The following is a 144,179-nucleotide window of genomic DNA, read 5'->3' as shown; positions in this document are numbered from 1 at the left end:
ATTTCTTTTTGCGCTTTGGTGAACAGATCTGAAAGCAGTACTCGAGACATGGCCTATCCAGAGCACTGTAGGGCACGACAGTGTAAGACAAATATTCCTCTGATCTGGTGACATAGCTGAGCATCCTGCTTATTTTGTTCAGTATGACTGGACACACTGAATGTTGATTATTCCCGGATTACTTTCAGCTTCTCCCTGGTTATGTTGGTGTCATCCTTTCATTCTGTCCCCTATTATGAAACATTTGCCATTATCAGCACACTCAGCTCTGAGTCAGAAGGTTGTGGGTTCAAGTCGCACTCCAGGCTGACACTTCAGTGCAGTGCTGAGGGAGTGCTGCACTGTTGGAGGTGCCGTGTTTCGGATGAGACGTTAAACCGAGGCCCCGTCTGCTCTCAGGTGGACGTAAAAGATCCCATGGCACTATTTCGAAGAAGAGCAGGGGAGTTATCCCCGATGTCCTCCATGAACATAACAGAAACAGATTATCTGGTCATTATCACATTGCTGTTTGTGGAAGCTTGCTGTGCGCAAGTTGGCGGCCGCATTTCTCACATGACAACAGTGACTACACTCCAAAAGTACTTCATTGATCGGAAAGCACCTTGAGACGTCCGTTGGTCGTGAAAGTCGCTATATAAATGCAAATCTTTCTTTCTTTCTCATTTCTTTGAGAATTGTGTGCCATTTTGGACTCCTAATCTGAAGAAGGACATTCTTGCTATTGAGGGAGTGCAGCGAAGGTTCACCAGACTGATTCCCAGGATGGCAGGATTGACATATAAAGAAAGACTGGATCGACTGGGCCTGTATTCACTGGAATTTAGAAGAATGAGATGGGATCTCATAGAAACATGTAAAGTTCTGACAGGATTGGACAGGTTAGATGCAGGAAGAATGTTCCCGATACTGGGGAAGTCCAGAACCAGGGGTCATAGTCTAATGATAATGGCTAAGCCATTTTGGACCGCGATGAGGAGAAACTTCTTCACTCAGAGAATTGTGAACCTGTGGAATTCTCTACCACAGAAAGTTGTTGAGGCCAGTTCGTTAGATATATTCAAAAGGGAGTTAGATGTGGCCCTTATGGCTAAAGGGATCAAGGGGTATGGAGAGAAAGCAGAAATGGGATATTGAAGTCGCATGATCAGCCATGAATGGTGGTGCAGGCTCAAAAGGCCGAATGGCCTACTCCTGCATCTACTTTCTATGTTTCTATGTTTCTATGTTTTCCCAGAATTTTGCAAATTTTGAATTACCTTCAATTGTAATTAATTTTAAAATAAAATTACAAACAAGTAAGCTCGCTGAGTTCACTGGGTTCAGCTCACTTCTAGTTTCTCCAAAATTCAACAGTGTTTAGTAGTGCAGAGACACCTCTGATTGAAATCCTTCGGCATTGGGACTGCTGAGATTGTGCACTCCCTCTGCAATGAACCAACTGATTCCCTCAGAACCTTCTGTTCAGGCACATCCCTTGTCCATCAACATGGCTTCAAGGAACACAGCTACACAACAACTGCCATATGACAGCACAAAGTGCTCTTTCTATCCCACAGCAATAAACGATAGATAAAGAAAGGGTCAGTAACCAGACCAAAATCCTTTCCTTTTGAAACTATGCCAGTGGACCTCATCTATTACCCCCAATTTAACTGATTCAATTTTGGATTTGTTGTTATCAGTTCATTGAATCAATTTGATTGGGTCAGCCTTTCCCCTTGGAGGCCTAGGATTAGCTGACTCTATGGGGTAAAGTTTCGGCCTGAGTTGCTCCTGTTTTTTTGGAGCAACTGGTTTAGAATGGAGTATCTTAGAAATTGCAATTCTCGGCATTTAGTTTGCTCCAGTTCTAGTCAGTTAGAACAGTTACAGTTTGGAACAGATTTTTTTTTTCAAAAGAGGGCGTGTCCGGCCACTTACGCCCATTTTGAAAGTTTAGGCAGTGAAAACATACTCCAAACTAACTTAGAATGGAGTAAGTGTAGATTTTTGTGCGCTCAAAAAACCTTGACTACACTTAGAAAATCAGGCGTAGGTTACAAATCAGGCGTAGGGAACGGGGGGGGGGGGGGGGTTTAAAGGGAAGTTTACAAACATTAAACAATTCAGTTTTACAAATAAAGAGCCATCATCAATAATAAATGATAAATACATCAATAAATCAACCAATAAAACAATCAAAAAAATTAATAAAAAATTTAAAAAATTTAAAAATCTATAAATAAAACATTTTCTACTTACCGACTGCAGAACCGGGAGTCCTCCAACAGCGTGCTGGGATGGCCCCCACAGTGTCTCTATCTCGTTGTCTGTCTGTGTGTGTCTCTCACTCTCTGTCTGTCAGTGTCTGTGTTTCTGACAGCGAGGGGAGGGGAAGAAGGCGGGTGGGGGAGGGGAAGAAGGGGATGGGGGAGGAGGGGAGGGGATGGGGGGAGGGGAGGTGGTGGGGGGTGGAGGGGGGGAGGGGGAGGGGAGGGAGGGGAAAGGGGGAGAGAGGAGACGAGAGGAGGGAGCGAGGGAGGGAGGAGGGAGGAGAGGAGGGAGGGAGGTGAGGGGGAGGGAGGAGAGGGAAGGGGGAGGGAGGGAGAAGAGGGAGGGGAGGGAGGGGAGGGGGAGGGAGGAGAGGGGAGGGGGAGGGAGGGAGGAGAGGGGGAGGGAGGGAGGGAGGAGAGGGGGTGGGAGGAAGGGAGGAGAGGGGGAGGGAGGAAGGGAGGAGAGGGGGAGGGAGGGAGGGAGAAGAGGAGAGAGGGAGGGAGGGAGGAGAGGGGGAGGGAGGGGGGAGGGAGGAGAGAGGGAGGGGGAGGAAGGAGAGGGAGAGGGAAGGGGAGGGGGAGAGGGAGAGGGAGGGGAAGGCAGGACAGGGGGAAGGAGGGGAGTGGGAGGAGAGGGGGAGGGAGGAGGAGGAGAGGGGGAGGGAGGAGGAGGAGAGGGGCAGGGAGAGAAGGAGGCTGAACGGCCGAGCCCGAGACTTCGGGCTGGAATTACAGGTAGGTGGCGTCAGGTCTCGGGTCCGGGAGGTCGGGGGGGGGGGGGGGATGTCACGGAAGTCGGGGGAAAGAGTCGCAGAGGTCGGGGGGGGGAGAGTCGCAGAGGTCGGTGGGGGGAGAGATTCGCAGAGGTCGGGGGAGGGGGGGAAGAGTCGCAGAGGTCGGGGAGCAGAGGTCGGGTGATGTCAGGGGGCGGAGTGCGGAGGTCGGGGGGTCAGGTCGCCGGCAGCAGGGGGGGCGGAGGTCGGGTCGCCGGTGCGGGGGGGGTAGTGGGGGAGAGCGGGGGTCGAGTCGGGTCCGGAGAGCGGGAGTCAAGTCGGGTCGGGTCCGGTCGGGGGGGGAGGAGCCTTATGCACGCAGCCCCAGTGAGGCCAATTCGGCCAGGGCTAGGGGCTACGTGCTTCAGGCCCCTCCCACACAGTTTTGGGCGCCTGGAGCTACTGCACATGCGCGCCCACTGTAGCGTGCATGTGCAGAGGTCCCAGCACTGTTTTCAGCCCAGGGACCTGGCTCCGACCCCCACAGCTTGTGCTGTGCCGTTCCCAGCTCCAGAGGACGTGCAGGGAGCCAGAGAATAGGTAAGTTTTTTTTAGGCGCAAAAAACGGGCGTCCAGGTCCAGGCTGCGCCGTTTTAGGCACGGCCCGAAACTTGGGCCCATATATTCCTACTGATCATCAATTATACACCAGTTTGATTTATGCATTGTCTTACTTTGCAGCTGTATTTTTTTACGCCAGTTGCTTAACCTAGCACATGGTCATTCAGTTTCTTATATTCAGCAGATGTTATTCTGTTACTCAAGATAACTTGATCCAAATCATTTACAAATACAATAGTGAGACAGCCTGGACAGAGCCGTGTGGAACTTCTAGTTACTTCCCCCAAGACAAAGACATTAGCACCTTCTCCTTTTCTTCTTGAACGAGTTTTAGTTCACAGCTGGTGAATTTGCCATTGATTCAATGTGACTATAACTTCCTTCAAACCCTCAGAAGTAGATTTTTATCAAATACTTTCTGAAGACTGAAGTAAGTTTTATTCGAGCTGATCTCCATTTATCGTGAACTCCTGACGGAGCTTTGCCGTTATTCTTTTTATTGGGTCACCCTGATCCAGAAAGTCGCCAGATCCACATGGGGAAGCAGACGCTCAAACCCTCTGTACGACAGCACTCGCCCTGGTGTACTCTCTATCGGAGTACTGCTCTCCAGCATGGCTATCCAGTCCGCATGTCAAATCCGTTGATGTTCAGCTGAATTCTACTCTGAGAATTAGCACCGGTACGCTTTTATCGATAGCAACACCTTGTCTGTCCGTGCTTGCAAACATTGCACCACCACACCTATGCCGTGAATATGCAGTCTCCAGAGAATACACCAGCAAAGACATGCCGATCCAGGACAACTTGACCAGCCTATCACCTACCCGTCTCAAATCCAGAAGGCCATTTTGGAGCTTCGCCGAAGCCTTCAGCGATCTCCCTTGATGGCCGATGGCAAAATGCGACCTACCAAATGGATTCATTATAGAGTACAATCTGAAGGATCAAACCTTCCTCGCAAACAGTGGTCAACCATCAACCGCCTCAGAACCGGTCATGGTCGATGCTGCCACCTTCTCCATCGATGGAAGATGAAAACATCCCCATCATGCGACTGTGGAGCTCCTAATCAGACCCTGGAGCACATCATCGGGCACTGCCCTCAGAGGAAAGTCGCAGGCAGCCCACAAGATATCCATGTTGACGAAAGGTCAGCAACAACAATAACAACAATTTGTATTTATATAGCGCCTTCAGTGTCGTGAAACGTCCCAAGGCGCTTCACAGGAGACAAAAAATTTGACACCGAGCCGCATGGGAGAAATTAGTGCAGGTGACCAAAAGCTTGGTCAAAGAGGTAGGTTTTAATGGGCATCTTGAAGGAGGAAATAGAGACAGAGAGGTTTAGACAGGAAATAACTGCTGAGTATTTCCAACATTTTTTGTTTTTATTTAAGATTTGCATGCTGTTACACTGGAAGCTTTGGCCTGGATATCTGACTTAGATATTAATATTTAATTTGGGCATACAAAAGATGAAGATTGCCCCAAGTAATCGTGGTATTCTCCAGATAAAGCCTGACAGTGATCTGTAAATTGTGCTGGACCTTTTTCCCCACTATCAATGTTAGATACATTGTTCTTCAAAACTTGTGTGGGATAATATCAATTTGGATTTGAAAATATAGAACGTAGTTAATCTACCTGAGGGCTCAGTTATATGATCACCTTTGCATTGGTTAAAGAGCACCTCCATCATATTGATGCAAAAGTGACAATGTGACTTGGTCACTCTCTAATTCAGGTACCGCCAGCAGTGACTGTCTGATCCATCGCTACAGTTCCCATAAACATTCAAATGTATGGTCCACAACAAACAGTTAAAAATTCTTTTAGACATGGCATTTATCCCACAGGAAAAACCATCGTTTTACCTGTAGGATAACTGTAAGACATGGGAGTCGGTGAGGATGGGGCAGGGGCGGGGAGGAAAGAGAAAATAAAAACAAAAGAATTAGGAGCAGGAGTAGGCCATTCAGCCCCTTGAGCCTACTCCATCATTCGATAAGATCATGGTTGATCTTCTACCTCAACTCCACTTGCCTGCACTGTTCACTTGATTCCCTTAATATCCAAAAATCTATCGATCTCTGTCTTGAATATACTCAACGACTGAGGCTCCACAGCCCTCTGGGTAGAGAATTCCAAAGATTCACCACCTTCTGAGTGCAGAAGTTTCTCCTCATCTCAGTCCTAAATGACCGACCCCTTATTCTGAGACTGTGACCCCTGGTTCTAGACTCTCCAGCCTGGGGAAACATCCTCCCTGTATCTATCCTGACAAGCCCTGTAAAAATTTTGTAGATTTCAATGAGATCACATCTCATTATTCTAAACTCTAGAGAATATAGACCTAGTCTACTCAATCTCTTCTCATAGGACAATCCCCCCATCCCAGGAATCAGTCTGGGGAACCTTCATTGCACTCCCTCTATGGCAAGTATAGCCTTCCTTAGGTAAGGAGACCAAAAATGTACACAATACTCCAGATGTAGTCTCACCAGGGCCCTATATAATTACAATAAGACATCTTTACTCTAATACTCAAATCCTCTTGTAATAAAGGCCAACAATACCATTTGCTTTCTTAATTTCTTGCTGTATCTGCATGTTAACTTTCAGTGATTTGTGTACAAGGACACCCAGGTCCCTCTGAACATCAACATTTCCCAATCTCTCACTGTATAAAAAATACTCTGCTTTTCTATTTTTACTACCAAAGTGGATAACTTTACATTTCTCCACAATATGGGCCTAAATTTGCCCAGGAGTTGCTCCGTTTTTTTTGGAGTAACTTGATTTTTCTGGAGTATCTTAAAAATCTTAAAAGGATGTAGATAAATTTTTGAGTTCATTGCAATAAGATGAATGATTATGTAGAATTCAATATGGCCTTAATCTCATGAGTAACGGAACTGCTCTTGCATCCTACTCCATTCATCTACACCCACTGATTCCTGGTGTTGTTGTTGATGTACAAAATTCTAAATAAATGACAATGCCCTCTGAACAGCACTTAATTATAATTGTTGACATTTAATTTGTGCCAGTGTAAGTGAGTTAGTTAGGATTTTTTTTAGTTTAGTTTTTTTTTCAAAAGAGGGCGTGGCCAGCCACCTATGCCTGTTTTGGCCATTTAAGCCAGTTTGGACAGCTAATAGTTGCTCCAAACTAACTTAGGCCAGCGTATGTGGCCACTTGTGGCCGCACAGAAAACCCTTGCGGAGAGTTAAGAAATCAGCGCAGGTAGCCAGAGATAGGAGGGGGCGGGGACGGGGGATGCATGGTGGGATGGGAGGGAAGCACAGAGGACCTTGCAAAGCACTAAACACCTTCACAACAACATTCAAGAAGCATTAAAACCATCAATAATAAATTAAAAATAAATAAATGAACAATAAAAAATAAAACTTGTCCTACCTTCATATTAAAACTCTCTTCCTTCCCTCCACCCCTCATCAAAACAAAGCACAACTATCAATAAATAAAAAATAAAACTCAAGTCCTACCTCGGCTCGGGAAGTCAGCGGGCCGGGCCTGTGGGATGCCACCCAGCCAGGGATAGGGACGGGAGAACGCACCGACTCCAGCACACACTGGGAAGCCCTTCGGCCAGGGCTAGGGATGGGAGCCATCGACTCCAGCACGCACCGGCAAGCCCATCGGCCAGGGCTGGGGTGGGAGCACATACCGATTCTCTCTCCGACTTCTCTCCGAGGACTGAATTCTCTCTGAGTACTCTCCGGCTGGGGGCAGGAGCTACTGCGCATGCGCGAAACCTTCAGTGCGCATGCGTTGAGTTGCTGGGACTGTTTTTAGCGCAGGGCTCTAGCTCCGCTCCCTAATGGACAGACCATGCCGCGTCAAGCCTTGAAAGAGGCCACAGAGCGGGGAGAATACGCAGCTGCATTTACGGTGCCATTTTTGGAGCAGAAAGTTGCCACACCTCAGGTAAGTGTGCCAAGAAAACCGGAGGGCCAAATTTAGACCCTATATTCCCTTTGCCATGTTCTTGTCCATTCACTTAGCCTGTCTATATCCATTTGAAGCCTCTTTGCATCCTCCTCACAACTTACATTCCCACCTAGCAAACTTGGAAATAATGGCCTGGAAATCCCGGCCTCCCTAGGTCCATACGAAGTTTCTACCGACCGGGGAAGGCATCGGAAAAGCCAGTTTTCAGCGCACAATGTGCATGCACTGAAAACTGGCTTTTCCGATCTGTCAAGCTGGAGCTTGACAGATGATCCGCAGATCAGGGGCGAGGACATTTGCATGGGCAAGATTGCAGGATTTACCCATATCTTGCCCAGCAAATGTCCTCAAAATTCTTGTGCCTGATAAAAGCAGGCGCATAGCCTACTTTTACAGGCTCAAGTGTTTTAAAACATACATTAACACAATAAAATTAAATTAAATAAACACATTTTATCTTTAAAAACTCTGCCCACTGAGGTAAGTTTATTTTTAACCAGAATTACAAAACTTAAAAAAAATCGGAAAGATATTGTTTTTTCTAAGGCATTTATTAATTTCAATTAATTTTAATTTTGTGAGGTCTGTTTTTTATTTTTTATTAGTGTGTGTTTGTTTTTTTTCCCATTAATAGCAAGGAGAACTCGTAGATACGGAGTTCTCATTGCTATTAATGGAAAGCTGTGGAATACTGCACCTGATTGGTTGAGCAGTCACACATGACTGCATCTTCTGCGTGGGAACCCTCTGGACGGGAGCGCGCTTCGCAGCGCGGGAAGAGAAGGCCTCCCCAACAGAATCCAGGGCGCCTCCTAGACCATCAGGTAGATTCGTGAAAATTCTCCAGTCGGAGACAATTGCCCGCAGGAAGCCTCCAACCACAATTTCCAGGCCAATATATTTGGTCCCCTCATCCAAATCATTGGTATAGATTGTAAATAGCTGAGGCCCAAGCACTGATCCTTGTGGAACCAGTCTGCCAACCTGATAATGACCCGTTTATCCCTACTCTCTGTTTTCTGTCCGGTAACCAATCCTCAAACCATGGTAATTATATTACCCTCAATCCCATGAGCCTTAATTTTGTTTAATAACCTCTTGTGTAGCACCTTCTGAAAATCCAAATACATGCACTGGTTCCCCCTAATCTATTCTGTCAGTTACTATCTCAAAAAATTCAAACAGTTTCGTCAAAAATGATTTCCCTTTCATAAATTGGTGTTGATTCTGCCCAATCCTATTATTATTCTCTAAGTGCCCTGTTACCATGTCCTTAATAATAGATTCTAGCATTTTCCCTACTACTGATATCAGGAATTTCTAGTCAGAATATTCAAAAATAGGCTTGGCTGTTTATAATGTAGTACAGGTAAAAGGAAACTTCAAATGCTGGAAATCCTAACTAACAATCTAAAATACTGAAATGCATCTGCAGAGAAAAGACAGGTGAATGTTTTGGGTGCAGGCCCAGCACCTGAACTGAAAACTGGAAGGTATATAAACCCCGTAATAGGACTGAACTGAGCTGGGGCCGGAGTACAAAAAGAGAGAATGTCTGCTTCCTCTCAGAAAGACAACAGAGTCTACCTTCCATCCAACTAGCCCCCTACGAACTTACCTGGTAGTCCGGGAGGTTCGTAGACTTGCGCTCCTGTGCCTCTACGCGAAGGTGGCGGAGAGGCCCATGTATCCCAGGGACGTAGGTGTTTTGCAAGCATCCCTGCTATCACGTGGGCTGGCCCAACCAATCAAAGTAGGGGTGTTCCCATTCATACTCGGATGTATGGCATCACCATAAGTATGACTGGGAATACCACTCAACTCTCCGCCAGCGAAGTCCCATTTCTGTTCGATTCGTACGATTTGTCAAGAGGTTTCTTGACAGATCGCAAGTTCCGAATTTAGGCGCATGCCCAAACCTGGAACTTGCGGGGCTCCTACGGGTGCGGGTGCAGCTCGTATGCGCCTATAGGGGCCGCGAATTCAGCCCCATTAATTTACTTCTTCATTCAGCATTGCCCAGTGCCTCAAACATTCTCATGTCTGAGGCGGAAATTTATGCTGACTTCCTCCAATCTGGTTTGCAGTATTTGCTGCTCATGGTGAAGTCTCCTCTACACTGAGGGGACCAAATGCAGATTGGCTGAGCACTTGCCAAGCATCTCGGTTCTGATCACAAGAGGAAACCCAATCTTCCTGTGGCTTGCCATTTCAACTGCCGCTCCCATTTCCAACCTATCCTTTCTTTTATTGCCGAAACTTTTGAAGACGGTGCCGAACCCTAAACGTAAACTTACCTGCCTCTCTACAGGTGATGCCTGACCAACTGAGTATTTGCCGCATAACCTCAAAGATAAATATCAGAAATCAGGTTGACCAAAAGCTTGGACAAAGAGGTTGTTTTTAAGGAGCGTCTTAAATGAGGAGAGAGAGGTAGAGAGGTTTAGGGAGGGAAGTTTAGAGCTTTGGACCGAGGCAGCTGAAGACACGGCCGCTAATGGTGGAGCAATTCAAATCAGGGATGCACAAGAGGCCAGAATTGGAAGTGTGCAGAGATCTCGGAGGCTTGTAGGGCTGCAAGAGGTTACAGAGATGGGGAAGGGTGAGGCCCTGAAGGGATTTGAACATGTTTGTAGATAATTGAATGCCTTTCAGCGACAAGAGTCAGCAGTACTGACTCTTGAGTTCAATTTGTTGATCTTCCCTCAATCTCCTTTATTTCATTCAGTCCTTTAAAAAGGTTTGCTTATCGTCCAGTTTCCAGTTCTGAGAAAGGACCTATACCCAAAACATTAAGCCGTCTTTTTATCCTGTTGTACATTTCCAATATTTTCTGTTTTTATCTTTGCTTATAATGTAACTTGCTTTGTTCAATATGGCCACCAAGGCACCCAATTATTTTCTCGGCCCTGCTCTATACAATTCAACAACATGTGAAAAGTTGCAGTGCCCCATGACTATTCATTTGAAATAATACACCAAACACTTACTGGATTAACTGGGTGTTTCTTACACATCTTGTTATATGATCAGAATTGAGTACTTTGACAGCTGGTGCTTGTTAATGCTGATAATGATACCAGTAGTGCTTTTCGACTAATCTAATTGCAACTGAAGCACAGGATTTCAAGTAAAGAGAGAGGATTTAAATAATCAAAGAACTAGGGTTGGAAAAATATTGATCTGAATACAAATGCATGGGATCTGGAATTTGAATTACCTCTGCCTATCTACAGGTACAGCTTTATGAGAATACAAACACTGAGTAACTCTGTGCTCAAAATGGCCAGATTTTCACATGGACCCTTACATATTGAGTGTCTGGAGGGACATCTGGGAGCGGGTCCACTCCAGACCCTATTTTAAACTAGGATTTTGGATGACTAAGTCGCAATCTGTGACGAGGAATGAAGAATATTCGAAAACTTCCACTCTTCACTTAACTGTTGCGACATTTTTTAATAATGTGTTTTGCAGGATGTGGGCGATGCGGGAAAGGCAGCATTTATTTCCCTGCCCTAGCTACCCTGAGAAGAGGGGCCTTCCCCTTGACTCACTGTAGTCCTTGTGCCAATGGTGCTGTCATGATGGTGTTAAGGAGTGATCTTCCAACATGTTGATGCAATGATGACGAAGGAATGGTGATATATCCAAGTCAGGATGCTTTACTTGGAGGGGAAGATACTTATAAATGGCTTCCTGCTGTAATGAAAATAGAATCACTTCTGCCTTAAAAAAGTGAGTGACCAAAACTTGGTTTATTCATAAACACCCAATTGGAAGCTGGAAGCCCAAAAATGATTAGGATTTGAGCTGCTTTGCTCTTTAAAGCTCAGTGCAAAGCTTGCATAGATATAACACTGTAAGAGAACAATGTCTTTCCCCCAATTCAATATTGCAAGCTCATGGCTGGAGCCACAGTACAAAATATAGGTGTCAGTCTCATTTTTTACATGGTTCATTATTTAGTAATTTACCCGGTTGAGGTACCTGCCCCTCATTGGCTGAACAGTGGAGTCAGAATATTTTCTTCCTGGTGGGGTTCTGATTAGATTGGGAACAATTCTGTGCCTGCTTCCCAATATGGAGCGGAGCCTACTTGCATTTCCTAGTGGAGGAACATATCTATGCTCTCTGGCAGTGTAAAGGGACTTGCAGAGTAGTAGCAGAATTACGTCACTGGCTTGTGAACAATGTTGTACCGAATGTTTATATTAGGTGTGCGGCCCCTTTAAGGGGCTGCGCAGTCTGTTCACAGTTTCGCACATGCACGAAACCTAACATTGGAAAAGCCAGGCTGCACGGGACCGCCAGAGAGTGGCATGGCCACGCAGCTTAAAGCGAACATTGCTCGTGAACACTCAAAACTAAACACTGAAGAACTAATTTCTCATCAGCAGTTCCTTATTCCAATGGTACAAAATAATTAGTAGCCGGCGGGGGGGGGGGTTAAATTGCCAACCTGCATAGACACTCTGAAAACCAGCAGGTGGGCCTATATATCTAGAACTCAAGGCTTGATATAACTGGTACAGAATTACAGGAAAACAGCATCCATGTTCTGGCATGTGCTTTTTGAAAAGGCAGAGGAATAAATCACTTCCTACCCAAATGATCTCAGAATTGCTCCAGTTTACATTGTTGTTGTACCGTCAGGCTATTTTGATCAGTTATTTGCGCTGTCAGTAGCTGATGCAAAATGCACTGTGCAGGTAGAGAACGAGCCTTAATTTGTATTGACTTCCTGTAGCTAAGCGCGATTAAAAGGTTGACTTGTTAACCTGTCCATTGATGTCTGTTTTGTGATGTGAGATCTTGAATTTGCCTCAGCGCTGATCCCTTTTACTGCTACAATTTTTGCCTTGAGTTTTGTTTCTAGTAAAAAAAAATAAGGGAGAACTACAAAAAGAAGCTGGAACAGTAAAATGATAACAAGCCACAGAATCAAATAGTCTCTAACAGAGACAAGTCGAGTGCAGATCGATTAATAAACCACCCAACTGTTAAGCGAATGATTAGTTCACACCTTGTCACAGGATAGCAGTTACACTGTGGATCATATTCAGTCTTCATCGAGTTGGAATTCTTCTCGAGATCACGAAGATCCCATCAATTATCATGAAATACTGACCCTTCAGCTCTGCAGGCACCTCAACCTTCAAAGGAACAGCATTACACTCTGTCTAGATATTAAACATGGGGTTCTTGGTGCACCAATGCAAACACTCACATTTCTGTTGATCCGTACAGGTGCAAGGATCTTCACATGCTAATGAAGCAGAATTAAGACAGAAACTCAACTCGCCATTACACGAGATGCGACATTTATTTTTGCAAAAAATCCCTCATTTTTTTTTTTTCCCGTGGCAGCTGGTGATGATTCCACCATTCATTCCCCATCGAGATTTATCTTTTGTTTCTTAACTTGTTCCATTACCATCTCATTTTTGCCCATCATTCCTTTCGTCTCTTAATCTCTCCTGCCTTCCACCCTATCACCTTTCCCTTTTGATCTTCCCTCCCCTCCCCCTTTCACTGTCCTCTGCACTTCCTTAAGAATCTGTTACATCTCAAACTTTTCCCGTTCTGACGAAGGGTCACAGACCCGAAACATTAACTCTGTTTCTCTCCACAGATGCTGCCTGACCTGCTGAGATTTCCAGCATTTTCTGGTTTTATTTCACCATTACACTCTTCGCAGCTTCTCATGCCCACTTCTTAGATGAAATGCCCAATACCTTCCGAAAGAGTTGAGATTGAAGAGTGTCCCACTAAATTTGAGACTTTTGAAAATCAGATTTATATACTGAATAATTGTAAAGATGGTTACATTTTAATTGCAAGGAAACAGTCCCCCTAATCCATCCCCCAAATTCTCATTCGTAAACTCCAGCTCATAATATACTCACAGTACCTTTAGTGAAGCACTGCAAACAAAGTTTCTACTGTTTATAAAATAAAAGCTGATCCCAGTTGTGATGGTAGCAGGGATACTAAAATTGGTCTCATCACCCCTCAACTAGGGTGGGGAGCATACTATTGCTCTCTTTTTGCTGTTAGTTCCTGTCAATTGCGGAGTAAAGAATGAACCACAAAGCAGGAATCAGTCATATCTAGTCGGGTCGAAATAACTCAGTTGGGAGAGCGTTAGGCTGAAGATTTAATCCCAGTTTTCGGCAATATCTGGTTATTTGACAAAAGGCCCAGCTGATCGTGAAGCGGGAGTGTGAACAGCAGGAAGTCTGGGGACGTCGGAGGCCGACAAAAGGCCCAGCAGATCGTGAGGCGGGAGTGCGAACAGCAGGGAGTCCAGTGACGTCGGAGGCCTAACAAAGGCCTACCGGTGCAGTTGCAGCAGGGAGGCAAAAAGAAATAAAAAGAAATTGAAAGGTGACGTCACAGCCAAGAGGGTCAGTGATCGGTGAGTAGTTCTTCTTTTTCTTTTCTTTATCAGTAAGTAACATTTAGCATTGTTGTTGCCAAATTAAGTTAATCTAGGGAATAAGTCATGGCAGGAGAGCTCGGACGCGTGTTATACTCCTCCTGTACTATGTGGGAAGTCAGGGACGCTTCCGGTGTCCCTAGCGACTACGTGTGCTGGAAGTGTATCCGCCTCCAGCTCCTGACGGGCCGCATTGCGGCACTGGAGCTGTGGGTGGATGAACTCTGGAGCTTGCACGATGCTGAGAATGACATGAATAGCACGTTTAGCGAGTTGGTCTCACCGCAGGTAAAGGGTACACAGCCAGATAGTAAATGGGTGACCAACAGGAAGAGCAGTGGAAGGAAGGTAGTGCAGGGGTCCCCTGCGGTCATTCCGCTGCAAAACAGATACACCGCTTTGGGTACTATTGAGGGGTTTGACTCATCAGGGGAGGGCAGCAGCAGCCAAGTTCATGGCACCGTGGCTGGCTCTGCTGCACAGAAGGGCAGGAAAAAGAGTGGGAGAGTGATAGTGATAGGGGATTCGAGTGTAAGGGGAATAGATAGGCGTTTCTGCGGCCACAACCGAGACTCCAGGATGGTATGTTGCCTCCCTGGTGCAAGGGTCAAGGATGTCTCGGAGCGGGTGCAGGACATTCTGAAAAGGGAAGGTGAACAGCCAGTTGTCATGGTGCACATAAGTGCCAACTATATAGGTAGAAAACGGGATGAGGTCCTACGAGAGGAATTTAGAGAGCTCGGAGCTAAATTAAAAAGCAGGACTTCAAAGGTAGTAATCTCAGGATTGCAACCAGTGCCACGTGCTAGTCAGAGTAGGAATCGCAGGATAGCTCAGATGAATACGTGGCTTGAGGAATGGTGCAAAAGGGAGGGATTCAAATTCCTGGGACATTGCAACCGGTTCTGGGGGAGGTGGGACCAGTACAAACCAGACGGTCTGCACCGGGGCAGGACCGAAACCAATGTCCTCGGGGGAGTGTTTGCAGTGCTGTTGGGGAGGAGTTAAACTAACATGGCAGGGGGATGGGAACCTTTGCAGGGAGGACAGAGGGAAATAAAATGGAGGCAGAAGCAAAAGATAGAAAGGAGACCTGTAAAAGTGGAGGGCAGAGAAACCCAAGATAAAAAACAAAAAGGGCCACCTTATGGCAAAATTCTAAAAGGGAAAAGTGTGTTAAAAAGACAAGCCTGAAGGCTCTGTGCCTCAATGCAAGGAGTATTCAGAATAAGTTGGACGAATTAACTGCGCAGACAGCAGTTAACGGATATGATGTAATTGGCATCACGGAGACATGGCTCCAGGGTGACCAAGGCTGGGAACTCAACATCCAGGGGTATTCAACATTTAGGAAGGATAGCCAGAGAGAAAAAGGAGGCGGGGTGGCGTTGCTGGTTACAGAGGAAATTAATACAATCGTAAGGAAGGACATTGGCTTGGATGATGTGGAATCGGTATGGGGGGAGCTGCGGAATACCAAAGGGCAGAAAACGCTAATGGGAGTTATGTACAGACCACCAAACAGTAGTCGTGAGGTTGGGGACAGTATCAAACAAGAAATAAGGGACGTGTGCAATAAAGATACAGCAGTTATCATGGGCGGCTTTAATCTACATATTGATTGAGCTAACCAAACTGGTAGTAATGCGGTGGAGAAGGATTTCCTGGAGTGTATTAGGGATGGTTTCCTCGACCAATATGTCGTGGAACCAACTAGAGAGCTGGCCATCCAAGACTGGGTGATGTGTAATGAGAAGGGACTAATTAGCAATCTTGTTGTGCAAGGCCCCTTGGAGGTGAGTGACCATAACATGGTAGAATTCTTTATTAAGATGGAGAGTGACACAGTTAATTCGGAAACTAGAGTCCTGAACTTAAGGAAAGGTAACTTCGACAGTATGAGGCGTGAATTGGCTAGAATAGACTGGCAAAGGATACTTAAAGGGTTGACGGTGGATAAGCAATGGCAAACATTTAAAGATCACATGGATAAACTTCAGCAATTGTACATCCCTATTTGGAGTAAAAATAAAACGGGGAAGGTGCCTCAACCATGGCTAACAAGGGAAATTAAGGATAGTGTTAAAACCAAAGAAGAGGCATATAAATTGGCTAGAAAATGCATCAAACCTGAGGACTGGGAGAAATTTAGAATTCAACAGAGGAGGACGAAGGGTTTAATTAAAAGGGGGAAAATAGAGTACGAGAGGAAACTTGCAGGGAACATAAAAACTGACTGCAAAAGCTTCTATAAATATATGAAGAGAAAATGATTAGTGAAGACAAATGTAGGTACCTTGCAGTCAGATTCAGATGAATTTATAATGGGGAACAAAGAAATGGCAGACCAATTGAACAAATACTTCGGTTCTGTCTTCACGAAGGAAGACACAAATAACCTTCCGAATGTACGAGGGGACAGCGGGTCTAGTGAGAAGGAGGAACTGAAGGATATCCTTATTAGGCGGGAAATTGTGTTCAGGAAATTGATGGTACTGAAGGCTGATAAATCCCCGGGACCTGATAGTCTGCATCCCAGAGTACTTAAGGAAGTGGCCCTAGAAATAGTGGATGCATTGGTGATCATTTTCCAACAGTCTATCGACTCTGGATCAGTTCCTTTGGACTGGAGGGTAGGTAATGTAACACCACTTTTTCAAAAGGAGGGAGAGAGAAAATGGGTAATTATAGACTGGTTAGCCTGACATCAATAGTGGGGAAAATATTGGAATCAATCATTAAGGATGAAGTAGCAGCGCATTTGGAAAGCAGTGACAGGATCGGTCCAAGTCAGCATGGATTTATGAAGGGGAAATCATGCTTGACGAATCTTCTGGAATTTTTTGAGGATGTAACGAGCAGAGTGGACAAGGGAGAACCAGTGGATATGGTGTATTTGGACTTTGAAAAGGCTTTTACAAGGTCCGCAAAAGAGATTGGTGTGCAAAATCAAAGCACATGGTATTGGGGGTAATGTACTGAAGTGGATAGAGAACTGGTTGGCAGACAGTAAGCAGAAAGTCGGGATAAATGGGTCCTTTTCAGAATGGCAGGCAGTGACTAGTGGAGTGCCGCAGGGCTCAGTGCTGGGACCTCAGTTCTTTGCAATATACATTAATGATTTGGATGAAGGAATTGAGTGTAATATCTCCAATTTGCAGATGACACTAAACTGGGTGGCGATGTGAGCTGTGAGGGGGATGCTAAGAGGCTGCAGGGTGACTTGGACAGGTTAGATGAGTGGGCAAATGCATGGCAGATGCAGTATAATGTGGATAAATGTGAGGTTATCCATTCTGGGGGCAAAAACACGAAGGCAGGATATTATCTGAATGGCGGCAGATTAGGAAAAGGGGAGGTGCAACGAGACCCGGGTGTCATGGTTCATCAGTCATTGAAGGTTGGCATGCAGGTACAACAGGCGGTGAAGAAGGCAAATGGTATGTTGGCTTTCATAACTAGGGGATTTGAATATAGGAGCAGAGAGGTTTTACTGCAGTTGTACAGGGCCTTAGTGAGGCCTCACCTGGAATATTGTGTTCAGTTTTGGTCTCCTAATCTGAGGAAGGACGTTCTTGCTATTGAGGGAGTGCAGCGAAGGTTCACCAACCTAATCCAGGGACATATGAGGAGAGACTGGATCAACTGGGCCTTTATTCACTGGAGTTTAGAAGGATGAGAGTGGATCTCATCGAAACGTATAAGATTCTGACGGGACTGGACAGGTTTAATGCGGGAAGAATGTTCCCAAAGTTGTGGAAGTCCAGAACCAGGGGACACAGTCTAAGGATAAGGGGTAAGTCATTTAGGACTGAGATGAGGAGAATCTTCTTCACTCAGAGAGTTGTTAACCTGTCAAATTCCCTGCCGCAGAGAGTTGTTGATGCCAGTTCATTGGATATATTCAAGAGGGAGTTAGATATGGCCCTTACGGCTAAGGGGATCAAGGAGTGTGGAGAGAAAGCAGAAAGGGGTACTGAGGGAATGATCAGCCATGATTTTATTGAATGGTGGTGCAAGCTCGAAGGGCCGAATGGCCTACTCCTGCACCTATTTTCTATGTTTCTATGTTTCTATTTAGAACATGAAACTGTTATTGAGAATACTGACCTCAGCTATAGAAACCCCAGTAAAACAAATCAGGATGTCTTTGTTATTTTCTTTCTCCCACTGACTTTCTGCTCTTCCCTGAGCTTTCGAAGATGCGTATTGCTTTATGGCGGAAGGTATTTTGGCTCCTGGCCTCTCTTGGCTTTCTCATCCAAGTGGCCATTATTCATGTTGGAGCCCAGACAGCGAATCTCAGAAAGGTGCTCAATCACAGGGCATCACTCTCGAGACCAATCCTGCCCTCTCCTCGCCTCCACACAAGCACACATCCAACAGTGGTTGCTGCATAGCAATCATGAGCAGGGACTTAAGCCGACCGATATTGGCTCCCTGTCCACTAATACATCAACATTAAAATTCTCATCCTTGCGTTCAAATCCTTCTGTGGTCTAGCCCTCTCAGACATCTAGAGACACCAGAGACAGAGACACAAACAGCGAGAGAATCAGTCACTAACTGAAACAGAGATCGCCATTGAACAAGAAAGCGAGTGAGTGGGGCCGAGAGAAAGATAGAGAGACACGAAAATAGAGACAGATTGACAAAGGACTAGTAAGGAAATATATTTTATTTACATACAATATACATATATATATATATATATATTTAAATATATTTTTAAAACGAGGAATGGAGTTACACAGAGGTGCAATTGATACACCTAACTTTACAGTAGTTTGAATGACCCTCTGTTGTGGAAAAATATTTCCGAGACTGTATAATATATATCAAGAGAGGTTTATTAAATCGGAGACAAAGCTTTGGGAGAAGTGTTAAAGACCCCTGTCTTTGAACCCTTTCTCAAATTGGTATCTGCAGTGAAGTTCTTTTATCTTACAAATTACGTCACTTTACAACACATGCTTTAGCACTACAAAGCTTTGACTATCGAAGGCTAAGCTTTTGATATAACCCATCCTGCATTGTGACAGGGCAGTATAAACAAGTGCAGGCTTTTGACACTGGTATAAACAAACATAATCAGCACTTAACTCTCCAGTGTTCATTATCTCACTGTCCTATCTCCATTAACTCAAGGCCAGAATACCTTAAATTCTAACTGTTTTTTTTATATTGAGCATAATGCATCAATATTGTCCCTTACAAAATTCATTAAAGGGGAAAATAAAACAAATGTTTGGTCCCGTATACTAGTCCAGTATATGTCCAAAAATCCGCTCCAACACCCTCCATCCATTCCGGACTAACCAGTACATCTACAAGATTGTGGAACAGCACCATCGAAGTGGCTGGCATTTAAGCCATATTTTATGCCATGAAACAACAGCTATTAACAGCAGCTGCAGCTGAACAATCGGTATGAATTCAAAATATCTGCACAGCATACAGCAGTGAAGCTGCACACATTGCACATCCTATCTGCAAAGCTCTCTCTCATCCAGATCTGTTGAGGAATTTTGTCCATTATACGCAAACATTCACTGCTGGATTTGATTGCTGAACTTGTGCTAAGCAATGGAAAATCTCGGGTTTTCCCACTGACACTCAGTGCAATGTTCCAAGAATTTTAGTATTATGGCTGTGTCTGGCTCTGTTGTGATGTCACCTAATGTACAGGCAGAGGAGAAACAAGTTCTCTGCAATTTGGGGGGGATCATATCAAACTTGAAGCTAAAAGGAAGTAGTTAGTGTTTGGGAACTAAGAACATAAGAAATAGGAGGAGAAATAAGCCATTCGGCCCATCGAGCCTTCTCCACCATTCAGTAAAATCATGGCTGATCTTCCTCAACTCCACCTTCCTGCCCTATCCCCACATCTCTTTATTTCCTTACTATCCAAAAAACCTCGATCTCAGTCTTAAATATACTTGACGATTCAGCATCCACAGCCTCTCGGGTAGAGAATTCGAAAGATTCACAACCCTCTGAGTGAAAACATTTTTCCTCATCTCAGTCCTAAATGGCTGATGCAGAACAGATAATAAAATTAAAAGTAAGTGCAAATCTAAAGAACATAGAAGGAAGATACAACAAGGGAGATTAGAACAGCTAAGAGAGAATATGAGCGAACATTAACAAAAAACATTAAAAAGCAATAAAATGGCTTTCTCTAAACACATTACTGGAAAGAGGATAATCAGGGTAAGGGTCAGGACATAAAAAAGATGAAGGAGGTGTTGGAAAGTGAGTTATATTAAGAAGTACTTTGTCTCAGTTTTCACAGAGAATGGAATATTGGGATTGTCGAGTCACCAGAGGTGGGTGCAAAACAGTTAATGGAGATCATTATTCAAAAAATAAATAATACAAAAGGAGTTACTTAAACTTAAAATATTTTTTAAAAACTTCCTGAAGGAAGCTCATGGAGGCTCTGACTATAATCGGCCAAAACACTGTGGGAAGGAACACTGAGCCAGAGGGGTAGAGACACCCCTCTTCAAAAAAAGGAGACCAAGATAAATCAGGAAAATATAGGCAGGTTATAAGAACATAAGAAATAGGAGCAGGAGTAGGTCATACTGCCCCTCGAGCCTGCTCCGCCATTCAATAAGATCATGGCTGATCTGATCCTGGCCTCAACTCCACTTCCCTGTCCGCTCCCCATAACCCTCGACTTCCTTATCATTCAAAAATCTGTCTATCTCCTGCTTAAATATATTCAAAGACCCAGCCTCCACAGCTTTCTGGGGTGGAGAATTGCAAAGATTCACGACCCTCTGAGAGAAGAAATTCCTCCTCATTTCTGTTTTAACTGAGCGTCCCCTAGTTCCAGATTCCCCCATGAGGGGAAACCTTTCCGGGCTTCAGTCGTTGATAAATGACCAGAATCCATAATACACAATGGAAGCACTTGAAAATGCTTGAGGTAATCAGGGAAAACCAAGACAGTCTCCTAAAGAGCAAGTTATGCTTGAGCAACCTTATAAAATTCTTTGAAAAAGTAACAGATAGTTAAAGGAAATGCAGTGAGCATGGATTATCAAAAAGCATTTGATAAAGTGCCACTTAAGAGACTTCGGCAAAGTTAGTGGCACATGGAATTCAGAGACTGTGACTACATGGGTAGACAGATGGTTAGGGGGCTGAAAACAAAGGCTAGGGGAAATATTAGCAATTGAGGAGATAAAATGGCAAGTTGTAATGAGGTTTATGAAAGGCTGCAGGAGGATATGGATAGGCTAGCAAGATGGGCAGAGAGGTGGCAGATGCAGTTCAATGTTGAGAAATGCCAATTAATATACTTTGAAAGAAAGAATAGGGAAAGGAAGTACACTTTAAAGAGTAATATTTTAGGTGAAGTAGAAGAACAAAGAAGCCTTGATGTGGAGATACACGGGTAATTAAAGGTGACAATTATAAAGAAAAGCCCAATAGAATCCTTGGTTTTGTACCTGGAGATATAGAATACAAAGACAAAGATCTAGGATTATCCCTGATCTTATTGAATGGCAGAGCAGGCTGGAGGGGCCTTATGTTCTTATGTAATGTTGAACTTGTACAGGTTCTGGAATTTGGCTGCAGCTGGGAGTGGTGTGAACAGTTTTGGACACTGCATTATAGTAAAGTTTAAAAGCAATAGAAAAGGAGCAGCCTCTATTCAACAGGATGTTATCAGGAATTAAGAGCTACAGCTATGAAGAGACACTTGGGAAGTCAAAGCATTTTCCACTAGAGCTGAGAGGGTTGAGAGGTGACTCATAGAAGCCTTTCTGATTATGAAAGGCTATGATTGGATAAAGAGTGATGCATTGTTTCCACTGATCAGCATGGAAGTAATGAGAGTCATGAGTCCATAAGTATTTTTAAAATGGAACTGGTTGCTTGAAAACGAGAAACAATGAAGGGCATGGGAAGCAAGCAGGAGAGTGGAATAGATTAGGTACCTCAGTCAGAGAAAGATGCAATGGCCTGTTTCTATGTTGAATATTCTATGATTCCATATTAAATACATAGAATGCACAGTAGAAACATGCCATTTGGCCCAGTTGGTCCATGCCACTGCTCCACATGAGCCTCCTCCCACCCCTTCCCATCTAACCCTATCAGCATGTTCATTCCGAATCACCTCTAGTTGCCTTCTTACTGTAATAATTAGGATTGATGAGTCAAAGAATGATGTCAGAGTTGGGTGGCAATGAATTTGATGCAATGGAGAACATCCCATTGGCTCTGTGGATTTATCCAGTAAATAGTTGAGCCATAACACGCTGTGGAGATCCAAGTTTCATTCCTCACTCTGTGCTGAATTACATGATCTTAGCTAGGGATGCTTCACTTGGCCACTGTGTCAGCTGTGGCTCAGTGGGTAGCACACTTGCCTGAGTCAGAAGGTCGTGGGCTCAAGTCCCAGTCCAGGGACCTGAGCACATAAAATCTAGGTTGACGCTCCAGTGCAGTGCTGAGGGAGTGCTGCACTGTTGGAGGTGCCGTCTCTCGGGATGAGATGTTAAACCGAGGCCCAGTCTACTCTCAGGTGGATGTAAAAGATCCTATTGCACTATTTTGAAGAAGAGCAAGGTGTCTTGGCCAATATTTATCCCTCAATCAATATAACAAAAACAGATTGCTGTTTGTGGGAACTTTCTGTGCACAAATTGGCTGCCACGTTTCCTACATTACAACAGTGATTACACTTCAAAAGTACTTCATTGGCTGTAAAGCGCTTTGAGACGGCCGATGCTAGTGGAAGGCACTATATAAATGTAAGTCTTTCTTTCTTTCTGCACCCCTGCATTATGGGAAGGGAGGAAAATGGATCTGCTCCTGATCCCTCTGTTGGTCCGGGAGTCACTGGGTTGGGCACACTCAGAGTGCTTCCCTTGTGGTCGAAAAGCTCCAGGCTCACACATGAATGACCACTTAAGCAAAGTCCTTCAAGGCTTCTGGCATCCATTCAACTACATCCGAGGAACAAGTCAAAGACTCGAGCGGAGGGGAAGGAACTAAAACAGAAAAAAGGCTTGCTAAAACTTTTAGCAATATCATTAGGTTTCATTGCCAGACAATCACAGAGCATCCTGCCAACTCCCTTCTCTTCCATCAATACTAAATCTTCCCTTCCACATCACCAACATAAGCACAAACCAATCCCCTGTTACTCATAACAAATAATGAAATATTTCATCTTCTGTACAGACCTGCACCTGCTGAAATATGCTAGACAAAGATTTGTAATTAAATTGATTATCAATCATTAGATCAATAGTTCCGTCAGTGATATATGACAGGGTAGCAATTACTACACTTCTATTGGTAATAGGATCACTTTTCACTGTATAGCATTCAACAGCAGTTATTCATTGACTTAGTGATTAAAATATTTTTGCACCTCTCTGCAAATCACAAATGTTTACGAATACAATAATAACACATTGAAGAGCTGGTGCAGAATAATGCAGGGCATGTGGCTTTGCATACTTTCAATCTTGGATGCAGATTGGTTGCAAATTGCACCGTGAAATGAACACTTAGCAGTATCGCACTCTATTGTCCTCTTCCTGAGCTTCATCTATTTACTTCTGTGTGCAGCCGAAGGTAAAAGAGACCATAAAATAGACCATATATTCAAACAATTATGTTATGTGGCCTATATTTAGAATTATATTCATGATTAAATTATTGACTATTAACTTTAATAATGCTAACATTAGCTTCTTCTGTCCGGTATGTTTGCATTGCAAGAGTTGCTCTGATCATCATTTAACCTTAAGAGGGTAGCAAATTCTGAAAGTTAAAGGTTTACAAACAGTCCCTTTATTTTGAGACCAAGGCGTGGAAATGCATGCAGTGACTTACACCACTTTTACACCAATGGAAAATGAGTTGTGTCATCTAATGGCCTGGAGAGGTATTTACTGCAGGATTTCACGGGTCGGTTCATTTGCATATCCACTGCAGTAATGATTGACCGAAGACGTGTGTAAAATAGGATAAGTGAGGCTAAAAAAAAGGCTGAATGCAAAACAATGGGAGGAAATTGGTGTTAGAAAGAAAGACTTGCATTTATATAGCACCTTTCACGATCACTGGATGTCTCAAAGCACTTTACAGCCAATGAAGTACTTTTATGAAGTGTAGTCACTGTTGTAATGTTGGAAACATGGCAGCCAATTTACGCACAGCAAGCTCCCACAAACAGCAATGTGATAGTGACCAGATAATCTGTTTTTGTTATGTTGATTGAGAGATAAATATTGGCCAGGACACCAGGGATAACTCCGTTGCTCTTCTTCAAAATAGTGCCATTGGATCTTTTAAGTCCACCTGAGAAAGCAGATAGGACCTCAGTTTAATGTCTCATCAGAAAGATGACACCACCGACAGTGCAGCACCCCCTCAGCACTGCACTGGAGTGTCAGCCAAGACTTTTGTGCTCAAGTCTCTGGAGTGGGACTTGAATCCACAACTTTCTGACTCAGAGGTGAGAGTGCTACCCACTGAGCCACAACTGACACAAAGATAAGGGCAGCAATGGGATATGGAGTTGAGGCAGTTAACTGGAATTAAGGTACAGATCAGCCATGATCGAATTGAACAGCAGAGCAGTTTCGAGGGGCTGAATGTTCTACTCCCATTCCTATGTTCCTATGTAACAACTCACAGCACCTCAAGACCTCCCAGTGGCCAAACCAAGAACCGTTTCCAGCATCAGATTGACCAAGCCTGTTGGTGGAGATACCCCTCCCTGGTATCGAAAAGCCAGGGAGAGTAATAATTATATTTGGACCACCTTATCAGCAAATTAACAGCCAATGTTATACTGGAGATCTAAACCGTAAAATCTGAAATACACTTTTGAAGTACAGGAAGTAATAAAGAAAACTGAGAAATGGATGTGGGAAACCTTCCAGATAATTAGAAAGAAAGGGAAGAATCATTTCAGTTGCCTTCATCTTAAACTATCGAGGCACAGTCTAAACTTTGCGGTAACATTTTCTGACAGTACAAGAGTAACTAAAAGTGGACATTTAAGATATAGATAAATATAATCTGAGATATTTTATATATTTGGAAATTCAGCAGCAGTCCCTAATTGTAGGTAGGTACTTGAAAAGGTTTTATCCTGTACAAACTGCACCATCTACTGGTTGAAGCAAAGGCAAACACTGATATTTGAATTCCAATTAACTAGTCAAAAAACATGGTCGACTGCATTATTCCTTGGCCCTCAGCCACGTTTTGTTGTTCAAGATATTTTAATATTGGCAACGTGCTATCACGTTGTGAAAATAATTGAAAGCTTTTAAAAAAGAAATTACTCAGCCTAAGATGAAGCTGTCGCTACGGTGACCAGCATCAGTCGCTCATTTTTTTTGCATATTGGTACACATGACAATTCTGCAGTTTTAAGCATCAGAAGGCAGCACAATTGTCTGCTGCAACATTGTCAGCATATAGCTACCAAGCACGTCAGCAAACAAGATCACAGATTTTACTCTGGAGAAATACGATGGCACATCCCTTGTGGGACTGGGAGAAGTGGCAGGTGAATGTACAAGCGTTATTGAAATGTAATATGATTGTTCTTACAGAGCTGCAATTCCCACATGGCTTAGAAGGCACTGGAATATAGCTGCTAAGTTCCAGTTATTTTATCACGCGTTAGCAGACTGCAACTTATCTCCTCGCCTTACGAAATTTCCATTTCTCGTAACATTATTTGACGACTGCAATCATTAAAATTCCATGCTATTTCAGATGAAAGTGCAATGTCACCATGTTGCGGGAGGGGTGAGTTTCCAAGTTAGTTCCCAGAATGGTTAACAACGCTCTGTGCTGTAACTGAAAGTCTGTCAGGCAGGATGATGTCAGGCGACAACATATGGGCTGGAATTTCCTGTGGGGGTGAAATCAAGAAGTTACACCTACAATTATTCTCATTCATGGCTCCTTCGTCCCAAATTTCCAACATTATCATATGTAAAAATGGGCGTAAACAAGTAGGAAATGGGAGTGACCAATCAGGGTCTGAGGACAGCGCTGAACTCTCACAGGATATTCCTTCTTTAAGTATCAAAGTTAAATTTCAAGCCATTTAATTATCATTCGTGCACATCAGGCACATTGACCAAGAGTTTCCGTAGCTTTGTGTTGATTCCAAACCAACGCAAAAGATCGCAGAACTGTAAACGCAAGTTACATCCAGCTTAAATTGGGTTTCTGTGATCTTTAAACATTTGATTAAAAAAGATTGCGTTGGAAGCTGGACCTGCCCATAAAATTTGGAATAATGAGCATGGTGCATTTCCGCCGATTGTGCCTGTTTGCGATCATTCGAGGTGGCTCTTCCAATTAAGCTCAATTTTGTGTTAACCGCAGGCTCCAGTATCATTGGGCCCAAGTTTCGGGTGGAGTTGCTCGTATTTTTTTTGGAGCAACTAGTTTAGTTTGGATTATCTTAGAAATCGCAATTCTCGGCATTTAGATTGTTCCAATTCTAGTGAGTTAGTTTAGTTTTGTTTTAGTTCAAAAGGGGGGGGGGCGTTACCAGTCACTTATGCCTGTTTTACAAGTTTAGGCACCGAAAAGTTACTCCAAACTAACTTAGAACGGGGTAAGTGTCGATTTTTGTACGCTCAGAAAAACCTTGCGTACACTTTAGAATTAGGCCCAGGTAAGCCAGAGGTGAGGGGCGGGGGGGTAGGGAAGGGAAGTTCGAGGGAAGTTAGGGGATTTTCCAAAGCAGTAAACACTTCACTTTTAAAAATAAAGAACCATCATCAATAATAAATGATAAATAAATCAATAAATCAATAAATAACAAATAAAAAATCATTCAATAAATCAAGAAATAAAAAATAAAAAGTTCCTGCCTCACCTACCCATTCGGGAGCACCGGGAGCCCAGCCAGGGCTAAGGACTGCGTGCTGCAGGCTGGAAATCTGCCCTCTGCAGGAGCCCAGTCGGCCAGGGCTAGGGGCTGCGTGCTTCGGGCCCCACACACACAGCCAGCAGCACACGCACACAGAATCTGGGGGCCAGGAGCTACTGCGTACGCGCGCAGCTGTTGGCATTCTTTTTGGCCCAGGGCTATAGCTCCACCCCCGCTCCCCGCCATCCCCCCCCAACCCCGCCGCTGTTGTGCTGCATCGCTCTGACTGCTGAACAGGCCTGCTGCACTCGGAGAATCGCGAGGTAAGTTTTTGGCGCACTTTTCATTCCACAAAATAAACGGGCCTCTCGGACGTACGCCGTCCTAGCGGATATCAGAAACTTGGGTTTGTCGGATCTTGCGGAGGCATCGTTGGTGGTATTTCTCCAGCGACTTGAGGTGTCGACTGTACGTGGTCCATGTCTCTGAGCCATACAGGAGGGCGGGTATTACTACAGCCCTGTAGACCATGAGCTTAGTGATCTTCAAACACTCTTTTCCTCAGGCGGCTGAAGGCTGCACTGGCGCACTGGAGACGGCGTTGGATCTCGTCGTCAATGCCTGCTCTTGTTGAAAAGAGGCTCCTGAGGTATGGGAAATGGTCCACGTTGTCCAGGGCCGCGCGCACAGCGGAAAGTGCGCACGGCAAACCTGTCCCACCAATCCATTCCGTCAACGACGATCTGTTCCACCTGTGACAGGGACTGTGGCTCTCGTTTTGGACTGTTCAGCCACCTAAGGACTCATTTTAAGATTCCGAGGGACTGCCTATGATGATGATGATGATGAGTATCATAGAATCCTGGGACTAGAGTTTCCATGTTTTTTGCATGCTTAACGCCCACTTAAAGGACATAGACAGGCTAAGTGAGTGGGCAAAAATTTAGCAGATGGAGTATAATGTTGGAAAGTGTGAGGTCTTTGGCAGAAAAAAAATCAAAGAGCAAGTTATTTAAATGGAGAAAGATTGCAAAGTGCCGCAGTACAGTGGGACCTAGGGGTACTTGTGCATCAGCAAGTGATCAGGAAGGACAATGGTATCTTGGCATTTATTGCAAAGGGGATGGAGTATAAAAGCAGGGATGTCTTGCTACAGCTATACAGGGTATTGATGAGGCCACACCTGGAATACTGCGTGCAAGGATATACTTGCTTTGGAGGCAGTTCAGAGAAGGTTCACTAGGTTAATTCTGGGGATGAGGGGGTTGATTTATGAGAAAAGGTTGAGTAGGTTGGGCCTCTACTCATTGGAATGCAGAAGAATGAGAGGTGATCTTATTGAAACGTATAAGATTATGAGGGGACTTGACAAAGTGGATGCAGAGAGGATGTTTCCACTGATGGGGAGACTAGAACTAGAGGTCATGATCTTAGAATAAGGGGCCGTCCATTTAAAACAGAGATGAGGAGGAATTTCTTCTCTCAGAGGGTTGTAAATCTGTGGAATTCGCTGCCTCAGAGAGCTGTGGAAGCTGGGACATTGAATAAATTTGACATAAATAGACAGTTTCTTAAATGATAAGGGTAGAAGTGGTTATGGGGAGTGGGCGGGGAAGTGGAGCTGAGTCCGTGATCAGGTCAGCCATGATCTTATTGAATTGCGGAGCAGGCTTGAGGGACTGTATGGCCTACTCCTGTTCCTATTTCTTATGTTCTTATGTTCTTAACGTCCATTTTCCCGCTGAAATGACGTATCATGCCCATATATTGCCCATTTAGCCACAAAATGGAAACTGACGGGCATTTTTCGGAAACTTATCACCGAGCGTTACTTTCCCCATATGCTTAACGCCGAGAAAAAATAATACCGCCTGGCCACTTTTTGGGGGGAAAAATCATCAGAATGGGCAAAATCAATGCCCATAATATTGCTCAGCGTTACTTTACGCATGGAATTAACGCCGAGATTCAATAATACCGCCCGCCCATTTTCTTTTTGTCGTTAAAGACCATATTTGGCGAAACTAATGCCCAGGAGATCGCCCACTGTCACTTTCACCACCTCGCACACACATCGGCCACAATATCGCTCACCCAAAAAACCACCTCGAAAAAGTGGAACTGTTCTGAACTAAAGCCAGTGGTGTGGCTGCAGGTCGCTTCATTCAAAAGGCTGCTTCAACTTCGGGGGAGTTTGCATTGACCCTGGAGTTCTTCTCAGGTGAAGTGACCATCTCAACAGACATATTTTCAGACTCTGGACTATTTGGGGTTTACTGTAGGTGGATTTTAGTAAGGAAATTATTGCTTCTGATCAATCGCTATTATACTTTCATTGCAATGGGGCCAGCCATTTCTCAGCCTGCATCAATTAACACGCAGATGCTGCAGAGTGCAAATGGCTCAATGTGTGATGCACATCATTATGTGCCCAATTTAAGATGTGCAGGAATGAGGAGGAGGGCCAGAGCATACACACCCCGCACTTACAGGAAAAGAGGTCTTACCTCGAAGTCTCCGACCACACCTGCCTTCGGAGACTGCGCTTCCACAAGGTGGTGATCAACGAAATACGTGAGCTCATCAGGCCACATATGCAGCCTGCCATCAGGACATCAGTGTTGGTCGAGGTCAAGGTCACTGTGGCACTGTCTTTCTATGCGTCCGGTTCCTTTCGGGAGATTTCCCCTCTGTCTCACCATGCAACCCATCGCTGTATTAGACAGGTCACGGAAGCCCTGTACAGGAGAAGGTTTGACTTTATCAGCTTCCCCATGACCACGGAGGCTCAGGCTGGCAGGGCTGGAGCATTCTACCGCATTGCTAAGTTCCCCAGGGTGCAGGGAGCTATGCAGTGCACTCACCTTCTCAGGATCCGGAGCATTTTCGTAACAGAAAAGGATTTCACTCCCTGAAGGTCCAACTAGTTGTCTACCACAACCAGATCATCATGGCAGTGAATGTCAAATGTCCAGCCACCTTCGATGAGACTCACATCCTGCGTGAGTGCGCTGTCTCTGACATCTTTAAGAGTAAGCCACAAGGACAATGCTGGATGCTTGTTGATAACCGATATGGCCTAGCCACCTGGCTGATGAGCCCCCTGCATGACACCCACACCGAGGCCGAGAAGCGATACAACCAGAGCCACAGAGACACACGCAATGTGGTTCAGAAAACAATAACTGTGCTTAAGCAATGCTTCAGATGTCTAGACCACTCAGGAGGGGAGCTACAATGCAACTTTGAGCAAGTAGGTAAATTCATGGTCGTGTGCTCCATGCTGCACAATCTGGCTAAAAGGAGGTGCCAAGAATTGCTAGAAGGGACTGATGTTCCACCTCCGGAGAGAGAGGAAGAGGACGACGAGGGGCTGGACGCTGACCTAGGGCCAAACAATCAGGCTGGCTATGCAACCATCCCCACGCCCCCTCCAGACCGCAGGAAAGGACCCGTGGTGGCTACATAGCTGCAAGACTCTTATGTGAAGAGCTGATATCTGAACGATTTGCCTGCAAGAATGTTGCTGTGAGTGAAAATGCTGACACAGTGCTGTGTGTGTGCAGCTCAGACATCAATGGTGCCCATCACCTTGGTGCCAGTTAAAGTTTACGATGATTGAAGTTTAGTTTTACTTAACCCTTTTATGTTAAGGAATCACTAGTGTGTAACGGTCTAGCTACCTGAGACAATGCACAACAAGGTTTGTTCAATAGATACCTTGTTCCTTTATAAAGAAATAACTTGCATTTATAAAGTGCCTCTCATGACCCCAGGACGTTCCACAGCATTCCACAGCCAACAAGGCGCCCCCTTGAAGTGTAGTCACTGCTGCAACGCAGGAAACGCGGCAGCCAATTCACGCACAGCAAGGCCCCACAAACAGCAATGAAATGAATGACCAGATAATCTATCGTAGTCATGTTGGTTGAGTATTGGTGAGGATGCTGGTGTGTACTCTCCTGCTCTTCCCCGAATAGTGCTGTGGGATCCTTCACATCCACTCGAGAGGACTCATCTGAAAAGGCACCTCCAACAGTGCCAAGCTCCATCAGTACCGCACTGGAGTGCCAGCCCAGATTATGTGCTCAAGTCTCTGGACTTGAACCCATGACCTTCTGACTCCATTAAAAGTGCTACCCACGAAGACACAGTTGACGTTATTGCCGGGTCAGTATCCTGGAATTCTTAGATTAATTCCTGGGATGAGAGGGCTGTCCTGTGATGAGAGATTATGTAGAATGGGCCTATACTCTCTGGAGTTTAGAAGAATGAGATCTGATCTCATTGAAACATACAAGATTCTGAAGGGGACTGACAAGGTAGATGCTGAGAGTTTGTTTCCCCTGGCTGGAATATCTCAAACTAGGGGTCCTAGTCTCAGGATGAGGGGTAGGCCATTTAAGACTGAGACGAGGAGGAATTTCTTCACTCAGAGGGTTGTGAATCTTTGAAATTCTTTGCCCCAAAAGGCTGTGGATGCTCAGTCATTGAGTATATTCAAGGCATGTAACTCAAGTGATAGAAGAGGAACTCAAGTGATGGAGAGGGAGAGGCATATTCAATTCAGCGATTGGGGCATTGATGAAGCAGATTACTCTGTCCTGGATGCTGTTAAGCTTTTGCACCTGCACACATCCAGGCAAATGTTGAGTATTCCATCACACTCCGACCTTGAGTGTTGTGGAGGGCATTGAGAGAACACTTGTCACAGATTCTACCTTGCTATTGGAGCCACACTGTTGATATGGCTGGTCCAATTAAGCTTCTGGTCAACAGTAACCTCAGGATGTTTATGAAATAAAGAAATTGCATTTATATAGCACCTTTCACAAACTCAAGACACTCAGATTGCTTTACAGTCAGGTAGTTCCTTTTTCTTTGAACGAGAGGGGAATGTGGAAGCCAATTTGTGCACAATAAGGTCCCACAAACAGCAATAAGAGAAATGGCCAATTAATCTGTTTTGATGATGTTTGTTGAAGGGTAAATCTTGGCCAGGATGCTGGGAAAACTCCTCTGGTCTTTGTCATGAACAATGCAGATAGTGCCTCTGTTTAAGGTCATCCAAAATACAGCACCTTATGCCAAGAGTTAATTTAAAAGAAGAGATGGACATCCAAATCCCAAGTCAAAGATTTAATCGTTGGCCTGTACTGCATAAAAGTCCACATTCAATAATTACATTTGAGTTTTCTTTTCTTTTGAATATGAAATAAATTAACAATTTATTACACAGAATTACATTTTTTAACTTTTAGTAATTGTTTAATTTAACCAACATGCTTTTCTTCATTAATGTATGACAACATAGATATGTGCAACAGAGCAGGTCTCCAGTCGTCTTGCATAACCCTTGCCTCTTGACCAAGACCTAACTCTGTCAAGCCCGTGTGGTGTCTGGTGTGCAACAGCCATCCCACATTAAAAAATTCCATGCACAGGCATCTTCCACCCTGTTGTGTATCTGTAAATCATGCACTCCCATGTTCCGCCACCATGGAGCGTATCCCCTGAAGTCCCAAGGGATCCCAGCATCCCTTGGGAGCACTGTATATAAGCCAGCCCCTAAGGCCTGTTCCTCACTCTGGAGTGTCTTAACAAAGACTGAGATCACTGTTACTTTAACCTCCCTGTGTTCAGTCTCATCTGTGTTAGGAACACAATACTCCCTTCAGGATGTAGTGCGGGACCTGGAATATTAGGTCCTTCATGGAAACAGCTGTGAACTCATCCCTTTTTTGGCGTGGAAGCAGGTTATCCTCATTTCGAGGGACTGCCTATGAATGAATATGTTCAATAAAAACATTTTTATACCATCATTGGTCTGAAATCATAACTTTCACAGGCAATAACACCCAACACCTACCCACACCCCAATTTTTCCACCACTGACATCAATCAAATGTGACCAGTGGGGTACCGCAGGGTTCAGTGCTGGGACCCCAGCTATTTATAATATATATTAATGATTTAGATGAAGGAATTGAATGTAATACCTCCAAGTTTGCAGATGACACTAAGCTGGGTGGCTGTGAGGAGGATGCTAAGAGGCTGCAGGGTGACTTGGACAGGTTAGGTGAGTGGGAAAATGTATGGCAGATGCAGTATAATGTGGATAAGTGTGAGGTTATCCACTTTGGTGGCAAAAATAGGAAGGCAGATTATTATCTAAATGGTGACAGATTAGTAAAAGGGGAGGTGCAACAAGATCTGGATGTCATGGTTCATCAGTCATTGAAAGTAGGCATACAGGTACAGCAGGTAGTTAAGAAAGCAAATGGCATGTTGGCCTTCATAGTGAGAGGATTTGCGTATAGGAGCAGGGAGGTATTGCTGCAGTTGTACAGGGCCTTGGTGAGACCACACCTTGAATATGAGGAAGGACATTCTTGCTATTGAGGGAGTGCAGCGAAGGTTCACCAGACTGATTCCCGGGATGGCAGGACTGACATGAAGAAAGACTGAATCGACTAGGCTTATATTCACTGGAATTTAGAAGGATGAGAGGGGATCTCATAGAAGCATATAAAATTCTGGTTAAATACAGGAAGAATGTTCCCGATGTTGGGGAAATCTAGAACCAGGGGCCACAGTCTAAGGATAAGGGGTAAGCCACAAACGACTGAGATGAGGAGAAACTTTTTCACCCAGAGAATTGTGAACTTATGGAATTCTCTACCACAGAAAGTTGTTGAGTCCAGTTCGTTGGATATATTCAAAAGGGAGTTAGATGTGGCCCTTACGGCTAAAGGGATCAGGGGGTATGGAGAGAAGGCAGGTGGGGGGTACTGAAGTTGCATGATCAGCCATGATCATATTGAATGGTGGTGCAGGCACGAAGGGCCAAATGGCCTACTCCTGCACCTATATTCTATGTTTAACATGTCCAGCAACAGATAATACAAATGCAAAGCAGGAGGGTGGCCCCCTCCCCCCATACATTTCAACAAATTGTATACACCCAGATGGAGATATAACACAGCCATCACCTGTGACATGCATCTTGCTTTCCTTCCCCCCTCCCCTTCTTCTCCCCACCTCGACCCCTTTCCCTCCTAGCTCCACGGCGCCTGACCGAGGAGCTCCTCATTGGGGTGGATAAAGGCAGATCTGTTGGTTGGATAGGTACGGAAATGGGGGTTGCCGAGGGGGCAACATTCTCTGAAGCAGAAGCAGGATCTTGGTCCTTGCTCTCATCTGTCGTTCATAGTGGTGGTGCGGAACCTAGGGGTGGAGTGCCACGCTCGGAGACCACTGGGAGGCCTGTGCCGGCAGTGTTCCTGGCTATCACATCCAGGGATTCCGCCATCCGCAGAATGTACTCGGTCATGGTGACCAGCTGTCAGGATATGGCTCCCAATGCTTCGATGAGCTGGTCACGAAGGTCTCCAGTCCTCCGGGACAACTGTACCATCTCTCTGCTCTCATGTGGCGCTTGTGGACCAGACCTGCCGCTTCCATGAGGCTTCCGCGGGTTCGGAGCCGTCCTGGAGACAAATGGGGTGCCCTGTGGCGAGGTGCTTGGGGCCGGTACCTCCAGAGTGGAGGCGGGAATGACCGGAGGACCACTAGATGGCCTTGGGGTGGAATGGTTTCTGGAGCGTGGCAATGCAGGTTCCTCGAAGTCGGCACTCTCATCCGTGGAGAACTGACCCAGCGGATTGACGGATGACAATCGGAGCTCCTCAGCACCAGATGTAGGATAGTCCGGAGAGTCGGGCCCATGCCCCCACCTTCTGGCCCCTGTGGCCTTGCCTGGGGCAGCGCTGCTGGCTGAGCTGCAAAACACAAATGAGGTTATTAGAGGAGAATGGGGTGCTCGGGTGACAAGGTGAGTCCAGCGCTACACACAGCATATGCATGACAAAAGCACCACCGCTCTCAAAATCATCACAGACATCACATTTCATGACCATCAACACATTTGCATTGCAATGATTATCATTAGGCCAGCATTATTTCTATGACAATTTTAGAAATCATCTATCATATATGATTGTTCGGATATGAGTGGGTGTGGCATCTATTGACTTTACATCATGCAATGGTGTAAGCTTTACTCACGTGGCATCACTTCAGGGTCTGCAGATGCGTCCGTGGCTGTCCAGGTGTGCTTCCCCACGAGTGCGAGCATACGCTCCTCCATCTCAGTGATGTCGCTGGTGACTGGTGGCCCCCCCCACCCGTTCACCTCTGCACGGACTACATCGTCGATAGCTTCTTCTGTAAAAGGTGACAGGCATGAGATAATTGAGTGATATCATTGCTAGGTACTGTCACAGAGATTGATACAACACATAACCGACAGATGTAATCATGCTTATTATGATAATTATCATTCTTTACCTAAAGACATGCAGCGTGACCGTAGCCTTTGAGTAAAACATTCCCGGTAAAAGTGAAAGACCTCACATCTGCTGATAGTCACTCATGACTGTTACAAATCAAATTATATAAATACATGAGTACATGTAAATCAATGTAGTACGTACTCTTGCAGATCCCACAAGGTCATTCCATCGTTTGCGGCATTGGTTGCCCTCACGCACCTCGTTGGTTGCCGACGAGACCACCTCTGCTATCTCGGTACATATCTTCTGGTAGGCTTTTGGGGTGGGCTTCCCACGCCCTCCCTGTGTCAAATCACCCCAGTGTAACTCGACCTCCTGCAGGAGAGAGGCATTTGCCTCGTCCGAGAACCTCCTTGCCCTTTTGCGCCCTCCAATGTGCTTCTCTCCCACCTCACTGCTCTCTCCAGCTTCAGTCTCCACAGCGTGCTGTGATGTCTCCTCCTCTCCCTCCATTATTGGCCAAATTCGGGAAAATATGTGGCTGGTAACAGCTAATTTTTTTTTTCCCTATTTGCTGTGAAGCTCCAAACTCTCCCTCCTTCCTCCCAAAGCAGCCACACTGCACTCACACATGCCTTCAGACCCTCTCAGTTCCCTCTATCTCCGTCTCCTCTTCTGCGCATGTCATGATGACCCTCGACCTCCTGAATCATGGGAATCGAGCGTTGCCATGCCGTTGTTAAGGACGGCGACATTTTACAGCAGAAGGTCAGCGAGATTTAACGCCACCATTTCATATCACTCACGGTAACGCCAAATTTCAAAAATGGAGACTAAGTGCTTTGAGAATAGGCGAGAAGCCGGAGATCTGAAAACTCATTTTTACCGCCCACGCCAGAAATAACGCCCATTTTTGGGCGATAAGCACAAAAGTATAAAATCTAGCCCATAGAATCATAGAACAATTACAGCACAGAAGGAGGCCATTCAGCCCATCGTGTCCATGCCGGTCGAAAAAGAGCTAGCCAGCCTAAACCATCTTCCAGCACTAGGTCCGTAGCCCTGAACGTTACGGCTCTTTAATTGCACATCCAAATACTTTTTAAATGTCATGAGGGTATCCGCCTCTACCACCCTTTCAGGCAGTGAGTTCCAGACCCCCACCACCCTCTGGGTGAAGAAACGTTTCCTCATCTACCCTCTAATCCTTCTACCAACTACTTTAAATCCATGCCCCCTCTTATTGACCCCTCTGCTAAGGGAAATAGATCATAAGAACATAAGAATGTAAGAAATAGGAACAGGAGTAGGCCATACGGCCCCTCGAGCCTGCTCTGCCATTCAATAAGATCATGGCTGATCTGATCATGGACTCAGCTCCACTTCCCCGCCCACTCCCCATAACCTCTTATCCCCTTATCGTTTAAGAAACTGTCTATTTCTGTCTTAAATTTATTCAATGTCTCAGCTTCCACAGCTCTCTGAGACCAGCAAATTCCACAGATTTACAACCCTCTGAGAGAAGAAATTTCTCCTCATCTCAGTTTTAAATGGGCGGCCCCATATTCTAAGATCATGACCTCTAGTTCTAGTCTCCCTCATCAGTGGAAACATCCTCTCTGCATCCACTTTATCAAGCCCCCTCATATTCTAAGATCATGCCCTCTAGTTCTAGTCTCCCCCATCAGTGGAAACATCCTCTCTGCATCCACTTTGTCAAATCCCCTCATAATCTTATACGTTTCGATAAGATCACCTCTTATTCTTCTGAATTCCAATGAGTAGAGGCCCAATCTACTCAACCTTTCCTCATAAGTCAACCCCCTCATCTCCGGAATCAACCTAGTGAACCTTCTCTGAACTGCCTCCAAAGCAAGTATATCCTTTCGTAAATATGGAAACCAAAACTTCACGTAGTATTCCAGGTGTGGCCTCACCAATACCGCGTACAGCTGTAGCAAGGCTTCCCTGCTTTTATACTTCACCCCCTTTGCAATAAAGGCCAAGGTACCTGCTTATCCACTCTATCTAGGCCCCTCATAATTTTATACACCTCAATGAAATCTCCCCTCAGCCTCCTCGATTCCAAGATAGATAAAGTTTTCCAGTCTTGGCAACATCCTCGTAAATCATCTCTGCACCCTTTCTAGTGCATTTTATAAGTTTTTTTTAAATATTAAAAATATATTTAATTTAGTAAAAAACTTGCCAGTGTACACCAATGAAACTAGTAAATGGTTCTGTATAACAAAAGCAAAATACTGCGGATGCTGGAATCTGAAATAAAAACCGAAAATGCTGGAACTGTTCGCATCTGTGGAAACAGAGTCAATGTTGCAGGTCAATGACCTTTTGTCAGAACTGGGAAAAGTTAGAGATGTAACAGGTTTTAAGCAGGTGCAGAGGCAGAGAAAGGACGAAATGGAGGACAAAACAAAAGGAAAGATCTGTGATAGGATACATAAGAACATAAGAAATAGGAACAGGAGTAGGCCATACAGCCCCTCGAGCCTGCTCCGCCATTTAATACGATCTTGGCTGATCTGATCATGGACTCAGGTACACTTCCCTGCCCGCTCTTCATAACCCCTTATTCCCTTATCGATTAAGAAACTGTCTATCTCTGTCTTAAATGTATTCAATGTCCCAGCTTCCACAGCTCTCTGAGGCAGCGAATTCCACAGATTTACAATCCTCTAAGAAAATAAATTTCTCCTCATCTCTGTTTTAAATGGGCGGTCCCATATTCTAAGATCGTGTCCTCTAGTTCTAGTCTTCCCTATCAGTGGAAACATCCTCTCTGAATCCACCCTGACAAGCCCCCTCATAATCTTATACGTTTCGATAAGATCGCCTCTCATTCTTCTGAATTCCAATGAGCAGAGGCCCAACCTACTTAACCTTTCCTCATAAGTCAACCCCCTCATCCCCAGAATCAAACGTGTGAACCTTCTCTGAACTGCCTCAAAAGCAAGTATATCCTCAGGTGGCCCCGGCCTGCTGGTGGTCTTGTGTGCCGGGACCGCGCCGATTTCCGGTCCAGGCTGCCGCACGCTGCTCTCTGGGGCCATTGGAGAGAGCGGTGTGCGGCGGCCCGGCCCGGGGGTCAGCGCGGTCTCGGCCTGCAAGACCATCGGCGGGCCAGGGCCATTGAAGGGAGCAGCAGCGGCAGCCCGGCCCGTAAATCAGCACAGTCTCGGCCTGCAGGACCATCAACAGGCCGGAGCCATTGGAGGGAGCAGTGTGTGGTGGCATACTATGCAGGGAGCAGCGCGTGCTGCTGCAGGAGGGCGACGGCTATGAAGCCAGGTCGCTGACTGCAGTGCGGGCATGCACAGCAGGAGGGGCAAAGGAGCGGCAGACGTCCGTAGATGGAAGTGACTGGGGCCCAGGAGAGGCGTGAATCTGGAGCCCAGAAGAGGCGAGGGCCCAGGGGCAGCACGTGCCAGCCCACACTGCGATATGTGTGTGCGCTCAGACTGTGCAGTGGAGCTGGTCTCCAGATAGTCTTGGGTAATCCTTAGCACTGGACCAAGACCTAGCTCTGTTAAGCCCGTGTGCAACGGCCATCACACGTTAAAAAAATCCAAGCACCGGCATCTTCCACCCTTCATGATGTAATTTGGGACCTGGAATATTAGGTCCTTCATTGAAACACCTGTGAACTCATCCCTTTTTGGTATGGAAGCAAGTCATCCTCGCTTCGAGGGACTGCCTATGATGATGATGATCCTTTCGTAAATATGGAAACCAAAACTGCACGCAGTATTCCAGGTGTGCCTCACCAATACCCTGTATAACTATAGCAAGACTTCCCTGCTTTTATACTCCATCCCCTTTGCAATAAAGGCCAAGATAAATTTGGCCTTCCTGATCACTTGCTGCACCTGCATACTAACCTTTTTTTGTGTTTCATGTACAAGTATCCCCGATGGAGGGCACTCTACGCAGGGGTCCTCCCACTATTCATCGGGGACTTGGCCTGGAGGGTGGTGCACTGAGCAGTGCCATGCAACAAATTTTTAAGCCGGTTCACGGACTCCCAGGCCGCCTGCAATTTCTGCGGTCTGGAGGAGTCCGTGTTCCATGTTTTTATTGAGTGCACGAGGTTGCAGCCCCTGTTCCATTATTTGAAGGGGCTGCTCCTGAAATTCTGGCTGCACTTCAGTCCCACTCTCCTGATCTTTGGGCACCCTGTGCGGAGGGGAGCGGGTAGGTCCGAAGGCCTCCTCGTAGGACTGCTCCTGGGCACGGCCAAGGGTGCCATCAGCCGGTCCAGGCAGCGGGCGGTCGAGGGGGTCGTTCAACCTGACTGCCTGCCTCTCTTCCGCTCTTACATCCGGTCCAGGGTGTCCTTGGAGATGGAGCACGCGGTGTCCACCGGTACGCTCGCGGCTTTCCGCGAGAGGTGGGCACTGGAGGGACTGGAGTGCATCATCACGCCCGGCAACCAAATTTTAATTTGATTTTACGTTTTTAAGTTTAATTTGTTTTAATTGCCGGTGCTTTTAGTGTTCCCCCTTCCCTTTTATAGGGGGCACTGGGGAAAATTGTGATTTTAGTGCCCAAAAAAAAAAACCAAAAAAACAAAAACACACAAAAAAACAAAAAAAAGGGGGGAAAAAAAAAGGGCCTTGTAAATGTCTGGAGTGTCACCCAGGTCGGGTGGCACCGTTTAATGTTTTATGTTTTGCAGGTGAACTCCAAAAAGAGTTTCATGTACAAGTACCCCCAGGTCCCACTGTACTGCAGCACTTTGCAATATTTCTCCATTTAAATAATAACTTACTCTTTGATTTTTTTTCTGCCAAAGTGCATGACCTCACACTTTCCAACAGAAAACTCCATCTGCCAAATTTTTGCCCACTATGGAAGGCAGGAGTGATTAAATGACAAAAGGTATGAAAGTTCAAAGCAAAATGGTAATGGGAAAGTAAGGAAACAAAAGATAAGTCCCGAAGAGATGTAAATGGGAATAGCAAATTCATCGACAGCTGCTACCAGGATCGGTTGCATCGTGGTAACGTGACTGGACGAGTACTCCAGAGGCAGGGATGCCTCTCACCACTCCCTTGATGCTCTTAGCTGAGTATCCTCGGGGTCCAAAGCATTTCCTTTATGGGTACGGTAGCATAGTGGTTATGTTACTGGACTAGTAACCTGGACGAATGCTCCGGAGACTGAGTTAAAATCCCACCACGGCACCTGGGGAATTTAAATTCAGTTAATTAAATAAATCTAGAATAAAAAGCTAGTATCGGAAATGGTGAACATGAAACTACCGGATTGTTGTAAAAACCCATCCGGTTCATCTGGTCCTTTAGGGAAGGAAATCTGCCGTCCTTACCCGGTCTGGCCTATATGTGACTCCAGACCCACAACAAACTGATCTCTGAAATGGCCGAGCGAGCCACTCAGTTGTACCAAACTGTTACAAAAAACAACGACCAGCCGGCGTCGACCTCGGCAGCGGCTACGGACATGACAACGATACACCCAGCCCAGTCGACCCTGCAAAGTCCTTCTGACCAACATCTGGGGACGTGCCAAAATTGGGAGAGCTGTCACACAGACTAGTCAAGCAACAGTCATACTCACAGAATCATACCTTTCAGCCAATGTTCCAGACTCCTCCATCATCATCCCACGGCAGGACAGACCCACCCAAGGTGACGGCACAGTGGTATACAGTCGGGAGGGAGTGGCCCTGGGAGTCTTCAACATTGACTCTGGAATCCATGAAGTCTCATGGCTTCAAGTCAAGCACAGGCAAGGAAACCTATTGCTGATTCCCATCTATCGCCCTCCCTCAGCAGATGAAGCAGTACTCCTCCATGTTGAGCACCACTTGGAAGAAGCACTGAGAATAGCAAGGTCACAGAATGTACTCTGGATGGGGGACTTCAGTGTCCATCATCAAGACTGGCTCGGTAATACCACGACTGACCGAGCTGGCCGAGTCCAGACTGGGCCTGCAGCAGGTGGTGAGAGAACCAACATGAGGGAAAATCCTACATGACCTCATTCTCACCAATCTACCTGTCACAGATGCATCTGTCCTGATGGCATTGGTAGCAATGACCACCATCTTCACACTGAGGACACTACCACCATGCTAAATGGGATAGATTCAGAACAAGTCTAGCAGCTCAAAACTAGGCATCCATGAGAGTGGGCCACCAGCAGCAGCACAATTGTATTTCAGACTACTATTACCATCAAGCCAGGGGAGCAACCCTGGTTCAATGAAGATTGTAAAAGAGCATGCCAGGAGCAGCACCACGCGTACCTAAAAATGAGGTGTTAACCTGGGGAAGCTGCAACACAGGACTACAATCATGCTAAGCAGCATGCTATAGTCAAGGCGAAGTGATCCCACAAATCAGATTAAAGCTCTGTAGTCCTGCCACATCCAGTCGTGAATGGTGGTGGACCATTAAACAACTAACGGGAGGAGGCTCCATAAATATCCCCATCCTCAATGTTGACGGAGCCCAGCAGCTGACTGCAAAAGACAAGGCTGATGCGTTTACAAGCATCTTCAGCCAGAAGTGCTGAGTGGATGATCAATATCGGCCTCCGCCTGAGGTTCCCACCATCACAGAAGCCAGTCTTCAGCCAATTCGATTCACTCCACGTGATATCAAGAAAAGGCTGAGCGTACTGGATACAACAAAGGATTGGGCCCCGACAACAGCCCAGCTATTGTGCTGAAGACTTGTGCTTCAGAACTAGCTGCTCCTCTAGCCAAGCTGTTCCAGTACAGCTACAACACTGGCATCTATCCGACAATGTGGAAAACTGCCCAGGTATGTCCTATCTACAAAAAGCAGGAAAAATCCAATCTGGGCAATTACCACCCCATCAGTCTACTCTCAATCATTCGCAAAGTGACGGAAGGTGTCATCAACAGTGCTATCAAATGGCACTCACTCACTAATAACCTGCTCACCGATGCCCAGTTTGGGTTCGACCAGGACCACTCGGCTCCAGACCTCATTACAGCCTTGGTCCAAGCATGAACAAAAGAGCTGAATTCCAGAGGTGAGGTGAGAGTGACTGCCCTTGACATCAAATGTGGCATCAAGGAGCCCTAGTAAAACTGGTCAATGGGAATCAGGAGGAAAACTCTCCACTGGCTGGAGTCATACCTGGCACAAAGGAAGATGGCTGTGGTGGTTGGAGGTCAATCATTACAGCCCCAGGACATCACTGCAGGAGTTCCTCAAGGCAGTGTCCTAGGCCGAACCCTCTTCAGCTGCTTCATCAATGACCTTCCCTCCATCATGTCAGAAATGGGGATGTTCGCTGATGACTGCACAGTGTTCAATGCCATTCACAACTCCTCAGATAATTGAGCAGACCATGCCCGCATGCAGCAAAACCTGGACAACATTCAGGCCTGGGCTGATAAGTGGCAAATAACATTCGCGCTACACAAGTGCCAGGCAATGACTATCTCCAACAAGCAAGAGTCTAATGACTGCCCATTACCTGGAACACCCTCCCTAACAGCACTGTGGGAGCACCTTCACCACACGGACTGCAGCGGTTCAAGAAGGTGACTCACCACCATCTTCTCAAGGGCAGTTAGGGATGGGCAATAAATGCTTGCCTTGCCAGTGATGCCTGTGAAATAATAAGGGCAGAGGTTATGATCTGAAATTTGATGAACTTGATGTTGAGTCCAGAAGGCTGCAAAGTGCCCAATCAAAAATAATCGATGGCTCTTTTGGACACTAATAGGTACGTTTTAAAAGCTTTCAAATGTATTTTGAAAAATGTAATAAGAATCTGACTACTGTAGACCAATATAACCAACAATCGGTTCAGTATATTTTTTCAAGTCATTTTCAGTCATTTAAAATCAGGTTACTCACAGGTTGTGGACTAGATCCAGTTATTAAAGATGCTTATTTGCTGTGATAAAACCATTTTCAGCTGTATTAATCAAACGGCACAGAGTTATAGTATATAATATATCAAGGAATACTTTTTAAAGCAAAACATTTTTTAAAATGTTACGTTCTAAAACGCTGCCCGATTGCTCTGGCTTATGGCAGGTTTTGCATTCGCGTTCGGCGATATGAAAATGTGCTTGAGTGCAAACTCGAGGAAAAGAACCTTCTAAAACTACAAGCGCAATTTGTGCCCAGACCACCGATTGTGCCCAGAGCAGAAACATTAGCCCTCAGTCTCTAATCGGCACTGCGTTATCTAACATAAACCAGGACAGGAGTTCGGGGTGCAACAATTTGCCTCAGACAGGCCTCCTAATCCTGATCACTATCCTGATCTCTGCCGTAGTATGCGCACCTATGTAGGCATCAGGTCAGGAAAGGATGGGCCTCGAGCTGTGATTCTCCCATGGCTGAATAGCCTGCAGCTACTCAACCTCTGGACTCACCCAATGAAGAATAGCTATTCGGATAAAGAATCGGAGAGCTCCCTGCATCCATGATCTTGGGATCGAACTAGTGGCCCGCCACAAGGTGAGATACCGCCTGTCCCAGCCCCTGCCTCTCACCGCTCCCTTGAAACTCTTAGCTGGGTGTCCTGGGGGTCCGAAGCCCATCATCATCATCATAGGCAGTCCCTCAAAATCGAGGAAGATTTGCTACCACTCTAAAAGTGAGTTCACAGGTCACTGAACAGTCCAATGTGGGAATTACAGTCTCTGTCACAGATGGGACAGACAGTGGTTGAAGGAAAGGGTGGGTGGGGAGTCTGGTTTGCCGCACGCTCCTTCCGCTGTCTGCGCTTGGTTTCTGCATGCTCTCGACGACAAGACTCGAGGTGCTCAGTGCCCTCCCGGATGCTCTTCCTCCACTCAGGGCGGTCTTGGGCCGGGGATTCCCAGATGTCAGTGGTGATGTTGCACTCTATCAAGGAGACTTTAGGGTGCCCTTGAAATGTTTCCTCTGCCCACCTGGGGCTCGTTTGCCATGTAGGAGTTCCAATTGAGCGCTTGCTTCAAGAGTCTCATGTCGGGCATGCGGACGATGTGGATCGCCCAACGGAGCTAGTTCGATGCTGGGTATGTTGGCCTGATCAAGAACACTGACATTAGTGCGTCTATCCTCCGAGTGGATTTGCAAGATCTTGCGGAAGGAGCATTGATGGTATTTCTCCTGCGTTTTGAGGCATCTACTGTATATGGTCCAAGTCTCTGAGCCATATAGGAGGGCGGTTATCACGACAGCTCTGAAGACCATAAGCTTGGTGCCAGATTTGAGGTCCTGGTCTTCGAACACTCTCTTCCTCAGTTGGCCGAAGGCTGCGCTGGTGCACTAGAGGCGGTGTTGAACCTTGTTGTCGATGTCTGCCCTTGCTGATAGTAGGCTCCCGAGGTATAGAAAATGGTCCACGATGTCCAAGGCCATGCCGTGGATTTTGATGACCGGGGGCAATGCTGTCTGGCGGGGTCAGGTTGGTGGAGGACCTTTGTCTTATGGATGTTTAGTGTAAGGCCCATGCTTTCGTACGCCTCGGTGAAGATGTTGATGATGGCTTGGAGATCAGTCCCTGAATGTGCGCAGACGCAAGCGTCATCTGCGTACTGTAGTTCGACGACAAAAGATGGGACGGTCTTGGATCTAGCCTGTAGGTGACGAAGATTGAACAGGTTCCCACTTGTTCTATAGTTTATTTCCACTCCAGCGGGGAGCTCGTTGTGCGTGAGGTGGAGCATTGCAGCGAGGAAGAACGAGAAGAGGGTTGACGCGATGACGCAGCCCTGCTTGACCTCGGTCCGGACGTGGATTGGGTCTGTGGTGGATCCATTGGTCAGGATCACAGCTTGCAATGCCGCAGAAAAATCAACGACGGGGCACTCAAAGATCCAGTTAAAAGAGCCCTATACAGCCATTGCCTCACTGCCAACCTGGCGACCCTCGATGACCCCGAGATGCAGAGTGCCCACAGTGCCTGGTCTGCCTTCCAGGCCACCATAACCAGCGCCTGCGAAGAGAAGCTCGGTCACTCAACCAGGAAACACCAGGACTGGTTTAATGAGAATGACCAAGCGATCCAGGAGCTAATAAACCAAAAGCACAGGGCATTTCTGAACTTAAAGCAGCAACCCAATTTGGGAGCAGCAAAGCAGCTTGACAGACGGCTGAAGGCCGAGATCCAACAAAAAACCCGCGACCTAAAGAATAGGTGGAGAAAGCACAGGAGATTCAGCAGCTGGCCGACAGCCATGATGTGTGAGGGTTCTTCACCGCAGTTAAGTCGACCTATGGCCCAAGGACCCAAGGCTCCACCGCTCTGCTGGCCAAGAACGGGAAACATTCATTAAGGACACCGAGGCAGTCAGGGCCTGCTGGAAAGAGCATTTCAAAGATCTCCTTAACCGAGACTCTGCCTTTGACACGAGTGTCCTCGACTCTGTGAAATTCATATTAAAGCAATGTAACTGTAGACGTGAGTAAGTGTGACCTTAGCTCCTTTATTCAAACTCCAGAGTGTTGGTACAGCATGGGAGGCCTGCTTATATACAGTGCTCCCAAGGGATGCTGGGATCCCTTGGGACTCCAACAGATATGCCCTCTGGTGGCAGTATGATACAGGTTGCATAGGGTTGCATACATAACATTACTCCCTCCCAAAGTCAAAAGTACCCTTATTTATAGGGTGAGACGATCTGGGGCTTTCTGATCCCTTGTCGATCGTCCTGGACACATAGGCAACCGGTTGCAATGTTCCCGATTCGTTTGCTTGTTGTAACACACACCCGACCCCATACAAAGATGCATCGCAAGCTAGCACTAAATGTTTACATGGGTTATACAGAACAAGCAGTTTGTTGGAACGTAACAGATTTCTGGCTTTCTCAAAAGCAGCCTCTTGTGATTTCCCCTCGATCCAGTCATCTCCCTTGTGTAGCAGCACATGTAGGGGTTCTAGCAAGGTGCTTAACCCGGGTAGGAAATTACCAAAATAGTTTAGGAGTCCCAGGAACACTCGCAGTTCCGTCACATTCTGTGATCTCGGCGCGTTCTTGATGACTTCTGTCTTGACGTCAGTGGGTCTGATACTGTCTGCCGCGATTCTTCTCCCGAAGAACTCGACCTCTGGCACCAGGAAAACACACTTCGAGCGTTTCAACCCGAGTCCCACGCGATCCAGCCGACTTAGAACCTCTTCCAGGTTCTTCAAGTGTTCGATGGTGTCGCGACCTGTGACCAGTATGTCGTCCTGGAAAACCACGGTGTGCGGAACCAACTTTACCAGACTCTCCATGTTCCTTTGAAAAATTTCCATGGCCGATCGGCATCTATTGTAGATGAACAGACCTTTGTGCATGTTGATGCAGATGAGGCCTTTCGAAGATTCCGCCAGCTCCTGTGTCATGTAGGCCGAGTTCAGGTCCAACTTGGTGAACATCTTTCCTCCAGCCAGGGTCGCAAATAGGTCGTTTGCCTTGGGTAGCGGATACTGGACCTGTAGCGAAAAACTGTTAATTGTTACTTTATAGTCCCCACAAATTCTGACCGTGCTATCGCCTTTGAGAACCAGAACAATCGGGCTGGCCCACTCATTGAACTCCACCGTCGCGATGATGCCTTCTCGCTGCAGCCTGTCCAGCTCAATTTCCACTTTCTCTTGCATCAGGTATGGCACCGCCCGTGTCTTGTGGTGGATGGGTTGTGTACCGGGAACAAAGTGGATCTGCACCTTCGACCCAGAGAAACTTCCGATGCCTGGCTCTAACAATGACGGGAACTTGCTCAGTGCCTGGGCACATGAGGCATCGTTGACAGACGAGAGTGCTCGGATGGCGTCCCAGTTCCAGCGAATTTTTCCCAGCCAGCTTCTGCCGAACAGTATGGGGCCATCTCCAGGTATGATCCATAGTGGGAGTTCGTGCACTGCTCCATCATAGGAGACTTTTACTGCTGCGCTGCCAATTACAGTGATCAGCTCTTTAGTGCAAGTTCTTAGCTTTGTATGAATGGGGCTAAAACTTGGGCCTGTGTGCCTTTTTGCACCACAGCTTGTCGAAGGCCTTTTTGCTCATGATAGACTGACTCGTACCCGTGACCAGTTCCATGGATACTGGAATTCCGTCCAGTTCGACTTTTAGCATGATCGGTGGACATTCGTGGTGAAGGTGTGTACCCCGTAAACTTCTGCCTCCTTGGTTCGAGTCTCTAGTTCAGCCTGATCCGCCATGGATCGATCCTCCTCTGCAACATGGTGATTTGCAGAGTTTGCAGCTCGTCTGCACAGTTGCTAGAGGTGTCCCATTGTTCCACAGCCTTTGTACAAATAGTGTTTGAAGCGGCATTGATGGGCTCGATGATCACCTCCGCAGCACCAAGAAGGTGTGAACTGCCTTGCATTAACGCTTGATGGCGGACTCTGGGTCATCTGAGGTCAAGCTTCAAGCGTGTACGTTCTGCCATATGCATTCCTGCCTGAAAACGACGTTACTTTGTGTACTGCACTTGCTGAAACCTGTTTATGCTGCAAAATTTGTTTGGTGTTATCGCTGGTGGACATAAATGCCTGGGCTATCGTTATTGCTTTGCTCAGGTTCGGTGTTTCAACAGTCAATAGTTTGCGAAGGATAACCTTATGGCCAATGCCAAGCACAAAGAAGTCTCTTAGCATTTGCTCCAGGAATCCATCGAATTCGCAATGTCCTGCAACGTGCCTTAGTTCAGCGACGTAGCTCACCACTTCCTGGCCTTCAGGCAGTTGACATGCAAGATTGATACCTTGCCATCAGAATGCTTTCCTTCAGATTTAAGTGCTCCTGAACACAATTCTCCATATGACTTGGTCGTTGGTTTCACCAGAGCTAGAAGATTCTTCATGAGGCCATAGATTGTTTCCCCACAGACAGTGAGGAGGATCGCCCTTCATTTGGCAGCGTTCTCATCCGCTTCCAGTTCAGTGGCCACAAAGTATTGGTCGAGTCGCTCCACAAAGGCCTCCCAATCGTCCCCTTCTGAGAATTTCTCCAGGATACCAACAGTTCTCTGCACTTTCGTGTGATTGTTCGTTATCTCGTCGCCAGTTGTTATGTTCATGTAACTGAGTACTGTAGACATGAGTAAGTGTGACCTAAGCTCCTTTATTCAAATTCCAGAGTGTTGGTACAGCATGGGAGGCCTGCTTATATACAGTGCTCCCAAAGGATGCTGGGATCCAACAGATATGCTCTCTGGTGGCAGTATGATACAGGTTGCATAGGGTTGCATACGTAACAGACTCCATCCTGCAGCATGCTACCCGCCACCATCTCAGCAAAAGCCCAGCCCTGCACAAGGTAGAAAAGGCCATCCGTCAGCTCAGGAACAACAAGGCAACAGGAGCGGATGGAATCCTCGCTGAGGCACTAAAGTATGGCGGAGAAGCACTATTGGCATGAATGCATGTCCTCATCTCTCTTATCTGGAAGGAGGAGAGCATGCCGGGAGATCTCAGAGAAGCCATAATCATGACCATCTTTAAAAAAGGGGACAAGACCAACAGCGGCAACGACAGAGGAATCTCCCTGCTGTTGGCCACTGAGAAAGTCATCGCTAGAATCCTCCTCAACTGTATTCTCCCAGTAGCTGAAGAGCTCCTCCCAGAGTCAGAATGCGGATTCCGTCCACTAAGGCGTACAACGGACATGATCGTCATCGCGTGACAACTACAAGAGAAATGCCGGGACCAGCACCAACCCTTGTACATGGCTTTCTTTGACCTTACAAATGCCTTTGACACTGTCAACCATGAGTGACTATGGAGCGTCTTCCTCCATTTCGGCTGCCCCCAAAAGTTTGTCACCATTCTCCGTCTGCTCCACGACGACATGCAAGGGTCCAAAGCATTTCCTTTGTGGGTACGGCAGCACAGTGGTTATGTTACTGGAGTCGTAAGTCAGAGACCTGGACTAATGATCCAGAGTAATGAACGTGAGTTCAAATCCCACCACGGCAGCTGGGGAATTTAAACTTAATTAAATAAATCTGGAATTAAAAAGAGAGAGTATCAGTAATGGTGACTATGAAACTACTGGACTGTCGTAAAAACCTATCTGGTTCACTAATGTCCTTCAGGGAAGGAAACCTGCCGTCCTTACCCGGTCTGGCCTATATGTGACTCCAGACCCAAAGCAATGTGGATGACTCTTAACTGCCCTCCGCAGTTCAGGAAGGTGGCTCACTATCACCTTCTCCAGAGAAATTAGAGGTGGGAAATAAATGCTGGCCTTGCCAGTGTCATGTATTGATGCTTGGGGTCACTAGGCACCAGGGGGCGCCACTGTCGGAGGTCATTGGGCTGTACACACATGTATCCAGGCCCTGTTATATAAGTGCTGGCATGATGTCTTGTAGTCACTTTGGGCGCGAATAAAGTGGACCAGGTTTACACTTGAGTGAATTTACAGTAACAAGTCTTTAGAGTCATTATATACATAACAGCCAGCGACACTTACATCCTATAAATGAATATTTAAAAAAAAGAAACAGTACCTCAAACAGAGCTGCTGTCTCACGGTGAGGAGAGAAGGAAAGACGGACATAATTGGTGCGGAAATGTGTATATGTGTCGGACAGAGGCAACTGAGGATTACAACAACAACAACTTGCATTTATGTAGTACCTTTAACATTGGAAAAACATCCCTTGGTGCTTCACGGAGGAGTAAGGAAAAACTGCACTCCAGGTCGAGGAGGTATTAGATGGGTGACCAAAAGTCGATTGCCCATTCCTGCATTTTCAAGCCTGGGAAAGAGGTCTTGCAAAATAATTTATCAATGACATTCTCCTTTTAAATACACAATATTAACCACCACAGATTAAAACATTTCCAATTATAATTAGAATGTTTGTATTAATTGTGGGAAACTAAAACAAAATGTAATCTTTGCCACAATGTGTGATTTATTTTCGTGATACAACTGTGATATTGAAATGTCATTATCTGTACAATGTTAAAATAATGCTTGTGTTTTATAGAGCATAGAGCAACCAGATACACATATATACGCACATGTACAAATATATGATGTTTGTTTCCTTGTGCATAGTGATTGACAGTTCTTGGGAATATTCTTGGCGGTTTCCAGAATCTGGTTAAAAAAATACTGTTTATTGCTGCCTGATGTCACTATTAAGCAGAGCTTCCAATCTCTGTTTATAAACTCCTACAATTCAGGTGTCTTCCCCGTTAGCGAGTGCTTTGTCGAACAGTATGTGCGGAGAATGGTTTGAACCGCTTTGTCCAATGTTTGGCCTGCTGCGAGGTTGGCTTTCAAACCCTCTTTGATGATGCGGTTAAAACGCTCAACATCTCTGTTGCTTTGAGATTTGTACCGAGCAGTGAGGCGATGCTCAAGAGCATGATGAGTGAGGAAATCCGCAAACTGGTTGGACACAAACTGTGGTCCCTTGTCAGTGATTATGACCCCTGGGAAACCCCACTTCATGAACATATGCTGCAGAATAGTGATGATCATTGATGAGATCACTGAACTTGTAGCGATTTCTGGCCATTCAGAATGCAGGACATGTACTACAAGGAAACGCTGGTGCTGTGGAGCACTGGACCGAAGATATCCAACTGAAGTTGTTGCCATGGTATTTGTGGCCATGGAATGAGCTTCATTGGAGCCTTTTCACTCAGACTGCATGCTTCACAGTGTGAGACAAACTCCTCGATGCGAGTGTCAATCCCAGGCCACCATATTGAATCGTGACATCTCTGCTTCATGCAGGCAATGCCAGGGTGCCCATCGTGTGCCAAGGAGAGAACATGCTGTTGAAGCGACTTGGGAATTACTGCTCTACCACCACGAGCTAGGCAGCCATCATTCCAAATGGAAAATTCATCGCAAAGTCTGTGGAAGGTTTCCAGCTCTTCCGGAATTTGCTTAGGCCACTCAGTCTGGGGGAAGTGACACACGTGGTGGAGCATAGCATCACGCTGTGATTTGGTTTCGAGTTTGTCGCAGGAGACAAAATTTCTGATGGACTGAGTGATAATCGACGTGACATCTGTGTCGTCATCTGAGAACAAGTCAGCACCAGAGTCCGAAGCAGGTGTCGAGCGGCTGAGCATTTCAGCTATGTGGTTGCGACTGCCAGCGATGTACTGTGCTGATGAAGGCGATGTGACCATTGGCTGATTTGTAGTGGTCTGTGCCCAGATCCAGTTGTAGCGAGTAGCGTAGTTAGCGCTTGGTGATCCGTACGTTGGGTAAATTTCCTGCCATAGAGATAGACGTGCCAATGTTCACATGTATAGATGCAAGCGAGTGCTTTGCGTTCCCCTGTAGAGTATTTATGTTCTGCAGGCGAGAGCATGCGAGAGGCGAAGGCTACTGGGCATACCAGGTCATCAATCCATTGTGAGAGCATAGCACCCATGGGGGTGCCTGATTCATCCGTACGTACGTAATGGCATTCAGATCAAAGTGCGTGAGGATAGGAGGGGATGTGATTTTCTCCTTAAGCGTGGTGAATGCCTGAGCTTGGGAATCTGTCCATTCCCAAGGGACGTCATTGTGCAGCAACTTGCGAAGTGGTGCAAGACGAACTTCAGATAGAAGTTGCAAGTGCCGAGGAATGATAAACGTTCTTTGATGTTGGTAGCCTCCTGGATTCGCTGGATCGCGACAATGTTGCCTTGTGCTGTGACTCTTGAACCCAGAAAGTTTATTTCTCCTGCAGCGAATGTACACTTATCGGCATTAAGTGTAATGTTAAGTGTAGCAAGTATAGCCATAACTGCGTGAAGTGCTGGTCATGTTTTTCCATTGTCCGTCCATGGATGACGATATCGTCAAGCAGATTGAGGGCTCCCTCTATGCCTGCTAGCATAGTAGTGACAATCTTCTGAAATGCACTTGGTGCAGAAGATAGTCTGTAGGGCATGGTGTCGATACTGATACAAGCCATCATGCGTCGTGAATGCAGTGAGCGGTTTGCTGTCCTCAGCTCGGGGTATTTGCAGGTAACTGCAGTGCATGTCGAGTTTCGTAAAGACTATTAAGCCGCAGATTCTGAAGACAGTTCGACGATGGTAGGAAGAGGATACTTGTCGGGGATGATGGCCTTGTTGACCTTTTTCAGGTCAATGCATAGGCGGATCTCCCCATTTTTACGCCAAGCAATGACTAAGTTCGAGATCCAGGGCGAGGAGTTGATGCTCTCAATGATTCCCTGTGATTCGAATCGCGATAATTCTGTGGATACTTGGTTGCGAACCGCAAATGGGAGACAGTGAAGTCGCTGCGTAACTGGTTTGATGGAAGGGTCAACGCGGGGATGATGGCAGAATTTTGTTGTCACTCCAAACCCTGTGAAGATTGAGGGATACTGCTTGTCAAAGTCCACTGTGTACACAGGTGTGCCGGTTGGGTCATAAACTTTGAACCCAAGCTTGTCAAAAAGGTCAACACCCTTGAGGCTTTGTCCCTTCGCGACATAAAAGGAAAAGTTCTCCAATGTTATGTCCTTGTAGTACATCGGGACAGATATGACCCCAAGTACCTCAATTTTGGAGTCGGAGTACGCATGTCGAATGGAAGTTGCGGGCTGCAGTTGACAGTGTGTGAAGTGGGTTTGGGTTTTGTACACAGCCTCGCTCAATATGAAGACTTTGGCTCCACAGTCAATGAGGAGGTAGCAGGGCATGCAATCAATCTTTACCTCACAGAACTTGAATTTGCCCGAATCCGTTGTGCGAAATGTCACTAACGGTGTAAGCCATACTGGGTTTATCACTATCGGAGTTGTCCACATGTCGAATATGCTGCGATGAGCGAGTCACTAGCAAACTGCTTCATTTTATCACATGCAGAGCATTTCTTCTCACGCGCAGGACAGTTAGGACTCTTTGCTGAATGTGATTTGTCCCCACAGTTAAAGCAGTGGAAGTTAAGCCCTCAATCCATAGTGGGTGGCTTATTACTAGCCTTGGGTCTTTGCTGTGATTTCTGCTTTGGACGAACGCCTTGCACATGGGCTGTTGCCGAAGTCTGCTGTGCAGGGGCAGCAGGGGCTCGAATTGCTTTTGAATCGGAAAGTGCTGATTCAATTTGGATGGCCAAATTAGTTGCTTTATCCAATATCTTTGTTATCCTCCATTAGCAAGCATTCCCGAATGTGGGGGATCGTTGTTTTCGCAATAATTTGATCCCTAATCATTTCCTTTGTGAGTGTTCCAAAGTTACACGTAGCGGTCAGTTCAGTTAATGAAATGATGTACTGTTTGATTGGTTCACCGTTCCCTTGCCCCCTTTTGATGAAATTGGTGTCTCTCCATCACGATACTTTTCTTTGGCCTAAATTATTTCTCGAGGGCGCTTACCGCTTTGTCGTAAGACTCCGTGTCTTCGATTTGGCCAAAGATGCGTTGGTCTTCTGTGCCGAGGCAGTGGATAAGTATCGCACAGCAGCAAGCTGGTGTTACGTTGTCGCCGTCTAACCCACTCACCGTGATATACGTAGAAAATCTTTTTAAGCATCTTGACCATGGGATTGGAGGGTCCCCGGATGTGGAGAGGAAAGTCGGCGGCTGGGGGGGTGGGGGGGCGGCAGGGAGGCTAATTTGATTCATCCTCATCACCAAATTATGTTGCGTACGTAAATAAACAGACTAACTGAAACAGAAGGTAACTTAACTGTGTCCTTTATAACAACTCCTAAAATGGTGTCCCAAACCAGCATGAACCAGCATGTTTACAGCAGTGTGTGAATAGCTCCTGCAGGGTCCTAATGCCTGTCTGGTGAGCTATAACAAACAAATAGAGTATGAACACAATAGGATGCACTGTTGCAGGCCAAATTTCAGCCAAAATAACGTGCGATGAAACCTTACCCAAGGAGGGAGAAAAAAACACTAAGACTGGGTCCCATTTGAATAATTACAGAAAGTGATGAGGTAGCTTTGGTCTTCTAATTATAAAGTTTCATGAATTAGCTCAGCAACACTCATAACACGGCATGTGGGCAACTCATGGTCTACCTGCCTTTCACTGATAACCCTGGATTCCATGTATCTCTCTGCACTTTTTTTCACAGCTCTCCTGACTGTCTGATGTTGCTATATTGTTAGGATCAGTGCCATTCTCTCACCCTCACTAGTAAGAGTTCGCACTGGAATGCTGCCAGGAAATTAGGTTATCGCAATATCCACGGCACACCACATTGTCATGCTGTGATAGCCTTATCTCTCAATAGTGTTTCATCACCTTTTCATTACTGGAGGGCGAGAGGGAGAGAGAACAGCTTTAATTCCTGGCGTGGGGAACATCAGGAAGCAATGAAGAAAACAGAGAAAATGACGAACCATTTTAATGTAAGACAGTTCATATCAGAAGGAGCTAGAGATCTGTCCTCCTCGGGTTTGATTCCTCTGGGGGGAGATTAAGTTTTGTCTTAGTTTGAAAATGCTTAGAGCCTGAAATTCATCGACATACAGCCCGCTTACCGCCCAAAAATGCGATTTTGGTGAAAAAACACCTACATACTGCCCGGCAGAAAATTAATCAGTGAAATACCGCCAGGCGGTATGCACACCGCCCGTCCATGCAGACCGCTGACATTGTAAAGTCCTGTCCCCTCAGAACAGATTCACATGAGGCATGTAGTGAAGTCAAGGTCACTCTGGACCTGCACCTTTATTTCACAGCTCTGGAATGCTGCACTTGTCTGAGACCTGTCCTCATATACCTGTCTCTTGCAAGTGCACCCCTGGTGGTAAGGTATGCTGGTGGTTACAGGTCATATCTTATTGCGTGGAGCGTCTGAGTTGTGGTTCAGTTGTTTGCCTTGGTGTCTGTTTTTCTTTGGGTGTGGTTGCTGGTATCTCGTCTGGGCTGTCTGAATCGATTGGTGTGATTGTTGTTGACTCGTCTGGGCTGTCTGTTGGGATTGCCCTTTCCTCAGGTTGTTCTCTCTGTCTGTCCACCAGGTGTGGTGCGAGTTCCACATTGTAGTCTGCCTCTAGTTCTGCAGTGTTGTTGGTAAATCTGCTTTTGACTTGGTCTACATGCCTCCGGCAGGTTTTGCCATTGTCCATTTGTACTACCAGTAGCCTGTTTCCTTCCTTGCCTGTTACTGTCCCTGCAAGCCATTTGGGATCCCTGCCATAGTTTAGTATAAACACTTTGCCCCTATCTCATTCCATCTCCCACTCGAATTTCTGCCATGGTACTCAGTCAGCTTACGGCGCTTTGCCTCAATGATTTCGTGCATGTCTGGAAGGATTAATGAGAGCCTTGTTTTTAAAGTCCTTTTCATCAACGGTTGCGCGGGGATCCCAGTCAGTGAGTGCGGATGAGATCTGTATGCCAACAGCAGTCGCGTCAGGCGACCCTGCAGTGTGGGACCTTGGATTTTAAGCATGCTTGTTTAATGATTTGCACTGCTCTCTCCACCTGGCCGTTGGAGGCCGGCTTGAACGGTGCCGTCTTGACGTGATTTATGCCGTAGTCAATTATAAAGTCTTGGAATTCTGTGCTGGTGAAGCACGGACCATTGTCACTGACCAATATGTCAGGGATTCCGTGTGCTGCAAACATGGTTGCGAGGCTCTCCACAGTGGTGGCGGTTGTGCTCGAGTTTAAAATGGTGCATTCGATCCACTTTTAAAATGCATCTACAACTACGAGGAACATTTTGCCCATGAATGGGCCCGCATAGTCTACGTGCACCCGCAACCACGGTTTGGTAGGCCAGGGCCAGGAGCTCAGTGGAGCCTCCCTGAGGGCATTGCTGGTGCACAAATGGTGCACCTTCGGATGCAGAGCTCCAAGTCCGCGTCAATACCAGGCCACCAGATGTGGGATCTAGCTATGGCCTTCATGAGAACGATCCCCGGGTGCTCGCGGTGGAGCTCCCGGACAAATGCCTCTCTGCCTCGCAGAGGCATGACTACTCGGCTGCCCCACATCAGACAGTCTGCTTGTAGTGATAGCTCATGCATGCGCCTGTGAAAGGGTTTTAATTCTTCGGGGCAGGCATCGCGAGCCTCTGCCCAGTCACCGGTTAGGACACATCTTTTTACTAAGGATAACGTGGGGTCGCTGACTGTCCAGGCTCTGATTTGGTGAGCCGTCATGGGTGAACCTGTGGACTCAAAGGCATTGATTGCCATGACTATCTCACAGTCCTGTTCGTCAGACCCTTCCATGGTCGCCAGGGGTAGCCTGAGTTGTCTGTGCCTGGTCTATGCCTTATTGTGTAGTCGTAGTACACCAGCATGAGTGCCCACCGTTGAATTCACAGGGGAAGTCGGTTCACTGTCCCTTTGTGTGTGACAGAGAGCATGGCGCTGCCGAGGACTGGTATGATTTCTTTGGTGTAGGTCCTTAGTTTGGTGTCGACCCTTGTGAGTTTTGGTCTGTCTCTTTTATGTGGCCACAGTTGTTCAAATTGTTGAGCGCCCATGAGAGATTGACTCGCTCCCGTATCCAGCTCCATGTTGACAGATACCCCGTTGAGTAGGACCCTCATCATTATAGGAGGCGTCCTGTTGTAGGAGCAGCGGCCATTGATCATGTTGACCCGCTGTACATCGGTGTCCCGGGTACTGCCCCCACCATCTTCTGGTCCGCTTTCCGACCCATCCGATTCGTATACCAGCTGAGCCGCCGTTTTTTTGCACATGCGGGCCAAATGCCCTGTATATTCACAATTTCTGCAAACAGCCTGCTGAAATCGACATCCCCTTGACGAGTGCCCACCCCCACACCTCCAGCACAGACTCCTTGCAAAGAATGAGCTGCGTCTGGCTGATCTCTCTTGAGCTTCTCTCAGTTTGTAGTTGATTGCTCGCATTGTGGGTTGATCTTAAATGGCCGTCCCCTTATCCTGAGACTATGCCCCCTAGTTCTAGACTCTACAGTCAAGGGAAAGAACCTCTCCGTATCTAATTTTGAGCAGCTTAATTTCAGTCGTACATCCACAGCGCCCCCACCCCCTCCAAAATGGTGGGGATTGACAGTCATTTTCCAACATTCCATTGACTCTGGATCAGTTCCTATGGAGTGGAGGGTAGCCAATGTAACCCCACTTTTTAAAAAAGGAGGGAGAGAGAAAACAGGGAATTATAGACCGGTCAGCCTGACCTCAGTAGTGGGTAAAATGATGGAATCAATTATTAAGGATGTCATAGCAGTGCATCTGGAAAATGGTGACATGATAGGTCCAAGTCAGCATGGATTTGTGAAAGGGAAATCATGCTTGACAGATCTTCTGGAATTTTTTGAGGATGTTTCCAGAAAATTGGACAAAGGAGAACCAGTTGATGTGGTATATTTGGACTTTCAGAAGGCTTTCGACAAGGTCCCACACAAGAGATTAATGTGCAAAGTTAAAGCACATGGGATTGGGGGTAGTGTGCTGACGTGGATTGAGAACTGGTTGTCAGACAGGAAGCAAAGAGTAGGAGTAAACGGGTACTTTTCAGAATGGCAGGCAGTGACTAGTGGGGTGCCGCAAGGTTCTGTGCTGGGGCCCCAGCTGTTTATATTGTACATTAATGATTTAGACGAGGGGATTAAATGCAGTATCTCCAAATTTGTGGATGACACTAAGTTGGGTGGCAGTGTGAGCTGCGAGGAGGATGCTATTAGGCTGCAGAGTGACTTGGATAGGTTAGGTGAGTGGACAAATGCATGGCAGATGAAGTATAATGTGGATAAATGTGAGGTTATCCACTTTGGTGGTAAAAACAGAGAGACAGACTATTATCTGAATGGTGACAGATTAGGAAAAGGGAAGGTGCAACGAGACCTGGGTGTCATGGTACATCAGTCATTAAAGGTTAGCATGCAGGTACAGCAGGCGGTTAAGAAAGCAAATGGCATGTTGGCCTTCATAGCAAGGGGATTTGAATACAGGGGCAGGGAGGTGTTGCTACAGTTGTACAGGGCCTTGGTGAGGCCACACCTGGAGTATTGTGTACAGTTTTGGTCTCCTAACTTGAGGAAGGACATTCTTGCTATTGAGGGAGTGCAGCGAAGATTCACCAGACTGATTCCCGGGATGGTGGGACTGACCTATCAAGAAAGACTGGATCAACTGGGCTTGTATTCACTGGAGTTCAGAAGAATGAGAGGGGACCTCATAGAAACGTTTAAAATTCTGACGGGTTTAGACAGGTTAGATGCAGGAAGAATGTTCACAATGTTGGGGAAGTCCAGAACCAGGGGTCACAGTCTGAGGATAAGGGGTAAGCCATTTAGGACCGAGATGAGGAGAAACTTCTTCACCCAGAGAGTGGTGAACCTGTGGAATTCTCTACCACAGGAAGTAGTTGAGGCCAATTCACTAAATATATTCAAAAGGGAGTTAGATGAAGTCCTTACTACTCGGGGGATCAAGGGTTATGGCGAGAAAGCAGGAAGGGGGTACTGAAGTTTCATGTTCAGCCATGAACTCATTGAATGGCGGTGCAGGTTAGAAGGGCTGAATGGCCTGCTCCTGCACCTATTTTCTATGTTTCTATGTTTCTATGAAATTCCAATCGAGGTCTTCCCGTGGGCAAACTACTGAAAAAAGGGAAAAAAATGCGCACTTACCTGAAGGTGTTGCGCCCGCTCGAACTTCTGATCCTGAGGCCTTCACTCACTGCGCATCGGAGCGCGTGCACGTTGGGACGTCCGTATGCGAGAGCTGGAATCACATGGCTCTGGGCAGCCAATCAAGGTACAGTATTATCTCATTCATAATAATGGGAACTCCATAAGTTGGAGTTCCCATTATTATGAATGAGAAACCCCCCCCAAACACACAAACACTAATAAAAAAATAGAAAAATACACTACATATTTAAGATTCATTTAAATTAAAGTTCTTATAAAAAAATATATTTTCCCGACTTTTTTAAATGTTTTTTTAATTATGCCTTAAAATAAACTTACCGTATTATGGAAGGTTTTTAACAATAAAACGTGTTTCTATAACTTTATTTTAAAATGTTTGTGTATTCTTAAACACTTGCGCCTGTAAAGGTAGGCTATAAGCCTGCTTTTTCTGGCGCAAGATTTTAAAGGACATTTGCAGGGCAAGATATGAGTAAATATCGGAAATCTTGCCCTGTAAGTGTCCTCACTCCCGATCTGTGCGAGATCTGTCAAGCAAGAAACTTGACAGATCGTAAAAGCCGGTTTTCAGCACATGCGCATTGTGCGCTAAAAACCGGCTTTTCCAATGCCTTCCCAGGTCTGTAGAAACTTCGTACGGACCCGGGACATCGGAATTTCAGCACCATTGTTTCTTTAGAACCTGAATTAGAATGTAGGAACTGGTAATATCGAATCGTAGAATAGTACGGCACAGAGGCAGCCATTCGGCCCATCGAGTCTGCCCCGGCTCTTTCTCCATTTCTCTGCCATTTTTCCTCCTTCCAGTATTTATCCAATTCCCTTTTGAAGATTCCTATTGAATCTGTATCCACCACCCTATCAGGAAGTGCATTCCATTCGATGCGTACAAAAGTATTTCCTCATGTTGTCTCTGGTTCTTTTGTCAATCGACATAAATCTGTGCCCTCTGGTCATCAACCTTTCTGCCAATAGAAATTATTATTGGAATAATTATTATTATAATAAATGAAATAATCACAGACCAGAAGAAATTAGGTATTTGCATAATGTGGCTACCTTTTTGTTCTGGTACTTCATTAGTCGAAGAAGATAGTTCATTGTGCCGATTCTTTTGATTGTTCTGTAGTTTATAATCGGCTGAACTAAGCGCATGATCTGAATCATGACGGTTTCGAGAATACGTCCACTGGAATTAGGCAGATAGACCGTCAGATACTTCACTGCATTGTTTTATTGTGTCATTTATCTGTGTGGCAGAGGACCAGTTTTAGTGGCACTACACTACTGTGTGTGAGTCTACGTGAGACAGATGACATTTAATAAAACTCCAAAATAAGACAACTGAAATCTCGAACCAAAGGAAGACAACTTGGGCTCCAGCGAGGGCAGCCAATTAACAGGCCTCACCTGTAATTTCACTTGTATTTTGTTGCATAGACTGTTTGTGATCTCTGCAGCTCAACTAACGAGTGAAGCTAAGGAGTGAAGACCGGACTTGTGTACAATTTGAGAAGTGCTCCTCATGCTTCAATAATGAATAGGAAGTGGAGCTTTGTCAGTTTCGGGCGGGGAGGGGGGGGTTGCTCAATCAACGAGGATTCTCTGTGACTTGCGACCAAAAATCAATGCCACATTGAAAGAAAAGGTGACAGGAGATGCATGGTTTCCAGCAGACAGACAAAAGCACAGATCGTTTTTGAATCATTTTCCGACTGCAGAAGAAAAAAAAATGATGATGTATTCACAGGTGAGAAAGAGTTGCAGTTTACAAAGAAATCCAAACTACTGTACTCAAAAAAAAGTTGTAGGGAATCACTCAGGAATATTTCACTCTTAATGTCAGCACAGTGTTTTGTTTTGTTTTTTAATTACTGTTGCTGTGGGTCCCCTTGGCTCTTGTATTAGATCTTTGCCAAAGGAACCAGCCAGTGCAAGTGTGTTATCAAAGGTTCCATCACATAGGCCCACTGTTGGTTGCATGAATCCTTTTCTTTATAGCATAACCTGGTGTAATAACACTAAGGTTAATACCAGCACTAATCTGTGTGTGAGTGTCCCAAACCCAGCAAGGGATCTGTGCCCCATTGCAGTCTGAAAGGTGGCGGGTTTTTAGATGGTAATTTTTTTTTTAAACACTACTTTGCTCATGTCAACTGTGGCTCAGTGGGTAGCACCCTTGTCTATGAGTCAGAAAGTTGTGGGTTCACGTCCCACTCCAGGGACTTGAGCACATAAATCTAGGCTGACACTCCACTCCAGTGCAGTGCTGAGGGAGCGCTGCACTTTCGGATGAGATGCTAAACTGTCTGGCCGCTCGGGTGGGGATGTGAAAGATCCCATGGAATGATCTGGAAGAAGAGCGGGGGAGTTATCTCTGGAGTCCTGGCCAATATTTCTCCCTCAATCAACGTAACAAAAACAAATTATCTGGTCATTAAAACATTGCTGTTTGACAGAACAAGCTGTGCGCAAATTGGTTGCTGCATTACAACAGTGACTACACTCCAAAATGTACTTCATTGGTTGTAAACCGCTTTGAGAAGTCCAGTGGTTGTGAAAGGCGCTATAACAATGCAAGTCTTTCTTTTGGAGTGCCCGTCAGCTGTCAACCTGGGTGGTCTCTTACCATTGTGCCTGATTGATGCAACTGAAAGTTTAACTGGCAGCAATGCTGAGTTGTTGCTACAACATACCAGTCAAGAAAGGGTTAGCCGAAGATTGTGAAGCTGCAACAAAGTCAATGCTCTGATATGAAAAGTGCACTCCACTGACTGCACTGCATTTGATGCACAGACAGAGACTGTAGATAGCAATTCAACTGGAACAGCAAGCAGATGATTAAGAAATGTCTTGCGTTGTGCTAGCATTGTGTCAAGGCATATCTTCTAAAGCATTAATTACCAAAATGTAAATTTATTGAATGTATATTCAACAGTAAGCTATTTACAAATTATAAAGGTTTTTCCAAATTTAAACCATTACTTCTCAATGTCAATATGTTATGCACCTGTATATATACTAAAATTGTGAGTAAAATAGCTTTGTGAAGGAGACAGATTGCAATTGTAAAGCAAGTAACTTATATCGAGGAACAATAGTTATCTAAAATGTGAACGTGTTAATGGTATTAAAGAATCAGATTCTTATTATATCATTGCACTAATATTCAGGAGCTATAAATCAGTGATTGTTTTTCAATACCAGCCCATAGCTGGAAAAAGTAGGAAATATTATTGTACCTGTATCACACAAGAGCATCGTTTGCGAATGCGGTGCCTTCATTCAACATCAGACCCAAAGTGCGTGCATATTTGATTTGTTTCTCTCTGTTGAGGGGTTAAAGGAAAAGAAAATGGTACAAGAGCAAGATAGAGACTTGTACTTCCTAAACAATGAACAATGAGAAAGGAAACTCACATACACTTCTTGTCTGAAATACTGAACTCCAACCTTCTCAACTCCATGAAAACGAACACATACATGAGTGCTTGGGACTGAAGTCACACCAAATATAAAGGCCATGACTGACAACTAGTAATTCACAATGACACAAAATAAAAGATTCAAACTGATCCACCTTCCGTTTCTTAAAGTTTTCCTCCACCGCAATGCATGCGGCAGAGATTCTGTTGATATTCGGCACTTGGAAGTTTTTTTTGGGTCGTGGCGGATATCGTAGCGGCTGAGGGGCAGAAGTGTCCTTGCAGCGGGTCTGCATCCCTGACATGTCATCAGCGCTGCGCTGATGCGTCACAAGGTCTCTCCCCTTCAGTTAACGGGGAGGGCCGCTGCAAGCTCTGCATATTTCTCACTGGGCCACCAGGGAGAGTTTCGGTCGGGGCAGTGGCCTGGCACCCAAGAGGCGGTGCTGCCAAACCCGGGGGCATAATTGTCGGGGCCGACCTGGCAGTCGGTCGACAAAAAAAAAAATAACATGGCGGCCACGGCAGTGCACTCTTTCCTTTAAGGGCGGCTGGGCTGCCATGCCACAGAGAGTGTGCTGACAGCAATAAGCTGCCGGGGCCACCGGCCGTGGCGGTAGGCCGCTCCCACGGGGCAATACCGGCAAAGGGGCCATTTCCCGTGGGGCAATTTCGCGAGGGGGTCCCCGCCAGCTGGTAAGGGGTCAGCGCGTGCACGCTGCGGTGGGAAAACGGGCAGAGCGGCCCCGGGATTCGCTCCATAACTCACAAAGGGCAGTTCCAAAATGGCGGACCCTCCGCGGAGAGTTAGCGACCATTCTGCGCTGCCCCATGGCCACTGCTTTCAGGCAGCCAGAGGCCTTATCGGAAGGGGCAATTTCAGCCCCTAAGTATTGTACATTGACTATGGACTTTTGTATTAGTCTTTCGAGCTCTTATTGTCCTCTTTTCATGTCTTTCTTTCCGTTTTATATTTCTTCTGAACCATAATTTACAGCCTCTCTCATCCTCTACTTCCTGTACACCTGCACCTCTCAATCTCTGACCCAGAAATGTACTCTGTAAAGGCTTCAAAGTATATTATCTCTTCATTGGAAAGTTAAGTACTTTCTTACAATCATAATTATTCAATAGTCTAATATATTTAGCAACAATAAAATGGGCAGGAGGTTATTAAGTTTTTTTGATGTAAAATCAGGGACATTTGAGGCCTAAGTCAGCATAAATTATTCACCTAGAATTTTTAAATGTGTTGAACTAGATTAGTCCAGAGGTGAGATAATAGTGGTTAAAGAAACCACAATATCAAGTTTAGCTTTGATCATAAGATGTGGACGCTGTTATATAGTCCCATACATGTCCTTTCTACAGGTGCATTATGGAACTAAAATATTTTTCTTACAGTTTAATATTGAAGACCAGTGGATGAGATTGTAGAATTGCAATCAAACTCATAGCTTTAACTTTGAATTATTTCACATCATGAAAGTGGGACATACATGGCTATAAAAGCAAGTGTCCACACCTTGTGATCCATTATAGTCTTACATTATTAACAAATAGCATACATTTTGTAGCATCTCATCACCTTGAAATATCTCATTACCTTTCACACAGTGAATTACATTTCTCGAACTGTACTAATGTTATTACATAGTCATGGTCAGGCTCGACTCCCATTCCGACGTTTCTGTAAAAGCTGTCAAAAGTAGTAGTGGACCGGTAAGCCCTGCAAAAATCCATTGCAAAACTTCCCAGCAACAAGATTCCTCTCCTCCCTCCTCAGCGTCCCATACACATTCCTCCATTGAGGTTTTAGCCTTGTTCAGAACTCTGAACCATTTCCTGCGCGGTCCAGCACACTTCATTCGGCTTCAGTCGAACTTCCGAGAGGAGATTTCCACCTTCGGGGAAGATGTGCACTGGTCTGAGTCTCTGATGCTTCCAGACTGAACATTCAATAATGTCAGTTCCCTCCTCCAGTCTTGTTATCTGGATTGTGGTATCCCAGTAGGATTTTAATGGAACTGTAAGATAGCTCACTTAATTCCACAGCAGAACCACTGGGTTCTGCTGTGGAATTAAGTGCAGTAGCTATCAATTTTACAATTGTATACTTGAGTGGGGAAGATTTTTTTTAAAAGCTTGGAACAGCATATTTAATACCAGCGATCTTTTTATTCGAGCCCTCTCTCAAGAGAAAACCCAAATAAATAAGACGAAGGCAATGGCTGGGCAGTAACGAGTTACAAAAGCCAAGATACCTGGCACTCAAAAATATCACATTTTAAGTTCTACTGCAAGCCCTTCCAAAGCTTTCACGGATAAATGTACCACTCATTGTACTCGGGATCCAGATAAATCAAAAGCTCCAGCTCAATCCATTTATCCGGTAATTGTCTGAGTGGGGACGGGAGGTAGGGAACATCCAAAGAAATGAACAAATAAACGTGGGAGATAAAAATGAACATCCAACAGTCCCACTGTGGTGAAGGCTGCTGCAAGTGCACTACTATTTCTTTCAGTAATAAAAGTTTGTGTCCTCTAGGCCCACATCAAACCACCACCGGGCAGGAGATTCCTTGTGAAAATGCTAGTATCACCGAGTGCAATCATTCAATGAAAACCTGAAGGAAACATTCCAGATTTATGTACAAGTGAAAACCTTTCAAAATGGGGATTTTATTCCTGCTTTCATCTGCTAAAGCAGAGGCTGTTTGGCAAACTATCCATCACATTGGCCTCGACGTTAGCCCCGACACCACCATGACAGACAAGAGAAAGTCGGAGAGTGGGGTTAAAGACCTAAATATTGGGAAAGTGGCCCCAACTCACCATATTTTTATGGGATGGATATCAGGGCGCCTGAGTGTCCTGCCGTGGAGAGGTGGGACACCTCATTAACATATTTAAATCGGGCTTCCACAGTGCAATTGAGAGCCCGATTTAAAATTCACTGGTGCCGCGCGGGTTTCCCAGGGGTCGGGAAACCTGGCAGTGAAAGGGCGGGAGCTGCCTTCTCCCCAAAGTTGGTATCTATCTCAGCACTCCTTGTGGGTCAGGAGGAGCAGGCACACATGCCCCTCCAGTAACTTAAGGAAACCTTCGCTCTCCCCCATGCTGATTGCAGCCTCTCCCTTTCCCCCATCCCGATGGCCTCTCGCTACATCCTGCAGCTTTTTCTGACCTCCCTCCCCAGTCCCAACGGCCTCTCTCTTCCCCCAAGCCCCAGTGGCCTCTCCCTCCACCTTGCCACGAATGCTGACCTTCCCCTGCCCCCTCTCGATTGCCTGCAGCCAGGTGAAATCCGGCAGGACCCCCGCGTCCCCGTTCTTGGTGGGTTCTTGGCCGTTTTTGGCCTCTCCCACTTCCTTCCTGTAAATATCGGGGCCATTATCTCAGTAACAACCAGAGCCAGGCAGACAGCAGTGTGTGAAGCTGTGTCAAGTGATACCTTTGGAACACATTATTTCTAATATATTGCTTGCAAAGATCTCAGATGCAAATATGTAGAGAGCAAAGCCTTAGACGCTTGGCAAATTATTTTGCTTCATTTGCTCTGCAGTTAAGAAGCTTCAAAGATAGAAGATAAAATTGAGGCCATTCTTTGGACTGATTCTGTGCTTTGGAAATGCTTCCTACTATGTGTTTGCTTCATGGGTTCTTTGCTTAAGAATTCAGAGCAACACATTGCTATTAAGGGCTAGTTGATTTATTAGCAAAGATTTAACAATCACACTACACATTACCAATTTATCCATCAGGCTCACAACTACCTGCCTCATCGTGGATCCCCTGAACCCAACTGGCTGGGGTTTTATTGAGTCTTGTGAACATCATGTGACTGGCTAAGCCACTCACAACTCAACAGCTCTACAACTATTTTAAGTTGCAACCATAAATCAAGTGCCCCTTATTAAACATATTAAACATTAAACAAATTAAACTTTTGACAGTAAACTTAATTCAAATTAAAAATTGGTTGCCGGGGGTGATGATGCACTCCAGTCCCTCTGGTGCCCACCTCTCGGGGAAGGCCGTGAGCATACCAGTGTATCAACAGCTCTACAAATCTGTGAGCAGACTCACAGGCACATACATTACACCTACTGCCTCCTTTTTTGTTTTGTTTTTCATTTTTGCAAGCTACTTTAGATCTTCCTACCACACAAGGCTTTGTTTCTCAGCCAAGACAGGGCAGAAACCTTACTTCCTTGTATCTGGAACAAGGAACGGGGTAATGTAAATGTAAGCGTGCATCTTACTGACATCAGCAAATTGGTACACTGTTACTGAAGAATTTGAAAATGTGTCTTCCCTCTGCATTGTCAAGTAGCTCCACATGGTGTTATTTCAGGCCTTCTCATTTTAATGTTTCTTTTTCCTGAATTTGTGTAAAAATAAAATCGAGTGAAATCAGCTGCCAAGATAATAACCATTGACAAGAATCTTCATAAAATGTTGATAAGAGTGGAAGCAAATCACGAGCTGCATCATCAAAACGTCGTTATCCATGGAAATTCATTCAGATAACAGCATGTGGTGCAATTGACTGAAAGTGTGCTCCGCGTCACCACTGCCTATTGGTGCAGATAGGGGATGAAGCTGCTCCCTGTGCCAAACAGGGAAAGCAAATATATGAAGAGAATGTGTAGCTCTCAGCTTCCATGTAGAAAAATATCTTGTGGAAATGAATGGTTAACAACTGGAAGCAAAACAACAAGCTTTACAGTGACGGAGTGCAATTTCCATTCGCAGTGATCATAAAGAAGGAGGCACATGCTTAACATCGTTATGCACACATAATATCCTATATATGTGATGCCCCCTGCCATGAGGAATATTGCTCTCCTGTCTGAGGATCTTTGCAAAGAGGAGCATGTCCTCGTAAAACCCAATGCAAGACGATCTCAATGACGTAAAATATCTTAAAAGAGCAGTATCAGGGGAGAATCCTATTAAAATCCCGAGATTGATTGCCATTTTGTACATTTTGAGCAGAGAAAAGCATCTAAGGCATCTTTGACACAATTCAAGTCCAAGCTATCATGAACTATGCAGATTTTGAATCAATACTTCACCACTGGAGGTTTGCCAAGGAATTTGGCTGACCTTGATGCTGTAAATCTCGGCAATTTGAAATTGTGATTGAAGGATGTATAAATTATTTATTCTGGTGTGTTATGAGCTTTTCATTAACTGCTTCTAGAAAAGTAAAAACTTTAATGGTTAATTGCTTAAAGCTAAGGGAAAGTATCCACCGTTGAGGATAAAACATTGTTTTTCAGAAATGAGTGAAAGGCATTGTCTGTCCACCTATAAATCTTTCTATTTCCACGGTTGGCCCACATACTTTCAGTTGTAAGAGTCGCTGCACTCAAGCATCAAATATACCTCGCAGAATGGGGCCAGAGGTGAGCAAACACCATTCACCGTGGCCATTATAGGGTGGGGTAGGCTTGATGGACCAGCAGGTCTTTTCCTGCCCATGAATTTCATGTGTTCAAATGGAGATGAGTTTCTAAAAAAAGGTGGAGTTGCTGTCGAGTGTGAACTGGCAGGCCTGCAGTGATCTAGTCAACTGAACTTGAGTATCGAAGGATGGTGGAAGGAGGTTTTGTGAGTGTCACAACAGTAAAGCCACTGAAATAAAAAGTGAAAATGCGAGAAACACTGAACGGGTCAGGCACCGTGGAGAGAGTAGAGTTACCGTTTCAGGTCAATGACCATTCAACAGAACTGGTCATTCAATAAATCCACAGAACTGCTTTTTATCTGAAATTGTGTTAATTTTCAACGTGGAAGATAGTGGAGAATTCAATGACAAAACATTTTGCTAACCAAACAATGGTGGACATAAAAGAGTCAATTAACAGTATCAATAGGTCAGGAATAACAACAGGACTTAACTCCAAAACCTACTAACTAACTTGGTAAATAGCAATTCATTTTAAGGTAATTAGGAAAGTACTCACATATGGATATTTTTGTGAACTAGGGGGTGAAATTGCCTTTTTTTTATGGACGCACTTATTTGTACTGCTAAAATGGCTGCCATGCTCCACCCCTTGTCTATGATTGGGCCTCTTGGAGGATAAACCACACCCTGAAGTTTGACTGGAATGTGTAACTGGAATGTGTAACTGGAACCGGCCAGCCCAAGGTCTCACTGACTTTGCAAATTGTAACTTGATCCACTTTGACTTCCTGAAGCGACAGAGGATAGAGCTCCCCAGAAGACAACAAGGGCCAGCCAAAGTGCCTTACCCCAGTCCAAGTGCATCCCTCCCCCAGCCAAAGTCCCTCCTTACACCAACGCAAGTGCATGACCTTAAACTGCACCCCTCCCCGCCACCCCACCATAGATGGGCATTGTGTACGGATTGTTAACAGGTTTATTAGGTATGATAATAGTGACAGTGTTGTGACTTCTGGATTTCATGCACTCCAACAATGCCCCTTGTAAGGGGTTGGAAGAACATGATCCAACTTTCCTGAGTTCCCTCTCTCCCCTCTGATCCCGCCCCCACCCGTGTCTCCCCCACCCACCCCCCCCACATCTCTCTCTCCCCCAGCCTCTCTCTCTCCCCAGCCTTTCTCTCCCCCCGGCCTCTCTCTCTCCCCCAGCCTCTCTTTCGCTCTCTCCCCCAGTCTCTAGCTCTCTCCCCCATTCTCTCTCTCACTCTTTCCCCCAGCCTCTTGCTCTCCCCCCCCCACCCAGTCTCTCTCTCCCTGCCACTCCTTTTTCACCCCCCCGCTGCTTCACTGCCCGCCAGCCCTCTCGGGCCCCCGCCGAGATCAGGTAGGCAATCTCGGGCCTCAGGTCTTGATTCCCGGCACCACGTGGAGTGAATGATTTGGGGCCGGTGGAAAGGGGGGGAGGGGGCGCGGGGTGGCGGAGCTTGACAGACGCATGCGCAAAAAAAAAGCACAGTACGAATAGTTTTTTTATAGACCCATTATTGTCTTGGGGAAGGGGGTCAATAGTGCCTGAGGGGAAATTGCCCCGGAGATTCGAGGGGAATTGTGTCATTAGTGCCGTGCCCCCAAATTGGTGCCCCGGCCTGGCGCACACATGATGAAGGCATCATCACTATGCACGCCGATCCCTCATCACCCCAAGCCAAGCCCTCTGCGTCCCACAGGGGAAATTACTTCGCTGGTCGCGAAACTAGCGGACATCCATCGCTGGAGCGCCACTTAAAGGGGAGACCGTTTGTGTCGTGAGCCGCCATGTTTTTCTGTCTGCCCGACAATGGCGGCCTACACCTCGACCAGGCCTCCATCCTGCAGCCCGGCACTCCGTTTTGGGTGCCGGATTGTTGGCTCGGTCGAGAGCATCCCTGATGGGCCAGTGGCAGCCGACAAAGGGGAAGGGTGTTCTGCTGCGTCAGCACAATGTGGAGCATCCACGTTGCCGGTGGGGCGCTGGGCTCCAGAGTGTGGCGCTGGACTCAGCACGATTTTACCACCAGGAGCGATTTTACCTCCACGGATGCGGATGCCTCCATTAGTGCCCCGCCTCCGTTAAGGGGCGGAAGGTCCGAATTCCATGCTCGGGCAAAAATACCTGTCGGCCATTACCCTTTGCTTCCTGCCACTGAGCCAATTTTGGATCCAATTTGCCACTTTCCCTTGGATCTCATGGGCATTTACTTTTCTGATCAGTCTGCTGTGTGAGACCTTGTCTAAAGTCTTCCTAAAATCCATGTCGACTACATCAAGTACACTACTCTCATTGAAATATTTGAGGAGAGTCAATCAAATTTGTTTCCAGTTTGTTTTTTCTGGTAAGCCTAACAGGACTTCACAGTTTCCTGATAATTTTCTGGTTATGTGTATCTCAGCCTTGAACAAGCAGTTCACTCGATCTCGTTGACACTGCAGTCATCAATAATGTTTCTCACACACCCAGAATTAAGCATTACCTCCACTGGTACATCATCAATCTGTAGCACAGTTGACACATTTTATTTTGAAGCAGAGAGCACCTTTTCTGCACTTTTCTCTATTACGTGAAGCATGTTTCTTCTCTGAATTATGTCCCATGGTATGTTTCTGAATTAATGAGTCTTGACCTTCTGTTCACTGCCCTGCTTTTCTGGTTTTATCCCCTGGTTCTTTACCATTTTTTGTAAGCAACAGAAGCATGAAAAATGATTAATTTCCCCCACAGTACTAGCATCATTTTCTTTTTTGCTGGACACTCCATTCATTAAACCTTCGTGCCCTTTTATGTTGATTCCCAGTTCCTTGACCATGATCTATGACTCATTTCCCACATTTTCTGTTCTTACCAATAGCTCAATTGACTGCACTTTTTAGCTTTTGAAAGGAAGAAGAAATATTGGGCGGAAAATCCTGGCTTTGTTGGGTCGGTACGGAGGGTGTATGGACCCGGCGAGGCCTCGCAAAAGCCTGTTTTCAGTGCGCACGCACAGAAAATCGGCTTTTCCGATCTGTCAAGTTTTGGCTTGACAGATCTTCTGCATCCCTGCAGCCAGGACATCCGTGCGGGCGAGATGGGCTTTTTGCCCATCTCTTGCCCAGCAAATGTCCTTGAAACTTTTATGCCTGGTAAAAGCAGGTGCATAGCCTACTTTTACCAGCGTAAGAATTTTAAAACACGTAAAAATTTAATTTAAATACACATTTTTAGAGTAAAAATCCTGTCCATTAAAGTAAGTTTATTTTAAACCCTATTAAAACGCATTTAAAAAAAAATCCAAAACATATATCTTTTTTCTAAAACATTTAATTAACTTTAATTTCAATTAATTTTAAATATGTTAGGTGCTTTTTTTATTATGTTGTGTTTGGGTGTTTTAGGGGGTTATTCTCATCGATAGTAATGGGAACTCGTTAAAAATGGAATTCCCATTACTATCAATGAGAATACTGCAGAGTGATTGGTTGTCCAGGCCCACGTGACTCCAGCTTCTCCATGCGTACCTTGAAACGGGGACGGGCTGCGATGCGCGTGAAAAGAAGGCCTCCGACCGGAATCGAAGAGCCTCCCGGCCCACCAGCAACTTTCTCAAAAAAAAGTCGGGTCTGAAGGAAAGCTCCAACTGGAATTTCAGGGCCAATATGTTTCAGACGGTAGCCTAGAAATTACTGTTAACGGTAGCAGTGTGTTAACTCTAATGTGCTCATATGACATTCCCCTGTCTACTATTTTCAAAGTTTACACCAACAGTGACAACTTGCATTTATATATTTCCTTTAATATAGTAAACCATCCCAAGATGCTTCACAGGAACATTGGCAAACAAAGACGTAGGTTCTGAGGAGCATCTTAAAGGAGGAGCGTGAGGTAGAGAGGCGGAGAGGTTTAGGGAGAGAATATCAGAGCTTCGGGCCTCGGCAGCTGAAGGCACGGACGCCAGTGATCATAAATCTGGTTCTTTATCTCCTTGCTGTGCATGGAACCTTGCTGTGTTAAGAAGAACATAAGAACATAAGAATTAGGAACAGGATTAGGCCATCTAGCCCCTCGAGCCTGCTCCGCCATTCAAAAAGATCATGGCTGATCTGGCCATGGACTCAGCTCCACTTACCCGCCCGCTCCCCATAACCCTTAATTCCCTTATTGGTTAAAAATCTATCTATCTGTGACTTGAATACATTCAATGTGCAAGACTCAACTGCTTCCTTGGGCAGAGAATTCCACAGATTCACAACCCTCTGGGAGAAGAAATTCCTTCTCAACTCGGTTTTAAATTGTCTCCCCCGTATTTTGAGGCTGTGCCTCCTAGTTTTAGTCTCCCCGACCAGTGGAAACAGCCTCTCTGCCTCTATCTTGTCGATCCCTTTCATTATTTTAAATGTTTCTATAAGATCACCCCTTATCCTTCTGAACTCCAACGAGTAAAGACACAGTCTACTCAATCTATCATCATAAGGTAACCCCCCTCATCTCCGGAATCAGCCTAGTGAATCGTCTCTGTACCCCCTCCAAAGCTAGTATATCCTTTCTTAAGTAAGGTGACCAACACTGCACGCAGTACTCCAGGTGCAGCCTCACCAATACCCTGTACATTTGCAGAAGGACCTCTCTGCTTTTGTACTCCATCCCTCTCGCAATGAAAGCCAACATTCCATTTGCCTTCCTGATTACCTGCTGCACCTGCAAACTAACTTTTTGCGATTCATGCACAAGGACCCCCAGGTCCCTCTGCACCGCAGCATGTTGCAATTTCTCCCAATTCAAATAATATTCCCTTTTACTGTTTTTTTCCCCCAAGGTGGATGACCTCACACTTTCCGACATTGTATTCCATCTGCCAAACCTTAGCCCATTCGCTTAACCTATCTAAATCTCTTTGCAGCCTCTCTGTGTCCTCTACACAACCCGTTTTCCCACTAATCTTTGCGTCATCTGCAAATTTTGTTACACTACACTCTGTCCCCTCTTCCAGGTCATCTATGTATATTGTAAACAGTTGTGGTCCCAGCATCGATCCCTGTGGCACACCACTAACCACCGATTTCCAACCCGAAAAGGATCCATTTATCCCGACTCTCTGCTTTCTGTTAGCCAGCCAATTCTCTATCTATGCTAATACATTTCCACTGACTCCGCGTACCTTTATCTTCTGCAGTAAACCTTTTGTGTGGCACCTTATCGAATGCCTTTTGAAAATCTAAATACACCACATCCATCGGTACACCTCTATCCACCATGCTCGTTATATCCTCAAAAAATTCCAGTAAATTAGTTAAACATGATTTCCCCTTCATGAATCCATGCTGCGTCTGCTTGATTGCACTATTCCTATCTAGATGTCCCGCTATTTCTTCCTTAATGATAGTTTCAAGCATTTTCCCCACTTCAGATGTTAAACTAACCGGCCTATAGTTACCTGCCTTTTGTCTGCCCCCTTTTTTAAACAGAGGCGTTACATTAGCTGCTTTCCAATCCGCTGGTACCTCCCCAGAATCCAGAGAATTTTGGTAGATTATAATGAGTGCATCTGCTATAACTTCCGCCATCTCTTTTAATACGCTGGGATGCATTTCATCAGGACCAGGGGACTTGTCTACCTTCAGTCCCATTAGCCTGTCCAGCACTACCCCCCTAGTGATAGTGATTGTCTCAAGGTCCTCCCTTCCTACATTCCTGTGACCAGCAATTTCTGGCATGGTTTCTGTGTCTACCACTGTGAAGACCGAAGCAAAATAATTGTTTAAGGTCTCAGCCATTTCCACATTTCGCATTATTAAATCCTCCTTCTCATCTTCTAAGGGACCAACATTTACTTTAGTCACTCTTTTCCGTTTTATATATCTGTAAAAGCTTTTATTATTCATGTTGGCTGCTGTGTTTTCCTACATGACAACAATAACTCTACATCAGAAAAGTACTTCATCGCCTTTGAAACACTTTGGGTTGTTGGAGCTTGTAAAAGAAGTCACATAAATGCAAGCACATTCTTTCAGCGCACAATAAGAATGAAATTCGGGAGTAAGTGACACACCCATTTTCACACTACACCCGAGTTCTCTCGATCTTTTGCAAAACCTCTGCCGAAACCTGCAGCCACTCAGTAACTTAGCGTCTCTCCCCATGCAAGAGACCGAAGAATGAGAGGTTTTTTTCCATCGACGCCAGTGCTGAACAGGCTGTAAATTTACTCCTAAAATTTTAAGAGCAGCAAGACCCAAAGCTCTATTTATAGTGTTATATCTGTCTCCTGTGAAGCACCTTGGGACATCTCACGACATTAACGGCGCTATATAAATACAAGTAATTTTGTCATATTATGGCCACTTCTGAAGCAATTATTTTTATTTCTCCTCACTAAGGCTTGCGCTGTATTTTGTGTATTTCTGAATGCATTTGTCTTGCATCAGAATGAGGTACATCAAAAAATGAGAAGCTTCCATGATTGTGTTTTCATCGAACTGTCGAACAGTACAGCACAGAAGGAGGCCATTCGGCCCATCGAGTTCGTGCCAGTTTTTTGACAGAGCAATCCAGTTAGTCCCGCTTCCCCGCTCTTTCCCCAAATACCTGCAACTTTTTCCCCTTCAAGTATTTATCCAATTCCCTTTTGAAAGCTACTGTTGAATCTGTATCCACCACCCGATCAGGCAGTGCATTCCAAATCCTCACCACTCGTTGCATAAAAAGGTTTTCTCTCATGTCGCCTCTGGGGCTTTTGCCAATCACCTTAAATCTGTGCCGTCTCGTTATCGACACTTCAGCCACTGGAAACGGTTTCTTTTTATTTACTCTATGTAATCCCTTCATGATTTTAAACTCCTCTATCAAATCTTCTGTTGGTCTTCGGAGAACAAACCCAACTTCTCGAGTCTATCCATGTAACTGCAATCCCTCATCCCTGGAACCAAGCTATACATCTCTTCTGTATCCTCTTCAAAGCCTTCATGTCCTTCCTAAAGTGTGGTGCCCAGAATTGGACACAATGGGCTGAAACTTAACCAGCAAAACTTTAAAAATCACAAACGCAACCCCAACCTGCCTACTGCCGGGCTTAACTGAGGCAGGACAAGGGGCAGGAGGCGGGTTGGACAATTAAATATTTTAATGAGGCTGGCAGTCTCTGATTTAACGTGTTTCGGAGGTTAAACCTTGGCCGGACGGGTTTCCCGAGCCTCGGAGAAGGTAAGTACTCCCCCTCAGCCCCCCAATCTCCCCGCACTGTCAGATCCCCCCACACACCTCCCCCCCGGGCTGGGTACAGATGGTAGCACCCCCTCCCATATAGGACCAGGATCGGACCACACCGCCACCGATCAAGGATCAGACCCCCCTCCCAAGAGCAGTAGCAGCCAACTTACCTGTGGCTGCAGCATCCTTCGGAGTGCTGTCCGACCAGATGGAAGCCACAACATGCGGGGAACCCTGACCTTCTAGGGCCGAAATTGCCCACCGCTGGAATGGAGGCGCACCTACCGTTTTCGACGTGTTCTGGCCGTCCCATGCTTTGGGGCGACCTATCTGTCGAAGTGGGGGTGGGGCAGAGTAGCTGAGGTTGTCAGTCACCGCACTGGCGTGTCACAACATCTCTCCCTTCAGTTAAAGGGGAGGGCCGCTGCGAACTCTGCAGCCACTTTAGTGGCAAACATTGGGCCCCCAGGGAGGGTTTCGGCCGGGCCAGCAGCCTGGCACCCAAGAGGGCGTGCCAGGCTACCTGTTGGCAGCCTGGCCCAATCCACGGCCATAATTGTCGGCCCGACCTGGCAGTCGGCCAACAAAATAACCTGGCGGCTGTGGCAGCGCCACCTCCCCTTTAAGGGCAGCTGGGTTGCCATGGCACACAGAGTGTACCAACAGCAAAAGCTGTCGGGGACACCGACCGGCAGCGGGGCCACTCCCGTGGGACAATACCGGGAAAGGGGCTATTTCCCGAGGGGGTCCCCGCCATTCAGTCAGGGATCGGCGCGTGCATGCCACAGCGGGAAAATGGGCGGAGCAGTCCCGGGCCTGGCTGAGAGTCGCTGGCCATTCTGCACCACCCCATGACCGCTGCTTTCAGGCGGCCAGAGGGATTATTTCGGCCCATCTGGGTTACCCGCTGCCGATACTCACCCAATACTCCAGCTGGGGCTGAACGAGTGTTTTATATCGGTTTAGCATAATTTCCTTCCTTTTGTCCAAAAAAAGAAAAGAAAGACTTGCATTTCTATAGCGCCTTTCACGACCACTGGGCTTTACAGCCAATGAAGTACTTTTGACGTGTTTGTAATGCAGCAACCACGGCAGTCAGTTTGTGCACAATAAGCTCCCGCAAACAGCAATGTGATAATGACCAGATAATCTGTTTCCTAGGATCACATAGTCTGCTTTGTTAACTTGTCCTGTCACCTCCAAAGATTTGTGCACAAACACGCCCAGGTCTCTCTCTTCCTGCATTCCTTTAAAATTACATCGCACACACACACACACACACACACAGGAGAACACAGTTCACTAGTGGAATTAAATTAAGATCCTCTGTCCAAAAGGTTTCAGTCGTGAGGAAACTGGATTAACACTTAATGTATTAAACCTTTTGAAAGAAAGACTTGCATTTATATAGCGCCTTTAATGACCACCAGACGCCTCAGAGTGCTTTATAGCCAATAAAGTACTTTTGGAGTGTAGTCACTGCTGTAATGTGGGAAACGCAACAGTCAAATTGCGCACAGCAAGCTCCCTATGTGATAATGACCAGATAATCTGTTTTTGTTATGTTGATTGAGGGCTAAATATTGGCCAGGACACCGAGAATAACTACCCTGCTCCTCTTCAAAATAGTGCCATGGGATTTTTATGTCCACCTGAGAGGGGCCTCAGTTTAACGTCTCATCCGAAAGACTGCATCCTTCAGCACTGCACTGGGAGTGTCAGCCGAGATTTTTCTGCTCAATCCCTGGAGTGGGACTTCAACCCACAACCTTCTGACTCAGAGGTGAGAGTGCTCCCAGTGAACTGCAGCTGAAAATATAAACAGCTATGTAATTGAGACTGTGGTTTGGTACTGTACTGAATATTCCATTAATAACAAAAACAATTTTTTGAACAATAAGCTACATTAAATTGTAAACTGAAACCATTTCCTCTAATTAAGGGCTCCATGTCTTGCACAATAACATTCCAATGCAATTCATTATTCCACCAACGCACAACACTGGTTCAATTTATTATATATTTTATAATGTTTTCCAGTGTCTCTTATTCTGCCATAGCCATCAATTGTCTCCCGAATAGCATCCACACGAGCCAATCAAATGCCTGTTAACTCTGCTGGGCCAGATAGGGGCACCTTGTGTCCACTATTTGGGATTTAAGGGTTCAGCAGCCAGATTAATACTCACACCAGAAGTGCGAGTAATGGAGCTTCTGGCAAAAAGCAAAAAGGGCCACTGAATATAAAGGGGCTGCAGGAGGGGTCAAAACTAAAAATCATGGTTTCAGAACTAGGATTAAAACACTCTACCTAAATGCACGCAGCATTCGAAATAAAGTAAATGAGTTGACAGCACAAATCATTACAAATAGGTATGATTTGGTGGCCGTTACAGAAACATGGTTGCAGGGTGGCCAAGACTGGGAATTAAACATACAGGGGTATCTGACGATTCGGAAAGATAGATAAGAAGGGAAAGGAGGTGGGGTAGCTCTGTTAATAAAGGATGATATCAGGGCAGTTGTGAGAGACGATATTGGCTCTAATGAACAAAATGTTGAATCATTGTGGGGGGTGGAGATTAGAGATAGTAAGGGGAAAAAGTCACTGGTGGGCGTAGTTTATAGGCCCCCAAATAATAACTTCACGGTGGGGCGGGCAATAATCAAGAGAATAATGGAGGCATGTGAAAAAGGAACGGCAGTAGTCATGGGGGATTTTAACCTACATATCGATTGGTCAATTCAAATCGCACGGGGTAGCCTGGAGGAGGAATTCATAGAATGCATACGGGATTGTTTCTTAGAACAGTATGTAACAGAACCTACAAGGGAGCAAGCTATCTTAGATCTGGTCCTGTGTAATGAGACAGGAAAAATAAACGATCTCCTAGTAAAAGATCCTCTCAGAATGAGTGATCACAGTATGGTTGAATTTGTAATACAGATTGAGGGCGAGGAAGTTGTGTCAGAAACGAGCGTACTATGCTTAAACAAAGGGGATTACAGTGGGATGAGGGCAGAGTTGGCTAAAGTAGACTGGAAACACAGATTAAATGGTGGCACAATTGAGGAACAGTGGAGGACTTTTAAGGAGCTCTTTCATAGTGCGCAACAAAAATATATTCCAGTGAAAAAGAAGGGCGGTAAGAGAAGGGATAACCAGCCATGGATAACCAAGGAAATAAAGGAGAGTATCAAATCAAAGACCAATGCGTATAAGGTGGCCAAGTTAACTAAAGGATTGGGAAAATTGTAAACAACAGCAAAGAATGACAAAAAAAGCAATAAAGAAAGGAAAGATAGATTTCAAAGGTAAACTTGCGCAAAACATAAAAACAGATAGTAAAAGCTTTTACAGATATATAAAATGGAAAAGAGTGACTAAAGTAAATGTTGGTCCCTTAGAAGATGAGAAGGGGGATTTAATAATGGGAAATGTGGAAATGGCTGAGACCTTAAATAATTATTTTGCATCGGTCTTCACAGTGGAAGACACAGAAACCATGCCAGAAATTGCTGGTCACAGGAATGTGGGAAGGGAGGACCTTGAGACAATCACTATCACTAACTGGGTAGTGCTGGACAGGCTAATGGGACTGAAGGTAGACAAGTCCCCTGGTCCTGATGAAATGCATCCCAGGGTATTAAAAGTGATGGCGGAAGTTATAGCAGATGCATTCATTATAATCTACCAAAATTCTCTGGACTCTGGGGAGGTACCAGTGGATTGGAAAGCAACTAATGTAACGCCTCTGTTTAAAAAAGGGGGCAGACAAAAGGCAGGTAACTATAGGCCGGTTAGTTTAACATCGGTAGTGGGGAAAATGCTTGAAACTATCATTAAGGAAGAAATAGCGGGACATCTAGATAGGAATAGTGCAATCAAGCAGACGCAGCATGGATTCATGAACGGGAAATCATGTTTAACTAATTTACTAGAATTCTTTGAGGATATAACGAGCATGGTGGATAGTGGTGTACCGATGGATGTGGTGTATTTAGATTTCCAGAAGGCATTCGATAAGGTGCCACACAAAAGGTTACTGCAGAAGATAAAGGTACGCGGAGTCAGAGGAAATGTATTAGCATGGATAGAGAATTGGCTGGCGAACAGAAAGCAGAGATAAATGGGTCCTTTTTGGGTTGGAAATCAGTGGTTAGTGGTGTGCCACAGGGATCGATGCTGGGACCACAACTGTTTACAATATACATAGATGACCTGGAAGAGGGGACAGAGTGTTGTGTAACAAAATTTGCAGATGACACAAAGATTAGTGGGAAAGCGGGTTGTGTAGTGGACACAGAGAGGCTGCAAAGAGATTTAGATAGGTTAAGCGAATGGGCGAAGGTTTGGCAGATGGAATACAATGTCGGAAAGTGTGAGGTCATCCACCTTGGGAAAAAAAACAGTAAAAGGGAATATTATTTGAATGGGGAGAAATTACAACATGCTGAGCTGCAAAGGGACCTGGGGGTCCTTGTGCATGAATCGCAAAAAGTTAGTTTGCAGGTGCAGCAGGTAATCAGGAAGGCGAATGGGATGTTGGCCTTCATTGCGAGAGGGATGGAGTATAAAAGCAGGTAGGTCCTTCTGCAACTGTATAGGGTATTGGTAAGGCCGCAACTGGAGTACTGCGTGCAGTTTTGGTCACCTTACTTAAGGAAGGATATATTGGCTTTAGAGGGGGTACAGAGACGATTCACTAGGCTGATTCCGGAGATGAGGGGGTTACCTTATGATGATAGATTGAGTAGACTGGGTCTTTACTCGTTGGAGTTCAGAAGGATGAGGGGTGATCTTATAGAAACATTTAAAATCATGAAAAGGATAGACAAGATAGAGGCAGAGAGGTTGTTTCCACTGGTAGGGGAGCCTAGAACTAGGGGGCACAGCCTCAAAATACGGGGGAGACAATTTAAAACCGAGTTAAGAAGGAATTTCTTCGCCCAGAGGGTTGTGAATCTGTGGAATTCTCTGCCCAAGGAAGCAGTTGAGTCTTGCTCATTGAATGTATTCAAGTCACAGATAGATAGATTTTTAACCAATAAGGGAATTAAGGGTTACGGGGAGAGGGCGGGTAAGTGGAGCTGAGTCCACGGCCAGATCAGCCATGATCTTATTGAATGGCGGAGCAGGCTCGAGGGGCTAGATGGCCAACTCCTGTTCCTAATTCTTATGTTCTTATGAATTGTATTGTACATATAGTTAAGAAATTGTTGAACTGAATGGCTTATATGTGACTAAACTATGAATCAGAGCTATTAACAGGACAACACTGTAGAAATGATACGGCATAATTAAAATACTGGTGGTTTAACTGGGTGTGTGTGAGTGATCTGCAAATTTGAGTTACAGCTAGGAGGTTAGCATTGTATGTTTGCATATGCGCTTCCAAAACACTATTGGTCGTCATAAACTCTACGCCTTCAGCTCTACCCAAATCTTGAAGGACCAAAGCATTTTACAGTAAGCACAAAACACAGCAGGCATTCTAGGTGTGTTACATCAGTAATACCTCAGGGCAATCTTAGGCAACAGTCTTAGAAAAACACATGAAGATATCTGGGAAATAAAGCAAGAGTGAATTGGAAAAAGCACAATATAAAATCTGTCTTTTGGCATTTTGCAGCCATCTGTCTTTGGAATCTCAGAACCTTTTAAACATCATGGCTACCAAAGTGACAAAGAACATGTTTGAAGTTCCTGCTCATTCTATCAGTTTTGCCCAGGCTCTACTCTGGAAAATTGATCTCACTCAGGTTCCACCAAATTACATTACAATGGCCCGAATTTTGCGGTTGTAATGATGGCGAAACTGTCAGCACTCGCCGTCGTTACTCTGTGAAACTGACCGCAACTTCATGCGTCTGCACACGTGCAGATAAACGTGGAAACCCAGAAGTTGCTGTCAGTGATTCCCCGTTCCTCCACAGAGTGCGCTGTTGATGTCCGTGCAGATGGAAATTGTATAAATCACTTGAATTGAACTTCTGATTTTTACGCTCTAATCTCGCTCTAAAAACCCGAAAAAGTTAGGCCTTGTTAAATGAGGTGCAACTGGGTTTTTACCATTGTACTAAGTCATAATTACTGCTGGACAGCCTCTCTGGCCTTGAAAAATTTATTTTAGATTTATGTAATGTCAAATTTCTCCATTATGATAAAAATCCCAGAGATTTTAAAAATAATTTCAAAAATATTTAAAGTTTGTTTATGATATTACCTTAATCCCATGTGTATGTCCCAATCTTTATTTTGCTCTCTGTAAAATGATTATAAACTGAAGGATGATCAATGCTTTTTACTTCCTGGTTTGCTATCTGTCTGAGAATTCTTCAATGTGATCAGCTGCTTAACTTGCTTGATGATATCTTTGTTGCTGGATGCTGGAGATCTCCGATAGATGGCACCAGAAACAAATTAACTTCGGGAAAGGCGACATCTACGTCACAGAGATCGCTATATCTTTGTGGGCAGCTTTCTTCGAGGTCAACGCCAAGTGCCATCACTTCACCGCTAATTGCAAAATCCGGGCCATTACATTTTTGCAGCCAAATCATGTATCTAATAACTGCAGTGGAAAATGAGACTTTCTATGGTTTATGGTAGAACTTTTCGCCAGGTCCAATACAAAGATTAATGTCATAGCACACACTGTTAACCTCTTCAATACTCCACAGTTGTAAACCATTCAAATACCAGAGTCGGCAGCCTTGGAAAAAAATTGTCAATATATTCTTATCGAGTATATAAGTAAAAATAATAAAAAGTAATTCATTCTATTTTTCCCATTCTTTTGAGTGTATACAAGTGGCATGATGCTTTCCTTTACTTTAGCGAATAATCCAATTTTCCCCTACCTCAGCTCTCAACAGGTTCATAAAGAAACTGTTATGTTCCATTTCAATGTCCTTTATAATATGCAGGATTGTAATTGACTGAATTTTGCTTTTGAAGGTATTATGTGAGGAATAACAACATCCTGGCAGCGTGTGAGGGATAATCAACACCCAAAATGTGCAAATGAGGATATAATAATACCGGATATCAAAGACTTGCAGGCCATGTTGCGCTGTTAAATGACTGAAAGATTACAGCTTAGAATGAGAACAGATCAATTATGCTCTAACGGACATGCAAATGTTGACATCCTAGTATTTTAAATGCTACCATGTTGCTGAATTAGTGTGGGCGAGTAAATCCTTTGGAAAACAGCCTTCAAGCAATTAATCAGATTTTTAACAACGAAATAAACATCCCTTCACATGATTATGTAAAATACTGAATATGCTTTGATGTTTCCTGAAAGCTGAAGCTTTTTTTCTCTCTCTGTTTTAGCAATTTGCAATTGTGTTTCCCACCTGGGTGACTCTGACAATATGTCTGATAGTCATTTAAAACACACTGAGCTGTTGCATGACATACCCTAAAGATAATGAGTTTAACTTTTGAAGGAATGCAATAACCTTTGCATCCCATATCTGAAAATAATGTAAATTAGAATCTTCCATTTCCTTCAGAGGGCATTATAAATAGAAGCGTGCTCCATGTCTACAGTCAGATCCACTTCTTTTCCAGTTGGATATAAAATGTCCAATTTAACCTAATGCTATGTTTATAATCCTTCCCCATGCTCTGTGAACCGCAGACTGTAAAACCCAATTTTTCTGAGTTTAGAGACGGACAGTGTAAGTGGTAGAAGGCACTGTCCCTTTGGTAATTGCTGATATAATTCACTAGGCACTCACAGCCGGAAGAATAGCTGCAAGGGGCATGTTCAGCAAACCAGCCTTGGTTCATTTATTTACGTCAGTGCAAACTGAACACACCCCAGTAACTGTTCCTGAGGCTCAAATCCACCAAGCGGAAGAGAACCAGGGTCTACTGCAGATGAAGACCGTTTAGATTTGATGTGTGAGCAGTTTCGTCAGTTTTTTTTCAATGAAAATAACGCGAAAGGCTTTAACTTAAGTTTGAGGAGGGCTAAATAGGATAAATTTGAAATGGTCATAGGTATTTTTAAATTGACAAATTATGAATTAAACAATATAAATATGAACATCAAAGTGATTTCAAAAGTAATTCTTTTAAATGTCTCTTTCAATTTTGAACTGGGGACGATAAAGTGAGATGCTCCAAATATGTAAATTTAACTGTTTTTATTTTGTTTCATGAATGTCCACACAAAACTATTATAATAATGTATTAATATAATACTGGAAATCAAGGTTATTATTACAGTGGGTTATTACCACAAATAACAGAATAATTATTGGTTAGCTGGTAATTATAGAGGATAATTTGCAGTAAAAGTCATATTATAAATATAAAGACTGTTACAAAATAATAATGTAATGGTAGCATTTAATATGCAATAAGTTATTCAATGTACCTGTATAACATAGTCACAAGGATTAATAAACCAAATCCCATTACACATGCATTAGAATATTTCATATTTCACATTTGTTGTTCCTGAGTAATTTAATAGTAAGCTCAAGATTAAGTCATTACATTTTTAGTTTATATTATAAAGGGTTACCCATATTTCTTGCTAAAGGGTATATGGATTCTGCTTCAGGTACAGAACCTTCGCAAACTGCCACATCCAGCACCAAAATTATTTGTTCTTTTACATCAGGCAGATTAAGAGGCCCCTCATCCTGTAAGGCAATATTACTCTTTTACCAAAATAAAAAGCCCAATAATTAGCATGCATTTCCTCTGAGGCTATCTTTCAATAGAATAAAAATGACTCATTAGTATTAAAATCCAGACCATTATGCAGTTCACTTTGTTATGAGTTGATGGAATTTTCTCAAAATTAAGAAAATTGCATCCAGGACCAGAGGACTTTTCCACCCCACATCTCCGACATAATCATTGCTAATTTAACTATGAGTAATCTAACTGGTGTTTGGCACATATAATGGAGTGGTTTATAATGAACTTATATTTATCCATACCTCCCCAGCTGACAAATGTAGTATCATTTTCCTACATCTCTTTGGTTCCATAGATGTGGCGACTTCCGCTCACAGTACTTTTAATTGAATCACACCATTTGGAGGAAACTCCAGGTGGATTATTAACTCCAGGTGGATTCTTCCACTCAGGCCTGAGTTAAAATTACAGTCAGGTTTCAATGATGTTGTAATGTCTGTAAGCTTGTAATGTTGTAGCTCCACGCTGTGGATGTGGACGTATTGCGTCACTGCAACTAAAGATGAATAAATGAGTCAGCTGACCAGAAGCTTCCGGAACGTCTGAGATGCTGTCTGCCATTATAGAAAGCTGTGTGTCCTTGCTGCCTGCTCAGGAGAGCTGGTTAAAATTGCAGAATTTGCGATCATGACTGCTTTCAGACAGGAAAGAGACAATGCGGTTTTAACTTCCCGTCCGCCAGAATTCTGCTGAGCGAGTAGGGTTAAAATTGCTCCAAAATAATCACCTAAATAGGTTTACATACAGATAGTGATTGCTTGTTTGTGTTTTAACTTAATTTTCAGCTTTGTATTTGGTCTATTTTAATCTTGCTGAGCTGACTGTCGAATCCAGGCCAAAAATGCTCTTCCACCTTTGCACAAAATGGGCCCTGAACCCTTCACCTTGGTTTCGCAGTTAGCTACCAAAATTGTTTTGAAGAAATAAGCTTCGTGAGCCATCACAGAAATCTTAATGGAATATTATCAATAATAACTCAGATTTATATACTGCCTTTAATGTAAGAAAACATCTCAAAGTTTTTCATAACAAGGAATAAGGAAAATGCAATTCAAGCTAGGAAGAGAGAGATTAGGAGGCATGATCAAAAGCTATTTAATACGATGTGCCTTCAATGCTTTTCTACAGCGCCTTTTTATGACTTCAAGACGTCCCAAAGTGCTTTACAGCCAATTAAATACTTTAGTAGTGTAGCCACTGTTGTAATGCAGGGAAATTCGGCAGCCAGGATCCACAAACAGCAGTGAGATAATGTCCAGATTATCTGTATTTTTAGACGTGCCGATTGAGGGTAAATATTGGCCAGAACACCGGGGATAACTAACCTGCTCTTCTTTGAAATAGTGCCATGGGATCTTTTATGTTCAACTGAGAGAGCAGACGGGGCCTCTGTTTAAAGTCTCATCTGAAAGACGGCACCTCCAACAGTGCAGCACTCCCTCAGCACTGCACTGGAGTGTCAGCCTAGCTTATGTCTCTGGAATGGTACCTAAACCCACAACCTTCTGACCCAGAGGTTAGAGAGCCATGGCTGACACCTGCTAAGATGCTTCTTACTTTATATGAGCAGTTTTTAAAAGAAAACATTCCACTGAATCCCTTGAGCTATGTTACCATTGATTTGAGCCAAGTTTGTGTTTATACTTGAAGTGATGCTTTGGATGGGCAGTACTGCTGAAGATCTTTAATTTATACTATTAGAGATTCCTGCACATAATAGTAAATGTCTTACATTATTTGAAGCTACTGCTACACTAATAAATATGAAGCTGTTAATCCAGCTTGTATTAATTGCATTGAGGTTTTCTACAAATGAATTAGAAGCACCCTTTCTGTGCAGCAATATTCTGCCTGGTCCAGTGATACCTGTGTGTGTGTGTGTGTGTGTGTGGATAATGGGCGACAACAGGATTGGGTTCAGCGGTAATGTCTTTTAACTGTTGAATAGTTTGCTGACATACAGTAGCGGGACTCACATATGAAAAATAGCCACCTGGGCAAAGTACCAGCAGGCCGACCAACACCTGTGAAATCAATGGGGTGGATTTGACATTGTGCGATCTTGTAAAATGGGTGATAGCACGCCGACAGCCCATTGTACATCTCTGCCGATGGCTGCCAACTCACGATCGCACAATGTCAAGATCTAGCCCAATGACTTTGGAAGGGGAGAAAATTGCCAATAAAGAACAAACAAGGGATGACTACACATTAAGTGTACAAAGAATCATTTCATAAAAATTAGCTTCATGTGATTATTCAGTAACATGCACTTTGCTCTTTGCTTTTAAGCACTCAAAGGTATTGGCTAGCAAATTACTTTATTGATTTACTTCACAGAGAATCGAAATATAGGAATTAAACTGCCTGTTATTGACCAGCAGCCAATGCATCACATTCCATTGCTAATAATTTGATTTATGACAATGCAGCTCTCCTATCAACATACGTATATCATCAAGGTGAAAGGTGTTATTGATTCTTACTAGGAGGGGGGTTTTCTTCCCTCGGTATTTTATTTTAGTCTGAGCACAAGATAAAGGGAGGCTAGATTGGATAACCTCAAAAACAGGTACGGGGATCAAAAGCATGATTACCCCAAGCCCATTCAATGTAATGCTGCAGCACACCAACTTTGTGCTGCCTGTTCATTACGATGATTGCTGCATGCAGCCAGTGCTAACCGCGCTCTTCTTTGGCGACACCCATCAGCAACAGGCCCAATATGGTTTCTTGTTAGTACTACTTAAAGCTAGCCTGCACTGCTTAAAGCTAGCCTGCACCTCATAAAGGGGAGGTGCTTTGTGGTTGCTGGAGGTGCTGAAATCATTCGGAATAGTGCTGTGCAACAAAGAACAATGGCTGACCATGGGAGAGAGAGTGTACCAAGGTTTTCCATGCACTCTAAGTCTTGGTGGAAGAGGTGGAAGGGAGGAGAAATGTGCTGTATCTGCAACAATATGGCATGATTTAATTTATAAATTTGGTTTGGAATGTTAATTTTGTGTTGGCTTTTATTTTTGCATTGTGGCCAAGAGGATAATGTGATAAGAACATAAGAAATAGGAACAGAAGTAGGCCATTTGGCCCTTCGAGCCTGCTCCGCCATTCAATAAGATCATGTCTGATCTGATCTTGGCCTCAACTCCGCTTCCCTGCCCGCTCCCCAATAACTCGTGACTCCATTTTCATTCAAAAATCTGTCGATTGCCACCTTAAATATATTCAATGTCCCAGACTCCACAGCTCTCTGGGGTAGAGAATTCCAAAGATTCACGGCCCTCAGAGAAGAAATTCCTCCTCATTTCCGTTTTAAATGGGTGACACATTATTCTGCATCTATAGCCCCTTGTTCTAGATTCCCTCATGAGGGAAAACATCCTCTCTGCATCTACTCTGTCAAGCCCCCTCAGAATCTTATATGTTTCAATAAGATCACCTCTCATTCTTCTAAACTCCAATGAGTATAGGCACAACATGCTCAACCTTCATAAGACAACCCTTTCATCTCAGGAATCAACCTCGTGTACTTTCTCTGAACTGCCTCCAATGCAAGTATATCCCTCCTTAAATAAGGAGACCAAAACTGTATGCAGTACTCCAGGTGCGATCTCACCAAAACCCTGTACAGTTGTAGCAGGACTTCCCTACTTTTATAGTCCATCCCCCTTGCAATAAAGGCCAACATTCCATTTGCCTTCCTAATTACTTGCTGTACCTGCATGCTAAACTTTTGTATTTCATGTACAAGGACCCCCAGATCCCTCTGTACCTCAGCATTTTGTAATCTCTCCCCATTTAAATAATAATTTGCTTTTTTATTTTCCTACCAAAGTGGATAACCTCACATTTTCCCACATTATACTCCATCTGCCAAACTTTTGCTCACTCACTTAGCCTATCTATATCCCTTTGCAGATTATTTGCATACTCCTCACAACTTGTTTTCCCACCTATCTTTGTATCATCAGCAAATTTGGCTAATTTGGTCAGTGACAGAAAGAAAGAAAGACTTGCGTTTAAATAGCGCCTTTCACGACCACCGGATGTCTCAAAGCGCTTTACAGCCAATGAAGTACTTTTAGAGTGTAGTCACTGTTGTAATGTAGGAAGGAAAGTAAGGAGCGTGGGACTGCTGATGAATGGTAAATTGGGGTTGAGGTTACTGGTATCGCAGTTGAATCAGTTCTTCATGTACAGCCCGGTCTAGGTTGCAATCTCCCTTCCTCTTCCTCATCCTCCTCCTCCTCTGTGTTCCTGCACCTCGGGTACTCACCTGATAGGTGGTGGCAAGGGCTGTTCCCTCATGATTGCAAAGTTGTGCAACATGCAGCATACCACCACAAATCTTGAGACCCACTCAGTCAAGTACTGCAGGGCTCCTGCAGAGCGGTCCAGGCAGTGGAATCATTGCTTCAGCAATCCAATGGGTGCACTCTCATATTTATTGTGGCAGCATGGCTCTCATTGTATGCATGTTGCACACATGTGGGTGGCTTGCGAATCGGAGTCAAGAGCCAGTGGATTACACTTGTTGCCCAATAGCCACCCTTTCGTTTGCGCAGCGGACAGCCGCAAAATGAAGGCGAGGAGACGGCTGCCAGGATACCGGACATTGACCTACATGATTCGCTGCCTATGGTCACACACCAGCTGCTCATTGAGGTAGTGGAATCCCTTTCGGTTCCGGTGCATGGCAGAGTTCACGTGCAGTGCACACTAAACAATGTGTATACAATCAAGGGCACCCTGCACTGTGAGGAAGCCTGCAATCCTTGCAAACCCTCGTGTTCGCTCCACCTGCTTCGTTCTGGCAAAAGTAAATGAAATTAAGTTCTCTCTCTGAATAGAGCGCCTCAGTGACCTCCCTAATGCAACAGTGCACTGCAAACTGCGAGCTGTTGTTAATATGTCCAGGAAGCAGCCTGGAAGGAGCCAAACGCATAAAGGTTCATAGCCACGTCACCTTGACAGACACTGGCAATGTGGTCCTTCCCCTGCCCTGAGATTGGAATTGTGGCTGTGGTAGTTGGCAGATTTCAGTGAGCAACTTAGTGAAGCACAGACGGTCTCAAACATTGGTCGTCACTGCGGTTCAGGTAGGAGAATTGTTCCCTGAACACCCTGGGCAGATATGGCCTCCTGCTGAAAACCCTTCTCCCCCTCCTCCTCTAACTGCTTGTCCTGCTCTGTGTGGCTCTGCTCATTGTCTCAGTCATGCTTGATTGCCAGAGGAAGGCCTACTAGTGCACCCATGTCTGGGAGCAACTAGTTTGTGCAGAAGCCTTGAAGACAGCAACAAAGTACTTCAGCATCTGCTACACCACTCCCTATAGTCTTTGGAAACGTGAAACAACTATGGAAGGCACCTAAGCATGTAGAATTGTAGCAACAGCCAGAAGAAATAAACCAGCAACTAACCTGTAAATAGTTGATGATCTCTTTAGCGCTGGAGGAGGGGGTCTTTCAAGCTGCTTGACGCGTGTTCAGCTATGTGAGGTTAAGAGAGGGTGTCAGCTGGAGCGTGGAGCTCCAAAATGGCAGTGCTGGCCTTAAATCAGCACTGCACTTTGATGAACATCATGATCTTCCTTCTCTGTGTACTTCTGGCGGACATTAAGTGCACTCAGTAACCAAGATGCCGCCTGGAGCAGTTTACGTCAGGTACGTGCGCATGCATCACGGATTCCATTTTGGAACCACTAGGGCACTTATAACATTCAAACAACGGCCACTACCGAGCCCACTTTCGCCCCCGTAGACTTTGGTCACCACATCAGGATTAACATCTCTCATCAAGACAAAGTGATCTTGGATTGAATATGTTTGAAATTCATGCAACAACCCCACACTCAGGTGCACGATTCCCACCTTTTCCTGTGTGCACTACTTTCTGTCATTTAGCTTTCAGTGCCTACAATGGCCTTCTTTGTTTGGGTGCACACACAGACTTTTCAACAGATCGACAGCCAACCTCCCTGAGACGAGGTCAAATGGACCTACCACGAATCCTGTGACTGGTGGCTGTCAACAAACCACACCTAGTCCGAGCCCACCATGAGCAAGGCAAAAGAAAATTGCACAGAGCATGCATTGCTCCTCCAATTATAATACTGAAAGAAAAACTTGGATTTATATAGCGCCTTTCATGACCACAGGGTGTCCCAAAGCGCTTTACAGCCAACTGAAGTACTTTTGGAGTGTATTCAATGTTGTAAAGTAGGAAACGCGGCAGCCAATTTGCACACAGAATGCTCCCACAAACAGCAATGTGATAATGACCAGATAACCTGTATAATGATGTTGACGTGTAATTCTTCTCTGGGGAAGTATTTGCTTTCAGTCCTCTCCTAACTTGGTATTACCAATTAGCGGTCACCAAACTTGAGGATTATAGGAGGAAAGAAAAGTTGATGGAGGCAATGTATTCCAGAGTTTTAAAGTGCAAGGAAGTAATGAGTGGGAGAAGGAGAGACTGAGTTGAGTTTTACAAAAGCTCCGTGAATGGCACCTCAGCAGAATTGAGAAAACTGCTGCAATATTAATGAACAGAAGCCTCCGTCTACATAAAAGATCCTGACTAATCACTGAATCAAATGAACACTCCACAATTCAGTCACGAGATTTGAGAATGTGACGAGTTCATTTGGGATAAGTTTTGAACCACAACATTTTTCAAAATCCGACGTGATCCAATTTGGATAGATTTAAACAAGTCCAATTTCTTCCTTTCAGAATTGGTGCACTGATGTCGATGACTAATTGGAGGGACCGACAGAGAAGAGTTAAAATCTTTTGGAAAAGGCTCGCTGTAAATCAGGAGAACTGGGTAATTGCTGTGACAATTAAATATAAATACCTGACTTTCGTTTCACAAGTTACCGGTTTATTAATTGACAGTTTACCTGTACATAAATAACTGATCCTTGGGTGTCACAGGAATTGGCAATCAAACTGCGAAGATTTTTATATTCAGCAGACCGTGTTACAGAAACTGAACTGCGATTTCACTTTGATTGCAGAAATGAGGACGAAAGAGAAACACTGACCTCTTCATTGCAGCTCATCGCGAGAATATAACTTAGCTGAAAATTGCCTAAATATTTATATAAATTGGTGCACATTATGTGAAAGTTAGTAACAATCCTGTCTGTGCACTGGAATTGAAGCCAGGCGAGAGGTAAACAGACAGAATTCAGACACACTACACCCTCCCTCTTCGCATCATTACCACTCCATCAACCCCAGACCTCGTCATCTTAAAATATACTCTCTCCTCAGATAAATGCACACTGAACTTTCGGATCAGTTGAAATTGAAAAATCTACAGTCGTAGATGTTACAGTGACTATTCCTTTGGCCCTCGTCCCACAACAACATTTTAGCTTCTCCTCTTCTTTGGATTGGTACTGTATGAGCAGTGGTGTCAGTCTTGCCCATCACCCTTTCAAACATTTAATGCAGTTGCCTGTCATTCTTCACTGCATAACTTTCAGAGCCACAAGTCGTTGCCTGTGCAAATGCAGTGAAGTTTCTGCCATCTTGCTTCCAAGTAGACAGTGCCAATTTCTGCTTGATGGCATCAAACATTAATGCATATTAACCCTTTAAATGGCTGCAGCCCTTTACTGGTTTTGAAGTGTGCATGTGTTCTATTCTGTGACGTGCACAAGAATCATTTATTCACAGGTCCAGTATTGATTATTGAATAATTTTATAAAATATGGGCAGGGAGTCCAAAATCATTTAATTTGCAGTGCATTGAGAATCAAGTAAAATATGTACATAACCACACTTACTGCATTGTTTCTTGATAAGTAAATATTATTATTTCTGAGTAAGATTCCAGCAGTCATGTTACATGATTGTGGATGGCAATACACCAATGAAATGGAAGCCATTAGCCACCAGTGTCTGCAGTGATGTTGCAGGGCGCTGAGCACCTCGAGTCTCGTCACCGAGAGCATGCAGAAAACAAGCGCAGGCAGCGGAAGGAGCGTGCGGCAAACCAGACTCCCCACCCATCCTTTCCTTCAACGACTGACTGTCCCACCTGTGACAGAGACTGTAATTCCCGTATTGGACTGTTCAGTCACCTGAGAACTCACTTTTGGAATGGAAGCAAGTCTTCCTCGATTTCGAGGAACTGCCTATGATGATGATGATGTTACAACCAAGGTCATATTGTCAAATCCTACCTGGCCAATTGTGAACTTAAATTCAATATATCTGATAAATTGGGGGCTGGCACCAGAAGTTATTGACTGTAATGTATTTGCTGCATGGGTTCTTTGCTTAAGAATTCATAGCAACACATTGCTATTAAGAACTAGCTGGTTTATTAACAAAGGTTTAACAATTACACTATACATTAAGAGTTTATCCACAAGACTCACAACCTCATCGTAGATGACCTGGACCCAACTGACTGGGGTTTTGTTGAGTCTTGTGAATATCACAATGCAACAGTTCTACAACTATTTTAAAATAAACAGATAAAGCTGGCCCCTTATGAAAGGGGGACTAATACCCACAAATTATCAAATAAAACTTTAAAGGGAACTTAAAAGATCAAATTATAATTTGGTTGCCGGGGGGTGACAATGCACTCCAGTCCCTTCGGCGCCCACCTCTCGCGGAAGGCCACGAGCGTAGGACACTGCGTGCTCCATCTCCAGGGACACCCTGGCTCGAATGTATCCGCGGAAGAGAGACAGGCAGTCGGGCTGAACAACCCTCTTGACCACCCACTGCCTGGACCTATTAATGGCCACCTTGGCCAGGCCCGGGAGCAGTCCTATGAGGAGGCCCTCCGACCTGCCCGCTCCCCTCCGCACCAGGTTCCCAAAGATCAGGAAGGTGGGACTGAAGTGCAGCCGCAACAACTCGACAAACCTGCGAGCATACTCACAACTTTATATATTACAGCCACCATGAAAGCAGCTGGTTTGTTGTGGAAACCCAACTGGTTCACCAACGTGCTTGAGAGAGAAAAACCTGCCGATCCCTACCTGGCCTGGCCGACATATGACTCCAGTGCCACACCATGTGGGTGACCCTTAATGCCCTCGGGGCAACCAGGGATGGGCAGTAAATATTGCCTTGCCTTGAGACCACTTCCGAAGAACAAATTTAAAATTTAAAAAAAAATGGACCACAAAAGGTGATCCCTCTCACCAGGAAAAACGGCTGATCTGCGAGTAGGTTTGTGGGAGCACCACGGACTTTGGCATGAATGTGGGGCATGGGGAAGGGTGAAGAAAGAGATAGACAGACAGATAGAGGTGAAGGCAGGGCAAGGTACACAGAAGTGGAAGAAAGAGAGAGAGACTGACTGAAGTGAAGAAGGAGATTGCAATTTGGTTCATTTGCAGTCCAATTGTAGCAATTTCTGTTAAATTTATAGTATGAGTGCATCCTTAATCAGATGCAGCCCAATCATGGTTGCTTCACAAGGATTTAGTTTACTGCTTCACAAGATTGGACATCCCTGCACTAAGGAACCATTTTCAATTATATGTGGGAATAAATACATTGCATTGATAATATGCCTGCACACACCCACATTTTCTGAGTCAGTTTGGTCATACATACAGTCATGAATTTTCACGTCCATGCAGCACCTTTGGACCTAGACAATGCATTCTTGCCTTCTAAAACATGGGAAAGAAGTAAGATTATTACTTGAATGAATGTGTTGGCAATGGGGAGCAAGTAGAGGTCAGTGAAAACAGCAAAGTTGTGGTATGAAGAGAAATTATGAGTATGTACAGATTTTTCAATTATTTTCAAACCCTTCTTTCTCATTAAGATTTCTTTAATAAATATTATTAATTGTAGAGGTTGACAGGGGGGAACGGCTAATAACCATTATCTTTCTACTCTGTAGTTAATGGATCCCTCTACCAACGTTTATTAACCTAGCCACTAAAATTATACCTTAATCACTCATGGCTGGTGTCAATACTGTTGCTTAATTTCTTGACAAGTATTTCTCATAAATTACATCCTGACTCTAAAAGAAGACAAGCCATACTTCCATCTCACTTCAAAGCCATCCTGCTTATATAGAAAAGTCAGTTGCTTCAAGATACAAAGAAGTACGATTATTAACCTTTAACTCCCCAAAATGTCCAACGTATAACTTTCCCGGATATCCAACGCTCATTAGCAGAACTTCAAATGTTGATTTGGATGGTTCCAAAGGCCACTGCCAGTGGAAATGGAAAGGTATGTGTCAGTGAAATGGAAAGGGACGGGGACAATTAAAGTGTTAGCGTTAAGGTTGGGTCTTCTTAGGAGGCCAAATATTATGAAAGCCTTTGGAGAGTCTGAAAGATATCTCCACCCATTATCAATCTTTGCCAAAGGCTGAAGGTTCATAAGACTATGAAGAAAATGAAGGGCTTGGAAGCCTTACGTGCAGGCATGAATCTGCAGGCTAGTGCTTGAGCAGCCCATTACTTGATCCATTATTTTATAGCTCTCGAAGTGAATGTGAGGAAGGTTGGCCTTACTGTGATTACACAGGACTATCCCCATAGGCCAGCGTTGCAGCATACCTGTAAGGAGCCAGGTTTCAGGACACAACTGGCCGTTACCCTCAATGGTTGTGCAGCCTTCTGCTGGTCCACACTTCGAGAAGACAGTTCCCCATAATCATTGCCATGTTGGTGCTCCAGGGTCTGTAGAAACAGTGGGTAGTTAGTTTCTTGGCAAGTGCAGAGGATCAGGCAAAACTGGTTCTTCGTCACCCTGGCATGCCTTGTATCAAGCAATGCCATGGAAAGAATGACATCATGTGATTGGGCTGCTTCTGATAAATCGTTCAATATGAGTTAGTTAGATACTCATATATCTTAATGAGGACATTGGATCTGCTGTCCCAGCTTTGAGAGAAGAGCTTTCACTCAAAGCAGGTCTTCATACTTACCGCTGATCCAGAGGCTACAACGCAGATTTTTCCTTGGCGGCTTTTTTATCTTAAATACGGGTGCGCTCAGAGCCAAATTTTTGGCTAAATTTCAAGTCTCTCTCCAGTGGTATTTGAAAAGCAAAGCTGGGACAGCAGATCCAATGTCCTCATTAAGATATGTGAGTATCGAACTAACTCATATTGAACGATTCATCAGAAGCAGCCTAATGCTCTCCCAAAGTAAGGTATTTTCATCACTGTCTGCAGATAGAGGTACTGGCAAGTAGATCGAGTATCTCTCAGTGGAGCCTGATCTGCCTAGTATCCATCTGGAAATTATCCTCTTCTTGCAGACATGCCAGCTAGGAGGCTTCCCATTGGGAAAGCCATTAATGCCAGTTGTAGAGAAGGGGCGAACATAAATTACATCGATTGGCACAACGGTTCATGAAAATCTAAGTGCCAAAATAGAAAAATGATTAAGGAATGGCGAATGCACACCTACTTACATATTTCTGTGTCTTTTTAAGGACCTTAAGGACCACTACCTGGTCACCCAGTTCAACTGAGGTTAATTAATATCTGATGTCCTGCACAGCAGAACTACAGGAGGTCGTACCACCACACCCCTAAATAAATATGCAAATATTGGGCTAGAAATTCAACCATTTTGCTACCGGGTTTTTGGTGCTTTCACCTTTTTTGGTCGGAAGTTTTGTGGCACCACGTTTCAAATACCGCTGGAGAGAGACTTGAAATTTCACCAAAAATTTGGCTCTGAGCACACCCGTATTTAAGACGAAGAAAACCGCCAAGGAAAAATCTGCATTGCAGCCCTTGGATCAGCGGTAAGTACAAAGACCTGCAAAAAAAAGCTAAATTGAAGTTTTTATGTTTTCATTCTTTTACAGCGATTCGCTGGATAATTGTCTTGTAAATGTTTCTTTTTTCTTTTTTCTTTTTCTTTTTTCCAATTCATTTTAAGGTGTTTTTCTACTCTCCCGAGGCCCAATTCGCAGCGGTGTCGGCCTGGGCCTAAAGTTGGCGAGGATCGCGGTTTGTGCCGCGAATCGTCGTGCAATATCAATTTATACCACCACGCAAATTAAACCTTGAACTTACGGCCTCGTAGCCATCGCGTTGCGATACCGGTAATTTTGGCGAAAAAATACAATTATCGCCGAGAACTGAATTTCTAGCCCAAAGTGTCTGCCTGGCGTATTTCCATCACAGCGTGATAGCCGCCAATTTTCTGCATCGAGTCACCATGACAGTGGCTGTAAGACGGGCAGCTTCACGGTGGAAAGTTAGGGGCACAGGCAAAAAAAATGTAGGGTTGCGTGTGCACCTAGAAATAGAAACTATTGAGAACAATGTTATGCCGTGGGTTTAATTCCTGCCCAATTTCTCGATTTGGTTGAATTATCCACCACTTGCATCGTAAATAATTAAAAGAAGAAACTGATTTATCTGACTAGCTTCTATTTAAAAAAAAAGGTTTAATAAACAATATTCGAGGAAACAAATAGATTCCCAGTGTCTCATTTCACCAGGGGCACCTGTATTGTATTAAATCACTTTAGCGCTCATATTAGAAATGATACAATTATGTTGGGATAATCTGGCGTGAATGAGATTTTATCAGTGACCTTTCAGCCAAAGTCACTGCAAGATTGGATTGTGTGCTAAATGGAACAGTTGTGATTATCATTGCTTACATATCTTTGAAACTTACATTGGTTCGAAAATTGTCTTATTTGTAGATCAAGGGTAGAAGGGACATCACAATCAAACGGTATGAATGTTGACTGATACACAGCAAATTACAGCGTGTGAAATAATCAGAAACAATTTCAAGCATGCATTTTTCAGGTGATACGATTTTGCTTGAACAAATCATTGCGCTGCACTTTGATGAGAGTTTGTATAAACAAGAATTGATGCTTCATCTACGCAAGCAATGATGTCGCACCTTGTTGTCCAAGCTGTTTCACACCAAGATTAGGTAAATTGAAAAGAAATAGTGGGTTGAATAAAATCTCTGCAGAATTGACAATGATAAATGAGACAGAGCTGAAAACATATAGATTGCTGCTACTCCGCTGACTGAAACCTGTTTTTATTTCTGCTCGTGCAACAGAATAGCTCAACAATTATACTGCATTTTATAAAGGGTAAAAAAGATGAAGGATATTGTGCAAAATCACAGGAAACCTACTTTCCTTCTTAAATGTGCCCTAGTATTCCTGTAGCAATGTGTCAGGCATCTCCAATGCTACAATATTCTGCGATTTATTCCAATATTGTGAATGAAATAAGGTGTGTCTGCAGAAGTCCAGTTTGTAATATTCAATATTGCAAACAATATTTCAGGCTGTTGAATGATGTGAATGTCATCAATTCTAAACAACTTGGAATTAGCTGAGTATATTATTGTATATGTTTCAAAAATTATAGAAGATTTAGAAAGGTTTGATGAGGAACGTGAAAGTGATTAAAAAATTCCAGAATCTTATATGATTCTGAATATTCCGTCCAACTGTACAATTTTATCCTCAGATTCTCAACTTTAAAACAAAACTAGGGTGCAATCTTCAGTTGCAGGGATGTAGTGGTAAAGATGATCACCATGTTTCAATCAATAGCTTTGGACAAGCCCAACCATCCTCACAAATATTAGTCTAGGCTGGTTGCTCCTAGTGCAGGCAACATTCACAGCACAGCAAAATTGCTGTCAATGGTAAGAAGCAGCGATCACAATGGATGTGTCCTAACCTTGAGAAAAATCAGATCGTCAATGAGCCTCCGTTAAATCCAAGCAGTGGCATGTGGGTCAGAGTGCAGAGCAGGGAACAAGAAAAGCGACCAAAGAGGTTTTGTATGGTGCTGTGCACGACAGACAGTGCGTTATTGAGAATGCCCACATTGTGGTTAACTGTGGCTAACAAGGCTACGGGTGCGGATGGAATCCCTGCTGAGGCATTGAAGTATGGCGGAGGGGCACTGTTGGCGCGAATACATCTCTCTCATCTGGAGGGAGGAGAGCATGCCGGGGGAGCTCAGAGATGCAGTGATCGTGACCATCTTTAAAAAGGGGGACAAGTCTGACTGCGGCAACTACAGAGGAATCTCCCTGCTGTCAGCCACTGGGAAAGTCGTCGCTAGAGTCCTCCTCAACAGTCTTCTCCATGTGGCCGAGGAGCTCCTCCCAGACTCGCAGTGGGGATTTTGTCCCCTACGGGCCACAACCGACATGATTTTTGCACCGTGACAGCTACAGGAAAAATGCAGGGAACAGCGCCAGCCCTTATACATGGCCTTCTTCGACCTTACAAAGGCCTTTAACACTGTCATCTGCGAGGGTCTATGGCGCGTCCTCCTCCGTTTCGGATGCTCCCAAAAGTTTGTCACCATCCTCTGCCTGCTCCAAGGCGACGTGATCCTTACCAACGGATCCATCACAGACCTAATTCATGTCCGGACCGGGGTCAAACAGGGCTGCATCAGCGCCCCAACCCTCTTCTCAATCTTCCTCGCTGCCATGCTCCACCTCACAGTTGACAAGCTCCCCGCTGGAGTGGAACTAAACTACAGAATCAGTGGGAACCTGTTCAACCTTCGCCGTCTCCAGGCCAGGTCCAAGGCCGTCCCAATCTCTGTCGTCGCGCTACAGTATGCGGATGATGCCTGCGTCTGCGCACATACTGAGGCTGAACTCCAGGATATAGTCGCTGTATTTACTGAGACATACGAAAGCATGGGCCTTACGTTAAACATCTGTAAGACAAAGGTCCTCCACCAGCTTGTCCTCGCTGCACAGCACTGTCCCCCAGTCATCAAGATCCACGGCGCGGCCCTGGGCAATGTGGGCCACTTCCCTTATCTCAGGAGCCTCCTATCAACAAGAGCAGGCATTGACAACGAGATCCAACACCGCCTCCAGTGCGCCAGTGCAGCTTTCGGCCACCAGAGGAAAAGAGTGTTTGAAGACTAGGCCCTCAAAATTGCCACCAAGCTCATGGTCTACAATGCTGTAGTAATACCCGCTCTCCTGTATGGCTCAGAAAGATGGACCATGTACAGTAGACACCTCAAGTCGCTGGAGAAATACCACCAACGATATCTCCACAAGATCCTGCAAATCCCCTGGGAGGAACCAATGTTAGCGTCCTCGTCCAGGCCAATATCCCCAGCATTGAAGCACTGACCACACTTGATCAGCTCCACTGGGCAGGCCACATGGTTCGCATGCCAGACATGAGACTCCCAAAGCAAGCGCTCTACTCGGAACTCCTTCACGGCAAAAGAGCCAAAGGAGGGCAGCGGAAACGTTACAAGGACACCCTCAAAGCCTCCCTGATAAAGTGCAACTTCCCCACCAACACCTGGGAGTCCCTGGCCAAAGACCGCCCTAAGTGGAGGAAGTGCATCCGGGAGAGCGCTGAGCACCTCGAGTGTTGTCGTCGAGAGCATGCAGAAATTAAGCGCAGGCAGCAGAAAGAGCGTGTGGCAAACCTGTCCCACGCATCCTTTCCCTCAACAACTATCTGCCCCACCTGTGACAGAGTCTGTGGTTCCCGTATTGGACTGTACAGTCACCTAAGAACTCACGCGAAGAGTGGAAGCAAGTCTTCCTCGATTCCGAGGGACTGCCTATGATGACGATGATGATAACTGGAGTCCTATATAAATAGACTGTGAAATAAGACCCACATAATATCAATGTATAATCGTTCATTCGTTGAATCCCTTGAGTCTATTTCATTGCTAGGAAATAATACTTTTCATATTATGAAAATGTTGCAAATAAGGTTGAGAGGAGATTTGATAGAGGTGTTCAAAATCATGAAGGGTCCAGATAGAGTGGATAGAGAGAAACTGTTCCCATTGGCAAAAGGGTCCAGTATTAGAGGACACAGATTTAAGGTGATTGGCGGAAGAACCAAAGGCGACATGAGGGAAAACATTTTTACACAGCGAGTGATTAGAATCTTGACTGCACTTCCTGAAAGTGTGGTGGAGGCAGATTGAATCGTGGCTTTCAAAAGTGAATTGGATAAGTACCTGAAGGAAAAAGATTTGCAGGGCTACGGGGAAAGGGCGGGGGAGTGGGACTGGCTGAAATGCTCTTGTAGAGAGCCGGCACGGGCTCGATGGGCTGAATGGCCTCTTTCTGTGCTATAACCATTCTATGATTCTATTCTATAAAATGTTAATTGGAAAAGTGCATTTATCTTAATTAACTGAATCAAATGCAAAGTGTGTAAAATGTACAGAGGAATCACACACTTTGAAAACTACCATGAGAATAAAAGCATTTGTGAGTAATATCAATTAATTCCCGATAAAAAAAACATTTTGTTTCAGTATTAACCTGAAGTCAGCAAATTTAGATGTGATGCTATGTGCATGTGTGTTTATGCAGCATAGCATTGTTTAACAGCAAACATAAATCCATTTGTCACATATTGATGTGGAGTGAAAAACACATTACATTGAGGCTGAAATGTTGATAAGACAAGAACGTTTAGCAATGCATATCCATTGGCCATGTTATGGAAAGTTGAAATTACCTTAGGGAGGCATGTTTGACTGAGACAATATCGATAAGAACATTAAAGGATATGGAACCAAGGCAGGTAAATAGAGTTAAGATACAGATCAGCCATGATCTCATTGAATGGTGGAGCAGGCTCGAGGGGTTGAATGGCCTACTCCTGTTCCTATGTTCCAAAAGTCAGTAACAAATATGCAAATATCCGCCCCCACCCCCCCTCTTTATTCCATGACTGGAAACACTGCACACAGTTGCACATTGCAGTTTCGCAATGGAAGCAACTAGCACCTTGGGGGTGAAATTGCCCTTTTTATAGCCCTGTTAGCACCTCCGGGGGGCGTTAACGGGATGCATGGCAGTTTTCACCCGGGGGAGAGGGGGGGTGGAGGTGCACTACCACCGCCTGGGAAATTATCCCAGAGGTTTGGGTTGCATTGTCGCAGCAGCCCTGGGCCCCGCGAATAGTGCCCCAGGTCACCGCGCAACCGGCAATGATGTCATTGCCGAGCACGGCGACGACCCCCCCCCCCGCCGCCCCGTGCCGACCCCTTAACGCCTGCGGGGTAAATTGCCCGGCTGGGCCATGAAGTTGGCGGACATCCGCTCCCGGGGCGTCGTCTAAAGGCCTGCAGAGCTCCAGTCCGCCATCTTTGTTGGTCGGCAGACTCTTGGCTCGCCCCGACCACGACAGCCCTCGTGTGGACTGGGCCTCCATCATGCAGCTCGGCACTCTGTCTTGGGTGCTGGGCTGCTGGCCCGGTCTCACGCTGCCCTGGTGGCTCAGTGGCGGTCACCAAAGGGCCAGTCAGAGTGCACAGCGACCCTCCCCATTAATGGCTCGCGCTACATGGAGCATCCGCCCCGGCACCGCCCCCCAAATGAAGCGGAGTGCTGAAGACAGCACTCCATGTCCTTTGAGGGGCATAAAGCCCAATTCTGTGTCGGGGCTGGACTTCCAGGCCGGGCAATAAATGTCTCGGCCCCAGAAGATTACCGCATCCAATCGGGACGATTTCACCCGCTTGATTTTTTACAACCTGTTTTTCACATTGTATTGATCACAAACATTGGAGCTTCCTTTATAGTTATTAAACATTCATGCTTCTGCTCCCTAGTGGCAATGCTCAGTGTAGGACTGTGATAAACTCATGTTTGAGGGGCAATCTGCGGTCGGTGAATTGATTCCATTTGAAGCAACAATATAGGTGCAAAAATCAGCATTAGTGGTGCTGGGATAAGGGGGTGGCAGGGGATCGAAATCTCCAGCATTTATTCTTCAAGTTGACCTCTTGTCGCCTCTGCTGGGAAGTGTGTGCATTTATGTGGATGTGGGTAAGCACACGATCAGGATCAGCTGTGGTGCCCACATGGAAAAACACCAATGTTAACTGCCCAGGTAGACACATGAATAAGATGTTGGAGGGCCCCCAGTACCCATAAAACTGTCCCAAAATAAGTCCGTTCTTTCAGCACAGTAGGGTTAAAAAGAAAGAAAAAGGCTGGTTTTATTTTATTTACATCCTAAAATAAATGTTAAATAAAAATGCTTGTCATTGAGACGCTTATGCTTATGTATTTTGCAGCTACTAATTTTAACACAACCATAATAGCTTGACTTTACTATTAATATAAACAGTTAAATTCTGATAAATGCGTAACTAGATTACCGAGCAATTTTATGCTTTGATCAGGAGTTGTCGAAAAAGTAAATTTGCATAACTTTGCTCCACAATCCATTTAATTTCCCATTCCATTTAATCACCCATTAAGTAATTCAATCAAAACAAAAACATATTTCATACAAAAATGATTACATCTCTAAAGTACCTCTCCAGTTGAAAGTTGGCAGGGAGAGGAGGTTCTGATTATTTTGAACGTGCTGAATTGTTAAATATTTCAAATTGAAGTCTCATTGTTGAATTAAGAATTTGTATTTTGCATTTTCTGGTTTCACACAAGTGCCAAGAAGTAGCTTGGCTGGCGACAAGAGGGGCCCTACCCGTCAGATCCTTCATGCACAGCCGGTATCTCAGCACCACCTCGAGTCGGCAGTGGTGCAGACGAGACTATCATCCACCTCCTTCGGGATTGCGCCTTTGCAAGGCAGGTCTGGAAAGAGATGCAGTGATCGCAGTTGAGGTTCATCCCGAGCAGCTCCGTAACACAGGACTCCGTGCTCTACGGACTGTTCCCAGGGACGCGCACCGAGACAGACATCATCTGCTGCTGGAAAGCCATCAACTCTGTGAAAGACGCACTTTGGTCTTCCCGAAACTTTCTCGTCTTCCAGGGCAAGGAGATGTCCACGACCCGAGTGTTATAGACTGGCACAATTCAAGATCCAGGAGTATGTGCTGAGGGACACACTTAAGGTTGGTGCAGCCGCTGCAAAGGCACGATGGGGAAGGGCCACAGTTTAAGGCCCTTCCACCTTTGTACACCGAGGGGCTGGGACCAGTAATAAACTCCCCCTCGGGCTGTAGGTGAACCCTGAAAAATGTGAATGTAAATGTACATGCTATGTATTCGATAAAATGAGTATCATATGTATTAAATGTATTGTCATCATAGGCAGTCCCTCGAAATCAAGGAAGACCTGCTTCCACTCCTAAAGTGAGTTATTTGGTGGCTGAACAGTCCAACACGAGAGCCACAGACCCTGTCACAGGTGGGACAGACATTCGTCGGGGGAAGGGGGGATGGCGGGGTGTTACTGATTTACCACATGGTCCTTCCGCTGCCTGCGCCTGATCTCTTCACGCTCGCAGTGTTGAGATTCGAACAGCTCAGCGCCCTCTCGGATGCATTTTCTCCACCTGGGGCGATCTTTGGCCAGGGTCTCCCAGGCGTCAGTGGAGATGTTGCACTTCCCCAGGGAGGCTTTGAGGGCGTCCTTGTACCGTTTACGCTGCCCACCTTTGGCTCATTTGCCATGAAGGAGCTCCGCACATAGCGTCTCGTGTCTGGCATGCAAACTAAGTGGCCTGCCCAACGAAGCTGATCTAGTGTGGTCAGTGCTTCAATACTGGGGATGTTAGCCTGGGCGAGGACACTGATGTTGGTGCGACTGTCCTCCCAGGGGATTTGTAGGATCTTGTGGAATCATCGTTGGTGATATATCTCCAGCGACTTGATGTGTCCTCTGTAAGTCGTCCAAGTCTCTGACCCATATACGAGGATAGAAATTACTACAGCCCTGTAGACCATGAGCTTGGTGGTAGGTTTGAGGGCTTGGTCGTCGAACACTCTTTTCCTCAGGCGGTTGAAGGCTGCAGTGGCGCACTGGAGGCGATGTTGAATCTCCGCATCAATGTCTGTCTTTGTTGACAAGAGGCTCCCGAGGTATGGGAAGTTGTCCACGTTGTCGAGAGCCGCGACGTGACTCTTGATGATGGGGGCAGTGCTGTGCGGCGAGGACAGGCTGGTGTAGGACCTTTGTCTTACGGATGTACCCATGCTTTCATATGCCTCAGTGAATACATTGACTATATCCTGGAGTTCAGTCTCCAAATGTGCGCAGATGCATAGAAACATAGAAGCATAGAAAATAGGTGCAGGAGTAGGCTATTCAGCACTTCGAGCCTGCCTCAGCATTCAATAAGATCATGGCTGATCATTCACCTCAGTACTCCTTTCCTGCTTTCTCTGCATACCCCTTGATCCCTTTAGTCGTAAGGGCCATATCTAACTCCCTCTTGAATATATCCAATGAACCGGCATCAACAATTCTTTGCGGTAGGGAATTCCACAGGTTAACAAGTCTCTTAGTGAAGAAGTTTTTCCTCATCTCGGTCCTAAATGGCTTATCCTTAGAATGTGTCCACAGGTTCTGGACTTCCCCAACATCAGGAACATTCTTCCCGCATCTAATCTGTCCAGTCCCGTCAGAATTTTATATGTTTCTGTGAGATCCCCTCTCATCCTTCTAAACTACAGTGAATAAAGGCCCAGTCAATCCAGTCTCTCCTCATATGTCAGTCCAGCCATCCCGGGAATCAGTCTGATGAACCTTCGCTGCACTCCCTCAATAGCAAGAATGTCCTTCCTCAGATTAGGAGAGCAAAACTGAACACAATATGCGGTGAGGCCTCACCAAGGCCCTGTACAACTGCAGTAAGACCTCCCTGCTCCTATATTCAAAACCCCTACCTATGAAGGCCAACATACCATTTGCCTTCTTCACCACCTGCTGTAGCTGCATGCCAACTTTCAATGACTGATGTACCATGACACCCAGGTCTCATTGCACCTCCCATTTTCCTAATCTGCCGCCATTCAGATAATATTCTGCCTTTGTGTTTTTGCCTCCAAAGTGGGTAATCTCACATTTATCCACATTATACTGCATCTGCCATGCATTTGCCCACTCACCTAACCTGTCCAAGTCACCCTCCAGCCTCTTAGCGTCCTCCTCACAGCTTACACCGCCACCCAGTTTAATGTCATCTGTTAACTTGGAGATATTACACTCAATTCCTTCATCCAAATCATTGATGTATATTGTAAATAGCTGGGGTCCCAGCACTGAACCCTGCGGCACCCCACTAGTCACTGCCTGCCATTCTGAAAAGGACCCGTTTATCCCGGCTCTCTGCTTCCTGTCTGTTAACAGTTCTCTATCCACGTCAGTACATTACCCCCAATATCATGTGCTTTAATTTTGCACACCAATCTCTTGTGTGGGACCTTGTCAAAAGCCTTTTGAAAGTCCAATCACACCACATCCACTGGTTCTCCCTTGTCCACTCTACTAGTTACATCCTCAAAAAATTCCAGAGATTTGTCAAGCATGATTTCTCTTTCATAAATCCAAGTTGACTTGGACCGATCCTGTCATTGTTTTCCAAATGTGCTGTTATTTCATCTTTAATAATTGATTCAAACATTTTCCCCACTACTGATGTCAGGCTAACCGGTCTATAATTACCTGTTTTCACTCTCCCTCCTTTTTTAAAAAAATGGTGTTACAATAGCTACCCTCCAGTCCATAGGAACTGATCCAGAGTCGATAGACTGTTGGAAAATGATCACCAATGCATCCACTATTTCTAGGGCCACTTCCTTAAGTACTCTGGGATGCAGACTATCAGGCCCCGGAGATTTATCGGCCTTCAATCCCATCAATTTCCCCAACACAATTTCCCGCCTAATAAGGATATCCTTCAGTTCCTCCTTCTCACTAGACCCTTGGTCTCCTAGTACTTCCGGAAGGTTATTTGTGTCTTCCTTCATGAAGACAGAACCGAAGTATTTGTTCAATTGGTCTGCCATTTCTTTGTTCCCCATTATAAATTCACCTGAATCTGACTGCAAGGGACCTACATTTGTCTTCACTAATTTTTTACTATTCACATATCGATAGAAGCTTTTGCAGTCAGTTATGTTCCCGGCAAGTTTTCTCTCATATTCTATTTTCCCGCTCCTAATTAAATCCTTTGTCCTCCTCTGCTGAATTCTAAATTTCTCCCAGTCCTCAGGTTTGCTGCTTTCTCTGGCCAATTTATATGCCTCTTGCTTGGATTTATCACTATCCTTAATTTCCCTTGTGAGCCACGGTTGAGCCACCTTCCCCGTTTTATTTTTACTCCAGACAGGGATGTACAATTGTTGAAGTTCAACCATGTGATCTTTAAATGTTTGCCATTACTATCCACCGTCAACCCTTTAAGTATCATTCGCCAGTCTATTCTAGCCAATTCTCATCTCATACGATCGAAGTTACCTTTCCTTAAGTTCAGGACCCTAGTCTCTGAATTAACTGTGTCACTCTCCATCTTAATATAGAATTCTACCATATTATGGTCATTCTTCCCCAAGGGGCCTCGCACAACAAGATTGCTAATTAGTCCTTTCTCATTACACATCACCCAGTCGAGGATGGCTAGCCCTCTAGTTGGTTCCTTGACAAATTGGTCCAGAAAATGATCCCCAATACACACCAGGAAATCCTCCTCCACCGTATTGCTACCAGTTTGGTTAGCCTAATCTATATGTAGATTAAAGTCGCCCATGATAACTGCTGTACCTTTATTGCATGCATCCCTAATTTCTTGTTTGATGCTGTCCCCAACCTCACTCCTGCTGTTTGGTGGTCTGTACACAACTCCCACTAGCATTTTCTGTCCTTTGGTATTCCGCAGCTCTACCCATACAGATTCCACATCATCCAAGCTAATGTCCTTCCTTACTAATTTCCTCTTTAACCAGCAATGCTACCCCACCTCCTATTCCTTTCTGTCTATCCTTCCTGAATGTTGAATACCCCTGGATGTTGAGTTCCCAGCCTTGGTCACCCTGGAGCCATGTCTCCGTAATGCCAATTATATCATATTCATTAATTGCTGCCTGTGCAGTTAATTCATCCACCTTATTCCGAATACTCCTCGCATTGAGGCACAGAGCCTTCAGGCTTGTCTTTTTAACACACTTTGCCCTTTTAGAATTTTGCTGTAATGTGGCCCTTTTTTATTTTTTTCTTGGGTTCTCTGCCCTCCACTTTCACTTTTCTTCTTTCTATCTTTTGCTTCGGCCCCCATTCTACTTCCCTCTGCCTCTCTGCATAGGTTCCCATCCCCCTACCATATTAGTTTAACCCCTCCCCAACAGCACTAGCAAACACTCCCCCTAGGACATTGGTTCTGGTCCTGCCCAGGTGCAGACTGTCCGGTTTGTACTGGTCCCACCTCCCCCAGAACTGGTTCCAATGTCCCAGGAATTTGAATCCCTCCCTTCTGCACCACTCCTCAAGCCACGTATTCATCTGAGCTATTCTACGATTCCTACTCTGGCTAGCACGTGGCACTGGTAGCAATCCTGAGATTACTACCTTTGAGGTCCTATTTTTTACTGCAGTTTAACGACAGAGGTTTGGGTGGTCTTAGACGTGGCCTGGAGGTGGCGTAGGTTAAACAGCTTCCCACTGGTTCTGTAGTTTAGTTCCACTCCGGCGGGGAGCTTGTTGGCAATGAGGTGGAGCATGGCAGCAAGGAAGATTGAAAAGAGGGTCGGAGCGATGACGCAGCCCTGTTTGACCCCGGTTCGAACATGGAATGGGTCTGTAACAGATCTGTTGATAAGGATCACAGCCTGCATGTCGTCGTGGAGCAGGCGAAGGACGCTGACAAACCTTTGGGGGCACCCAAAACGGAGGAGGACGATCCATAAGCCCTCACAGTCGACAGTGTCAAAGGCCTTTGTAAGGTCGAAAAAGATGATGTATCAGAGCTGGCGTTGCTCCCTGCATTGTTCCTGCAGTTGTCGTGCTGCAAAGATCATGTCCGTTATGTCCCATAGGGGACGAAATCCACACTGTGACTCCGGGAGGAGCTCCTTGGCCACAGGGAGAAGACGGTTGAGGAGGACTCTAGCAGCAACCTTCCCAGTGGTTGATAGCAGGGAGATTCCCCTGTAGTTGCCGCAGTCGGATTTGTTCCCCCTTTTTAAAAATGGACACGATCACTGCTTCTCTGAGATCCCCCGGCATGCTCTCCTCCCTCCAAATGAGAGAGATGAGGTCAAGTATCTGCACCAACAGCGCCTCTCCACCATATTTTAATGCCTCAGCAGGAATTCCATCTGCACCCGTAGCCTTGTTGTTCCTGAGCTGTTTTATGGCTTTGCCTACCTCTTGCAGCATTGGAGTCTCACTGAGGTGTTGGCGGGTCGCATGCTGCGGGATGGAGTTGAGAACACTCGAGTCAAAGGCGGAGTCTCGATTGAGGAGATCTTCAAAGTGCTCCTTCCAGCGGGCCCTGACAGCCTCGGTGTCCTTGATGAGTGTTTCCCCGTTCTTGGCCAGGAGTCGCGTGGGGCTTTGGAAGTTTGGACCGTAGGTGGCTTTGACTCCAGTGAAGAATCCTCGTATGTCGTGGCTGTCGGCTAGTTGTTGTATCACCGGCGCTTTCTCCATCCACCACCTGTTCTTTAGGTCCCGGCTTTTTTATTGGACCTCAGCCTTGAGCCGTCTGTGATGTTGCTTTGTAGCTCCCGAGTTTGGCTTTTGGTTGAGACTCAAAAATGCTTTGCGCTTAGGGTCAATTAGTTCTTGGATCTCCTGATCGTTTTCATCAAACCAGTCCTGGTGTTTTCTGGTTGAGTAACTAAAAGTCTTTTCACAGGCACTGGTTATGGAGGCCTGGAGGGCAGACCAAGCACTGTGGGCATTGAGCATCTCAGGGTCATCAAGGCATGCCAGATTGGCTGTGAGGTGCTGGCTGTAAACGGCTCTCTTAGTTGGATCTTTAAGTGCCCCGGCATTAATTTTTTTGGGACACTGCTTCTGCTGTCCCCTCTGCTTTGGGGCTATGTTAATATTGATGATGGATCGGATAAGACAATGGTCCGCCAGCAGTCGTCAGCTCCCGTCATGGCGCGAGTGATGCACACATTCTTGCAATCCTTGGTTCGGACGATGACATAGTCGAGCAGGTGCCAGTATTTGGAGCGGGGGTGTTGCCACAATGTCTTTTATTTGTCCCTCTGGCGGAACAGGGTGTTGGTGATGAGGAGTTCATGTTCTAGACATTTTGTCAGGAGTAGGGTGCCATTGGAGTTGGACTTCCCTACCCCCTCTCTACCAATTACGCCTCCCCTGAGGGCTGTGTCTTTGCCGACCCGAGCATTAAAGTCTTCTCGGAGAATCCATTTGTCGTCCTTGGGGACGCAGGACAGGGATGTCTCGAGGTTGGAATAGAAACTCTCTTTCGTCTCGTCCGTTGCATCGAGTGTTGGGACGTATGCACTGATGACTGTGGCGCATTGGTTCCAGGATAGGGTAATGCAAAGGGTCATCAGGTGTTCGTTAATCCCGCAGGGGGAGTCTTTGATGCGGCCGACCAGTTCATTTTTGACGGCGAAGCCAACTCCATGAAGGCGGTGTTCTTCTTCTGGTTTTCCTTTCCAGAAAAAGGTATAACCTCCACCATGTTCCTTGAGCTGGCCTTCCCCTGCCCACCGGGTCTCGCTTAGGGTGGCGATGTCGATGTCAAAGAGTCTAAGCTCCCGGGCAACTATGGCAGTGCAGCGCTCCGGCCTGTCGCTGTTGGAGTTGTCCATTAGGGTCCTGATGTTCCAGGCCCTGAACTTCATATTAAATGAGGATGTATGAATATATTGTATTGTATGTATGTATTGTATGTACTGTAATGCCTTTTACACCCGAATGCATTGTATGAAATTGCTGACAGCATCCAAATGTACTGAACAGTTTTCAAATGTATTGTAAAAATTTTTATACGAATAAAGTAGATATTTTTGAAACAAATAATTTAGCTGGTTATGGTTTGGGTCATGAGTTAACCTCGGCCTCCTGCCAGTGAATATCCAAATTGTCTGACCAGCACTAGAGTAGGTTCTCGGGAGGGGATGGGGTGGTTGTTTGGGAGGGTCTTCTGAAAGTGGGATGGGAGGAGCCCAGGACTTGCCTGTAAAGGTCTCGGCTTCTTGTTTTCTCGGTTCTGCTGAGCAGAGTGGTAAAATAGCTTTGGGGTCTTACGAACATCGTTGGACCCTGATTTACGTATTCATGAGGCTCCTGCTTGAGTCAGGCGAGTGCCACAACCACCTGAGAAAACAGCGGCATTAAAATGGCCGCCGCGCGATAAATGTCACACTTGGATTTTAACTCCTGTCCCGCCCAGTTTCCGCCAGGCCAAGGGAGCTCAAATTCCCCTGTTTAAAGAAACATAATGGCGTAGAGGTTTCGTTTTAGACACAATCAATAATCCGGGCGCCTATTTTTTTTCCCCTCAGGTTTTTGCTCAAACTCATTTGCATATCACCGAATGCAAAATCTGCCATGAAGCAACGCAATCAAGCGTTTTAAAACGTTCCTTTTTTAAAATGTTATTTTAAAAATTTTCCTTGAGTGGTAACTTGGTGAAGTTTGATGGATACAGCAGAAAATTGGTTTATCACAAAAAATAAGTATTTTTAATTACTGTGTCAATCCATCACCTGTGAGTGACCCGATTCTAAATGATGGAAAATGACTTTTAAAAAATATACAAAACTATATGCTAGATATTTTGGGGCCAGTTTCTTAAATTGATTTTTAAAAATTCAAAAGCTTTTAGATCGTACCATTTCGTGTCCTTGCGCCCAAAAGAACCAGCTTAATTTTTAGCGCCTCCTCGAAGGCTCACAATCGAGTGCAATGAGCGGAAACTCCCAATGGTGATTATGTCACTGAGTGCGTGGCCAGTTTTGTGCATGGGGCCTGCTTCTAGCATGAATGATTGCGGAAACTTGAGCTGCGCTGAACGTAATTTATGCATAAAATTCCGTGATCATTTGCGCGGATTTCGGGCGAATTATGCCAAAAAAAACCATAAGAGCATAAGAATTATCAGCAGGAGTAAGCCCTATGGCCCCTCAGGCCCGCTCCACCATTCAAGGAGATCATGGCTGATCTTCGACCTCAACTCCACTTTCCTGCACTTTCCGCACGCCAGGCCAATGACTTGCCAGAGTTGGATATATGTGCACAAAAAAATAACTTAAAGTGTAAAAGGCACATTTTAATATTCTCAACACATTCTTCACTTTAATAAACCACATCCTTAATGTTCATATATCGGAGGAAGTCAAGGATTGCTAAATGACAATTGATCAATTGAAATTTAATCATGGCACTATTCAAAGGGGCCATTTAATCAATCAGGCACAAATATCTTATTCAGTATAAGTATGATTGAAAACATGTACGTTTGTTGCTGCCAGTGGTATTTATATATATACTTTCCGTTAAACATTTACCCTTCATACTTGACAATATTGTCAATTCTTTTCTTAATTATACCTCATCCATTTTAAAATACAGTGCATATCCTCTTTCCAATATGTGTGCAATTTTGGTGGCAGTGCTTCTCATTCATGTCCAATATTCATCTTCTTGAGCCTGCACTGCCAAAGTGACAGACTGCCTGCAAAATATACAATCAAACAAAATCACTTTACTTAGCGGCTGAAACAAGAAATGGGATCCATTTTGGATTAAATGAGCGTATGTGGATGAAATACAAACCTTCCAGAAAGTGTTCTTCGCATTATCATGTCTTTCTGAGATGGCGCAAGCTGCAGTCAGGCCTTCCAGGCCCAGAGGTAGACGAGGGCATCCTCCAAGGCCACCTGTAGTCTCTGGTCCTGATACACAGCAGCCTTCAAACAGCCATGCTGCAGCCACAGGGGAGACACTGTGGAGAAGTAGTAGAATAGGTGAATGAAAAAGGGGCTATAAGGAAATGCACAAGGCTGATGAATAAATACACAGTTATACATTTTATTGTTGTTTGATAAATGGTGATTGGAATATTTAACGTTTGCTGTTGTCTCTCATTTCAGTCCGGGGCTTTGGTATGGAAGGGCAAATTGATGTGGTGATGAGGACATCCACAGGAACTGGGAAGTGGGATGGAAATCAGTGGAAACGAGCTCTGATGAGACGGTCGCGGACCTCCCTTGCAGGATCGCGATGGAGTCGCTGGCCTCCTCCATCATGGCTGTTGCTGCTCCTCCTCATCCTCCTGCTGTGGCTCCTCCTCCTCCTGGTCCTCCTCCTGAGGTGGTGCGGCTATGCCTGGTGGCAATGGCTGTGCCCTCACGATGGCCAAGTTGAGCAGCTCGCAGAAGACGATGACGAATAGGGACATCTGCTCAGGCGAGTACTGGAGGACTCCTCCCGAGCGGTCAAGGCAGCGGAACCATTTCTTGAGCACTCCGATGGTCTGCTCAATTATGTTCCTGGTGGCAGCATGGCTCTCATTGTACGAGTGCTAGGCAAGAGTGGTGAGGTTTCGGAGGAGAGTCATGAGCCAGGTAGATAGCTCTGGTCTCCGAGCAGCCAGCCACGAGCTTCATTTAGGGGCTGGAACAGTGCTGGCACAGGATGAAGGCATCATGGCTGCTGTCAGGATAGCGGGCATTATTCTGCGTGTGTGGTCACACACCAGCTGGACATTCAGTGCATGGTAGCCTTTGCAGTTACGGAAGACCTCTGGATTGTGATGCAGTGTCCTCAGTGCGACGTGGATGCAGTCAGTGGCACCCTGCATCCTGGGGAAGCCCGCTATCCTGGCAAAGCCACATGCCGCCCGTGCTGCTTCTCTCTGGTCATGGGGAAGGAGTTGTATTCCCTCCTCCTCCTCTGTACAGAGCATCTGTGACCTCGCGGATGGAGCAATATACGCCCAACTGGGAGATGTTGAAAATGTCTCCTGCTGCTCCCTGGAACGATCCATTGCTGTAGAAATTGAGAGCGATGGTGACCTTGACTGCCATTGAGAGAGCTGTCCTCATCCTGGTGTGAGGCTTGAAGTCTGGTTGCAGCAGATGGCAGAGCTCTGTAACCACGTCCTTGCTGAAATGGAGCCTTTGCACACACTGCTCCTCATTAAAATTGATGTAGGAGAACTGCTGCCGGAATTCCCCTGGAGAGTAAGGCCTCCCTGTTGCCAGCCCTGTGGCGCCTTCTTCCTCTGGCAACATATTGATGTGCATGTCCCTGTGCTGCTGCATGTGCTTGTCTGTGCCCGCCCCTTTCCCTGTGCCTTTCCATGTGGCGAGCTCGATGGGCCTCTCCAGGGGCATCTCCCTGTGGCCAGCTCCAGGGGCCTCTCCAGGGGTCTCTCCCTGTGGTGCTCCCTCTCTTTATCATCGGCTTTCTCTCTCTCTCTCTCTCTCTCTCCATGCCTTTCCCTCTGTAATTGGCGCCGCCTTTGTCCCCGGCAAAGCATCCTCTGACGGTGAAGTCAGAGCAGGCAGTCGAGTGCCAGCACAGCTCCCGTGAAGTGACAGAAATGACTGAACGTCGAAAGTGCTGTGAGTGATACAGGGGGAATTGTAGGAGGCAGAAGAATCGTTGAGCTAAAAATCGCTGCTATCGGGCCACCAGCCACTCTGCCTAACTGTTGGAAAGAAGAAATAAGTAATGGCCGACAAAAAATACTTTTCAAGATGGCGCCTTTAAATAGCCCTTGCACACCCGGTACGCCTCTTCAACTCGACAACTCAAGCTGTCGTTGTCATTGCCAGGCGCTAAGGTAGGTTGCGCGGGGCAATTTAACTTCTAGGGTGGTAAGGGGGTGCTCCAAGCGGGACGGTACCTCATAGCGCCTCTGCAAAGCCGCCACCAAATTCCGCAGAAAGCCAATTTTTGCATTGCGCTTGGGCGAATTCTATTTTGCGCCTGTTGGGGCCCCAAGTGTCTTTTTTATCTGTATTTAATTATCACATTGTTGAGCAGTGAAGCTACCAGCAACCCCGATAAAACAAAACTTTTATATAAATATTTTGATCCAGCATGGGCTCGACAGGCCGAATGACCATCTTCTGCACTGTAACCATTCTTTGATTCTATGACTATCCGATATTAGCGAGACAGAAATGTCAGTCCTGTTACTTTATTTTCTCTCATTTTTTTTTTTAAATTCGATAAACTGCGCAAAATAAGAAAGGAAGGGAATGCAAGGAGAACAAAAAACAAGGGGAAGGAAAGGGGAAGCGAGCAAATTGCAAGCAAGGGATGGCAGATAAATATTAATGTTTTGAATCTGCAATGAACCAGTCACAGAATTCTGCCAGCACTACTGGGGCTTATGAATCTATTAGCATGGTTCTTGTTGTGTATGGAGAAAAAGTCAGACTGAACACTGTGAGCTCAAAGTGCGACCGTCGTCTTTTATTGCAGGTCTCCAGAGTGCCTCTCCAACCTGTGAAGCCTCCTTAAATACTTGTGCTCCCAAGAGATTATGGGATTCTTTAGGACTCCAGGGGATGAGCCCTCTGGTGGTTGTACAGAGTGAATACAAGTCCACAGATATAACACTCCCCCCTCCCACCCTAAAGTCAATAGTGTAACTATTTACAATGTGATCTGTGGCCCTTCTTGCCCTGGTTGATCGTCTTGGTGTGAAAGCTGGTATTGTTGAATCATTTGTTGGGCCCTCGCTGGGCTGCTGTGCAGCTGGTCTTGCTGGGCTGCCTGGTGTGTTGGGCCCTGCTGGGCTGCTGTTGATGATGGGTTCTGCTTCGTGGTCAACCATGGTGCCGGTTCCCACTGGTGTGTATGTTGGGGGATCAAAAAAGGTAGGGTCCAAGGTGGGTTGCTTAGGGTAGTCCGTGAATCGGAGTTTGATTTGGTCTAAGTGTTTCCGATGAATGAGATCATTTGAAAGTTTGACCCGAAACACCCTGCTCCCCTCTTTGGCCATGACAGTGCCGGGAGGCCACTTGGGACCTTGTCCATAATTTAATACAAATACAGGATCATTGATTTCAATCTTGTGTGACACATTTACGCTATCATGGTATGCACTTTGTTGAAGCCGCCTGCTCTCTACCTGTTCATGTAGATCAGGGTGAACTAACGAGAGCCTTGTCTTAAGTGCTCTTTTCATAAGCAGTTCAGCAGGTGGGATCCCAGTGGGTGAGTAGGGTCTTGTGCGGTAGCTAAGCAGGACTCGGGATAGGCGAGTCTGCAGTGAGCCTTCAGTTACCCTCTTCAAGACTTGCTTGATGGTTTGCACTGTTCTCTCTGCCTGACCAATGGACACTGGTTTAAACACGGCAGATGTGACATGTTTGATTCTGTTACGGGTCATGAATTCTTTGAACTCAACACTGGTAAAACGTGGCCCGTTGTCACTCACTGGACATCGGGTAAGCTGTGAGTGGCAAACATGGTCCTCAGGCTTTCAGTAGTGGCAGCGGATGTGCTAGCCGACATTATCTCACATTCAATCCACTTGAAGTACGCATCTACAACCACAAGGAACATTTTACCCAAGAACGGGCCTGCACAGTCGACGTGTACCCTAGACCATGGTTTGGAGGGCCAAAACCATAAACTTAGCAGCGCCTCCCTGGGTACATTGTTTAACTGCGAGCATGTATTACATCTGTGAATGCAGGACTCTAAGTCCACATTGATACCGGGCCACCACACGTGGGATCTGGCTATCGCTTTCATCATTACGATGCCTGGGTTGGTGCTGTGGAGGTCATTGATGAAGGTGCCTCTGCCATTCTTGGGAACCACTACTCGATTGCCCCACAGAAGGCAGTCTGCCTGTATAGACATTTCATTTTTGCACCGCTGGAACGGCTTAATCTCTTCCTGCATTTCCACTGGGACACTGAACCAGCTCCCATGACGCAAACAGCTTTTGACTAGAGATAATAAGGGGTCCTGGCTTGTCCAGGTTTTGATCTGCCGGGCAGTGACAGGTGATTGCTCACTCTCAAATGCTTCCATAACCGTGGCTAGATCTGTAGGCTGCGCCATTTCCACCCCCGTGGTGGGCAATGGCAGCCTACTGAGAGCATCGGCGCAGTTTTCTGTGCCTGGTCTGTGGCGGATGGCGTAGTTGTATGCGGACAACGTGAGCGCCCATCTCTGGATGCGGGCCGATGCTTTGGTATTTATTCCTTTACTCTCAGAAAACAGGGATATAAGTGGCTTATGGTCAGTTTCCAATTCGAATTTCAGCCCAAACAGGTATTGATGCATTTTCTTTACCCCATAAACACACGCTAACGCTTCTTTTTCAATCATGCTATAGGTTCTCTCAGCCTTAGACTCCTGGATGCATAAGCAACCAGTTGCAGTTTCCTGAAATCATTAGCTTGTTGCAATACACACCCGACGCCATATGACGACGCATCACATGCTAGTACCAAACGCTTACATGAATCATACAACACAAGCAATTTGTTTGAGCATAACAAGTTTCTCGCTTTTACAAAGGCATTTTCTTGGCTTTTACCCCAAACCCATTCGCTCCCTTTTTGTAGTAAGACATGCAGTGGTTCTAGCAGTGTGCTGGGACCCGGTAAGAAGTTACGAAAGTAGTTCAAGAGTTCCAGAAACGACCGCAGCTCCGTCACGTTCTATGGCCTCGATGCATTCTTGATTGTCTCCGTCTTCGCATTGGTGGGCCTGATGCCGTCCACCGCTATCCTCCTTTCCAAGACCTCCACTTCAGGCACCAGGAAAACGCACTTTGAGCATTTTAACCTGAGCCCCATGCAGTTGAGTCGACTAAGAACCACCTCCAGGTTCTGCAGGTGTTCGACTGTGTTCTGACCTGTGACCCAGATGTCGTCCTGAAAGACCATGGTGTGCAGGACCGACTTCAGTAAACTTTCCATTTTTCTCTGGAATATCACCGCCACTGATCGGATTCCAAATGGGCATCTGTTATAAACAAAAAGACCTTTGTGCGTGTTAAGGCAGGTGAGGGCCTTCGATGATTCCTCCAGTTCCTGCGTCATATACGCTGAAGTCAGATCTAGCTTCGTGAATGTCTTGTCTCCTGCCAGCATTGCAAAGAGGTCGTCGGCCTTTGGTAGTGAGTATTGGTCCTGCTGGGAGAAACAATTGATAGTTACTTTGTAATCGCCACAGATTCTGATGGTGCCGTCTCCCTTGAGGACTAGGACAATAGGACTGGCCCACTCGCTGAACTCGATCGGTGAAATGATGCCCTCTCTTTGCAGCCAGTCTAGCTCAATCTCTACCCTTTCTCCCATTATGTATCTAGGCTTGTGATGGATGTGTCACGCCCCCTGAATTAGGTGGATCTGCACTTTTGCTCCTTGGAATTTCCCGATGCCTGTTTCGAACAGCGAAGGAAATTTGTTTAAGACCTGGGCACATGAAGTGTCGTCAGTGGGCGATAGTGCTCGGACGTCGTCCCAGTTCCAGCGTATCTTTCTCAGCCAGCTCCTGCCGAGCAGCGTGGGATCACCGCCCGATACCACCCAGAGTGGTAGCTTGTGCACCCCTCCAATGTAGGAGACCTTTACTGCCAATTACAAGAATCAGTTCTTTAGTGTAAGTTCTTAGTTTCGTGCAAACTGAAGTTAAGACTGGCCTTGAGGCCTTGTTGCACCACAACCTTTCAAAAGTTTTTTTACCCATGATGGACTGGCTCACGCCCGTGTCCAGCTCCATTGACACCGGGAGTCCATTTAGTTCAACATTCAGCATTATCGGGGGACAATTCGTGGTGAATGTGTGCACCCCATGTACCTCTGCCTCCTCTATTTGAGGCTCCAGTTCGTCCTGATCCTCCGTGGATCTGTCCTCCTCTGCAACATGGTGGTTTACACGTTTAACAGGCTTTGCAACTCGCCTGCACATTCGTTGGAGGTGTCCCATTGGTCCACAGCCCTTGCAAATGTACTCTTTGAATCAGCATGAATGAAAACGAAGATCACCCCTGCAGCGCTAACAAGGTGTTAATGGCCTTGCATTCATCACCCTTGATGGTGGACTCTGAGACATCTGCGGACGTGTAGCTGCAGGTATGTGTGACCTGCTCTGTACATTACGATTCGAAAACAACATCACTTTGTTCACAGTACTTGTAGTAGCACTTGTGAGCTGAGAGATTTGCTTCGCATTTTCATTGGTGGCAATGAACGCCTGGGCTATCGCTATGGCCTTACTCAAGGTTGGGGTCTCTACAGTCAAAAGTTTGCGAAGTATGGTTTCGTGGCCAATGCCAAGTATGAAAAATTCTCTGCGTATGTGCTCCAAATGTCGTTCAAATTCGCAATGTCCTGCAAGGCATCTGAGCTCGGCGACATAACTCACCACTTCCTGGCTTTCAGATCTTTTGTAGCTGTAGAACTGGTACCTCACCATCAGAATGCTTTCCTTCGGGTTCAAATGCTTTCGGACCAGTGTGCACAAATCGTCGTATGATTTCTCCGTGGGTTTCGCTGGAGTGAGCAGATTCTTCATGAGGCCATACGTTGGTGCCCCACAGACGGTGAGGAGGATCGCCCTTCATTTGGCAGCGTTCTCTTCCCCATCTAGCTTTTTGGCCACGAAGTATAGGTCGAGTCGCTCCACAAAAGTTTCCCAATCATCTCCCTCAGAAAATTTCTCCAGGATGTCCACTGTTCGCTGCATCTTTGGGTTCGCTATCTGTATCTCATTGCCAGTTGTTGTGTATGGAGAAAGAGTCAGACTGAACACTGAGTTCAAAGTAAAGTGTGACCTTAGTCTTTTATTGCAGGTCTCCAGAGTGTCCTTCCAACCTGTGAAGCCTCCTTAAATACCTGTGCTCCCAAGGGATTATGGGATCCCTTGGGACTCCAGGGGATGAGCCCCCTGGTGGCTGTACTGAGTAAATACAAGTCCACATATATAACAGTTCTGAAACAAATGAGGGCTGAAATTGGATAGCACAAACTGGGCACATAAGAACATAAGAACATAAGAACATAAGAATTAGGAACAGGAGTAGGCAATCTACCCCCTCGAGCCTGCTCCGCCATTCAATAAGATCATGGCTGATCTGGCCGTGGACTCAGCTCCACTTACCCACCCTCTCCCCGTAACCCTTAATTCCCTTATTGGTTAAAAATCTATCTATATGTGACTTGAATACATTCAATGAGCTAGCCTCAACTGCTTCCTTGGGCAGAGAATTCCACAGATTCACAACCCTCTGGGAGAAGAAATTCCTTTTCAACTCGGTTTTAAATTGGCTCCCCTGTATTTTGAGGCTGTGCCCCCTAGTTCTAGCCTCCCCTACCAGTGGAAACAACCTCTCTGCCTCTATCTTGTCTATCCCTTTCATGATTTTAAATGTTTCTATAAGATCACCCCTCATCCTTCTGAACTCCAACGAGTAAAGACACAGTCTACTCAATCTATCATCATAAGGTAACCCCCTTATCTCCGGAATCAGCCTAGTGAATCGTGTCTGTACCCCTTCCAAAGCCAGTATATCCTTCCTTAAGTAAGATGACCAAAACTGCACGCAGTACTCCAGGTGCGGCCTTACCAATACCCTATACAGTTGCAGCAGGACCTCCCTGCTTTTGTACTCCATCCCTCTCGCAATGAAGGCCAACATTCCATTCGCCTTCCTGATTACCTGCTGCACCTGCAAACTAACCTTTTGGGATTCATGCACAAGGACCCCCAGGTCCCTCTGCACTGCAGCATGTTGTAATTTCTCCCCATTCAAATAATATTCCCTTTTACTGTTTTTTTCCCCCAAGGTGGATGACCTCACACTTGCCGACATTGTATTCCATCTGCCAAACCTTAGCCCATTCGCTTAACCTATCCAAATCTCTTTGCAGCCTCTATGTCTTCTACACAACCCGCTTTCCCACTAATCTTAGTGTCATCTGCAAATTTTGTTACACTACACTCTGTCCCCTCTTCCAGGTCATCTATGTATATTGTAAACAGTTGTGGTCCCAGCACCGATCCCTGTGGCACACCACTAACCACCAATTTCCAACCCGAAAAGGACCCATTTATCCCGACTCTCTACTTTCTGTTCACCAGCCAATTCTCTATCCATGCTAATACATTTCCTCTGACTCCGCGTACCTCTATCTTCTGCAGTAACCTTTTGTGTGGCATCTTATCGAATGCCTTTTGGAAATCTAAATACACCACATCCATCGGTACACCTCTATCCACCATGCTCATTATATCCTCAAATAATTCCAGTAAATTAGTTAAACATGATTTCCCCTTCATGAATCCATGCTGCGTCTGCTTGATGGCACAAGAGAACAAACACTGTGCCCAAATGGGTAAGCTCAAAGCAGATCCAATATTGGGTGTCATTTAAATGAGGCCAGTGAGCTGCAGTTGCTTGCTGCACATTCCCAGGCAGCTCGCTGGTGAAGTGGATTAAAATTTCGTGCCACTGCATTGCTGGCAGCATTCATCAGGTGGGGGAGGGCCCAGGGGTGAGACAATTGGGAGCAGGCCAAGTGGTCAACGACATCGGGCAATTTGACAGCTGTGTAGCTGGGAAAAGCACTCCTGCCCGTAGCCCCAGCTCCACATTCAGGTAAGTCCTTTTTGAACAACTTACCGTTTCGGTGGCAGCTTCCCATGGACCCTTAAGGACCCCCTCTGGTTAGGCCGCATGCAGACCAGATTATCCGTAATGTAGATGGCCCGTCGCCGGCAGTGTCTAGAGCAGCCAAATTCTGGGAAGAGGCGTTAGGCCCTTTCAAATGCAAAAAGGGGGCCTAATGCTTGTGTCAGGTGCGGGCACTAGACGCTTATACTTTCACCTTTTCAATACAGCAGATGGTGCACTTCTGGCACGGAATGCGCAAGTGCATGCTGCTCACTATATTGGAAGCTTAGGTGCCCGTATTATGCCTGTAAATCGGGTGCAACATCAACAAATTTCTCGGACATGGAGCTCTTGACAAATACTACAACTCCAACATTCCCCTTTCCCCCTCCAATGGATGTGTGCTCATGGACAGGTAACAGGAAAGCACATTCCTAAATGGATATTTAATCAAAATGAGTGAACGTTTCCACTCTGAATGGGAATCAGTTCATCTTCAGCATTTCAAAGATCAATTATTCCAGTACAAATGATCCCCTGCTAGGTAGAAGAGCTTCAGAGTCAGTCAGAAACACTCAGTAACAATGCGATAGCTTTTAACTGTGATGTTCGAAGAATGTAACTCCTCAAAATATTGAATTTATAATTAAGTTTAAAGACAAGTAGAGAAAGTCTTATTGGATTGGTTGTCTTATTGGATTGCTCACATCTATGTTAAAGGCTCTCATTGCTAATCTTAGGGAGGATTATATTGTTTCTATTAATGATATAATGGAAGAAGATTAGAAGATACAGAAGGGACTCTTAGAAATATATCTGTCTTTGTCCGAGAGTGTAGATCTTTTTAAGTTAAGTACAAACTTGTCAAGGGACTATGAAGGATGGTGTAATGTATTTGCTTCATGGGGTCTTTGTTTAAGAATTCATGGCAACACATTGCTATTAAGAACTAGTTGGTTTATTCAAAAAAGGTTTAGCAATCACACTGCACATTACCAATTCATCCACTAGGCTAACGACTGCATATCTCATTGTGGATGACCTAGATTCAACTGACTGGGGTTTTATTGAGTCTTGTGAACATCATGTGACCGGCTAAGCCACTCCCAACTCAACAGCTCTACAACTACTTTGGTAGAAACTTTCATTCAAGTGCCCCCTTGTTTTTTTTTGAGGGCACCAAAAACACAAATTAACAATTGAACATAAAGGGAACCTGTGTCAAATCAAATCAAATTAAATCAAATTGAAATTCTGTTCCCAGTTGAAATGATGTACTCCAGTCCCTCCAGTCCCGCGGAAGACCGCGAGCGTGCCGGTGGACACCGCATGCTCCATCTCTAGGGACAACCTGGCTCGGATGTAACCGTGGAAGAGCAACAGCTCTACCAACCTGTGAGCATGCTCACAGGTGCACACATTACAGAAGGCGCTGAAGCACAATCGCAGGACGCCTCTACAACCAGAACGGTATAAGTGGCACAAAGCTGGAATCTGAACTAAAAACAGAAAATGCTGGAAATCTCAGCAGGTCAGGCAGCAACTGTGGAGAGAGAAACAGAGTTAGCATTTCAGGCCGTTGACCCTTCGTCAGAACTGGCAATAGTTTGAAACATAACGGATTTTTAAGGAAGTGCGAGAGGCCCTGAAAGGGGGAGGGGAGGAAAGAACAAAAAGGTTCTGTGATAGGATGGAAGGCAGAAGAGATTTGTGAGACAAAGGGGATGATGGGCCAAATTGAGATGGTAATAGCACAAGTTAGGAAACAAAAGGAGAGTCTAGAGAAGGTGTGACAGGCAGAATGATTACCAGCTGCCATGGGAGACAGAGAGAAACAAAATAAAAATGAGGGTGGGGGCGGGGGGCGGGGCGGGGGGGGCCTTTTTGTCAAAAGGAAAGGAAACAAAATGTGACCAGAGGTTATGGTCTGAAATTGTTGAACTCGATGTTGAGTCCAGAAGGCTGTGAAGTGCCTAAACGAAAGATGAGGAGCTGTTCCTCGAGCTTTCGTTGAGCTTCATTGGTTCAATGTAGAGGCCGAGGATGGAGAAATCAGAGTGGGAGTGGAGCGGAGAATTAAAGTGACAGGCGATCGGAAGCTCGGGGTCACCCTTGCAGACTGAATGGAGGTGCTCTGCAAAGCGGTCACCCAATCTGCGTTTTGTCTCCCCAATGTGGAAGAGACCACATCGTGAGCAGCGAATGCAGTAGTAACTTGGCAATATTTTTTGTTTTTCTTCCTCTATGGTAGAGGATATGACAAGACTAGCCTTAAAGATCTGACCTTAGAGCTGGTGTAAGGATTTGAGTTGATAGTGCATTGAGTGATGCATCACTTTGTGTAACAAGGAAATTGAGCTATAAAGCAGTACTTGGTATTTTTTGTGTAAGATATGAATTTTTGTGTTGACATGCGTTTGACAAAATGCTTTGGTTTATAGAATCATAGAAACATAGAAACATAGAAACATAGAAAATAGGTGCAGGAGTAGGCCATTTGGCCCTTCGAGCCTGCACCACCATTCAATAAGATCATGGCTGATCATTCCTTCAGTACCCCTTTCCTGCTTTCTCTCCATGCCCCTTGATCCCTTTAGCCGTAAGGGCCATATCTAACTCCCTCTTGAATATATCCAATGAACTGGCATCAACAACTCTCTGCGGCAGAGAATTCCACAGGTTAACAATTCTGAGTGAAGAAGTTTCTCCTCATCTCAGTCCTAAACGGCCTGTCCCTTATCCTAAGACTGTGTCCCCTGCTTCTGGACTTCCCGAACATCGGGAACATTCTTCCCGCATCTGGCCTGTCCAGTCCCGTCAGAATCTTATATGTTTCTATGAGATCCCCTCTCATCCTTCTAAACTCCAGTGTATAAAGGCCCAGTTGATCCAGTCTCTCCTCATATATCAGTCCAGCCATCCCTGGAATCAGTCTGGTGAACCTCCGCTGCACTCCCTCAATAGCAAGAACGTCCTTCCTCAGATTAGGAGACCAAAATTGAACACAATATTCCAGGTGGGGCCTCACCAAGGCCCTGTACAACTGCAGCAAGACTTCCCTGCTCTTATACTCAAATCCCCTTGCTATGAAGGCCAACATATCATTTGCCTTCTTCACCGCCTGTTTTACATGCATGCCAACTTTCAATGACTGATGAACGATGACACCCAGGTCTCGCTGCGTCTCCCCTTTTCCTAATCTACCGCCATTCAGATAATATTCTGCCTTCGTGTTTTTGCCCCCAAAGTGGATAACCTCACATTTATTCACATTATACTGCATCTGCCATGTATTTGCCCACTCGCCTAACCTGTCTAAGTCACCCTGCAGTCTCTTAGCGTCCTCCTCACAGCTCACACTGCCACCCAGTTTAGTGTCATCTGCAAACTTGGAGATATTACACTCAATTCCATCAGCTAAATCATTAATATATATTGTATAGAGCTGAGGTCCTAGCACTGAGCCCTGCGGCACTCCACTAGTCACTGTCTGCCATTCTGAAAAGGACCCGTTTATCCCGACTCTCTGCTTCCTGCCTGCCAACCAGTTCTCTATCCACGTCAGTACATTACCCCCAATACCATGTGCTTTGATTTTGCACACCAATCTCCTGTGTGGGACCTTGTCAAAAGCCTTTTGAAAGTCCAAATACACCACATCCACTGGTTCTCCCTTATCTACTCTACTAGTTACATCCTCAAAAAATTCCAGATTTGTCAAACATGATTTCCCTTTCATAAATCCATGCTGTCTTGGACCTCCTATCACTGCTCTCCAAATGCACTGCTATTTCATCCTTAATGATTGATTCCAACATTTTCCCCCACCACCGATGTCAGGCTAACTGGTCTATAATTACCTGTTTTCTCTCTCCCTCCTTTTTTAAAAAGTGGTGTTACATTAGCAACCCTCCAGTCCATAGGAACTGATCCAGAGTCGCTAGACGGTTGGTGCATTATCACCAAGGCATCCACTATTTCTAGGGCCACTTCCTTAACTATCCCAAGATATAGACCATAGAATGGTCATAGCACAGAAGGAGGCCATTCGTCTCATCGAGCCCGTGCTGCCTCTCCGCAAGAGCACTTCAGCTAGTCCCACTTCTCCGTTGCCATGCAAATGTTTTTCTTCCAGGTACTTATCCAATTCCCTTTTAAAGCCATGATTCAATCTGCTTCCACCACCCTTTTGGGCAGCGTATTCCAGATCCTAACCACTCGCTGGGTAAAAACGTTTTTCCTCATGTCACCTTTGGTTCTTCTGCCAATCTCGACCCTTCTGCCATACAGCAGAAGCACTTTCTCTCTATCTATTTCATTTAGACCCCCTCATGACTTTGATCACCTCTACCAAATCTCCTCTCAAGCTTCTCTGCTCTAAGGAAAACAACCCCAGCCTCGCCACGTAACTGAAGCCCCTCATCCCTGGAACCTTTCTTGTAAATCTTTTCTGCACCTTCTCTAAGTCATTCAAATCCTTCCTACAGTTCAGTGCCCAGAATTGGATATAATACTCCGGTTGAGGCCGAACCAGTTCCTACTACGAATATGGTCTACTTTTCATCTGATCTTGTGAGGGTAAAGGAGCAGAGGTGAAAGATTACTTTCTGATACATTTGTGCAGGCATACAACTGCATGGTGGACCATCATGCTTTTAAGCAAAGGATTTGAATAGAAATATAATGATCCGTCATTGGCAGGTGATTGCATAATCTCAAGGCAAGTGATTTACCTTCACTTGTCAACCAGCAGTCTCATTGCCTGTAGATCTGTAAATGCAAAACTGTGGAAGTCGGACGGCAAATTGTGCAAAACATGGCGGATGTAGAACTTTGCATATCATCTCATCTTGACAAGTCCCACCCAGATTGCACCATTCAGACATCTCATTGAGGCTACTAACTTACAGCTCAGCTGACATTTCAGGAATCGACTATACTCGCGCTTAGCTAGTGAGCTCTATTTCCTTGTGATTCTAAGATAGAGCCCTGTTAATTATTGAATATTTTTATGGGCAATTATTGGCCTGTCATTTTGACACCCACATCTGATATTATTGGTGACAAATTCACAATGACAACTAACATATTTTTTTCTAAATTAAATTCTTTAACCAGACTCTGTCGCTTGTACTTACAGAAGTGTGTTTTGCCTTTAATCATTGTTGAAGTTCTTATTTTCTGCCTCTTTACCTCCAACCATTATAAAAGTTTACTCCTTTGCAAAAGTCAAGTGAATTATTTCCATTTATTGAGATGACAATTTTATTGACTTTCAATTTACCAATACATGGCTAACATGGAGCTGGCAGTAAATGAATATGTGATGCGCCTGAAAATTGCATTGTTTCATTTGGTTTTGATTCGATTCAAAATGAGTGGGGCTACCAGAAAAGGTGGAGCAAAACCCTTGATCCAAAAAGGGGCTTAACACTGCTAGAAAAACTGCAAATTAGTAAAAGGTGCAGATCGATTTTTACATCACTAAAGTGTATCTTCCAGAAACTATTCTCTGCCGAAGCCTATTGTCAATTACTGTGGGGAATATCAGATTGCAAAACCCATACAGATCAAAAGGTCTCAAATGTTATCCTTAGTCTGTACTGTGCTGATCGAACTTTCAGGTGAGACAATAGTTGGGAATTACAGCGTGGTGGGGGTGGGGGGAGACATCAAGGTAGCTATTTGTGATTGCTATTCAGTGACAACTCTGCTAAAAAGTGTATGTGTGGATGTCAGATGAGGATTTTATCGTGGCTTGAATGTGGTGACCTCCATAGCCAAATAGTTTTCACTGTCTGGGCACATACCTGACGAATAGCCACTTGGGCAAGGTGCAACATTCTGGCCAGATGCTGGAAACATTCAGCAGGTTGGGCAGCACCTGTGGAGAGGGAACCAGAGTTAACGTTTCAGATCGATGACCCTTCATCAGAGCAGCAGGAACTATATTTCAGCACCAATCGGAACCTTCAGAAGAGGCGAGAAAATGAGCAGATCAAAAAAAAAGGAAAAGGCCAAAGAATGATGGTGTTGCTAATAGTAAAACGCCAACGATTTGATACCATGGCACCACCAAGGGCTAGATTTGTCAGGGGGTCAGTGGGTAGGATTGATGGTGGGTTGGATGGGACAGTGTTTTCTTTTCTCCAGCAGATCGGGACCCCACTGTGAACCTGCTGCCACACGCTTTTCCCCAATGTAGGGTCTGTCAGTGCTGAGCAGATCCAACACGCGGCTGTGGGTTCACAGCAGGCGACCCAATTCAGGTAACTGGTGGCTTGTTTAGAGCCATGTAAGGATGAATTTCAGCTCACCTTCTGCATTTGACAGCTCACCCACAAGGTCCATGCTGGTCAAGGATCACGTCTGTCAGGCTAAGGAGAGAGTTCAGTGGCCATTGAATCAGCTGATGAGTTGATAGCTTCAAATGTACAGTAAAACCTCCCACCTTAGAGATATCTTCCCTCAGTCACAAACTCTTCCTCACTGCATTTCACCATGCTGTAAGTCTCCATCCAGTCTGACCTCATTACCTCTCTCACCATTGACAGATCGCTTCTGTCATCTCTACTTCACCTGCCATCTATTCTATCAGCATCAGTGCCCTTTATACTCTCTCATTTTGATCCTCAGAATCCCACCACGATCATCCCCAATACCAGCAGCACCAGGCACACCAGCAGCACCAACACCACCATGAAACTTCTTCATAATCACCTGATGCTGATCAGGACAGAGGACATCAGCACCCGATCACATTGCTGCCCAGGAGGCCAGGGATGGCCTCACCATTGCCAGTTTCACTTCACTTGTCACTGTACACCCTGGCTGCCACATGATGTGCCAGGTTGGCACCACCCCACACCAACACCATAAAGCATCCCAACAATGCCCAAGTAATTCCTTTCACACTCAAAACCATTGCGGGGAATACCGTTATGTCTCATCATCCACTGCAACTCACTAAGCCCCTTCCAAAGGTTCACACAAATCTGTCCAAGAAGGCAAAGTTTTGAAAATAAAGATTTCAATATTTGACAACACATTAACAGAAATTTCTCCCAGAGTGAGATGGGGATGTGATAATGTAGATAGAGAGGGATGGGAGGAGCTGCAAGGTAAATTGGTGTGAGTAAGGATGTGCAGGAGTAGGGTAGGGAAGGCAGAATGATGGGGATGTGATGAGAGGCACAGCAGGATGAGGTTGAGTGTGGCTTTGTACTAACGTTTTGCGATTTACTGAGATAATTGAAACTTTTGCAGCACTACAGCCATGTCCTCCTGACCACATCCCTGCTTGTGTCCTCCTATGCAATGTGCAACCAAGCTATGTTGATCTCCTGGGAAGGGGAGAGGACTCCCTGCGTGCTGTGACTCCCTCCAGAATCATATAGAGTGAGTCATAGGAGAACCGAGATGCATCCCTGCATCTCTGTGCAGTGATTGCCAGTGTTTGCAGAACCTCAATGCTGTAGAACACTGACAGTACAAATATCAAAATAAAGTTGGCCATGGCCCTTTCAAGGAAACCAACTGATGACGCGTCATCAAATGATGCAGCAGACCCACTTCCCCTAATTGGCCGGGTTACTCGCTGGGCGGGCTTAACAAGCCCAATCAAGGCAAATTCATTTCAGAGGCTGGGATGGAGACAGCAGTGGGGTCAGGGGATGGAGACAGCAGTGGGGTCAGGGGATGGAGACAGCAGTGGGGTCAGGGGATGGAGACAGCAGTGGGGTCAGGGGATGGAGACAGCAGTGGGGTCAGGGGATGGAGACAGCAGTGGGGTCAGGGGATGGAGACAGCAGTGGGGTCAGGGGATGGAGACAGCAGTGGGGTCAGGGGATGGAGACAGCAGTGGGGTCGGGACCCGCCACCAACTTCGTCCGCCATGGACCCGCTGAGGTTGGTAAAATCATGGCCCAACTGTCTGATACCATGGTGACATCAACTGTCTGATACCATGGCGATACCAGGATTCTGATACTATGGTAATACAAAACGCAATGAGCAGTATTTCTAACTATTCTAACTATTCCAAAAAAGAACAAAAGAAACACTAGAATTTATGCAGCTATCATAGATTTACTAATGCATTCTCTAATGACAAGATGTAATGATGTACCAATCACACTGCTGCACATGTTTTCTGGCAATGATATCTTGTTTTCATTATTGATTAATTAAGCTTGAAAAGGTTAATCAGCTACAGATGCTGTCTTCCCTGCCCCCTAATGTTACCAGTACTGTAATAATTATCCACAAACGTGGTGCTAAGATTCAGTGTTGTGAAAGAGCAGCAGTCTCCGCACATTTGACAGTTTGCAGCCATGACAACTTCCCAGTAAATAAATAAATTCTACCGCCTAGAAGGACAAGGGCAGCAGGCACAGGGGAACCCCACCACCTCCAAGTTCCCCTCCGGGTCACAAACCATCCTGACTTGTAAATATATCGTCGTTCCTTCATCGTCACTGGGTCAAAATCCTGGAACTCCCTCCCCAACAGCACTGTGAGAGTACCTTCACCACACGGACTGCAATGGTTCAAGAAGGTGACTCACCACCACCTTCTCAAGGGCAATTACAGCTGGGCAATAAATGCCGGCCTTGCCTACAACGCCCAATCTCGTGAATGAATTTTTTAAAAACACCCACAGCCGATGAAGTGGGATTCAAACCACTATGGTGTAACTTACCACCAGCTTGGGAGTTGACGTGTGTCCAATGTGTGCTGAAAATCCAGACTTCCCATTAATCCTCTCTCCCTGCAGACTACCTTCCTGCACTTTCCATGACACGCCCGATCCATTAAGGGGAGACACTCACCCTGTCAGGTTTGTATTAATCTGACAGAAAGGTCAGGGTAGCTGTCAGTATAATGGTTCAGTGCCTATTTGGAAAGGGAGAGGTGTGACAATGTAATTTGCTGCCACAGTCTGCTAACTCCTAACTCCAATTGATTCTAGTTTGAAAAGATGTGCAGGACATAGGTGATGGTAATGGATCATTTCCACAACTGGTCGCTGCAAGCTAAGACATCGCTGCAGTTCAGTCTCATCCAGGAAAAGAAAACTGACTCAATATATTGGTTTACGGTTTTGATGCAGAAGTCTTGCTTCAGTGACTGAATATATGTTTATTAAACCATCCCATTGGCATGAATAAAATTGATGTCTCCATTTCTGTCTAATTATTATTCTTGTTAGTTTGGTCTATTGCTCTTATGAGAAAATTATTGATCTCCTAACGTATATTTTATTGCCACATTTTGCCCACTTCAATCCACAGGAGATTGGCATCAGAATTAATTTGGGCTAAAGGATTTTCCCATTCTCTTTTTTACTTCCCACTCTCCTTTATAAATAATCTCATGTTAAACTACAATAAGTGAAAACGTGAGTATATACAGGCAATACTGCAAGTTGGTATCAGAGAAAACGATAGATGGGTTTAATTTTCTTTGGAGTTTTGGCTCACTGTGAGACCTATTGTTAACGGAAAGCAAAACACTTCCCTCTTTTTCACACCTAGCCGGGATTATTTAGACTTTTGGGTGGGGAAACGCACTGACTGGCCAGTCAATCCAGTGGCGAAGAGGCCCCTGTGATTTTGCAGGCCCTGACCTCATTCAAATTTAACAGGTGAGCTGGTTGAGGCCTCAAGAGTGGGCCGAATGGCTGTCAACAAGCTGAGTTGCGGGGGGAGGGGAGGCGTCATGGTCATGGAGGGCAGAGGTCACAGGGCAATAGCAGCCCAGGTTATTTTTGTGGGCCCAGGAGACGTATTCCTGCTCCCTTGGGGTCCACAAACATAATTTGGCCTCATTGGTTCCATCGTCCGCTCCTCAGACTCTGACCACTTCCAACCAAAAGTGAGAATTGGGGTCCTATTTATGTCATAGAACTGAGATTTGCATATTAAAAGGGGCCTATTATCTGCAGAAGACAAATGTTTTGGACATATGGCATAGCCCCTTTCACAATGGAGCCGGCCACATCCCCCGATGTTAACGGCTAACAACTCCATTTTGAGGCCGTTACCGCCCAGGCAAAAGCAGTGTAAATTGAATCCAGTGTCAACATCAAGCACCCCAGCTAAGACAACGCGTGGGCTGAATTTCTTTCAGCACTGTTCCAACAAATGTATTATTGTGGAATTATAGAATGGTTACAGCACAGAAGGAGGCCATTCAGCCCATCGAGCCCGTGCCAGCTCTCTGCAAGAGTACTTCAGCTAGTCCCACTCCCTGCCCTTTCGCCGTAGCCCTGCAAATTATTTTCCTTCAGGTACGTATCCAATTCCCTTTTGAAAGCCACGATTGAGTCTGTCTCCACCACCCTTTCAGAGTGCATTCCAACCCTAAAATGCGTAAAAATGCTATTGCTCATGTTGCTTTTGGATCTTTTGCCAATCACCTTAAACCTGTGTCCTCTGGTTCTCAACCCTTCCGCCAATGGACACAGTTTCTCTCTATCTACTGTCCAGACCCTTCATGATTTTGACCACCTCTATCAAATCTCCTCTCAATCTTCTCTGCTCCAAGGAGAACAACCCCAGCTTCTCCAGTCTATCCATGTACTAAAGTCCCTCATCCCTGGAACCATTCTTGTAAATCTTTTCTGCGCCCTCTCTAAAGCCTTCACATCCTTCCTAAAGTGCGGTGCCCAGAATTAGACACAATGGGCTCAAGTTTCGGCCTGAGTTGCTCCTATTTTTTTGGAGCAACTAGTTTAGAATGGAGTATCTTAGAAATTGCAATTCTCGGCATTTAGTTTGCTCCAGTTCTAGTGAGTGAGAACAGTTTCATTGTAGAACAGAATTTTTTCCCCAAAAGGGGGCATGTCCAGCCACTTACGCCTGTTTTGCAAGTTTAGGCAGCGAAAACTTACTCCAAACTAACAACAGTGATTACACATCAAAAGTACTTCATTGGCTGTAAAGCACTTTGGGATGTCCAGAAGTCATGAAAGGTGCTATATAAATGCAAGTCTGTTTTTCTTTAGTTCTTTCTCCTATTCCTGGTATCAGCCTGATCAATGTATGCTGCCCTTTCCGATGGCTTCAATTATGTGCTCTGTAATGGGATTGCCAAATTGCACATGTTACTCAAATTGCAGTCTTGCACCAATTAATCATTGCATTTGTGCCGTGGACTCATGTCAACGACGAATGAAGTTAATAATGCTGAGCTTCATTTCACTTTGAACCCTTACAGGGAGATGAGATGATCTACCATCTTACTTTGTTCTACATTCAAAACTAGGTCCTAGGGGTGAGAGGATAACCTTCGAAATTGTTGTGCTTTACAATCCAAAAATGTAAAATCAGCTTTGTTCATAGAAACCATAGATATTTATGGTACAGAAGGAAGCCATTTAACCCACTGTGTCTGTGCCGGCCAAAAAAGAGCTATCCAGCCTAATCCCCCTTTCCAGCTCTTGGTCTGTAGCCTTGTAGGTTATGACACTTCAAGTGCATATCCAAGTACAATTTAAATGCGATGAGGGTCTCTGCCTCTCTCACGCTTGCAGACCCCCACCATCCTCTGGGTGAAAAAAGTTCTCCTCAACTCCCCTCTAAACCTTCTAGCCACTACTTTGAAACTATGCCCCCTGGTTATTGACCCCTCTGCTAAGTGCAAAAAAAACCAGCAGATTTTATGCTGTTCACTACAAAACAAAGTTTGTTAGCAAACAAAAACATTCACTCAACTCTAACTCAAAAGTTAGGAAGACTATGGATCAGGTTAATCAGGAACAATAGCTTGCCATAACAAATCAATACTACAACAGGTCTCACTTGCAATGGCCGAAAACATCAAGCCGAAGATGTGCATGCTGACCAGGCATGCGTCAGTATGTTTTCTCTAATGCTATTATCATGCCACATTTGATGCACCGTTTAGTGCGGAGCCAAGCCAGCTGGAATGAGCTGCAAACAATTTTCAAGGAAATAACTTGAAGTATTGCAATTATTATGAAGAGAGGTGTACTAATCATTGTTTCGAATAGTCATATTGTGCTGTCCTTCAAGACTTATGTTCTATTACCTATTGTTGTATAAAGTACACTTTGAAAGCTTCAGCTGCTCTCTGATTGGAACCATTAAAATCTCCAAAGATAAGCCAAATACATCAGTAACATGCCCGACATTAAGAATGAGAAGAGACAGGTGCATCTGTTTTCTATAAGCCATTATCTTCCAGAATAAAAATCATAAAAACCTTTAATTTAAAAAAAAATGGGTTCTGCATATATATCAAAGGGAGGCTAGCTTTGGTTTGGTTTAGCTAAATTTGGTTTGCAACTAAAGGCTGGGAAATTGGGTAGTGCCCCGTTTAGAGGCTTTAACATCCGCGAGGCGGGACTTTCTGTGGCAGGCGCAGATGTCCCGCCCCGCTCGTAAAACTGGGGTTACTGCCCCCCAGAGGATGTGGAGTGGAAAAACACTGTGCTCCACTTCCTCTCTGGGGCGCAAAGGGGGAGGAAGTGGAGGGGGTGGGATGCAGCGTGACGCACTAGACTGCGTAGCGCTGCCTGATAGAAGGGGCCCTCCACTTCATTAAAGGGGAAGGGCCAAGCTGCAGACTCTGCTGGGCCCTACCTGGGCCACTGGGGAGCAGGGTGCCATGCCATCAGCCTGGAACTCAAGCGGAGTGCCGGGCTGCCAAATCGCGGGGAGGTGCCGGGGGGGTGGGGAAGAGGAGGCGAGACTGATGGGGACAGAATCTGGGATGCACTCTCAATTGCCCACATAAGAACGTAAGAATACAAAAAATAAGAGCAGTAGGCCATTCGGACTTTCGAGCTTACTCCGCCATTCAATCAGATCATGGCTGATATTCGACCTAAACTCCACTTTCCCGCCCTGTCCCCATAACACTTGGTTCCCTTAATATCCAAAAGTCTATCGATCTCAGTCTTGAATATACTCATTTGGTCAGTTTTGTCTTTCCCATCAGACCATAAGTCAGATAGGATACTCCCCCTGGCACTTTCAGTCAGTGAAGGAAAGTGTGGCACAAGAGAGCCAAGCGAAAGAGGGTAAAATAACTTGTACAAATGTATGGGTGGGGAGGGTAAAACTGATCTTTACTCTCCAAAAACAGTCCATATTCTGTGAGGCGGTGCTGTAGTTTCACTTTGGTGCACAGCCCTATGTTAAACATGGGGTAAATTTAAACACTCAGCAAAGCTAATGCAGATCTTCACACAATGGGAACATGCATCAGAAATTCAGGCCCAGAGGTCAGCGCAGCTCGCATGGTTTTCTATCCTGATATGCAAGGACTCTTTTTATGTTCTACATCTCCCACCACTACCACTATCCCCACCCCTCCAACCCCAGTTTTCTCACCTCCCCTCCCCTCCTGACGTTGCTATCTCCCTCACTGACGTACTTTTCCATCAGCTGTTTGCTTACAACAACAACAACAACTTGTATTCATATAGCGCCTTGAACATAGTAAACCATCCATTGGAGCATTATAAAACAAAATTTGACACCAAGCCACATAAGGAAATATTAGGGCAGATGCCCAAGAGCTTGGTTTCAAGGAGGAGAGTGAGATAGGGAGCGAGGGAATCCCAGAGCTCAGGGCCCAGGCAGCTGAAGGTTCTGCATCAATGGTGGAGTGATCAAAATTGTGAATGCTCAGGAGGGCAGAATTGGAGGAACGCAAGGATCTCGGCGGGTTTAGGGCGAGAGGAGATTACAGAGATAGGAAGGGGCGAGACCATGTAGGGATTTGAAAACAAGGATGACACTTTTGAAATTGGGGCGATGCTTAACCGGGAGCCAATGTAGGTCAGCGAGCATAGGAGGTGATGGGTGAGCAGGACTTGATCCGAGTTAGGACCAGGGCAGCAGACACTCCCATACCTCACCCATTGTTCCATTATTCATAGGCAAAGAGAGCCACTAACTGTGTAGGGCATTAGAGCGGTGTCTGCTCTCCTTTACCAGCCCAAGTATTCGCCAGAGATGTGTTAAGGGCCTTTGATACTGCATTCAAGATCCCAAATAACATATGGTCCTAAAATGTCCCGGCCTCCCCGGGTCCGTACTGAGTGTGTACTCGTCGCAAAAGCCGGTTTTCGGCGCACAATGCGCATGCGCTGAACAACGGCTTTTCCGATCCGTCAAGTTTCTGGCTCGACAGATCGTATGCATCTCGGTAGCCAGGACATTCGCGTGGGCAAGCTTGTGGTATTTACCCATCCCTTGCCCAGCAAAATGTCCTTAAAAATCTTGTGCCTGGTAAAAGCAGACGCATAGCCTACTTTTACCACTAAGAGTTTTAAAACATTTTAAAAGATTAAATTTGAAGACACATTTTAATGTTAAAAACGTTGCCCACTAAGATAAGTTTATTTTAAACCATAATTACAAAAAAATGTAAAAATCGGAAAAACATTTTTTTTGTAACACATTTATTAACTTTAATTTAAATTAATGTTAAATATGTGATTTTTTATTTGTATTTGCGGGGGGGGGGGGGTGGTGGTTGTCTCAATCATAATAATGAGAACTCCTATTTACAGAGTTCCCATTATTATGAATGAGAATACTGTGCCTGGATTGGCTGTCCAGTGCCACGTGACATAGAAACATAGAAAATAGGTGCAGGAGTAGGCCATTCGGCCCTTCAAGCCTGCAACACCATTCAATAAGATCATGGCTGATCATTCCTTCACTACCCCTTTCCTGCTTTCTCTCCATACCCTTTGATCCCCTTAGCCATAAGAGCTATATCTAACTCCCTCTTGAATATATCCAATGAACTGCATCAACAACTCTCTGCGGCAGGGAATTCCACAGGTTAACAACTCTGAGTGAAGAAGTTTCTCCTCATCTCAGTCCTAAATGGCCTGCCCCTTATCCTAAGACTATGTCCCCTGGTTCTGGACCTCCCAAACATCGGGAACATTTTTCCTGCATCTAATCTGTCCAGTCCTGTCAGAATCTTTTACGTTTCTATGAGATCCCTTCTCATCCTTCTAAATTCCAGTGAATAAAGGCCCAGTTGATCCAGTCTCTCCTCATATGTCAGTCCAGCCATCCCTGGAATCAGTCTGGTGAACCTTCGCTGCACTCCCTCAATAGCAAGAACGTCCTTCCTCAGATTGGGAGACCAAAACTGAACACAATATTCCAGGTGAAGCCTCACCAAGGCCCTGTACAATTGCAGCAAGACCTCCCTGCTCCTATACTCAAATCCTCAATCTATGAAGGCCAGCATACCATTTGCCTTCTTCACCACCTGCTGTACCTGCATGCCAACTTTCAATGACTGATGAATGATGACACCCAGGTCTCGTTGCACCTCCCCCTTTCCTAATCTGCCGCCATTCAGATAATATTCTGCCTTCGTGTTTTTGTCCCCAAAATTGATGACCTCACATTTATCCACATTATACTGCATCTGCCATGCATTTGCCCACTCACCTAACCTGTCCAAGTCACCCTGCAGCCTTTTAGCGTCCTCCTCACAGCTCACACCGCCACCCAGTTTAGTGCCATCTGCAAACTTGGAGATATTACACTCAATTCCTTCATCTAAATCATTAATGTATTTTGTAAAGAGCTGGGGTCCCAACACTGAGCCCTGCGGCACTCCACTAGTCACTGCCTGCCATTCTGAAAAGGACCCATTTATCCCGACTCTGCTTTCTGTCTGGCAACTAGTTCTCTATCCACGTCAGTACATTACCCCCAGTACCATGTGCTTTGATTTTACACACCAATCTCTTGTGCAGGACCTTGTCAAAAGCCTTTTGAAAGTCCAAATGCACCACATCCACTGGTTCTCCCTTGTCCACTCTACTAGTTATATCCTCAGAAAATTCCAGAAGATTTGTCAAGCATGATTTCCCTTTCATAAATCCATGCTGACTTGGACCGATCCTGTCACTGCTTTCCAAATGCGCTGCTATTTCATCCTTAATGATCGATTCCAACATTTTCCCCATTACTGATGTCAGGCTAACCGGTCTATAATTACCCGTTTCTCTCTCCCTCCTTTTTTAAAAAGTGGTGTTATATTAGCTACCTTCCAGTCAAGAGGAACTGATCCAGAGTCGATAAACTGTTGGAAAATGATCACCAATGCATCCACTATTTCTAGGTCCACTTCCTTAAGTACTCCAGAATGCAGACTATCAGGCCCTGGGGATTTATCAGCCTTTAATCCCATCAATTTCCCTAACACTATTTCCCGCCTGATAAGGATATCCTTCAGTTCCTCCTTCTCACTGGACTCTCGGTCCCCTAGTACATCCGGAAGGTTATTTGTGTCTTCCTTCATGAAGGCAGAACCGAAGTATTTGTTCAATTGGTCTGCCATTTCTTTGTTCCCTATTATAAATTCACCTGAATCCGACTGCAAGTGACCTACGTTTGTCTTCACGAATCTTTTTCTCTTCACATATCTATAGAAGCTTTTGCAGTCAGTTTGTATGTTCCCTACAAGCTTCCTCTCATACTCTGTTGACGAGCATGCGCTGCGATGTGCGGGGAGAGGAGGCCTCTGACCGGGAGGGCACAGCAGGAAAAGGTAGGCGCGCATCTTTTGAACTATTTTCCGCCGAGCGCCTCCGGGAAGCCCAGCATCGGGATTTCAGGCCCATCATTTGTTTTAATATGCAGCAAACCTCCGCCAATGAAATCCAACCATTTAAAAAGGTCACAGCTCAATTGAAGCAAAGCACAGTTTTGGTTTGGCGAACCAGATTGTGAGTAGCTATGATTTTTAATCTGGATTTCTACGTATCCGTACAGCTCGCAGACGATTGAGAGAGAGCTCTCGAGAAATTGATTTGCAATGTTTCACCTCGCTCGCATTGTCTTTTCCCTTGTAAAACCACATAGCCTGCCTTCCCAGTCAAGGATGTGTTTTGCAGGCAGGGTACTGGATGGAAGGGGGCCTCAGTTCCAACCTCTGCTCCACAGCAGCAGCTGTTCGACGTGGGAGGCTTTCATCGTGCTTTATTGGGCACAGCAAGGCAGTGTTCCAAAGCATGGAGGCAACACAGCAAGAAGTAGTTCCTTCTGACAGACAGTAGGCTTTGTCTCGCATCAGGTGTTGCTGCAGCTCACTGTGAAGTTGTAAGCACACGGACTGCACCCCATCAGGAGACAAGCATTCAAACCAATTTAACACGTGGGCAGCAACAACATTGTTTCGTTTCGCTTCCCCGATGGGCTCCTGACTAACATAGCCGAGCAAGTGCTGAACACATTTTTGGAGCATTCAAAGAGCTTTCATGCAGGTAATTTTTTAAAACTGTATTAGCTGCAGTCAAGCGGTGGTTTGTGGTGAGGCTTGTAACTTTAGCAACGTCCCTGCGCGGAATAGCTGCTGGTACATCAAGCATTCTTTTTCTGCTGTGGCCCTGTTTTTTTTAAGGCCCGTTACCAATGAGGCAGGAAGGCCTATCCGACCGTGGACAGACAGAAACGGGTTTCTGCCACCCCACTCCCCCCCCCTCCCCCCCCTGTGTTTCCGCCCCGCCTGGCGCTCCGACCCGTTGTCGGCCGCGCACCGACCCCTTACTGACCAGCGGCAACCCCTTTTCTGCCCCGTGGCGGAAATTGCCCCGCAGTCGGTGCCCCCGACAACATCGCGTGGTGGGAAGCTGCCAGTGGCTGGGCGGCACTTCCGCCCTTAAAGGGGAGTGCGTACTGCCGCAGCCACCATTTTGTTTTATTTGCCGGTCGACTCTACCGCCGGCCCGACAATGGCAGCAGCTGGTTCGGCCGGGACACCAAAAGCCAGCCCGGCCGAAGCCCTTCCTGGTGGCCCAATAGGCACCAAGGAGGCCCCGTTAGACCTCGCAGCTGTTTTTTTATTGGCTCTTGAACACTTGAACACTCTTAGTTCAACTTAACTCTGTATATTTGGGCGATCTCAGACAGCCATATATAGTTTCAAAATGGAGTTCCTCATAGACTCTCTCTCTCAATACAGCTCCCTATACTTCCTAGCTAGAGGGTGTTATACATTATCTCGTTACAGCAGCGACCCTCCCCTTTAAGTGAAGGGGAGAGACTTTGCTACGTGTCAGCGTGACGCGGCCCATCGCGCTGACAGGCTCAACGCTGATGACACCGCCCGCCTTCCGTCCCGCTCTCAACTCTCTTCTGCCCTCTGCCGCCCCAAACACCACTCCGTTGATTTTTAAGTATGAGTTTGGGTATAAGAGTAAAGGGGCTAAAAATTGGGTTGGTTAGCGCCACCCGTTAGCTAACAGGCCGCTCAGCACTTACCGCCCGAGTGCCACGCTGTTAGTGCCACCCACTTAGTGACATCATGAGTCTGCAACGCGACATTAGCACCCCGATCCCGAACTTCACTCCTTTCGCCTGCCATAGCGCCCGGCGCCGTCACTGACAAGGAGAGCAGACGTTCCAGGGAAACTCCCGGGGCGATGTTGTAAAACAGCAGCAGGTGGGTGTTCAGTGTAAAATCTTTGACCATGAGCTCCGACACACTGCTGCTGATGTTTCCAATACTCCCGTCAACTTTCTCTCATTTTTCAGGTGGCCCAGCTGACCTCTCTGTTAGGCGCTAGGATGCTGGTTTCCTCGCGCCCGAACTTCATTATCCCCACAGCACTACCACCCCATAGCACCCTAAGAGTAGCGGGGAATGCTTCCCTTAGTGCTCTATTCCCCTCTAGGGGCGCTAATAATGAATATCCCGGTTGGAGGTAGTAAACATCGCCTGGCGCTAAAGTTAGCACCCAGACATGGTCACTGCCTCAAACAAGGGGCTATAATGAATCTTTAGCCCCTTGTCTTACTGCAATCATATAGGGCCCTGCTGAGACCACATCTGGAGTATTGTGTACAGTTTTGATCTCCTCATCTAAGGAAGCATATACTTGCCATAGAGGGAGTGCAACAAAGGTTCACCAGACTGATTCCTGGGATGAGGGATTTGTCCTATGAGAAGAGATTGAGTAGACTAGGCCTATATTCTCTACTTTAGAAAATGAGAAGTGATCTCATTGAAATTCTTGCTATTGAGGGAGTGCAGCGAAGGTTCACCAGACTGATTCCCGGGATGGCGGGACTGACCTATCAAGAAAGATTGGATCAACTGGGCTTGTATTCACTGGAGTTCAGAAGAATGAGAGGGGACCTCATAGAAACGTTTAAAATTCTGACGGGTTTAGACAGGTTAGATGCAGAAAGAATGTTCCCAATGTTGGGGAAGTCCAGAACCAGGGGTCACAGTCTGAGGATAAGGGGTAAGCCATTTAGGACCGAGATGAGGAGAAACTTCTTCACCCAGAGAGTGGTGAACCTGTGGAATTCTCTACCACAGAAAGTAGTTGAGGCCAATTCACTAAATATATTCAAAAGGGAGTTAGATGAAGTCCTTACTACTCGGGGGATCAAGGGTTATGGCGAGAAAGCAGGAAGGGGGTACTAAAGTTTCATGTTCAGCCATGAACTCATTGAATGGTGGTGCAGGCTAGAAGGGCTGAATGGCCTGCTCCTGCACCTATTTTCTATGTTTCTATGTTTCTATGAAACATACAAACTTCTTACAGGGCTTGACAGGGTAGATGCAGGGAGGATATTTCCCCTGGCTGGGGAGCCTAGAACCAAGGGTCATAGTCTCAGAATAAGGGGTCAGCCATTTAGGATGGAGATGAGGAGAAATTTCATTGAGTATATTCAAGACAGAGATCAATAGATTTTTGGATATTAAGGGAATCGAGGGATATGGGGATAATGCAGGAAAGTGAAGTTGAAGCAAAAGATCAGCCATGATCATACTGAATGGCAGAGCAGGCTCGAGGGTCCGAATGGCCTACTCCTGCTCCTATTTCTTATGTTAAGCAAATGGGGGGGAGCTCAAAGTTGTCCCTATTTTCTTTTCTAGATGCAATAATTAGAATAAGGAGCCCATACTAGTCTGTGTCTTGTAAAAAAATTTTATTTTTGGAAGAGATTAGTGTTCAATGCAGGTTCCATTAAGGAGGTGTTGAAGGAAGTTTTGCACTGCAGTGAATAGGAGGGTTAAAGCAAGAATGCTTTGACTGACGAAATAGCTGCAGTGATTTAAGCTGCAAGATGCAATAAACACTCCCACTCTGATAGTTTGGTGTATTACATCCTGCTGGGAATATTACACATCCTCAAACAAATCTCCACATAGTTCAAACAAATTAGATTTAAACACGAACAAAATTATAAGATTGTGGAAGTAAGCACAAACGGCAATAAATTTTGGCTCACACTAGCAGCCTGTAAAGGACATTATGCCTCTGGTCAGGTCTTAAGACCATTTAATAACAATTTCATTGTATGTTTTAAAGTGTAATCCTCCCTCCCCAATCTCGTGCTCGCATCAAAAGCATCACTGTGCCCCCGACTCTCCCTCAGGTATTTCAGAAGCATGGCTTTCCTGAGTTTCAATGATTTGATCTTTTCCTGATTCCATGTGATGGTAACATTTACCCAATAAGCAATCGGGGGGGTGGGATGGAACTCAAAGCTGTTCTTTTTTATTTCGCCTACAAGTTTTTCTAATCATTCCTTCTTCTGAGCAAATAATAAGACAGCACTTTCCAGCATATCTCAGGCTTCACAGTCTGTTCGATCAGAGTAAGGTTCTTTCTGTCATAGAAACATAGAAAATAGGTGCAGGAGTAGGTCATTCGGCCCTTCTAGCCTGCACCACCATTCAATGAGTTCATGGCTGAACATGCAACTTCAGTACCCCATTCCTGCTTTCTCACCATACCCCTTGATTCTCCTAGTAGTAAGGACTTCATCTAACTCCTTTTTGATAGAGTCATCCACTCCCCACACAGTTTGCTCAGCAAGTTATTAACATTTTCATACGTTGCTATTTTGGCACTCACCTTCACGCTCGCCCATAGCTTCATAGAAACATAGAAACATAGAAAATAGGTGCAGGAGTAGGCCATTCGGCCCTTCTAGCCTGCACCACCATTCAATGAGTTCATGGCTGAACATTCAACTTCAGTATTCAGTACCCCATTCCTGCTTTCTCGCCATACCCCTTGATCCCCCTAGTAGTAAGGACCTCATCTAACTCCTTTTTGAATATATTTAGTGAATTGGCCTCAACAACTTTCTGTGGTAGAGAATTCCACAGGATCACCACTCTCTGGGTGAAGAAGTTCCTCCGCATCTCGGTCCTAAATGGCTTACCCCTTATCCTTAGACTGTGACCTCTGGTTCTGGACTTCCCCAACATTGGGAACATTCTTCCTGCATCTAACCTGTCTAACCCCGTCAGAATTTTAAATGTTTCTATGAGGTCCCCTCTCATTCTTCTGAACTCCAGTGAATACAAGCCCAGTTGATCCAGTCTTTCTTGATAGGTCAGTCCCGCCATCCCGGGAATCAGTCTGGTGAACCTTCGCTGCACTCCCTCAATAGCAAGAATGTCCTTCCTCTGGTTAGGAGACCAAAACTGTACACAATACTCCAGGTGTGGCCTCACCAATGCCCTGTACAACTGTAGCAACACCTCCCTGCCCCTGTACTCAAATCCCCTTGCTATGAAGGCCAACATGCCATTTGCTTTCTTAACCGCCTGCTGCACCTGCATGCCAACCTTCAATGACTGATGTACCATGACACCCAGGTCTCTTTGCACCTCCCCTTTTCCTAATCTGTCACCATTCAGATAATAGTCTGTCTCTCTGTTTTTACCACCAAAGTGGATAACCTCACATTTATCCACATTATACTTCATCTGCCATGAATTTGCCCACTCACCTAACCTATCCAAGTCGCTCTGCAGCCTCACAGCATCCTGCTCGCAGCTCACACTGCCACCCAACTTAGTGTCATCTGCAAATTTGGAGATACTACATTTAATCCCCTCATCTAAATCATTAATGTACAGTGTAAACAGCTGGGGCCCCAGCACAGAACCTTGCGGTACCCCACTAGTCACTGCCTGCCATTCTGAAAAGTACCCATTTACTCCTACTCTTTGCTTCCTGCCTGACAACCAGTTCTCAATCCATGTCAGTACACTACCCCCAATCCCATGTGCTCTAACTTTGCACATCAATCTCTTGTGTGGGACCTTGTCGAACGCCTTCTGAAAGTCCAAATATACCACATCAATTGGATCTCCCTTATCCACTCTACTGGAAACATCCTCAAAAAATTCCAGAAGATTTGTCAAGCATGATTTCCCTTTCACAAATCCATGCTGACTTGGACCTATCATGTCACCTCTTTCCAAATGCACAGCTATGACATCCTTAATAATTGATTCCATCATTTTACCCACTACCGATGTCAGGCTGACCGGTCTATAATTCCCTGTTTTCTCTCTCCCTCCTTTTTTAAAAAGTGGGGTTACATTGGCTACCCTCCACTCCATAAGAACTGATCCAGAGTCAATGGAATGTTGGAAAATGACAGTCAACGCATCCACTATTTCCAAGGCCACCTCCTTAAGTACTCTGGGATGCAGTCCATCAGGCCCTGGGGATTTATCGGCCTTCAATCCCATCAATTTCCCCAACACAATTTCCCGACTAATAAGGATTTCCCTCAGTTCCTCCTCCTTACTAGACCCCCTGACCCCTTTTATAACCGGAAGGTTGTTCGTGTCCTCCTTCGTGAATACCGAACCAATGTACTTGTTCAATTGGTCCGCCATTTCTTTGTTCCCCGTTATGACTTCCCCTGATTCTGACTGCAGGGGACCTACGTTTGTCTTTACTAACCTTTTTCTCTTTACATATCTATAGAAACTTTTGCAATCCGTCTTAATGTTCCCTGCAAGCTTCTTCTCATACTCCATTTTCCCTGCCCTAATCAAACCCTTTGTCCTCCTCTGCTGAGTTCTAAATTTCTCCCAGTCCCCAGGTTCGCTGCTATTTCTGGCCAATTTGTATGCTACTTCCTTGGCTTTAATACTATCCCTGATTTCCCTTGATAGCCACGGTTGAGCCACCTTCCCTTTTTTATTTTTATGCCAGACAGGAATGTACAATTGTTGTAGTTCATCCATGCGGTCTCTAAATGTCTGCCATTGCCCACCCACAGTCAACCCCTTAAGTATCATTCGCCAATCCATCCCAGCCAATTCACGCCTCATACCTTCAAAGTTAGCCTTCTTTAAGTTCTGGACCATGGTCTCTGAATTAACTGTTTCATTCTCCATCCCAATGCAGAATTCCACCATATTATGGTCACTCTTCCCCAAGGGGCCTCGCACAACGAGATTGCTAATTAATCCTCTCTCATTACATAACACCCAGTCTAAGATGGCCTCCCCCCTAGTTGGTTCCTCGACATATTGGTCTAAAAAACCATCCCTTATGCACTCCAGAAAATCCTCCTCCACCGTATTGCTTCCAGTTTGGTTAGCCCAATCTATGTGCATATTAAAGTCACCCATTATAACTGCTGCACCTTTATTGCACGCACCCCTAATTTCCTGTTTGATGCCCTCCCCAACATCACTACTACTGTTTGGAGGTCTGTACACAACTCCCACTAACGTTTTTTGCCCTTTGGTGTTCTGCAGCTCTACCCATATAGATTCCACATCATCCAAGCTAATGTCCTTCCTAACTATTGCCTTAATCTCCTCCTTAACCAGCAATGCTACCCCACCTCCTTTTCCTTTTATTCTATCCTTCCTGAATGTTGAATACCCCTGGATGTTGAGTTCCCAGCCCTGATCATCCTGGAGCCACGTCTCTGTAATCCCAATCACATCATATTTGTTAACATCTATTTGCACAGTTAATTCATCCACCTTATTGCGGATACTCCTTGCATTAAGACACAAAGCCTTTAGGCTTGTTTTTTTAACACCCTCTGTCCTTTTAGAATTTTGCTGTACAATGGCCCTTTTTGTTCTTTGCCTTGGGTTTCTCTGCCCTCCACTTTTCCTCATCTCCTTTCTGTCTTTTGTTTTTGCCTCCTTTTTGTTTCCCTCTGTCTCCCTGCATTGGTTCCCATCCCCCTGCCATATTAGTTTAACTCCTCCCCAACAGCACTAGCAAACACTCCCCCGAGGACATTGGTTCCGATTCTGCCCAGGTGCAGACTGTCCGGATTGTACTGGTCCCACCTCCCCCAGAACCGGTTCCAATGCCCCAGGAATTTGAATCCCTCCCTGCTGCACCATTGCTCAAGCCACGTATTCATCTGAGCTATCCTGCGATTCCTACTCTGACTAGCACGTGGCACTGGTAGCAATCCCGAGATTACTACTTTTGAGGTCCTACTTTTTAATTTAGCTCCTAGCTCCTTAAATTCATTTCGTAGGAACTCATCCCTTTTTTTACCTATGTCATTGGTACCA

Source organism: Pristiophorus japonicus, chromosome 11, assembly GCF_044704955.1.
Source record: "Pristiophorus japonicus isolate sPriJap1 chromosome 11, sPriJap1.hap1, whole genome shotgun sequence".
In the NCBI taxonomy this organism is placed as follows: Eukaryota; Metazoa; Chordata; class Chondrichthyes; family Pristiophoridae; genus Pristiophorus; species Pristiophorus japonicus.
The sequence above is the reverse complement of the archived record's forward strand: the minus strand, read 5'-3'. Positions refer to the sequence as shown.